The 144,179-nt window shown below is 43.3% G+C and overlaps 1 protein-coding gene across 3 annotated transcripts; it reads right to left on the reverse strand.

Moving 5' to 3' along the window:
• Window positions 1–13,744: 13,744 nt before the first annotated feature.
• On the reverse strand, window positions 13,745–94,869 carry OTUD7A (OTU deubiquitinase 7A). Of its 3 annotated transcripts, XM_033167193.1 has the most exons (15): window positions 94,736–94,869; window positions 80,813–80,944; window positions 75,672–75,744; window positions 74,186–74,354; window positions 62,144–62,298; window positions 53,154–53,339; window positions 50,367–50,585; window positions 45,830–45,931; window positions 43,745–43,872; window positions 42,764–42,876; window positions 34,435–34,562; window positions 32,787–32,936; window positions 18,297–18,411; window positions 17,766–17,850; window positions 13,745–15,368 (listed from the first exon to the last, which is right to left on the reverse strand). In XM_033167193.1, the coding sequence occupies exons 5-15, from the start codon at window positions 62,292–62,294 to the stop codon at window positions 13,944–13,946; spliced, it is 2,802 nt and encodes a 933-aa protein (XP_033023084.1). In that variant the 5' UTR covers window positions 62,295–62,298; window positions 74,186–74,354; window positions 75,672–75,744; window positions 80,813–80,944; window positions 94,736–94,869; the 3' UTR covers window positions 13,745–13,943. The 3 variants fall into 3 exon arrangements, with proteins under 3 accessions (XP_033023084.1, XP_033023085.1, XP_033023086.1); XM_033167194.1 differs by lacking the exon at window positions 80,813–80,944; XM_033167195.1 differs by lacking the exons at window positions 74,186–74,354; window positions 75,672–75,744; window positions 80,813–80,944; window positions 94,736–94,869 and adding an exon at window positions 68,046–68,067.
• Window positions 94,870–144,179: the final 49,310 nt, after the last annotated feature.

Genomic DNA, 144,179 nt, shown 5'->3' on the forward strand with positions numbered 1-144,179 from the left:
GAACCAGCTGAGCCGGGGCCAGGGCTTGAGCCTGAAGGATCCCACCTGTGCTGGATCCCCAGGTGCAGGCATCAGCAGAGTCTGCTCTGGCTCCTGATGGGAGGGAGGACCCATTGCCTGCAGGTGCTCCACTCCCAGCCTCTTCAGAGGAAGCTGAGGCATCCCCTGGGTCCAGTAACCCACCAGCCTCTCCTGAGCTACAGAGGCTCAGGGCAGAGAGGCGAAGGGAGTTAAGTGTCTGCAGGAGGAGTGCTCGCCTCCAGGCCCGGAGGAGAGGCGAGTCTCCGGAGGATCGGGACCGCCCTAAGCATAGGGCCAGATAAAAGCCAGCCAGACCCAGCCCAAGTTGCGTGAGCAACTTAGTTGCAAGCGTGTGCTCAACCTGCAACCTTGTGCCTGAACCTGCCTTGGACCTTGACCTGCTCCCTGCCTTGCTCCCCGCCGGATTGACCTCCTTTGGACCCCTAGACCCAGGACTGGACTTGGACCTCGCTTCATGGACAAACCCTTGGGGCCAGCACAGTTTGCTCACGCCACACCCGCACTCCCCCTTCGCTGGGGTGCGTTCGGGAGGAACTAGTAGCCATGGCTGACCAGGCGGGCTGCGCTAGTGGCATTGGCCCAGGAGAACCAGGCCTTGACCCACACCGTGCAGCAGCTAAGCAATGCGGTTACGGCGCTTCAGCAGCGTTTGGATGCCCTACCGGCTCCTGGGGCCGCCGCCCCAGCTCCTGGCAAGTACCCAGTGGCCCTGCCAGAGAAATTTGATGGGTCCCCAGCCAGCTTTCCCATGTTTCTCCGCCCAGGCCAAGCTGTATATTCAGGGGCGAGCTCGGGATTTCCCTGACGACCGCACCAAGGTGCACTTCCTGATCAGCTTGCTGAAGGACCAGGCGGCCAAGTGGGCGTTGCCGCTGCTCCGGCAAGACTCCCCCTTGCTGACAGACTATACGGGGTTTTGCAATCATCTGGAAACCACGTTCGCCAACCCTCAGAAGGGGAGTCAAGCCAATCGGGCAATTCGGCGGTTGAAACAGGGCAAGTCCACAGTGGCCACCTACGCCACGGAATTTCGGCTGCTGGCGCAGGACTTGACCTGGAACGACTCTGCCCTGCGGGACCAGTATCTCGAGGGACTTTCAGACGAGATACTGGATCAGCTGGCCACGTTGGATCGCCCTGCCACACTGGATGCCCTCATCCAACGGAGTCTGCAGATAGACGATCGGTTGGAGGACCGTCGCCAGGCCCGGGGCCGCCGGCACTCCGGGCTCCCGGCGCCGGTGCTTCCCTGCAGTTCCGTGGCCAGAGCTGAGTCATTGGAGGAGCCGATGCAGCTCGGGGCAGCGCGGCCTCGCCTCTCCCCCTCGGAAAAGACTCGGCGTCGGGAGGGGAACCTGTGTCTCTACTGCGGTGGGAGTGGACACTACGCCCGAACCTGCCCTGAGAAACGCCAGCCGCAGGGAAAACTGCCAACCCCAGTAGCCGATGGCCCAGGCTACCTGGGGACCCAAGCATCGCATGATGGGCCCTCACCAGTGGAATTGCAACACCTCATGATACCGGTGCGTCTATACCCCCCGGTGGGCCCTGGATTCTCACCCACGCTCTGGTGGATTCGGGGGCAACCCGCTCCTATATGGACTCTGCCTTCGCCACTCAGCATCAGGTGCCGCTTCAGAACAAGCCGGAACCAGTACAGGTGGAGGCAATTGACGGACGGCTCCTACGCTCGGGCGCTGTTACTCGGGAGACCCAGCCCTTGGTCCTGTGCTACCAGCAGCACCGGGAGGTGCGAACCCTGGACATTGCCACCATGCCCCGGTTTCCCCTGGTGCTTGGGATGGACTGGCTGGAGTCACACAATGTTCAGATCGACTGGGTCAATCGGACCGTACGCTTCCCAGACCCGGGTTCCCGTGCTCAGTCCGAGTTAGTAGCAGCTGCCCCCATGGGGCAGGCTGTGTCAACGCTCCCTGCCGTGTACCAGGACTATTTAGACGTGTTCGAGGAACAGGGAGCAGACAAGCTGCCGCCTCATCGGTCGTTCGACTGCGGCATAGACCTACAGCCTGGGGCGCCCCTGCCTGTGAGCCGCCTATATTCTCTTTCGGAGCCAGAGCGTGAAGCCTTGCAGGACTTCCTTCGCAAGAACCTGGAACGTGGGTTCATTAGACCCTCTACCTCACCCACTGCCGCTCCTGTACTCTTCGTTAAGAAGAAGTGTGGGGAGCTTCGCCTCTGCCATGACTACCGGGCCCTGAATAAGATCACCATCCCAGACCGGTACCCCTTGCCCCTTACTGCAGAATTGCTGGAGCGGGTGCAGGGGGCGCAGATGTTCACCAAACTGGACCTCCGAGGGGCCTACAACTTGATTCGGATCCGTGCTGGGGACGAGTGGAAGACTGCATTCGGGACCCGGTATGGGCAGTTTGAATACCTGGTTATGCCGTTCGGATTATGCAACGCGCCCGCCGTGTTTCAACGGTACATCAACCACGTGTTCCAGGACTTGCTAGACAAATACGTGGTGGTGTACCTAGATGATATTCTGATTTATTCCCGTGACCCAGCCCGTCACGAGAGTCATGTTCGGTCCGTGTTGCAGCGCTTGCGGGAGCACCGCCTGTACGCCAAGCTCAGCAAGTGCGAGTTCCACCAGCGGTCAGTGGACTTCCTTGGACACCGACTCTCCCCTGACGGGGTGCAGATGGACCCTGGGAAGGTGGCTGCGGTTCGAGAGTGGGCAGCGCCCCGGAACCGCAAGGACTTACAGCGGTTCCTAGGGTTCGCCAACTATTACCGGACCTTCATTGCAGATTATGCTCATCGCACCACCCCATTAACCCGACTGCTGCGCCCCAAGACGCCCTTCTCCTGGGATGAGGAGGCTGAAGTGGCATTTCAGGGGTTGAAAGCCTGTTTCCAGAGGGCGCCGATTTTACAGCACCCTGATCCCTCTCGTCCCTTCGTGGTGGAGACTGATGCCTCCAGTACGGCTCTCGGTGCCATCCTGTCTCAGCAACACGGACCCGATGCGCCACTGTTACCCTGCGCTTACTACTCCCGGCAGCTCCTTCCGGCGGAGCGTAACTATACCGTGTGGGAGCGGGAACTACTGGCCATCAAGGTGGCCTTTGAGGTCTGGCGCCATCATCTGGAGGGGGCACGACACCCGGTGGAAGTGAGAACGGACCACCGGAATCTGGAGTACCTCCAGACCACCCGCAAGTTGAACCAAAGGCAGATCCGGTGGGCGCTGTTTTTCTCCCGGTTCCAGTTCCGGATCCGCTACATCCCAAGCTCCCAAAACCGGAAAGCGGATGCCCTGTCCCGGAAACCTGAGGACGTCGCAGACACTGTACAGCAGGCAGTACCGACGACTATCTTACCACCCGCCGCATTCCTGGCCACTCAGGAGGCCAAGCCGCTGCAGGCTCGGGTGCGAGAACAGCAATGGGTCGATGCTTGGGCACAGGAACGGCTCCGGGAACTGTCTGACGGGTCATGCTCTCGATATCCGGGGCTGGCCCTGCACCAGGGCCTACTGCTGCACCAGGGTCGTCTATACATCCCACCAGGACCATTGCGGGCTGAGGTTCTCCAGATGTCCCACGATGCCCCAGCAGCAGGGCACTTTGGGCGGTACCGGACCACCCATCTGGTAAGCCGGGAGTTCTGGTGGCCCCGCCTGAAGGCTGATGTGGCACGCTATGTTGCTGGTTGCGACGTCTGCCGGCGGGCCAAGGGTCCTACCGGGCGACCCCCCGGTCTGCTCCAGCCATTACCAGTCCCACCGCGTCCCTGGCACACGGTCTCGCTGGACTTTGTGGTGGACTTGCCCCCATCTCGTCACTGTACCTGCCTCCTGGTTTTCACGGACCATTTCACTAAGATGGTGCACTGTGCCCCCTGCCCGTCCATACCCACAGCTAAGGAAACGGCTCAGCTGTACTTGCAGCACATCTTCCGCCTGCATGGCCTGCCCGAGCGTGTGGTTTCTGACCGCGGCGTCCAGTTCACATCCCACTTCTGGCGAGCCCTGCACCAGACCCTTGGGACGGAGGTCTGTCTATCTTCGGCCCACCACCCGCAGACCGATGGCCAGACGGAAAGGGCAAATGCGGTGCTGGAGCAGTACCTCCGGTGTTACTGCAGCTTTCAGCAGGATGACTGGGTCGATCACTTGCCATTGGCGGAGTTCGCCTACAACAATGCAGTGAACGCCTCCACCCAGCAGACCCCGTTCCAGGCCTCCTACGGCTACCATCCACGTTTGTTCCCGGACGTGCTGCCAGCTTCCGCGGTCCCCGCAGTGACAGACTGGCTTCAGGAGCTTCAGTCCCAGCAACAATTATTGATGGAGCAACTGCGCCAGGCCAAGGACGCATACAAGGCCCAGGCTGACCGACATCGTCAGGAGGGGCCAGAACTCCATGTTGGCGATCGGGTGTGGCTCTCTACCCGTCACCTGCATCCTTCTCGGCCCTCACGAAAGCTGGATGCACGGTTTGCCGGCCCATTCACCATCACTGCGCAGGTGTCGCCGGTGGCGTTTCGCCTCCAGTTACCTCCATCGCTCAAGGTTCACCCAGTATTCCACCGGTCCCTACTTAGTCCAGTCGCCCCGCCCGACGAGTTCCACCCGGACAATCCACGACCGCAGCCAGTTTTGGTTGAGGGGGAGCCTGAGTACGAGGTGGAGCGCATTCTCGACTCACGATACCGCAGGGGGAAGCTCCAATACCTCATCGACTGGAAGGGGTATGGGCCTGAGGATCGTTCATGGGAACCAGCGGGAAACGTCCATGCACCTGCCTGCCTCCGTGATTTCCATGCAGCTTACCCCAGCAAGCCTGGTCCGGCCCCTCGGTTGAGGGGGAGGCCTGGGAGGGGGGATGGTGTGATGGCCTGGGAGTCAGACTCTGATGCTGAACCTGAGGGATCCCAGCCTGCACAGGATTCCCCGCCTCCAGAACCAGCTGAGCCGGGGCCAGGGCTTGAGCCTGAAGGATCCCCACCTGTGCTGGATCCCCAGGTGCAGGCATCAGCAGAGTCTGCTCTGGCTCCTGATGGGAGGGAGGACCCATTGCCTGCAGGTGCTCCACTCCCAGCCTCTTCAGAGGAAGCTGAGGCATCCCCTGGGTCCAGTAACCCACCAGCCTCTCCTGAGCTACAGAGGCTCAGGGCAGAGAGGCGAAGGGAGTTAAGTGTCTGCAGGAGGAGTGCTCGCCTCCAGGCCCGGAGGAGAGGCGAGTCTCCGGAGGATCGGGACCGCCCTAAGCATAGGGCCAGATAAAAGCCAGCCAGACCCAGCCCAAGTTGCGTGAGCAACTTAGTTGCAAGCGTGTGCTCAACCTGCAACCTTGTGCCTGAACCTGCCTTGGACCTTGACCTGCTCCCTGCCTTGCTCCCCGCCGGATTGACCTCCTTTGGACCCCTAGACCCAGGACTGGACTTGGACCTCGCTTCATGGACAAACCCTTGGGGCCAGCACAGGGTGTATATCAGGCACCCCCAACCTTTGGCCCTCCAGATGTTTTGGATTACAATTCCCATCATCCCTGACCACTGGTCCTGTTAGCTAGGGATCGTGGGAATTGTAGGCCAAAACATCTGGAGGGCCGCAGGTTGGGGATGCCTGGTGTGTGTGTGTGTGTGTGTGTGTGTGTGTGTGTGTAGTTGTTTTCTTTGTTTAAAAACAAGCATGTCCATAAAAAAGCAAATGTGCCAACAAGTTACTAAAGTCAGTTAAACTCTATACCATGTTTTATTGGGCAGTAATTCTACAAAGTTTGCCATACTCGTCAAATAAAAAGTCCTTACTTTGCAGAGTACACTACAAAAAAGATGAATTGGTGTTCTGAGCTGAAAAGACACTTGCAATCAAGGTCAGCTAATATTTTTTCCATTGTAGTTCTGCCATCACAATAATGTCTGCTTTTCCATACAAGGGAAAGGAAGTAATCCCTGGCTCCCCACTATAATCAATTATGATACAATTTAGCAACATTTCAATACATCACATTCTCAATTTTTGGAACTAGAAATGTATTAATTCTTTAGGATGGGAAGAGAATGTAATCAACACCTATTGACAAAATGCAAGGCTCCCATCTGTCACAAATGAGTGCTCCCATGGGTGGATAACTTTGTTCCTGGGACAATTTGTAACATTAAAGGGCCTTCCATTCTTAACATGAGTGCTTCCCATATTTACTATGTGTGCAACAACATAATGGGGCAATGCCATTAAAACGGTGATAAAGAAGTTAAAAACACTGGGCTGCTTGCCCTAAAATGACAGGGAAAGCAGCCAAGACAATCATTAAAAACAAAAGATACAGCCTTCTAGTGCCATTGTTATGATTCTTACCTGACAATATAAATTTGCTTAACTTTATAAGTATGTTCACTCTAAAGAGGACTTATGTACTCTGTGCTGAAAGGACTGAAATTCTGCATTCATTCAATTTCAGTTCTGCATCCAAAAAATCTGAATTCTTCTTCTATAAATTATGCAAATTTAACAAATTTGTGTAATTTCTTTCGATTTTGGTTTTTTAAACTGTTTTGCATAAATATTTCTGGTTTTGCTAGTCACAGGAGTTTACAGCCACAGAGTTCCTTCTTTGGCTTCTGAGATTTCAGCAGGACTAGCCAACAGAGTTTCAAGCATATTGTTTCAGCAGCCATAAAAAGGGGGTGGGGAGAGATAAAGAAAGTGCTGAGATTCTCAGGAAGCTGAACTCTGTGTCCAGTACAACACTTGCTGCTTTTTCTGCACAAAATTGCAGGAACAGCATTGCCAGCAAAAACACTGTGATGCCTTTCACCTGCTTGGTGATAAAATCCCTATGGATCATTCATGCCTGTTTTTCAGAAGGAGAGAGGCTGATTTAAATGGTCACCCACATTAAGTGCACAAAATACACAGGGTGGTGAGGAAAAGGAAGGGGTAACTAAACACAGCTACTGATCAATATTTCTACCTCTGACCTTTATGAAACATATGGCTGTGCTTACCAAATATATTGCAATGTAGGAATGGCAAAACGTGTCTGCAGAACAGGAACTGTTGTTTCCTGCAACCCTAAACACATTTAATCCAAAGTCTCACAGAGCTCAGTGAAGCTTATTCCCAGATAAGTGTGTAAAGGCTTGCAGCCTAAGACACACATTATCTGTGATATATTACACCAGTCCTTCCCCCAAGAACTCCATTTCAGCTGACAAGGGGTGCTTTATTACACATTTTAACTCATGCTGAATTAGATTTGTCTGTTATATGGATTCCAGGAGCGCAATAATACAACTTTGTTTTCCTTTGAAAGACCAGCAATGAGTAACTGATTGGACTTGGGGCAGTACAGTGGCAGAGAGAGGCTTCTGCTACTAAGTCCAAATGTTTGCTTGCTGTGGCTTATGACCACCTGCAAAACTTTCCACAGACCTGCTTAGAACCACCTACAACACACAACACAACTTATATGTAAACACAAAGTGTATCATGTTTTATTCATTCATTAGCCCTTTTCTATACTACTTTTTCATGTATTATTACAAAGTATGAGAATGCTTAAATACCATTTTGAAATAACCCTTAGACCCTTTGTTCCATAGACCAGTGTTTTTCAACCACTGTTCCGCGGCACACTAGTGTGCCGCGAGATGTTGCCTGGTGTGCCGTGGGAAAAATTGAAAAATTACTTTATATATAGTCAATATAGGCACAGAGTTAATTTTTTTAACATTTTCTAATGGTGGTGTGCCTCATGATTTTTTTCATGAAACAAGTGTGCCTTTGCCCAAAAAAGGTTGAAAAACACTGCCATAGACAAAAGAAAATTGAAACATTTTGCATATTTTCTTTGACAAGTTTTGGATTAGTGGCTTGAACAATTTATACAGCCTTTTACTTTTCCCCCAACACACATTTTTTTCTGATGCCTATTAGCAGAGTAATTATAATTTATTTGAAACCATAAAGCATTTTTTCTTTCATTTATAAAAAAAAACATCACTTTACCCCAGAACAGTTAGCAACACTTATTACATTCAACCACTGTTCCATGTTTTGTACTTCTCAAATACCAAACAAAGGACACAGCCCATTGGCAGTCCCCTTATGCACAAGCCCAAGGAAATGAAAAGTTCCAGTGAAAGAGCACTGTTCAGTTCAACAACGCTTGTGCAGGAGAACTTCCCAGAGAACTGTGTCATATTCCGCAAAAGAAGCTCTGACACAAGCCTCAAATTTCCATTTCAACAATCAAATTTTGTCTTTGCACAGCCCAGCCTTCCTGACTTGGAATTAACTGCCCACAAACCCTTAGCCCTTTATATACTGAATTGTCTACAATATCCACTTGTTACCCACCAAGTGACCAACCCACAACCCAAGAAAATGCTAGCTGGATGAAACAGCAGTCATGTTTATATATAGATATATCGAGAGAGAGAGAGAAAGAGAGAGAACAAGAGAAAGGGAGTTCAGGCAAAACACATTTTGGCCTTAAAAAAATAAATAAATCTCTGGAACAAGAAGTTTCATAAACACTTAATTTCCAGATTCAAGTAGGTAGCTGTGTTGGTCTGACGCAGTCAAAATATATAAGAAAATAAAAAAATTGTCCAGTAGCACCTTAGAGACCAACTAAGTTTGTTCTTGGTCACGAAAGCTTATACCAAGAACAAACTTAGTTGGTCTCTAAGGTGCTACCGGCAATTTTCTTATATATTTCGAATTAATTTCCAGTGAGAATGACCTTTTAAATTGTATAGTTTTTACGGAGACTTCATTCAAACTCTTGCCTATTTTTCAGATAAGACAGACAGGAACAAAATCCTAAAAACACCAAGGGTGAGGTCATTCATAATTGCCTACTACTTTTTGTGGGATGTCATCCACTGGGAGCAGTCAAATACAACATTCAGTCAAATACAGTACATACAGCAAGGGAATGTTTGGTCCAGCCAGTTGAAACGTCCTGTTCCTCCTGGCCTGGAGCATCCTTCCTTGCATGTGAATAGTGGGTGGGCGTGACCTTTCCAGACCTGGTAAAAGGCCAAGGCATGCTGCCACCCTCTCTCTTTTCCATCTTCCTTTCGTCCTGCGAACTTCCCGGACTGCTAACTGCAGTCATTAGGTCAACCCACATATGGGGTAAACCTGTTTGTATATGCTTGTAACTTTAAGCCTAAAGCCTGCCTTCAGGGACCACACTGTACTCTGCCTGATCGTGAGTAAACTCCCTTTTTATTGCTTATGAATAAGACCGTGGTGTCTTTATTCTTTTAGGAGGGATTCAAGGGGCTTTACCAGCAAAATATTAGAACACATTTCAATCTGGACAAGTCAGAAACTCACATTAGTTTGCAACTAGTTTTCTGCTGTGTAAAGGGGAATGCGCTCTGCTAAGTAAGGGAACTTGCTGGCCTCTCCTGCCACCTTGAACATTCCCCCACATTTTGCGTGGAATGATGATTACACAATTTGAGCATGGAATGCAAGGATCACCCCACAGACCAGGTCCTCTTTGTTACCTAGGTTCCCATTTTGTGGTGGTTCAGATAGAATAACAGCAATTTGAATGTGCTAACTCATCCTGGGTTATGTCTGTTTTCATGGACTCAGGAAGAAGGAACCAAGAACTGCACAATTTGAAACTGAGATCCAGCCCAGTGAGCAGACCGCCCCAGTTTCCATAATGGAGGGGGTGACAAATTATCAAGGAACAATTACTGCCCTACTAGGGCGGTTCATAAAAAACTTTTTTTTATATTTTTTTAAAAAATGCCTGCTCCAAAGGTCTTATCTGACTATACTAGGGATTATATAGCTATATATGAAATTTCATGCATATTGCTTAATATCTTGACCCTCCTCCACCAAAATAGCTGTTTACTTGGCTGTTTTCCTATGTCATGAAGGATGAAATTTCAGTTCAGTGGAGCACTTACTGTTCCCAACCCTAACCCTGTGGAAAGCCATCTAATTAGACTTTAATTTGATTTTGAGATGTTTATAGGAAGTAATTTAATTATTGTTTGATTTTATACCAATGTTATGTATCTGATGTTAGCCACCCTGAGCCCGACTTCGGCCGGGGAGGGTGGGATATATAAAAAAGTTTTTTATTATTACTTGTTATTATTCCTTTGTCAGAAAATATGAAATAACGTAAAACCATTTTTTGGGGGTGGGGGAAATCAATGGGGGGGTTGACAATAAATTATCTGCAGCGGGTACTACCTGACCTTCCTACGCCTCGGGGGGGGGGTTGACAATTATTATTATTTTTTTGCCCCTGGGTACCAATTTACCTTGCTACGCCTCTGCCAGTGAGATACCAATGACTGTATGTATACTTGGTCTTGAGTTAAAGCCCTATTCAGGCACACAGAGGAATAGACACCTGAGCTTCAATGTCAGCACGAACCCTCTGGGTACATACCAGGCCTGGTATAAATACTCAGAGCTTGATCCTCTGCCCTTTCCTGGTGAAAGAAGCAGTAATAATGTTAATATTTTTTACTCTCCATCTAGAGTGCAGCTCTGACTCTAGCCAAACTGATCTCCAGAACTCTAGAGGCCCCTCATTGCAGGTCTAATTGGCACTGTCTCACTCTGGACTTCTGCAGATGAAGTTTTAGGGGTGGAAAGCGGCACTCAGAGCTAAGATTTTTCTGAGATGCTCTGCTATATAATTAGATTCTTACACAGAGTAAGAATTATATGCTACCCTAAGTAAATAATGTTTAGTGAATTATTTCTAAGAGTAGGGTGTAAACAAGGATCAGATTAGAGCACAGGTGCCAGAAAACAGTCCTTGGAGGTGGGGTATTGATTTGAGCAACTCATTGGAGCATTTCTATCATCTGGGCAAAACTTATTTTCATTCAGTTCAGTGTATTTTTTAAAAAATGATAATAGTACCATGTGAATATATGAAATTATTGTGTCCATTAAAATTTATTCTCCTGATATATATATATATTTTAAAAATTATAGTACTTTGTGAAGTTTTTTTTAAAAGCTTTTTGTTCAGATAGTATACTTGAACCAAAATGGAAAAGCATAAATTGTTAACAGCAAGTGGCTCATGCCTACCTCCACTTAGAGAAGCATTTATAGGCATGCCAAAGGCTAGTTCTACAGTAATGCATTAGTAATTACTAATATTTTCTTTCTTACACTTTTAAAATATCATCCCTGCTCTCTCTCTCTCTCTCCCTCCCTCTCTCTCTCTCACACACAAATACAATCAAAGATAAATCCATCTGGTACCACAGATTTCTTTGGCCAAAGAAACAGGAGCATTTTTCACAATTAACTAAAAACATAAAAAGGCATATAGTATTGGACAAAATTGGAACATCTGAGATTCTTATGAGTGAACCACACCAAAGGTTACTTGTGTTCTAATCCACACAGCAGCCATCAAACCACATCTGTTTTGCACCTTAATTCTAAGTTGGAAGCACAGAACAGGCAAGGGAAGAGGCCCTTAGGAAGGTGCCCTTTCCCCCTGCTTTGAAATAAATGGCAAAGCTGGAAAAGAACACGGCAGAGTCAGCCGGCACTAATGACACAGCTGATCCTCTTTCTTGAGTAGACTCCCCATAAAAGAATGGGGACCAGCTTGGCAGCACCACCACTGTAACATCTTGCAGTGTGACTGCACCCTTAAGTGTGGTACCACATCTTCCTCTGGGGAAAAAAGGAGATACCAATTCAGAAACACAACACATTCTCAGAGATACATGAACTACAAGGCTGGATTCATTAAGAGCTGTTATTAAGTAATATTGGTGTGTCTCCCCCGCCCCACCAAACTTAAAATTTATTATTAATTAATACTAAGTACCACTTCTTACTTCATTTTGTACTGAATTATAGGATCAATTAGTGATTGCTACCACAAAGTACTTCAAAAACAGGCGTTTTAATGTGTGTGCAAGTGGTGAACAGACGGGAGTCTCAAGTACTTTCTATTTGAGGATGCAGAAACCAAGTTCAATATGTAGCTATGAGTGAATATTTTCTTAGCTTACCTAAAAATATTAGAGCTACTGTAAAGACAGGAACTGAAAATATAGGCCGTTCCTAGCGATGAACTTTCCTAATAAAAGAGGGTCACTGAGGGCTCAGAGCAGTGCCATTAGGTTGATGACACTGATGTATTACTTCTTCCCTTTACATTAGATGTGATATGAGCCTCAGTAATGGGATGGATGAGTACACGGAAATTTAATTCATATCATACAAAGGCAACAATGCTGACTGGGGGAGCCAGCCAACATTGGGATTGCTCTATATTTGGGCTATATTGGTTCTTAATGGCACCATACTCTATTCTCACAGCTTAAATGTGCTCTTGAATCTTGCACCGAGAACAGACTTTCATGCAGAGAATACATCGGAGGGCCGAGGGTTGTAATAAATTATGAAGTATGCTATTTGGTGCCTAAGCTGGCAGCAAGTGGTTTGCTAGAAACAAAATAGATACAGAAGGCAAACAGGTTTATATCAATGCCAACTGAAGCCCCACTATAGACACCAGTGTTACATTCAGCTCTTATCTAAAACATCTGAAGGGTACCAGGCGTAGAGGTTATCTAAATTATTCTGTCTAGTTTCAAACTCTATTACAATCTTTGCTTCATTTTTGTCTTTGCAATGGCGTTGAGATTTCATCTTCTGCACTCAGAGGGCCAAATTTGAGAGCAGACTTTAAACACAAATCCACAAATTGTAAGTGTTTAAGACCATTTTGCGCATGTCCAATTGACGCGCGATTGCTGAGGTTTTGCTTTCAGCTGATGTGCGCAATGACCCGGAATACAACTCCTGCGCAAACAGGGAGTTGCCTGCAACACATGTGCAAATTAACAGTACAATTTGTGTGTTCTCTGCAAAGAGGTAGCAGCTCTACATTGTGCTATATGAATAATAAAAATATGAAGCCTTGCATATGCCAGTATTTCAGTTCTTTAATTCTTGGGAATTAAGAGCTAAATAATGTGGTTCCATAAGCAGTGTTGATAAACTGGCCAAAACGACCAAGGAAAGGATATGATCAGTGAGATACAGAGCACCTGGCTATGTGGTTGCAACTGAATGAGGTGTAAGACAGGACTGCAAAACTACTGAGGCAGTTGTTTGGTCATCCAATTGCCCAACTGTTGAATTGTAAAGTACTTATTTTGAACCATGAGGGCTTGAGCCCCATCTAAAAATAAAATAGATATGCCATCTGGAGGATAAGCATTTCATTCTTGGACATTCTGTGCAGTACAAAACTGAAGTTTGCTTACATCAATAAAACCAAGAATTTGCGTTTTGTAAGAGAAGCTTGCTAATGAATCCAGGCTTTCATTTGTGTATCTGTGGAGAAAACAGGACTTCTAAAATAATACAAGCAAAGATGTTAGCATGTTAGCATGAACTATATGCAACTTACTATTCTTCCCCCAATTTTTAAAGGAAGAGGAAAGAGCTATGAAGAAGTTATATTTCTTCAACTGAGATGGCTCTAAAGAATGAGACAGACACATCTTATTACAATACCACATTTCCAGTTATTATGACTTTTTCCCTATCTTTCTACTACCTGAGTGATGTCAGTGTAAATTCAGGCACCATTAGTAAATTTTTGACCAAACGTATACACAGCACTGACAAAGGAGTAAAGAACCTTTCAGCTTACCAGTATATGTAAAAAAGACACTGACAAAATGGAAAATAATAAACTCTTTATGATAAATTAATTCTTAGTTTTTCATTGCTGCAGGGGAAAAAACAAATAAGCTGGACCTTTCTCCCAACAGATCCCTCTGCAGGATTCTCCTTTCCTTCCTCCTGTAATCCATTGCCACATACCTTACAAGTAAGAAAATGGAGGAAATAAATATTCATGGGAAGAGCTCCATCACCTTCAATGTCGGTGCCCCTTGCTTTCTTGTTCCCTGCGTTTCAGCTCCTCTTTATAGCAGTAGGAACAATAGTTTTCAGTCTCGGGGCGACCATAAAAAGAGCAGTTCTCCTTCTTGCAGCGGTTCTGCTGGATTGAATACATCGGGCTAACTGTGCTCCTGCCTCGATTTTTGTCATTGTTCAACCAGGTCTGCGGTGCATCCTCATCGGCATATTCCAAGCAGTCTCTGATGTCACTGGTATTAAACCCATTGGTATATGTTTGTGACTTGTGGTCCGTAGGCATAACATAGGTCAGTGACTCCACTGTGTTTACAGTACGGATGCCTGCTATTCGGGCTGGGCTATAGCTCTGTGAAGACAATGACCGGTTCTGTTGGGGATATGTGGCACATGTTTTTAAGGTGCCAACCACCGGCTTGTAGGTATCATCCTGGAAGCTTGATGGCTTGGAATTGACATCGTGCAAGTGGATGACACTTTGCCTCTGAACAGGGGGTGTATGGCTATAGTGGGCAGACAATGGAATGGGTCCACTTTTCTTGGCACCATTGCTAGGTGATGAAAATGACCCTGGTGTGGGACTAGTACGGTCTTTAAACTTTAAAACCAGTTGAGTTGTATGGCTTTGAGGCAAGACTGGTGATGCCCTTCCCTGAGGAGATGATTCCAACTTCTCTTTTGAGTACATTTCTTGATCCAGTTTCCTGCATGACGATCCATTGAGAGTAGCCTTCTTCTCCGCCTCTTTCCTCTTCTGTTCCTGTTCAGCACTAAAGCGCTCCTGGGCACTGGTCAAGTAATAGCCAATCATCTCCTCATGGAACTGATGTCTATGGCTGGTCAAGAGGAGGCCAGCAAAGATGAACTTCCGTTCCCCTTGCATGGCGGCTCTCAAGATGTTGAGGCTCAGCTTCACATCAGTACTGTACTTCCATGGGTCTGACTGTTTATCTGAAGGGGATTTAGAATTCATTTTTTCAACAGGCGAAATGCTTGTCTTTTCAGTGGGAGAGGGGGTTGTCTTTTCAGATGGAGAAGTGCTTGCAGACTGGCCAGATTCTTCTTTGCTTCCTTTGCGTGACTTGGACTTCTTCTCTTTGACTTTCTCAATGATCTCCCCATTTTTCCCATTTCCTGAATTTGCTCTGCTCATTTTGCCATGCACTAGTCCCCCAAGCCCACCCATATTCTTCTTTAGCTTGATGCCGAGAGTTTTACTGAGACTCCCAAGTTTGTTAGCAACTGAATCAGCCCTGTTTTTTTCTTTATCCTTCCTTTGCTTTTCTTTCTCTTTCCCATTTTTCCCATTATTGCCATTAGAATTGCTGCAGATGGAATCCCTGTCGGAGTCCATGGAATCAGCGAGAGACTGAACATCCTCTCCTGCTGACGCAGTAGGAGATTCTGGCTGAGCCAGAGGAGCCTATTAAGAGAAGCAAGTTAATAATTAGAAATTATTCTTACACAATGATTTCCTACAGTAAAATCCTCTCTACATTTGAATGCAGTTTTTCAGGATATTTAGCATTTGAAAAATGCAAGTCTTCAAAAGAATGGCTCTGCACATAAGGTCATTACATTAAGGGGTCACAATTAAATTAACAGATGGTTAATCTTTGGAAGAAACTTCCTAGATCCAGGTTTATAATAGCTTGTCAAATCTCTCTGTCCTTTTGGGAAGTCATCCTCTTGAAACTTCAGGTGTTTGCTGTGAATTCCACAGCATATTCAAGATGGTAAAAGCCAAATCTGAAAACAGCGCATCTTTTTGTATGCTTTTCTCTATCTGAAACATCAGGAACCATTGCAATATGATGTTAGATAGAATGGATATGCCCTTCATTACAAGTTTTCTGATTTTTAAGTTGATGGGTGGTGGGGTTAGGAGGGAATTTCTCTCTTCAAATAGATCAGCTAGTATTCCTAGAATTTTTTATGCAGCATGCTTGGTTCTCTTGCTCAACATATCTGAAATAATCTGGTCTGTTGGTCCTTGCTTACTCCTGCTCAGTGCTCATGGGACACTGTTTTGGATTATATGGAGGATAGCGATAGTAAAATTCAGTCCTGATGACCATTCTGTGTGGAAAGGCTATGTTGTAGGATACATTCCGGTACAAATGGCATCAAAGATGCAAAATGAAAGATGACGCAAATACAGAAGCCAACCTCTGGGTATTTAGTAAGGGATTTAAATATATATATATATAAATGATTAGGATGGCAAGAATTGACCTGGGATTAAAAAGCAAACTGTGCAATAATTCAATTATCAATGCCATTCACATTTATACCTGAAAATATAGGATGTAGTGCAAGTAATTTTCAGTGTAACAATAGAAGCACATTTCAAAACATTCATTTCCAAGACTCCTAAACAGATATCCTCCTATCTCAAAGAAATTGAGATTGTTTTTACTTGCATAATTCTGCTCACCCACTCTTCTGGGGCAAGAAAATTAGTTAATGCTAGGCAAAAAAAAAGTATCAACATTTTTTCAGATTACCATCCCTATATATGAAAAAGGGCAGTTGAATAAAAGATTGTGCTTGCCATGATATATTTTAAGAAAATATGAAGTGGAAGCAACATGCAGATCATCTTGACCTAATGAGCAACTAGGCAACCTATGAAATTAATCTTGCAAATTATTCACAATGGGCAATGATTGAAAATCAGTTCACCTGACCATATTTCTCATTAGATGATGTGTGCGATTTCTTGCCAATTTCATTATCTCAAAACGCTAATATAGAAATGGCAAGAGAGCCTTCCTATCATGTAAAATAAAAAGTACTACTAATCACCAGGAGCTAAACTGAGACATGATAACCTTTATGGGAATTGGTCCTGGACAATGAATTAACACATAAATTTTCAAGCACATAGCAGACTACATAACTCAAGATTGGCTGGAGCATGTCTGAGCAATAATAACTTCCTTCTTTATGGGAAAAAACTAGTGTTGAAGCAGCTTCTGAGAGGCATGATTAACAAATATGATAAGGTAAGTGGGATATTTCAGAGAACATATTCAGTTCCCGAAAGCTCACTGTTGTGCACATGAAAATTTGGCTGAACTCTTAATTTGCTTACACCTGACTGGGTATCAACTTTGCAGTCTCACATTTGATAGTCCCTACACTTTTGTCAAACCACTAGAATGTTCTGATATTTGGACCTGAGTATCCACACTCTCAAATGTGGAACTGCACAAATGCAAGGAGCAAAACAAATTCTGCTTTTCAGCCCTTTCCCCAGACGATGGATAGACACGCTGGCCAATTATGCTTTAGTTTCAACCACCTCATATGCCTTGACAGAGGGCAGAATTTCCAACCAAAAGCAGCAGGAACGACAGCTGCTTTATTTGCATCTTTTCCCTTTCTAATCCATGCACAGTATAGTCTATTACTACTACTGCTACTGCTACTGCTACTACTACTACAGTTTGTATACCACCCTTTATCAAAACATCTTAGGGTGGTGTACAGCATTAGAAATACATTACAAAACATCAGTGATAAAAACACAACAGTCTAATCCATTGCTGCTACAGTTACAGTAGTGCATGGCCATTTTTTGTGTCAGAAAGTGCTGCATTAATTCTGGGGAGGCAGGGACCTGGACCTTGCCTCTCTCTGCCCCTCCTTCCCAAAGGAGCTTCCCTGAACCCCTAGCCCAATAGCAACACAGCAAGGATGCAATGGATTCCGTTGCGCTAGTGATGGGAGCCTAACCCAGGATCATCTGCTTTCATGAGATCACACAGTCGGGGCCTATTTCTCTCAAGCTACTTATGGAGAGTAAAAGGGTTACCCGTGTTTCCGATGGTATGCGTATCCAGGTTACATTCATGTAACTGTGCAGAAGATTAAGCTTTGCCTCCAGAGACAGAATCAAACTGAGGAAGGAAAAAGAGGAAAGACCACATAGCATATAATCACTGAAAATTTACAGCCATAGAGTAAATCACACTTAATCAAGAGAAACAGAAAAAACCCCATCAGGTTTAACAAGGGTACTTTCAGATACAGATCCCCATGCTCTCTTAAGGAAATAAGCTGGGGGGGGGGGGGAGAAGTAGCACTGCACTGGGCTTGCTATGGGAAATTTGGAGCCTCACATTGGTCTTGTCAGACTGGGACAACCAACTGGCATTTTGTAGATGGCAAAACTCCACACCCAGCTAGTGAACTATGCAAGAGATGTATGTGGCTCAAAAACTATATAGTTATTTGTTCTAAAAACTGATTTTAAAAGGGCAGGCTAATCAAAGGTTACCAGGCATTTTAGGCACACAGATGTCCACAAGGTGTTGAAGTTTTAATTATTTAAAAGAGATCTTACTTGGCCAGCTTGGAGTTATCATTGTCATCCTTCCCCCACTCCCAATCTTTCCCAGGATCAACCGCAAAGTGCAAAGGTAGTAACTTGTGTTCAGAATCAGTCAGAGGGATCACCGCTGAAGGAAAGAGGAAAAGATCAGAAGTGAAGAAATGTATTTAGGTAGGAATAGGATGAGAAACAAGAATTGGCTGAAGAAAAGGGGTAAAGCATTTTAGAAGCATTTGTTCAAGACACTGTGTTAAATATATACCATGTTGCCATTTTTCATAAGAAATTGCTTATTTTGCAAACAGTGACACCTTTGTATATCATGTGATTTTTTTTCATGATGAAGAAAAACAGTCATCAGCTGTCAGAGATGGCAATTAGGATATTTCTCTGGGTGTGTGTTCTTCAGTTTAATAATATGAGATAACCATAGCCTCTTTCGTAGATCTCAGACCGACCATATCTCTAGCCAAAGCATTTGACAAAATCAACACAAACCCTTTCTTTTGGTTTGGTGGGCAGGGTTAAAGCAAATGTTTTGAAAGCTGAAATTATATGCTTCTGCTTTCACTTTCATTTACAATATACTGTCATTCACCCGCAACCTCCAATGAAAGTGGAATATAACCCCAAATAATTAGTAGGCTATTGACTCCAGATTTTACTGAGTCCTAATACCACTCTCTGAACACTAATTCTTAGTCGCTGTGACCATCCTGGTCATTTCAACCAAAAAGGAAATAAAAGTGTTCTATGCAACCTGTGCAGAATATGAATAGGCACACCGTTAAAATACAGCAATAAGCAAGTTATACATCTATACCTTGAAATTCAGACCCCCACAAATAAATTTCTGATATTACATTGCCGATCAGACTTTGCAGTCCACCACATTGTCTTTGATGAATGTTCTTCTCAGTTTTTAGGCTGCAACCACAAATCTAGCAACATTATCCCATGTTGGTGGCCTTTCAGCTGATCCCTGGTGGCCCACTGGAATGTGGAGTTAACCAGGGCTATTGACTGTCTGGTTCCGAAGCGCCCTCTACGATTGCATGGAGCTCGGACAGCCCTGGGGTTTCCCCCAGAGCTGAGGGTGATGAAACAATCGATGCGATGGCTAGAGTGCAGGTGGCGGAAAACTCATTCTGAATTGGAACGGACATAGGTTAGAGCTCAAGGTCAAGGCCACCAATGGTGATAGCAACGGCGAAGAAGACTTTCTTCACCGCCTCTATTGCATCTGCAGAAAACAGCAGCAGGAGATTCTTTCAGGTGGTTTGCAATTTAACGGAACCACCTGTGCCATTTGGGGACCGGTAAAGGCCCCAAGATCTCCTGCAATGATTTAAGTTTTTTGCAGATATAAAGTCGCTCAGATTCGGAAAGAGGTAGACGCCACCATGGGAGCAGGGCTGGGGCGGGAGAGTGCCAGAGTTCTGTCTAGTCAAGTTGCGTGGGATCAATTCCAGTCTGTTACCTCTGAGGATGTGGACAGGCTGCTTGGAAAAGTGAAACCAACATCCTGTCTCCTTGATACTTGCCCATCCTGGCTCATAAAAGCGAGCCAGGAAGAGCTGGTCGATGGGTTCCAATGGGTGGTGAATGCTTCTCTCTGTGAGGGAGCCTTCCCAGACCCGCTGAAAGAGGCGGTTATTAAACCGCTTCTTAATAAAACATCTTGAGACCCGGCCAATATGGCCAACTATCGCAAAGTCTCAAATTTTCAATTCTTGGGCCAGGTGACTGAGCAGGTGGTTGCTGAACAATTCCAAGCACGCCTGGAGGATGTGGACCATTTGGATCCCTTCCAGTCAGGATTCAGGCCTCATCATGGGACTGAAACTGCCTTGGTCGCCCTGGTCAGTGATCTCCGGCAGGCTAGGGACAAAGGTGAGAGCTGTTTCCTAGTTCTGCTGGATCTCTCAGGGGCCTTTGATACCATCAACCATTACATCCTTCTGGACCATCTAGAGGGGCTGGCAGTTGGGGGCACTGTTATACAGTGGTTCCACTCCTTCCTCCTGGGCCATGTCCAGAAAGTGGTGGTGGGGGATGAGTGTTCAGACCTCTGGGCCCTAACTTGTGGGGTGCCTCAGGGTTCCGTCCTCTTCCCCATGCTTTTCAACATCTACATGAAGCCGCTGGGAGAGATCATCAGGGGGTTTGGGCTGGGTGTTCATCAGTATGCGGATGATTCCCAGCTCTACCTCTCTTTCAAATCAGAACCAGTGAAGGCGGTGAAGGTCCTGTGTGAATGTCTGGAGGCAGTTGGAGGATGGATGGCAGCCAACAGATTGCGGTTGAATCCTGACAAGACAGAAGTACTGTTTTGGGGGGGCAGGGCGCAGGCAGATGTGGAGGACTCCCTGGTCCTGAATGGGGTAACTGTGCCTCTGAAGGAAAGGTGCGCAGCTTGGGAGTCATTTTGGACTCACGGCTGTCCATGGAGGCACTGGTCAATTCTGTGTCCAGGGCAGCTGTCTACCAGCTCCATCTGGTATGCAGGCTGAGACCCTACCTGCCTGTGGACTATCTTGTCAGAGTGGTGCATGCTCTGGTTATCTCTCCCTTGGATTACTGCAATGCAATCTATGTGGGGCTACCTTTGAAGGTGACCCAGAAACTACAACTAATCCAGAATGCGGCAGCCAGAGTGGTGACTGGGAGTGGCTGCCAAGACCACATAACACTGGTCCTGAAAGACCTACATTGGCTCCCAGTACGTTTCCGAGCACAATTCAAAGTGTTGGTGTTGACCTTTAAAGCCCTAAACGGCCTTGGTCCAGTATACCTGAAGGAGCGTCTCCACCCCCATCATTCTGCCCGGACACAGGTCCAGCACCGAGGGCCTTCTGGCATTTCCCTCACTGCGAGAAGCAAAGCTACAGGGAACCAGGCAGAGGGCCTTCTCAGTAGTGGCGCCCGCCCTGTGGAACACCCTCCCATCAGATGTCAAAGAAATAAACAACTATCGGACTTTTAGAAGACATCTGAAGACAGCCCTGTTTAGGGAAGCTTTTAATATTTGATTAATTGTATTTTAATATTCTGCTAGAAGCCAACTAGAGTGGCTGGGGAAACCCAGCCGGATGTGCAGGGTATAAATAATAAATTATTCTTATTCTTATTCTTACTACTACTACTTATCGGAGCCAGACACTAAATATGTGATCTTCACTCGATTGTCCACATCAGGCATGTTACCCAATAGTACACAAATGTACTAAGTTCTCAGTTCAGAATACATAGGACAGCAGAGTACATAGTGGTATAGGTCTTCTGTTGTTTGAGTGCCACATATACAAAGCCACTTTTCTGCTGGAATTTTCCTGTAGCAACTCTCCAAATACTCTGAGGGCATATAGTCTGACAACGCAGAACCACAAATGCTTTCCTAAGTGAACAGAATGGTAAATCATATGTTTTACTTTAATTAAATACAACAATGATTTCTGGGTTGCCTGTAAATCTTGTGCATAAAAAACCTTTAGTTTTTCCTTTATATGCTTATGGATCTGTTCCAAGGAACAGTTCTTAAATAGTATGGCGCCACCCAAATAAATGATATCACCAGCAATGTCACAGTGTACTGGTCCGACTAGAGAGGAAGAAACTCAAAATGTTTCTAAATCTGTATCTCAGAGAAGACAATGTCGACCTTACACCTGAAAGAACGGTCAGACTGCTTGAGAGAAAGGCAATTAGGCCAGATTCTGGATGGCAGAGTGCTCTCAAAACATTGTTTTGCATCATCCATGCAAACGCCGCTACTTAGCAAGAGGGCAGTGCAGCCAGACTGCAAAAACTAGGTTCATCTTTGGTCCTTGCTCACCCCAGAGTGTTTGTTGGTAGCAGGGGTGACAGATCACACAGAAATTGACTGTGGGCTGAAGAAAGAGAATGTTAAACTATAAACAGGCACCACTACATACTTACTGGCAAAGCAGAATGATTGCCAAAACATTATTGCAAAAAAGCAGATGTAATTGTAACAGCAATTTGTTCAATGGAAAAGAAAAACACTGAAAGTGTATTCTTCTTTGTGCTAATTAACATTCAATAAAAACAAGCATTTTGAGACCAGAAATACCACAATTCGTCTAGCCTCAAGTGTTAGAAATACTACAATTCTTCTAGCCTCAAGTGAAATACCACAATTCTTCTCAAAATAATATAATGCCCTCTAGCAATCTGTGCCACAATGAAAATGTTATATAAATGAGCAAAGAATGTGTTTAATTAAAAACAAAAAACCTAATTTTACCTCCCATTTATTTCTGGGAGCTGGTACCCCCCCCCTCCATTTTTTTTAGAATGCATTTTGGGGAAGGAGGCAAACTGACATTTCCATAACACTGGTGACAGCTATCAACGATATTGAGGCACTTTGCAGAAACGACCACATACATTTTAGCTGTTTTTTGTACAACTGCCTTTAAAAAAAGAATGAAAGACTCAACTTCCTTATGTATTCTGTTGGTGCTGTACTACATTAGAAAGCCACTTATATGTGCTCTTGCTGTGCAAACACTCGGCCATGCATATTCCCAGAATCTTTGGATTTGCAAAATCACAGGCACTGTAGGTCAAAGTAATTCATCAAGGCTATATTGGGGGTGGGAGGGAATCCACCCCCAACAAACAAAGAACAAAGCACAGTATTTGTGACAAACTTGGAAGCAAAGACTACAGCATCTGAATAGCTGTCAATTAGGTATCCTGCTTCCTGTAAGACAGCTATGATGAGAGGGCACACTAAATGTCAGGGAAAATAATAACATTTAACATGAGCGTACTGCGTTCAAATGTTCAAAGCATGTCACATCCATTTTCTGGCTGCAATTCTCACAACCCTGTAAGGGAAGTATGTAGTATGAGTATCTCCCATATTACAGATGGGGAACAGGCTGAGAAACAGTGGCTTGCCTAGGGGCCCTCAAGAAGTTCACAGGAGAGTTGAGATTTGTACCTCAGTCTGTTAGTCACTATGCAAAATAAACTATTTCAAAAGGTTACACATTTTTTGGATGTACGTATTTGAATGTCAGGGCAACATTTATATAGAAATTGGTTACAAGAATATTAAAAAATAGAAAACTATAAGAGTTTACCGAAAGGCCTCTTGCAACAGAAAGTGTTTTTCCAGCATTGGTGAAGATGTAGCAGATTGTAACATTAGTAGAGTTTCACCAGGTGGCACCAGATCACAGCAACCCACCACTCTGATTCAGAGAACATGTAGCACACACAAATCCCTTTAACAGCCGTAGTTGCCATCTGTGTTCTGAACCAGACAGACAGACTGACGGAAACTTTTCCACAGGTGGCAGTGATGTTGTGTGCAATTGATGATCTGGGGGCACAGAAGGGTTACGCAGCCTTTCCTCCAATCCTCCCCCACTGCAGTCCTCCAAAGCTGTTTATAATTTTAAACGGAAGAAAACCATCCAGAATATTGGGAGGAAAAAACAATGTTGCTTCTAACTGATTCATGCAGTAGTTCAGCCGTTGCCACTGCTTTTCCATGCATCCTCCAGCCTCCAGATGGATCCAGAGGTTCATTTCTAGTTGTAGATATTTTTGGATACAGTATTTTTTGTCTGGATTGGGGAGACATAGGAAGAGAGGGTGTTTAAAGGGTGCACAGAGGGTGCTCCCTACATACACGATTTTTCTTATGTGCACGGGGGCCCAGAAGATAACCTCCCTCCCTGATAAAAGGGGAGGGGGAGCGCCTGTATTTAATCTGGTAATTTATTGGTAGTGCTTCTTAATTCATGTCCAACAGAACCAATTTACCTGCAGCTGCAATTCATTTTGCCATTCTATGCTACTTTTGTGTGACATATGAACCTAACAGCCTCATAGCTGGTGTTGCTTGGGAATTTTAAGGTTGTGTGCACACACTGTACCAGTAAAGCACACTTGAACTGCATTCTTTCCCTCAAAGAATTCTGGGCATTGTAGGTTTACCTCTCACAGAATTAGAATTCCCAGCAGCTTTTAACAAACTATAGTGCCCAGATTTATTTGGGGGGGGGGAGACTGTGATTTAAAGGTATAATGTGCACACAGCTTGTGAAACAAAAATATCACTTCCATTTTTAAATCAGTAGTTTATTTATGTTTAATTTGGAATTTGCCAAGGCTTTGATATTTCTGCCCGCTCCACCGGATTAAAAATAAACAGGTGAGGAAAGCACTACTGGAGAAAATAAACAAGTGAAAGAAAACTGTGTGCATTTGATGAAAGGCCAAAATTTGAACTTACGTTTGAAAGGTTGGAAATGATAGTATCAATCAAGGAAGAGACACTATGGGCCAGCTGCCATGGAATGCAAGAAATGGCCTTGAGAGGTTAGCAACATAAGCAACAACAGGGAGCCATCAATGAAAGGAGAAAATCTGGCTGCATATAAATGAGGATGGAAAAGAAGAGCTTCAAATGTAATGGATTGCACAAGCAGGCAGAAAATGGAAACCACCATGGATAAGATAATGTAGTTACTTGCAAGTTGGAAAGAAGAATGAAAAATCTAAATTAGTATAACCTCACTTGGTGTTACCTGTTATATTATTGTTAATTTTTTAAATCTATATGCAGGAGTTGGTAAAGGGACAGCTGAGGGATAAGGATATTTGTTTTTAAAAATGGATGTTAATTGGAGATTAATTTGTAATATAACCAGCATGTAATTGGGGGGGGGGGATATCTGACATAGAGAGTGGGAAGCCATTTTTTTTAAAAAAAAATGTATTAAATTAGTTTTAATTTGGCATTGGTGTTCTATAAATCTGGAAAATGAATACAAATTACCTAATTGGCAAAAAAGGAGAGAAAAACTGTGTGTGTGTGTGTGTGTGTGTGTGAATTAAACAGGGTTCCTAGCCATTACGTCATAAAGTACGTCTTCAACAGGCTACAAATTAAATTAGATGTCACAACAAAAAACAACCCAATACAGAAAGAATACAAAGCAAATGTTATAAATACCAAATAAAGCCATATTTCATTAGGAATTGCCATTCCCGTGATTGGCTTGTTATATAAGTAGCAAAAGGCTGCCAAATAGAGACAAAAATCCATAGATTTAGCCGCACCCTTAATTTATAAGTCGATTTATCAGAAATGAGAACAACCATTACATTTTGAACAAAATATTTAAAGAGAAACCCAAGAATTCGTTCCAGCCTTGTTATATGGTAAAACGAGTAGTTTCCAACAGAACATTTGTAAGTGGTTTACAAATTAAGTCTGTATTATTAAGTCTGTATTGATAAAAGACAGTTGGGAGTTTAAAGGCATCGGCACACCTATTATTTCAGGAAGTTCTCTTCCCAAAATTTGTGCACACATTTGCAAGAATTTCACACGTCCCAACAGGGTCCTCTGTGTTATAGCCCCTCCAACACATATATCCAATATCTATCTTTGCCCTTGGGGGGCTCAGGTAACCTTCATGGCAAGGTGAATCTACTACCAATTTTTGTTTGTATGCTGACTACACGTTTGTTTCACATTAATTTGCATGCACTTGAAAATAAGCATGTGGGCTGTGGGTCTTCACATTTATTTTTTAATTACTCCACTGGAAAGATGCCTATAAATGAAATCCTAAATACCTAAAATGTAATGTGGCAGACATGGACTCCAACAGCCTGCTTAAGCTGCTGTTAACAATTCATAAGTGGGTGCATGGGTTGCCAGATATAATGTGTGGTTTTTATGCTGGCTTTCCCAAACAGCAGCTCTCTACTAACCCCACCCCAGCCTGCAATTTTTTTTTAAGCCTAGGAGAGTTTTAGGAGTGTTATACAATGCTGAGAAAGGGGACTGTGGAAGCACCGATGTCCTGGCGAGCAGTGGGGACATCGGGGCTCCCTTGCGACGCTCAGCTAGAGGTCAGGAAGGCCTCTACCCCCCAGCAGAGCGAGCCCCAAATACCCTGCAAACAGGAGCCGGATTGTGGCTGCTCAGCTGGGGAGTTGCAGGCTCTGTCACACTTTTCCATTGAGGGGTGCCCCACCCCAGCCCCCGTTGCTAGGTGAAAGCCTTCTGTTTCTCCCACCACCCCAATCATAACCGTACCCCAGACATTACTGGAACACTGTGGGAGGTGATCTTCACATTCATAACATTTAAAAGACCAGGTCACATGGGTGTTTGCAGACCTTTAAAGGACAACACTAGCAGCATGGAATGAAACCATGGGAAAGTACTTGGCATGGCATTATTGTAAAATTTATGCCTGTCTCCATCTCTGTTACCTTAAAAAGCCTCCAAAATCACATTGCCTTACTTGCTCTTGACACCAGCAAGTAAATGGCACCCCATGAGGCAGTTCTGAAATGGGAAAGGCATTAAGATTCATTTAGTTCAATCTGCTCTGTAACAAGATTTAGTGGAAAAATTGGAATTTTAAAAATTAGTCTTTAGTGCAGAGTTTGAAGCTCATTGCCTCTAGATATTCATAGGATTTGATCCCTCCCACTCTTTCAGAAGCACTTCATGAAATATATAATTTTCTACTCCTTCCCTAATTAATTGAGATGTTTTAATTTGCTTTTTTCTTTCCTCCTCCATTGTTCTTATTTGTCTCTTTGTGCTTTCCCTTTCCCCTGTGTATCTAGTTTTATTGCTGTTCTGAAGACTCTTAAGTAGTTAACTCAGTTTACCTAGTTATAAAGGCAATGTCAACGGAGCTATGGTGCAACTGCAAGGAACAAAAGGGAAGTATTAGAATGTTTGAAGAAATCACAAGATATGCAGAACTAGAGGGGATCCCCTAAAGCGGTAACCCCCACCCAAAAAAGCAGTGTAATGAGGACCAAGCATGTGCAATGAGAAAAGAATACTGAGTTTCTGTTGGGAGATTAAAAACCAGAGAGAATGAAAGGGCAGGAATGAAAATCTGAGCTCTTATTGAGTTGTTCTCAATGAACCACACTGTACATTCAGTGTGCTGTGACGTGAAGTAGTAAAAATAAAAAGCTTCACCAGTAAATTTCTGTGCATGAGGCAGCTGCTAAAATGTGCAGGAGAACAGCCAGTAAAAGAAGCGGCAACTTCACATCTGGGAGTCTGATTAAAAACTGGTAAGAACCGTTGAGAAGCAGTGGAAATTCAACGGCAACAACCCTCGGATCTATTCAGTAGAGCCTTCACAGAGGTAATTACACTAATCAGCAAGATGCAGCTGGCTAGAGGGTTTCTCATCTTTGAGAATTAGTCAAAAGTCAGAACAGCTTCAAAGCCATAGAGAGCAATGCTGCAGAACTAAATGATATTAGGTAGGAGATAAATTTTGGAAGGGCTACACATCTTCTAGCAAGGAAGCAGCAGCAAAAAAAATTGTCAGCTTAATCTACAGCACTTGAAGGAAGATTATAGCTTGGAATTTTTACTTGAAAGCTGCATTCAGACATGGAAAGGACTGACATCCTTTGAACAATGAGAGTGCACCTCTGCAATCACTAGTGGACTCTCACAAAGATAAAGGCCCACATTCCTATATGGAAAGTGGGTTGCAAATGGCCCCAGGTCAAATAAAAATATAGAATGATTTTTTTTTATTCTAAACAAAATAAAAAATATAAAAATTCCTTCCAGTAGCACCATAGAGACCAACTAAGTTTTTATTCTATCTTTGTTCTTTTGCTGCAATCTCCCACAACCTGCCAGGGAATATCATCTAATCTTTTAAAATGTATTTGGAAATTTCTACTGAGTAGGCACCCACAATCACAACATCTCTTTCATTTATAGCGTCTCCTTGTACTGTTGAAATCAAAGCATGCTTTGAGCAACACTGGAATAAAGCCATCACACTTATCCATTTATGGGAAACCGGTCCTTTGACAGAAAGAGTTACTTGTGCCTTTGAACCGACAAATTCATGAAAAAAGGCAGCTAAAAACCCATGATTTAAAAAATATCAGCACAGCAGCAGCTTACTGTATACAGCAAGATCTAGAAATCAAGAGGCCTGCTTCTAGCTGTTCTGCTCTGCACAGAAAAAGCATCTTGAAAGAAAAAAGGTCTGTTAGAAGGTATAAAATGTCTTTATGTGGGAATTCAGCATCTTCAGATACATAAAAGCAGAAGTCTGGAATATACAAAACAAACAAATTGTGGCATTCTGGACATTACTTTGCAATATCCCTGTGTTCCATCATATGACTGCATGAAGCCCTAGGGAGGATATCCTCTCTTAGTTAGCAATGCCAAACTCCTTCCACTTGCCTCTCTTTGCTTGCTTAACAATTTTGTCTGACACTATTGGGAGGCGCTTATCCAAAGTCTGTGCTAGGCTTTTTCAATGATCTCCAGTACTTGTTGTTGAGTCATTTAGCTGTGTCCGACTCTTCGTGACCCCATGGACCAGAGCACGCCAGGCACTCCTGTCTTCCACTGCCTCCCACAGTTTGGTCAGACTCATGTTAGTAGCTTCGAGAACACTGTCCAACCATCTCGTCCTCTGTTGTCCCCTTCTCCTTGTGCCCTCCATCTTTCCCAGCATCAGGGTCTTTTCCAGGGAGTCTTCTCTTCTCATGAGGTGGCCAAAGTATTGGAGCCTCAGCTTCAGGATCTGTCCTTCCAGTGAGCACTCAGGGCTGATTTCCTTAAGAATGGATAAGTTTGATCTTCTTGCAGTCCATGGGACTCTCAAGAGTCTCCTCCAGCACCATAATTCAAAAGCATCAATTCTTCGGCAATCAGCCTTCTTTATGGTCCAGCTCTCACTTCCATACATTACTATTGGGAAAACCATAGCTTTAACTATACGGACCTTTGTCGGCAAGGTGATGTCTCTGCTTTTTAAGATGCTGTCTAGGTTTGTCACTGCTTTCCTCCCAAGAAACAGGCGTCTTCTAATTTCATGACTGCTGTCACCATCTGCAGTGATCATGGAACCCAAGAAAGTAAAATCTCTCACTGCCTCCATTTCTTCCCCTTCTATTTGCCAGGAGGTGATGGGATCAGTGGCCATGATGTTGAGCTTCAGACCATATTTTCTCTTTCACCCTCATTAAAAGGTTCTTTAATTCCTCCTCACTTTCGTCCATCAATGTTGTGTTATCAGCATATCTGAGGTTGTTGATATATCTTCCAGCAATCTTAATTCCAGTTTGGGATCCATCCAATCCAGCCTTTCGCATGATGAATTCTGCATATAAGTTAAATAAGCAGGGAGACAATATACAGCCTTGTCGTACTCCTTTCCCAATTTTGAACCAATCAGTTATTCCATATCCAGTTCTAACTGTAGCTTCTTGTCCCACATAAAGATTTCTCAGGAGACGGATGAGATGATCAGGCACTCCCATTTCTTTAAGAACTTGCCATAGTTTGCTGTGGTCGACACAGTCAAAAGCTTTTGTAAGAAATGCAGGAAAGCAAAGTGGATGTCCAATGAGGCCTTACAAATAGCGGGGGAGAGAAGGCAAGCAAAATGTGAGGGAGATAGTGAAAGGTACAGGAAACTGAATGCAGACTTCCAAAAAATAGCAAGGAGAGACAAGAAGGCCTTCTTAAACAAGCAATGCAAAGAAATAGAGGAATGGGAAAAACCAGAGATCTGTTCAAGAAAATTGGATATGAAAGGAACATTTCGTACAAAGATTACCATAATAAAGGACAAAGGATGAAAGGACCTAACAGATGCAGAAGACATCAAGAAGAGGTGGCAAGAATACACAGAGGAATTATACCAGAAGGATATGGAGGTTTCATACACCCCAGGTAGTGTGGTTGCTGACCTTGAGCCAGACATCCTGGAGAGTGAAGTCAAATGGGCCTTAGAAAGCACTGCTAACAACAAGGCCAGTGGAAGTGATGATATTCCAGCTGAACTATTTAAAATTTTAAATGATGGTGCTGTTAAGGTGCTACACTCAATATGCCAGCAAGTTTGGAAAACGCAGCAGTGGCCAGAGGATTGGAGAAGATGTCTACATCCCAATCCCAAAGAAGGGCAGTGCCAAAGAATGCTCCAACTACCGCACAATTGTGCTCATTTCACACACTAGCAAGGTTATGCTTAAAATTCTACAAGGCCGGCTTAAGCAGTATGTGGACCGAGAACTCCCAGAAGTGCAAGCTGGATTTCAAAGGGGCAGAGGAACCAGAGACCAAATTGCAAACATGCGCTGGATTATGGAGAAAGCTAGAGAGTTCCAGAAAAACATTTACTGGTACTTCTGCTTCATCTCCAGTACATCTGTGGCTAAAAGAACAAAGGCCAAACTAGATCTGCTGCAGGGTATCTTGACTGCATGCATTTTTAAAAAGTTAAATAGCAGCCATGGTGGTGATGATGGGGATTCAAACCAGAGAAAGAACACAGGAAGGAACTATTTATTCATGTGTTGGCTAAAAGTATTGTGCTCCTGTTCTCAATCACCTCCCCTGCTGGCTGCTATTCATACTTCTTAAAACCATGGAAGATACTGTTTGTCCCATATCTTTGCCCACTACATTTCTATCACATTAGTGTTTGGGGGAAATAATTTTGATCTTCAACCAACTTTGCTCATAGTTTTTTGTCTTATGCTTCTGGATTCATTTAAAGTGGAAGGCCCAGAATAGACTGGAAAGTGACAGTCCCCATATGGACTTGAATTGTTAAGTTATGGGAAGGAGTCCCTGCTACAGGTGCTGCTCCCCCACGAGGCTTTGCTGGTGGAGTTATGAGGCATGTCTCTTTGCCTGTAGTGCTGCCATTCTGGATACAGAACCAGGTATTGACTAATCTCTGGAAAATACTTTTGCCAAGGTTTTTGTTTATTTTACACATCCTAAGATGCCGCGATTCTTTGAGGATCTTCCATAGTTTGAATATTTCACCAGTGTGTTGTAAATTTGTTTTTATAGTGTTAGTACACTGTTTTTAATATTTTGAATAGCAAAGAGATATAGACATTTTTATATAGAAATGAATGTTGGGAAGAAGCTACTTCTCTTCTTGCACCAACTGAAGTTGGTCCAATTAAAAACATCATCTTAACTATTTTACATCCCTTCATTTGCACGGTGAGTTGCAGTTATTGGAATGGCAAGCTGCCTTGCCATACAGTTGTGAGAGCAGTTCCGCTGAACATCAAAACACTAAGGAAAAAACAATGTACTTGAGACTAATGAAATTTCAAACATTTTCATCATCTCAGTGATACATATTCCAATGCCACATGATGAATACAGATGATGTGCCATAGATTACACAGAAGCTTCAACCCCACATTAGCAGCAAGCCTACCGGTAAGACCAGTCTGTTGACAAGGCATGTGCAAAATAACCTAGTTGCCTTTACTGAAGGTGCTACAGTCGTACCTCGTGTTGAGTTCGCTGCGGGCTGCGAACGCCACGGGTTACAAACGCGCCGAACCCAGAAGTAACGGAACGGATTACTTATGGGTTTGGCAGGTCGCGCATGCGCAGATATGCGCAGTGATGTCATGAGCATGCGCAGACGTGCCGAATTGCGACCCGCGCGTGCGCAGAAGCAGCACTGCGGGTTGCGGACTGCTCAGGATGCGAATGGGGCTCCGGAACTGATCCCATTCGCATCTAGAGGTACCACTGTAGTATTTTAACACAGTGCTTTGCATAATATGGTCCAGAGACTAAACCAGTCTTCCCTAACCATAGTGGAGGAGAAGTTGTGGCATATCCAATAACTCTCTGGAATTATCTGACATGGATGCTGGATTAATGAGGATTTCTGGTTCCATTAAATAAAGAAATGTAAAAGCTGAGGGAAAGGTAGGTAGTAGCTACATTTAGACAATCATATATTGGCTCAATATTTCATCTGAACAAGGAAACCATGTGTGCCAGCTTCAGAACAAGTCAGGGTCTTAAACCATGGTTTGGAATTGGAGTCTGGGTGCTGTGCCTCGGAACACCAATGACTTACCTGGTATACCTTTCACTTTTTAGAAAGGCAGAACGCAGAAAACAGATCAGAGAAAAAAGCAAGGGAGATGGAAGAACCAAACGCTGGGCAGTCACACCACCAACAATGGATTAGTACAATGTTAGCTTGGAATTGCCACTTCTACAAGCTATGTTGGCAATGATTCTAAATACTACAGTGTGACCCATAAAATACACCTTCCAGAGATTAATATGAACAGATTTACGCTGTTAAATTTATCTTAATGCTGCCAGCATTTGTAAATGAACACAATTTTCATCCATATATTCAGTAAACATTTTCTAGTCTTCTTTAAACGTATACAGTATTCTTTTTGTTCTCTTATTCTATATGTTAAATCTGCAAGTTGCGTGTATTCCATCAGTTTAAGTAGCCATTCTTCTTTGGTTGTGACCTTGCTCGCTTTCCATTTTTGGGCTAACGAAACACGGGCCACTGGCTGCTATCATTTCTACCTCAGCACGGTGTTTATGATAGGCACATACAGATGACATGCCCATAGACAGTAGCTCTGCATTCCTTTCCACTAAAAGAAAACGATTTTCTTTCATACTTGACATACCTTGTTCCCTTTGTTGATCTTTTTGCTCCATAGACACAAGAGCGGAGAAATGCGCTTGATCATAGGCAAGGACTAGAGGTGAGCAGTGGCATCGGTTAGGCATGACTTCCAAAGGCAAGTAAATTCCACCAAATGGAATTGGTGCAAATGCTGTGAAGAGAAACCAAGATTTTGCAAACATGTTGTGAAACTAGGAATAGGCAGCCTCAGCAGCCTCAATGTATTTTAATATTGATGTACTATTTCATTCATTTCCCATCACATCACAATCATGCAAAGTGGCCTATTGGGCATGCTGCTGTTTGATTAGAACCGCAAGAGAGCCTGCTTAGCAGCTGACAGGCCAAAGTGAATTGCTGCTGGACTATGCTCATCTTGGAGCGATGCAAGTTGTGCAGGCCGTCCCTAAACCAGGGGTGATATTTGCTCTCTTTACTGTATTCATAAGACACACAAAGTATAGTGAACTATGTCTGATATCCAAATATTTCCAGCAATTTTAAAAATTATTATTGGCTACAAATGTGCACTGCTGAATCTTACATTCTTTTGGCTTATTCAGTTTATCACACAGTTTCCATGATTACTCCAGAGGGGATGCACTTAGAACTTATTTAGCACAAATACACTTTGTGGTGAAATGTGTAAATTTCTACACATCATAAATTACTGATTCTTAGATAAGAATTTTCTAATATCCAGAAGAGCAAGAGAAATTCATTGTTCAGGCTTTTGCAAAGCAAGTGACACGAGCAGCTTGCACATTTCCTGCTTATGACTGCTAACCAGTCATAATCTCAATGAGAAAAATGTGGAATGAAGTACTATAGTTGCCACCTCTCACTCACCCTCCCCTTCCCCTAACTGTTGGTCAAGGAGAGAGCGAAAAGTGGAATACTGAGGCACAGCTGCCTATAGCTCCTTTGAGGACTTACAGCAGTTGAAATTGTTCTTTTCGTTAGGAGATAAAAGTAATAACCACTAGGGGGGAAACTGGATCGTCAGACACACTCTGGACAGGAAAAACACCAGCAGTGGAATTCTGCCACCATTTTAAAAACTCCTGTTCACTTATATGAAGCCTTTAAATTGTGCTTTTTGCCATTCTAGATAAATATTTCATTTCTAAAAGAGTAGATATCACACCTACCAGGTACCATAGTTTAACACAGTTTTGACTGAAATGAGTTTGTATACTTAATATCCCTTAATACCCAGTAGCTGATAATATGCTACTGAGCCTGATTTAAGACTTTTGTAGATATATAAAACAACTTGGGACCGGGATACTTGAAGGCACTCCTCTCCCTTACCAACTGGCCTGGTCACTGAGGTCAGCTAAGGAGGCTATCATTGGTGGTGGCTTATTCTGACATGCCTGTGTGTGTGTGTGTGTGTGTGTGTAATATGAACTGAGTCAGGCACCTGCCATTTAGATGCTTGCTGAAGACAAGCATCTTTTCTCCAGGACTTCTCTGGCTTTAAGCGCCAAATGGTTTCAATTAACCCCAGGTTGAATATTTTACTGTTTCTACATATGTATGTTTGTTGTTGTATTTTTAATATTAACTCTATATGCCAACCTAAGATTTTATTAAAGGTGGTATGAAAACATTTCAAATAAATAATTGCCAGCAAAATGACTCACCTTCTCCTCCTGAGTCTCGTAACATTGTGTCTGCAACAACAACAATCGGTCGCCTTAATATATGTGCCAGGACAAAAACATGGAACTCCTCTAGGCTCTCATACACAGGATCTTCAGAGTTGTCAACTCTAGAAAACCAAGTGCAATGGCACACAATTCAGAACTAAAGATGTGTTCACCCCTTTCCTTACAGTTACTTGTTCTTATGCAAAACTGCTTACGGTATATGCATTTACAACTCAACTCAAATATAATGAAAAACACAGAAGCCATTTTCATTCCTAACAGCTAATGTAATCTGGTATCTGAAGAAGTGTGCATGCACACGAAAGCTCATACCAAGAACAAACTTAGTTGGTCTCTAAGGTGCTACTGGAAGGATTTTTTTTATTTTTTATTTTGTTTTGTAAATAAAAATAAATGCTTACATAGTTTCCAGAAGACACAAACTCAGGACAGCTAAATTCTGAACTTGGTGTATATATAACAGAGTACAAAATGCACATAGTTCATCAGTTAAGGAAGGCATCAACATACAAAGAATGGAATCCCTACCCCAAAGCAGGTACTAGGAAAGGGTTGAAGCTCCAACTGCATTTTAAAGAGAGATTTGGCTGTTCACTGCAGGAGATAACCTGGACTGCATCATTAACTGCCGGCAGACTGACCCCACTTCTCAGCCAAGATTAGTTCCTAAAGCAGTTTACAACGAGCTTACAAAAATCTCAATAAATGAATAACAAAACAGAAGTTTAACGTATTTAAGAATCTATTATAATTTTCTGTTGATTTTAGTTGTAAACGGCTTTAGGAGACAATCTTGGCTGACAAGTTGGGTATGAATATAATAAAGAACAAGAACATTGTTTGTGTGCAGGGCTTTTTTCAGCTGGATCTTGCCGGACTGCAGCTCTGGCACCTTTCAGGTTGGTGCCATTGCAGGCCAGTGCGCCCCCCCCCCCCCAATCCAACAGGAAAGCCGACAGGAGAGCTTCCCGCCCTGAAAAACTGATCTGCCCGCTCGGCCAATTGTGATTGTAGATTTTTTGTTTATTGATTTCCCTCCTTTCCTCCCCTCAACCCCTCTGGAGTCGCTTTCCTAAAATTGTTCCAGCATGTTTTTTTTAATTTGAAATATACTAGCTGGTTAGTTTACGATGGTTCAAGAAGTGCATTTCAAAGTGTTATCTACCTCAGACTCTCTAAACATTTTTTGTAGTGGTGCCTGTAATATGTGTTGGTTGTTTTGCCAGAATCTAATATGAAGGAAAGGGAGTTTACGGAGAATCCAGAAATCATCTGCAGAGCAGAAGGAAAGGAAGACCTTTTCCTGCCTTCCCACTTTCTGAAGATGGGAGGAGGGACCCACATAAGAATATTAGGGGGGGCAGGCAGGGGAAGCTGGCATTGTTTTTTGCAGTCTCGGATGAGGACTAGACCATATGAAAATAAACATTTTAGCTGGAGTTCAGTCATTGCAGCTTTGTAATCTTGTGTCCATAGCCTAGTTTTCAGGAGCCATGTGGCGCCCAGCTTGTTATGGTGAGTTCTGGCACCTCTTTTTTTAAAAAAAACAAAAACAAAAAAGCAGCACTGCAAGTGCGCCCCCCTTCTCCATTGCTGCACTCTGTGTATATTGCAATCTAGTTATCTACAGCCAAATATATAACCTAGTTTGAAAAGTTGCTCTCAGGTTAAACTGAGAGGTTAGGATTGTGGCACGCCTGCTGCCAAAGCAACACTTCCATGTGGAGCAGACCTCATGCCACAGCCATAACATTTCATGTGGTCCCTGCTTTGCATCAGTCTTTGTTTCTGCAACAAACATTTTTTTTTAAAAGTCAAGTTATATGTCAAGTTCCCTTTAGAACAAGAATAGCATCTTAAGAATTTAGGGCTTTCATATCTCTTAGGATGTGCTTAGTCACGAAGCCTTAGCGCACACTTACTGCTGACACTCTCAAGTCACACCAAGAATGTGTTAAGAGGCAGGGCTGGTTCACACAGGGCTGTACATCTCTTGGTTATTCATCACTTGCTAGCTGACGAATGAATGTGTGAACTCACTCTGCTGAGAAACATTATGTTTGAGGTGATGTGAAAGTTCTAGCTGTAGTGTTTGATCAGTGATGGCTCATTTAGACGACACCACCCGACAAGTGAACATACAGAAGATGCATGAACCATCTGCAGAGGATTTCTGATTGCCAGATACTGCGGGAAACAACAGGGGGTTATCCCCACACCTTCTCCGGCATCTAACAGGTTAGCAATGAAATGGATGGTTTAGATGCCTTGTGCTACCTGTAAATAAACCTTGCTAGTGGCACTTTACCGGTAGGAACTTCCCACCAGGCAACTTTGCTGACAGTTTTGTGTCATTGTATATTTCCTGATTTAATTCTTCAGAACTCTGAAAGTTGACAATGTTTGTATTTTTCTTTTCAAAAGAACATGTTTGCTTGCAAAATAATAAATAAATAAATAAATAAATAACCTAAGATGCAACCCAGCAGCAGCCCAGTCTAGTTCAGAACCCATTATTTCCTCTTTTAAGAACAGTTTGCTTTGAAGCTGACACAACTTTGAATGCTTCAAGTTTGTTCTGGCACCAAAGAAAACTGGCTCATCTATAATTCAAAGGGCATCATGCAAATTCTCTTTGGCAACAGCACAGTGAAATAACTGGGAGGTTCTGGGCTCAGAAGTGTTCTTGGAATGTTCTCTTCCCAAAAAGAGACAAGGACTGAGGGCTCCCATATCTATCCCCCACACCACAGATTTTCAGCCATCATGGTCTGGCTCTTATACATCACCCAGGTCTACTTGTCATCTCTTTCCTTAGGCATGGATGTCTTCTTGTCCATAGACTCAACTAGGACATCTTTTAAAACATCTCCGAAGAACTCAGCCCCTACAAAAGGTTCAGAAACCAAGTTGTTGTGGGAGAGCACATTGGCCTCCCAGTGCACTGGAAATCTTTAACAAGGACTTGTGAGACCTGCTCACAAGGTATGTGAGGTATGTTTAACAGGTCCTCGGCCCATGCAAGGGCCGCTTTAGCAAACGAGTAGGCTGTGGTGGGGCTCCATTGAGATCTTAAGAGGAAGCAGAATGCCTGGGTAGGGACTAAGGTCCCCTGCATGAAGATCACACTCTAGACTGCCTCCTGGAGGTTGAGGGAGGAGCTGGGGCAGCAGATAGAGATTGCTGATGAAGAACATTTGGAGACTGAGAGGTAGTTGAAGGCTTCCTTAGCTAGATCTACTAGTAGAACCTTCTTGAGGTGGTGCATGAAATTCAGGAATTGATCATTCTGAAGCACAGGCTGTTTCTGGACACGGGTAATGAGGCTGAAGCATTTGATTAATGCTACATGAACACCTTAACTCTGAGAGTGGTTTCCAGGGGATGATGATCAAATTAAATCAAATGCCTTTATTGGCATCACAGTATAAAACATTTCAGGTCACTGGGATAATTAAAAGGACAAGGTGAAGCTGTCTAAGATCATAAGGTCACACTGTGATAATGTGCACTTAGATACTCTGCTTGGCCCTGTCTGTTCCCTGAAAGGATGGATCGTTGGGAACCCTTCCAGGTAAAATTGTGGCAAAAAAGGAAGCTACTAAAACAGTGATATATTTGTCCCGATCCGCCAGGAGAAACCTCATTTGACTTCTTCTTTGAGTTATAGGCCGGAGATCCAACATTTTGCTCAGCATCAGTTGGTGAGGTCTACTGTGTAGAGAGCAAATCTAAGAGAATGTGGTCCACTGAATCAGGTACTCCTTGGTTGCAGGCACACAGGTGGGCTTGATATCGAGTATGTGAGAATCTACCTTTGGTCACTGCAGAGGGGAAGGCATTTAATCTCATGAGCATAAAGGCTCTTCGATGGGAAGGGAGTAGTAGATCCTTTAGTTATTTAGCACAGGGTCCGTAAGGTGTTGCAATACCTAAGGCCTTTGGAGAACAGGATCTCAGAGTATGAGGTAACAAGTGCTGCCTTTCGTGGTCGTAGAGCCGCTCCTTGATTGTTTGGAATAAGTAACTTTCGTCACATGCTTCAAGGCTCTCGAGAGCAATGCCCAAACTACGGATTCCATCTTGAATTGCTCTATACCATCTAGATGAAATGTGGTCTTCAAGCACAGAGGTTAAGAAGTAGTTCTAAAGGGGAATTTCAGCCAGGCCTTGATTGTAGTGAGCCATGCATTGGTTTCCACCAGATGTTGACTGGTTTCAACACACAAGGTTAAGTAACTTATGCATTTAGGGGCACCAAAGACCTTACGAATAAAATTCCCCTAAGTTCAGCTGAAGAAGAGCTTCCTTGTGATATATCTAACTGGTGAACTACTTCATCAGGGAGAGATTATCTTGCCCTTCTCTCTTTGTGTTCTGACCGCTCCTCAGCCAAAGCAGGAGAAGAGCTGATAGAATAATGTCAGAAGGAAGGGAGTTCATGGCACACCTGATCTGGCTCTGAGATGTTCTGCATAGAACTCCCTTAGTGAGTGGGCAGGAGAGTAGCAAACTGGGAAGATCTGCCATCACTGTAAGTGGCGGGTGCTGCCATTAAACTGAGCTGGGGAGGGCTGTAGCCAAATCTTGAGTGGAAGCAGAGCTAGCTGTAAAAATGTCTATTGCCTTTACACACTGTAATTTTGCTGCTGCTATCTGCTCCTGGTGGGAGAGTGTGGATTTCTTCTGTGACTTTCCATTTAAATGCAGGCAAAGAAGCTGTTTCGTTTACTGATCGTTAGAAGAAAAAGCCGGGCAACTGACTGACGACTAGTGGTTTGAAAACCTTAGCTGTACTCAGTAGTGGAGGAACCCTTTCCGGCACCCGGGGCGGGGCAGCCCGTACAGAGTGTGCATGTGCCACATCCCATATGGAGTGTGCATGCGCAGCAACTGTACGGGCTGCCGCGCGTGCGCACTCTGTACGGGATGCCGCACATGCACACTCTGGCGTCTGTATGGGCTGCCGTGTGAGCGGCATCCCGCACAGACTGCGCATGTGCGGCAGCCTGTATGGAGTGCGCACACACAGCAGCCCGTACGGTTGTTGTGCGAGAGGCAGCCCATACGAATGCCCATACGGATGCTGCGCGAGCGGCGCCCATACAGACTGCATGCGCTCTCAGCCGCTCTACAGCTGGGGGGAGGCAGGGACCATCTTGTCACCCCCCCCCAGAGTGGCACCCGGGGTGGCCTGCCCCCTCCGCCCCCCACTTTGTATGCCCCTGGCTGTACTGAGCAAAAGGCTGGGGCTGGAACTGGGCGGGGAGGAGGGGATACAGAGTCTACTATGAATAAAGTCAGCAAAGCAAAGGACAAGACAGAGTCTCAAGAGGTTGCAGATAAAGAAACCAACAACTGAACAGGCCTCAAAAAATGACCAGGAAAAAATCTGAGTGGGAGAAGGAGCGCTGAGGAGAACTAACCTAATGATGAGGCTAAGCACACAGAGAAGTTCAGCAAAGGCAGAAGAAACAAGGAAATAACCAGCCTGAAAGGAGAACACCAGGAGTCTCAGGAAGAAATGCCTGCTTTCTGTGATGCAAATTTTAAAAACTGAAGAAGCAGAGAGGAGCTTAGATGACAGCTTCCTGTTTTAATTCTTTATTTTTTTGCAAGCCTGCAATGTTGCCTATTGACCACCAGGTGGTGCCAAACCAAAATCCCAATCTGGCCACAGATTTTACGGGTCTCTAGAAAGAAGGAAGCTGGCTTGACAGACGGAAAGGGACGTTGTTCTAGGAAGCTTCCCCGTCTTGCCTCACCATAAGTAAACAGAGAGACAGCACATGGTTTCCAATGTGGTCTTTGAGTTTTAAAAGTTTATTTGTCCCTGCTTTAAGCGAAACCAGAGTGTTGCCTCTGGGAGAGAAGAGGGTGCGCTGCAGTCCTTTCAACCTAGGGATGCATCCCAGGGTCACAACGTTCCTAAACTCAAATGAACAAGGTACAGAATAGTATCTGAAGAAGTGTGCATGCACACAAAAGCTCATACCAAGAACAAACTTAGTTGGTCTCTAAGGTGCTACTGGAAGGAATTTTTTATTTTATTTTGTTTTGACTATGGCAGACCAACATGGCTACCTACCTGTAAAAGGTACGGAATAGTTCACTATTTACATTCTCCACACCATATGGAAGAAGCATAGGAGGGTGGAGATGTAAGTCCATGAGACTCTCACCAGTTGAGGTTTATTCCCGGGGAATAATGTGTGGCCAGGAGTTCCATATCTCTCTCCCTCCTTCCCCCCCCTCCAAATTTGCTCTAAGGCTGCTTTTAGAATGGTCTTTTAATTCCATGCTATATTTACTAAAGTCATGGTCCTTTCACATTTGTGTAAGAGATACTCCCTGCAGATCATGATCTAGAAAGGTCTGGCAGTGGGTGGGTGGTGCGGGGAGCCAACATCCCATCCTGGTGACTGGCAGCTCCACTTAAGGAGGTTTGATTTGCACATGGAAAACTGTGGTATTGGACATCTAAAATATTTATTAGTTGGGTGGGTGCTTTTGTTTTGATTTCCCGAGAAGCAAAGCTGTCAAAAGTGACTTCTTCAAGGACTGAGCTCTTTTATTTTGGCAAATACATCTCAGCACATCTCTAATTGGAGTACACTGAGCTGTGCAAAAGCATGAGGCATAAACCGGCTGAGAAGGACAGAATGAGGTTGCAAGAACTACTAATAAGGACCTGAATACAAAAGTAGTGCAGATTAAGACACTTTAAAAAAAACAATTTTGAAGAAATTTAAGTAAATGCAAAAACAGCAGAGTATTAAAAAAGTTTTTTAACACACACAACCCCACAGAGAGAGTGAGAACTAAAATTATTTACATCTGTGTTCACCAACACTGCGGTCATGGGCATCATGCCCTTCACTGACACCCCTGCAGGGCCTTCACACTCTGAGTTTTCATTTTGTTTAAAAAATAAGTCTCTAGGCCGCAAAGAAAGTAAGTTATGAAGCATAATTTATAAGTACCCTTCTTAGCGATTTGTGTGAATGAGCCGGCTGAGCTGTTTCTTTCAGTCAGTATTGGTTAAAATGAGTGATGTCACAGCTGCGACTGATGAGGGACTTTTTTGGACACCAGGAAATAGGAATCTCTTGGTGTCTTAAACAGCTGCTCTTTCCACCTTCTCTTTAGTGTGTTTTTCCTGCTTCCCAGTGTATTTCCCCTTCCTTTTCTCCTAACAAATAGAGTGCATCTTTCCTGTGGTCAGTTCATCTGAGATCAGGTTGTCCCTAAAAGTTAATTTCTGCAAATACTGCTACAACGTAAGTACAGGTGGGTGTTAAAGAATCCCTGTTCCCCAAAATGGACAAATGAAAAAATATTTGGGGAAAGGTTTTAGCTTTGCAGGGGCTAAAGACCAGCTGCTCATTAGTAATGCACTGTCTCATACCACAAAGAATATTCCAGAGTGGTTCAGTAGCCAAATACCTCTTCCCAAGCTACAGTTATTTGGGGGTGTAGTGCAGGTGGGGACTTACAATACAGTGGTATGCATGTCTTCTCCTAAGTACCGGTATATTTGTTTTAAATGGGACTAAATCCCTATGCTTTGGTTTAGGGTTGGCATTAGGGGAAAACAGGATTCTTTGACAGCTGCATGGCAGGCAAAAATTCAACAGGTGAAGCATTTTCTCATATGGAAATACAATAATGTGAATATGCACAGAATTCACCTGTTAGCTGCCTGTCAGCTATGTGGAGCATTTCACGGGCAGTTTCTTGAGAGGCTTTCAAGAAACATGTGTGTTGAAATAGTGGTGGAAGCTCAGGAAAATTGGCTGCCACACATTTTTGTGCCTGTCAGCAGGCTTGTGGAACTTTTTAAACATGTGGGGATGGGCACAGAAACATGGAAATCCTCCAGTTAGCGCTATGTTTGTTTTGCTGCCTGTTGGGATGTGGAGCAAGCAGCTGCCTGAAGGGGGCGTCAGTTGTATATTAGGCAAGTTTTATTATGATATTTTTCTACCTATTTTCTTCATGCTGTTCATAATTTTAAGAATCCCTACGTCATCTTGTTTTCTCTTAAGACTATCCTCATCTTAGGCAAGGTGCTTCAACTCTTATGAGAAACGGCTACAATATTTAGGTGTTTTCAGTTTACTGGACATTTATCAACTACAACATACCACTTCCACCAACAGAAACACATCCTGTTACTCCAGATACGTTTCCGGAAGCAGGATTTGATGATACAAAACTTTCCTTTCCTACCTATTATATCACAAATTATGTCATGGTAGGTTAGTAAATCAGAAAAAGGAGTATGGCAAGCCACACTTACCCGCCTCCAGTGCCTCCATTTTTGCTGAAGTGAGTTCGTGGTTCACTCGAAGCCAGTTTGAGCAGTTCATTCCACTCCCGTTCCCACTCTTCTTCTGTGTAAACTAACCCTGACTAGGAGAGAGAGGAGAAGGCAGTTCAAGAAACAAGGAGACAACTGTAACTTACACATTGTGCCTTGATTTGTATCTTTATTTCTTGAGTTAAGAGATCTCTGAACTCAGGTATGCACAAGTTCTCTGGAATCTGAGAGCACAATTGCTAAGGCTCATTTGCAGTACCCCTCCCCCCCAATATATATTAATCCAGATGCTTTTAATTACCAAAGTAAGTCATCCCACTTTGAATTAAGTTATCATAGAAACAATCTTATTTGGTTTCTCTTATAAATATTCTTCTGGAATGAGGGCAGAATAAAAAAGGTTTAATTGTGTGTGCATGTGTAGAAGCTGCTATCCTATGCTCTATTATTGGGAGTAAGCCCTGCTACATATAGTGATACCGATATCCTAGCAAACATGCATAGAATTGTGCTGTCAGTGTCTCAGACTTCCAATGGTTGTCAAACAGGCTTTGCTTTGCAAAAATGCCATTTTGCACCAAGTGTTTAACAAAATGTTCCTCCCAAAATGTTTGTTTAAAGAGCACAATGACATCATACAAAATAATTTAGAACAGAACAGAGAGGGAACATTTCTGATACTGAAAGTTGAGTGGTATAAATTAAGTGTCTCAATGTTAAGTGAAAGATGCAAGGTTATGGGCTGTCCTGCAAATCATCCCCCCCCATGGATTATGAGGACTAACTGAAGATATCCAGTGAGTGGAGAAAGCACCCTGTCCATCATCAAAGTCATTCTTCTTCATCATTCTGTCACAAGCATCAGGCATGTGTCCTGGCACTAATAAGGCACTCTATGAGGAAGCCACAGTGAGTATGGCTTCAAAATTAAGATTGATAAATTCTTGATGTTGTACAAACCTCTTTATTTTGCTGTGTCTGCTGCCACCTCCACCTTCTCTTCAGGGCTTCCCTTTCAGCACCACTTCGCATCATTGTGTAAAGTGCTTTCCGTAATACGAGGTCCCGGTCATGAAACCCCCACATTCCTAAATGCAAAAAAGTAGTGTGACAGGAGCAAGTATGAAAACAGGAATAGCACAAAACACACATGAAGAGGAATTAAGGTTAGGTGTAATCATTTGCATGGTTCTCCTAACTGGAGTTTAATTCCCTTTGATTATGTTTAAGTATTTCAAATAACAGGTGCAAACATTAAATAGGTTAATATAGGGCAATACTGAATTCAAAGCAAGTTTTAGGAAATGTTCTTTAGAAACAATGGAAGAGTTGAGTTGCCTGATGCACAACTTTGCCGGAAGGAAACAAACGTTCTTGATTTTAGCCTCAGAAATTTGGAGCACTATTGGTGGGCCTTGAATGACGAATGATCACTGGGGGCTCTTTTGACTGTTTCAGAAATAATGACCCAAAAACCTAAGGGCTGGCTGACTCACACAAGAGAGGGATGAATATCCCCTGGAATCCAAGTTCATTATAAAAGAACTTGAATTTGCTATATTTGAATCCTAAAAATACTACCAGCCATAGGCTTGCAAGCTTAAAAATAATCAAATTATTTATGTTTAATACACTGAAATTACATTAATTCAAATATAAGTAATATTCTGATTGCTGCTTCACCAAAGAATGTCTTTTTATATTGATGCTTTTCCTTTTTTCTCTTGTTAATGATCATAGGGCTACATTTTACACTAATAGCAAAACAAACAATGAGACAAAACAGACATAAATTCCATTTGAATTATAAGTTGAATATAAGGTGGATACTGACAAGCAGAAACAGGTGCAGAAGAGGGTGGCCATGCCTTAGGAGCAGCCTGGAGAAGAGAAGACTGAGAGGTGATGTGACAGCCATCTTCAAATATCTGAAGGGCTGTCACATGGAAGATAGAGCAAGCCTGTTTTCTTCTGCTCCACAGGATAGTACCCAAACTAATGGATTCAAATTACAGTGGTACCTCGGTTTAATGACAGCCCTGTTTATGAACGATTTGGTTTACGAACTCCACAAAACCGGAAATAGTGTCCTGGTTTGCGAACTTTACCTTGTCTAAGAACAGAATCTGAATGGTGGGAGGTCACTGGTGGTCTCATTAGAGAAAGCGCACCTTGGTTTAAGAATGGTTTCGGTTTAAGAACGGACAAGAAATGAGATTCCTACTAAACATTAGGAAGAACTTTCTGACTTTAGCACCTGTTTAAGAGTGGAACAGACTCCACTCTCCTTTGTTGGAGGTGTTTCAATGGGGGTTGGATGGCCATCTGTCAGGGATTCTTTAGCTTTGATTCTTCTATTGCAAGAGGATGGAGTAGATGACCACTTGTGCCCCTTCCAACTCTGAAATTCTATGATAAATATTTCAGAAGATTCAGGCCTCTGCCTGCAATTCTTTTCTTGACACAATCTTATTAAAATGGAATATTTGTCCACATCAGGTAAGTACTTTATTAATATCAAATGCCGGCCCCACAGGTTAAAAAATTAGTTTGCTACTGTACCTTCATCAGTGCCAGCATCTGTCATCCATAAAATTTTACTGACCAGTGACATATCCAATGTAACTCGTGTGTGTGTGTGTGTGTGTTGAAGAACACCTTTTTATTTCAACATAGCCCAGTTCTATCTTGAAATTTGAAGAAAACTAACGTGTCCTTATCTCACTGATCCTTACAACTGCTCTGTGAGACAGAAAACTGAAGCTGAGAGGTCCCGTGTTCCTTTCAGCAAGTCTATGGATGACCAGAGATAAGTACTCCGATCTCACAGAACCCAGTCCAATTTGTCACTTACTATATCACGGTATCATTTTATAACAGGGATAAGAGGAGATGCCCCAACATTGTGCTTGCATACTACGGGGTCCACATCATGTTCAAGTGAGGTTCTTTCAATCCTTCTGAAGGAGAAAGATTGAATCTAAACATTGCAAGCAAGATAGTTGTCCTATTCTTTCAGAATACACTATTTATCAGAAGACCTACCTAGGGAAGCCGCATGCAACAGGCAGTTGCCATCCCCTGTGGTGGCCAGTGGCAGAAGGCGTTTGCAGCTTGTACACACTGTGGACCACCAGTTAAGACGACCTGAAAAATGAAAATTAATTTAAAATATAAGGACACTGCCAACATTAAGCACTTTGGAGTCCTATTGATATTAAAAACAAATACAGTGGTACCCCGCTAGACGAATGCCTCGCTAGACGAAAAACTCGCTAGACGAAAGCATTCGTCTAGCGGGAGGCAGCCCCGCTAGACGAAAAAGTCTATGGGGCTGCCTCGCAAGACGAAAAAATTTCGTCTTTTTTTTTTTTCGTTTTGCGGAGCGCGGCTCCCATTGCCGCTCCGCAAGACGAAAACCCCGCTAGACGAAAATTTTCGCGGGACGAATTATTTTCGTCTAGCGGGGTACCACTGTAGCTTAATCTTATCAACTGAAATCAATGGTTGTGGTTGTAATAAACTGAAATTAGGCTAAAGCAACCTATAACATGAAAATGTGTGGCTATACTTAAACTCAGGAGAATTTCAGATCCTACTGGAAGTCTATTTTCCCTAGATCCAAAAAAGTATATAAATTGTAGCTATATTAACAGGTTGGGTTATTAAAAACACTTGGTAATCACCACATGTATTCAACAAGCAGCAGCTGGCGCACACTTCACATGCCTAACCATTCTTATGAAATCTAAATCAAGAGTGCACTCAGGAAGCATAATTTAAACTGGGCTGGGCTGCCTTTGGGAGTGATAAAAGTGGAAGTAACATATTCTCATTTTTAGCAACTCCTTTCTTGCAGGGATGGTGAAATAACAGACTATCACCTGCACCAAGCAGAAGATTTTGACAATAATGTAGGTGTGGTAAGATAAATCAAGGGTGCTGCATAAAGGAGACGTATACAATCCATATAAAATCTATAAATTTCTTGATATGAGTTTTATAGTGAAGAAGTTAATAGCTAAGAAAACAAACCTAAGGTGGGCTGCCTGTTATATTTCAGAGTAGATATAAAGGACAATTCTCTTGTGTTAAGAGTGTTCCAAAGAGGTCATACCAGCAATGTCCATTCCTTCTTTGACTTAGCAAAAATGGCTTCAAAGTTGTAAATGGTGGCGCTTACATTATAACAAATCTTCCCAATTTTAAAAGCATAAACATGACAACCAGGGCCAGATTTAGATTTGATGAGGTCCTAAGCTACTGAAGGTAATGGGGCCCTTTATATGTCCAGCTGTCCTTTGTCAACAACAAACTGTCACTGTTTTTTGTGTTGAATATATGCTATATGGTAATTTATGGACCTAGGTAAAGGTAAAGGTACCCCTGACCATTAGGTCCAGTCGCGGATGACTCTGGGGTTGTGGTGCTCATTTCACTCTATAGGCTGAGGGCCACAGACAGATTCCGGGTCATGTGGCCAGCATGGCTAAGCCACTTCTGGCGAACCAGAGCAGTGCACAGAAATGCCGTTTACCTTCCCGCCAGAGCGGTACCTATTTATCTACTTGCACTTTGACGTACTTTCGAACTGCTAGGTGGGCAGGAGCTGGGACCGAGCAACGGGAGCTCACCCCGTCGCGGGGATTTGAACCACTGACCTTCTGATTGGCAAGACCTAGGCTCTGTGGTTTAACCCACAGAACCACCCGCGTCCCCCTAATTTATGGACCTAATAGGTATCTAAAACCATTTGTACATAACAAAATATGTATTTTATCAAAGTAATTGTTGAACTGAAATACAATTGGAAATAATGTACATCCAGGTTTCTTTCCTTTAATTTTTTTTTGGGGGGGGGGGAGTCCCAAGAGAGTGGGGCCCTAAGCTATAGCTTGTTTAGATTATACGTAAATCAGGCACTGATGACAACAAATACTCGACAAAGCTCTTGCTCCTTGGAATCTTGAGGATGTCCTGTGTACAACCTGATTATCTCTTGACTCAGGTTGACTGGACAGAAACAGGAGTGGAGGCAGCTTACTACCTATGAGGGTGAGTTTGGCCTTAGGGTTCAGAATAACACCTGAATTCAACAGGGAAAACGCTGACCTGGGTTTGGAGTCAGGTTGAATCCTTTACAACCCCCACTTGCCCCAGATGACTCTTCAGAGCAGTAGAGAGTGGCCTTGGTGGTCCTACATATGCACAATAACATTCAGAGTTGTGTCGTTCATGCACACTACATATCCCATTATGCCATGCAAAATGCATAGGCAGAAACATCAAGAATCTTTGTGCAGGTGTGGTTTACATGACACATTGTTTCATATTAATAATGGGAGTTAAAATGCCATCAATTCTGTGAACTGGCAGAAGCAGATCTTCAGTAAGTTAGCTCTTTACATATAAACCCTAAATTATGAAGGAGACCTCACAATTGTAGGTCAACTTCTAAGCAAAGACCAACATATACCACTGACATTATTCAAAGCTCACTGGAATCTATCCAGATAACAATGATGGGAATTGAGGAACTCATCAGCTGTGCAGGAATCCATCTGTCTCCATCATCTTCATCTGTTGAAAGTTGCCCTAGGCTGGACTTTCAATAAACAGCCCCTATGTATTCAAGAATCGTTCCAGGGATGGAGAGTGCAGAGGTGTTGCCAATGCCTGCTGCTATGGCATGTTCAGACTTTGCTGAGACAGCAGAACAACACAGATATATATATATAGATTATATAAAAGCCTTTTAATCTATTATTCTGTCTAATTAAATTATTTAGATATTCTTCTGCAGTGAAGTTCAACAGAAGCTGCAGGAGCATAAGAATTTTCTTACTCCAATAGTGGCCACAGAACCTCTAAAGCAGGCATTCCCAAAAGGTGGTATGTGGACCAGCAGTGGTTCACCATTTTCATTCAGGTGGTCTACTGCATGTCCATATTATATATTCACATCAATTTCTACATTGTATTTCTACTCTTTTTAATTCCTTAAATTGTATTGTATTGGAGCTTGAATTCTATAGATTGCAAATTGCATTGCACTAAAATGCAATGTAAGAAACAAAAGAAGCAATAGAAATACAATTAAAAACCATACAGCATCAAGCACAGCCCATTGCAATGGCTACAATAGGCAGAAAAATCATTAAGTGCCAGGGTGGTGCATGCTCTGGTTATCTCCCGCTTGGACTACTGCAATGCATTCTACGTGGAGCTACCTTTGAAGGTGACCCAGAAACTACAACTAATCCAGAATGCGGCAGCTAGACTGGTGACTAGGAGTGGCCGCCAAGAACATATAACACTGGTCCTAAAGGATTTATATTGTCTCCCAGTACGTTTCCAAACACAATTCAAAGTGTTGGTGCTGACCTTTAAAGCCCTAAATGGCCTCAGCCCAGTATACCTGAAGGAATGTCTCCACCCCCATCATTCAGCCCGGACACTGAGGTCCAGCTCCCAGGGCCTTCTGACGGTTCCCTTACTGCGAGAAGTGAGGTTAGAGGGAACCAGGCAGAGGGCGTTCTTGGTAGTGATGGCCGCCCTGTAGAACACCATCACATCAGATGTGAAGGAAATAAACAACTATACGACGCGGGTGGCGCTGTGGGTTAAACTACCCATCAGAAGGTCGGCAGTTCGAATCCCCGGGATGGGGTGAGTTCCCGTCACTCTGTACCAGCTCCTGCCAACCTAGCAGTTCGAAAGCACATCAGAGTGCAAGTAGGTACCTATTTATCTACTTTATTCTGAACTGAGGCAATTTATGATGACCCTGACTGAACTAGCCAACCTGCACGCTATTGGAGTTATTTCAGAGATTTCTTATTTCTGCTGTCATATAAAACACGTTTGTTTAATCTCTTTTAAGCCACCTGAATTGATGGGTTACACCACATACAATATTATTAAGAAATTCTATATGCAGCCAATCAGCCACACAGCACTCAAATCAGCTTACAAAGACTTCCCAAGATGCCACGCAACCCAAATGCAGCATATACAGTTGGCACCCATCAACTACCATTACGCAGACTGTGGTTTCCAAGGCAGACTTTGTGTTGTGTTCCTGAGTAATGTCTTAATATTCTGACAGGGGAGGGGAGGGGCAAATCAAGCAACACTGATCCTTTTCTGCCAATCCACAGAACCCAACCTTAGGAATGTGCTAATCATTGTGTGAAGAAACACCTCCTCTTGTCTGTCCTAACTGTCAATCTGATTTACTGGGAAACTTTTAAATTACAAGAGAGAGGGGCAAGGAAGAGAAAGAAATTCTATCTCCCCACTGTCTTCATACATTCACATTCCTTTCTCACATTCCTTGTCTGCAATACTCTCTAGTCAAAATAAAACATTTCAATCTCTATACCGTTTACATGTAGCAAAGGCACTCTAGCCCCTTCACCATTTTAGTTGTCTTTGTTTTCTACTTTCACCAACTCTATGGCATCGCGTATGTATCTAAGATGTAAGCAATCAGCTCCAACAATAATATGGGCTTAAAAGAGTGGTAGACAAACAAGAAGGTCAAACAAGCCAGACTCTCTTGTCTTCAGTATTTACTCACCAGCTTGTTCCAGAGCAGCCATGGTTGCTTGCTCAATCAAGTCCCGCTCAATGAAGCTTCTAAAGTCTTCACTGTAAACACTAAGGTCAGGGAGCTGGAATGTGTAGATGGGCATCTCCAAAGGGAAATGTTCATTGTTGCATTCGCTGGCCACATGGGACCGAGCAAGGGAGACTATGGCTGAGCTGGCATGAGAAATTCCTCTAGACAGCCTCTTTTCTGTGCAGGAACAAAAGAAAGGGGGGGGGGAGTGAGACAACCAAAGCAATTCTAAATGATTTTACTCAGAAGTAAATCCCCACTGGGCTTGATGGGGTTTACTCCCTAGCAAGTGCCTTTAAGATTGCAGTCCAAAGGTGTACTCCCAAAGTACTTTTACCCTGGTGGAGATAATGATCTCTTCTCTCATCTGTGCTCTCATTCTTGCTCTCAAGGCAAGATGAAATAGAACCCCGTGACCTTTGACTGTAGGTTTATTTAAAGGACTGTTAGAGAATAAAATGTATACAATGGCTACAACCAAAATAAAACAGCATAAAATACAGCTAAAACTTCACAGTGACCAGTAAGATATCATCAAATACATCATCAACAGCTATAGGTTTCTGTGAAATGGAAAGAAACTGGAATATCAGTGAATGGGGTATTGCAAGGGGTAGAGCGTTCTACATTGCAGGTTTCAATACCATACTCTGGGTGGCCACAATACAAATTTCGAGGGCTTGCAGCAGCACTAAGAGGGCCTCTTCAGATTACATTGGCAACCAAGCAGGTCTGAACAGGAGAATGCAGTCTCTCCTGTTACCTAGTCCCAAGTTTATGATGAATCATCACTTTCTTTGTGTTCCCTGAGAGTATATTGCATATGTCACAGCTCCAGTCTGGAATAAATTGCAGTGGAAAAGCAGCGAAATCCCCCACCTCACAGTAAGCCAAACTGGAAATCCTGAGCTGCTCCCTTAATCCCTACCTTGAAATGTTGCTAGTTAGTTAGGATCCTGTTTTTATATATGATAGTGAAAAAGAAGTCTGCTTCTGCAAAATCTGGCTTCAGAGTTACCATGATTTTCTGGAAGAAATAGCTACTAGCTGATCATGAAATATATTAAATAATTATTCAGTAATTCACTTTCAACTTTCCTAACAGATCAAATAAAATTCATCATAGAGTCACTCTCTGGCAGCCCAATACAACATCAAATAGACCAAAGCTGGCTTTAATCTGCAAATAGTTGAGTAGAAGTAACAATTGTGCTCAGATTTGAAGGCAGGTTCTGGTTTTTTTTGTGTGTGTGTGTGTTTTTTGCCTGATGCTGTGGACTCGGATGACATCTGCACGTACATGACTATCAGAAAATACCGTACATCTCATCTTATACGCAGCAAGTGTTGTCTGACCTTTTCTAGTGAAATGCTCTGAGCCTGCTGAACTGATTTTCATTCACAAGGATCTGAAAGCCCATGGCATAAACACTGTCTAGTGCCATTTTATTTAGTGCAAAGTTGCCTGTGGGTCTAGGAATTTTCAATTGCCTGACTCGATAGCTGCATGGTCTAAGGCAAGGATGGGAAACCTGCACCCCCTCCAGCTGCTGTTGGGCTCCATCTCCCAATATGAGCAGAGCCAGTAATATAGGATGATGGGAACTAGAGTCCAACATCTGAAGGGTCAAAGGTCCCCCATCCCTCCTCTAAAGCTTCTCTCTAACGTCCCAGCACCTGAACTAATAGCATCCAAAGCATTGGTTATGTTCACTCAGACCTTGCCTGCCATTTGGGAATCCTAGCAGTGTATATTAAGGTAGCGAGATTAACCTTTTGCTATGGTGGGCTTCTCACGGTGGCACTTCTCAATTTCTTATCTTTCTTATCTTTACAAAAGCATGTGAATTCTTCACTTCAGCTTTTAAAGAATCCCTCTTTCTTGTCTTCCCCAATTAAAAGAAAAGTGGCCTTGAGTAGATTTTATACATACCAGCTGAGTTGAATTTCACTTTTTTAAAAATACCCTGAACACCAACAGGCATTTAATAATATAACTATATAAATAGTAATTATTACTAGTAGTGTTGGTAATGAACACTACTGCTGCTTTTTTGTTGTTAGAAAAAAACGTCAGGATTCTACTTATATAAACCAATTAGGCTCATGTAAATAAAAGCTCCAGTTACAGGTAGGTAGCTGTGTTGGTCTGCCATAGTCAAAACAAAATAAAATAAAAAAAATCCTTCCAGTAGCAGCTTAGAGACCAACTAAGTTTGTTCTTGGTATGAGCTTTCGTGTGCATGCACACTTCTGAAGTGCGCTGGGGCGACAGAGCGAGCGGTGGTGCATGGGAGTGACAAGCAACGCTGCACAGATAGGGTGCCGGGCGGCGGGGCTCCCCTTGGGGAGTGGTGGGAGGGGCCGCCGCTTGTCACCCCCCTCCCCTGGCACCCGGGGCGTACCGCCCCCACCGCCCCCCCTAGCGACACCCCTGGTTTGTTCTGAGTTTTTATGCCCACCCTCTCTTTAGCAGAAATCTGCAACTCTTTGGTATTGGAGAAAAAGAGTCCTATCTTACAACATGAGTCCAACAATATGAAGACCTAACATCCATAGTTTTGACAAACTTGTATGTTGCCAACGCTGAATCTATGAAGGTATCTCAAGGGCAGGACAGTTTTGGGGTGGGCCTTCCTATTTTATTTTTTGGCATCTCAGTAGTAAACCTTTTACCTGTGTTAGGTTAACAGAAAACCTACAGCAGCAGCTTGCCAATCAAAGTCTGAGCTAGAAGCACTTTACCTTGAGCAATGTCATCCTGTCTTTGAAGTGATGGTCGTTCACTCTTGTTCACCTGTTGGGAAGGATCCGTTTCCTGCTGCGGCTTAGGATACTTCCCTTCATTGAATGCTTGTGGCAGATTAGCTGTATGAACCTGCCGAAGCTGCTCATAGTCACTCAGGGCGGCAGTCAAATCCCAATTTTTGCCTAAGAATGAGACATCATAAGAGAATTGTTAACAACTTCAACATGCATGGAAGAGTGTTTGCAAGTATCGAAGCAGTGGCAACTGTTCTGTATTAATTAATCTGGAGTAAAAAGTTGCCATGTTTTGCCTGCACACCAAAGACAGTGTCTGCTTTTGGAGCTTCAGCTTTTATCATCCTATTGAAAACCTCTCTTTTGAATTGGAGTATCAAGTGAATATGAAAGCCCTGTCTTTATAGATGTCATCTACAGAATTTCTAAATTTAGTGAGACCAGAAGTAACATAGCTGTTACCAGTGCTGTTTTTCTAGAAAAAAGCGGGTTGGAACTCACAATGAATGCCTCCCTTACTCTCTTATAATGGCAATGGAGATCACCTAAGAGGTGCAGGAACTGAGATTTGGTGACACCAGTAACAAGTTATTTAAAGAAAGAAGAGCATGGAAGAAATCAAAGCACTTTATCTCTCCTAAATGTTTTAAAATGGTACATTTGGGAAGGAGGGGTAGGGGAGAGAGAAGGAAAGCTGACAAACTATAGCATCTCTACTATTACCAACTTTGTGGTTCTGGATCTGGCTGTATCTTCCCAGCCTTTGGAGAATTATTGTCAGAAGTCTGAGCTTTTTATAAGACTTCTCTAAAAATACTCAGAAGACTCAGCACATTACAAATTATGATGAGCAGGTTTTGCACACCATTAAGCATATTTCAGCTTTTCAGGTAGTTATGATTTTTCAAGTTATTTCTGGTTACTTCTGTAGTCATGAAAATAATGTTATGTTTTAATAATAACAGTGTTTTAATATGGCAAAGAACAAAGTGCCACGCTTATGTTGTGTTCACCCAGAGAACCCCTTCTCCATCATCTTGTCAAGGTCCCTTCCTGGTGTCTAATAAGAGGATTCTAGGGCAATTTCTAACGTGAACACATAATTTGCAACAGCCCCAGATGAGTATGATGGGTCTTGCTATTGCTCTGGTTAAGCTGATAATGTGACCCAGAAAAGACTCAACACTTTTCTACAGTTGTACACCACAGGGGGGAATGGTAGCAATGGGTAATATGTTCTTTTTCTGATAAGCATGCCCATCATTCACTTAGAAGTCCTAGAACACATTTTGATAAGAATCACTGCTACATAGTGAATGCCCTAAGAAGAAAACATTTACAAGAGGCACAGTAAGTAATATTTACAATAAATACTTAGTGCAGTACTAGCGAATTAGCTGTCAGTTAAATTAATCGTTGGACATAATGTAAAGGTAAAGGGACCCCTGACCATTAGGTCCAGTTGTGTCCGACTCTGGGGTTGCGGCGCTCTGGGGTTGCGGCGCTCTTCTCACGTTACTGGCCAAGAGAGCCGGCGTACAGCTTCCGGGTTATGTGGCCAGCATGACTAAGCTGCTTCTGATGAACCAGAGCAGTGCACGGAAACGGCGTTTACCTTCCCGCCGGAGTGGTACCTATTTATCTACTTGCACTTGATGTGCTTTCGAACTGCTAGGTGGGCAGGAGCTGTGACCGAGCAACAGGAGCTCACCCCATCGCAGGGATTCTGATCAGCAAGCCCTAGGCTCTGTGGTTTAACCCACAGCGCCACCCGCATCCCAATTGTTGGACATACTTAGTTGCAAATAAACACAAAGAAGAGAACTGAAACTGCAGCAGGGGATATGTTTAAAAACAATGGTGGTTATTAATATGTGCAATAAGAGCAACCAAAACTTCATTAAATTCTCTTTATTGTTGCAGATCATTTCTTTAAAAAAAAAAATGCTATCTTAATATCTACCTTGACAACCTGGTTCGAAGAACAATAGTGGGCTTTCATGGAAGCTGTTTGGAGGGCACTGAAAACAACATTCCAGCACCCAACAGGATGCTCCTTTTATTAAAGTGCCATTTGCTATTTTGCAGAGGCTGTGCAGTTCTCAGCATTGTACAAGACTGCTTCACTTCAATGGGAACTGTACTAAATATGGTTTCACTGGATGTATATTTTGTACATATAATTTTTAACGCCATGTGGCAGGGTTGCTAGCTTGAACAATCACCCATGAAAAAACATGAGTTGAGTATTGTGTCAGCTGCTGATGAGCCATGATCATTAACGCCTTGCACGTTCATGTTCTTCTGTGCTGCAAAATAATCTAATTTTGGATTTCTGTGACATAGCTAAAAACAAGCGTAGCAGCCTGTGACACAAATTCCCTGAAGGAAACTGTTTATATCTGATGGCAAAGGCGGGGGGAACCCTCTTTGTCTCCATGACAGCATTTTAGAAGGTGGAAAACTCACCTTAACGCTGAATAAAAGTTATCACACTTTTCCTCCTGGAATAAGGAAGAAGAATTCTCAGACTAACCATAATGAAGGAGGGGGACCCTTCTAAACCTTTTCATTCCTAGCAATCTCTGTGTGGCAGTGGGGGGTTATGACTTATCCACTCCCATATTTGTGATTCTGTTATCATGGAGGTAGGAGACAGAAAACATTTAAGGCTTTTCATGCTCATTTTTATACATCTTCTAGTGTGTTACCCCACTTCCTACCACATTTCCTGTTGAAACATTCAAGAGTTTGCTTTTGCTGTGTATCAGCAGTCCTGTAGAAATATCAGACGCCAACCACAGGTAGGAGTGCCTTTAAGGTTGCACACAGCTAAAGCAAATTTATATCTCTGCAAAGCATTTCTAGAGTACATATTGCCAGGGAATGGCACTACAAAACCGCTTAACAGAAAATGTGTGACTTTTCGAAAGGTTATTTAAAAATCAATTCCTTTAATAATGAGAATGGAACTTTGCAAGAAGTGATAGATAGATTTAAACATACTCTGGAGCCTAAACCAACTACCTTAAGAGACTTTTTCGTTTCAGGGGGGAAAATGGCATTTATATAATTATTTAACATGTAATAATAACAACACTTGGTTTTTTTTATCACAGCAAAAGTTTTGTTATTCCTAAGGAAAGAGCTCAAGTAGCATTGTTATTTAGTTGAACAGGACGCTGATGCAAAGAAGTCAGAGTAAAGGACACATGAGTAATCCTTGGCTCTCAAACCATACAATGATGATTCGTTTTCATCAAAGCATAATGCTTCTCATTTTCCTCTATTGAATTAGGGCATCATTTACACCAGAAGGATGAAAGCCCTTAACCATCTTCCAAAGCACAGTCAGAAAACACCAGACTCCCTCAAGGCAGGCTCTTGAGAACACCATCTTCAAAAACAGGCTGACAATGAGACAATCCTTCACACCAGCTTAGATGCTGACATTTATTTTAAATGGCAATGTTTAAAAAGCTGGCTGTTGTCAGGCAATCAGGTCCCCCGCCCCCAAGTCACTATTATTTAAATGTTACTTTCATTTCATTCTAGAATTATCTTAATTAGATATTAATAGCCACTCCAGATTTTTATTTTTAAAGAAACACCTCAGGGAAAGCACGTACGCTACGGATTGCATACCGGTAGTACTGTACTTTTCTTGGCACCAGCAAGAGAATATTCTATGTGTAAGAATTGTAAGAATGAAATGGTGACACTGACGGGCAGTGTAATGATAAGTCATCTCTGCATTTTATGATGAAAAGAGGAACCATCTTTCTTTTATTGTTTCAATCTGGCTCTGTTTGGTTAGAATTTAACATTATTTGATATTGTAAAACCTGTTCAGCTATGGCAGAAGTGGATCCTACTATCAGTATGTATGAGCTCAGGATTTATTTTTTTAATGGCACATTTATTCCCAAATTACTTTGCAGGGTGTTTAAAAGGAATGAACATGCAGTTTCAAATACAACATATGTGGTTGTTGACAGTCAAAAGGAATGAGAGGAAAAAAATAGAAGTATAATGTTCTGTACCACCTATTCTAGCTCAATTTTTTTAATGACTCAGAAACTTTTGCCCAAAATGTTAACTAGCTTAATTTAAAAAAAATTAAAAAATAAAGAAATGAGAACAGTTATTGCAGAACATATTTGTGTATAACATGGCCTGAGCCCTGGGTTTTATAATGAACATTTTCACCTTAAAAAGCAAAAAATAAAAAAGAAATGGTTTGCACATATCTGATCATTTTGAAGCACACTTTTACATACATGTTTTGATTAATCATTTAATATTTTTAGATAATAATTTAAATTTATTTTGATTCCAAATTAGACAAATACAATGGAAATTCTATCCCCAAATTCTTCAGATGGCAGGTTATGAAAATAACAAGGAGGGCTGCATTTTCAATTTATCTTGACCAGAAAAAGAACATGAAATATTACTCTGTGGTAAAGGTGACACACTTTTTAGTTCTCATTAATATCAACTGGCAGAAAGCAACTGGTTATTGTGTTGACAATGCGGGATAAGAAAAGAGCATTAGTTGCTGGCTTGTAAATGAAGATACAATTTACAAACAATGGTTGCAAACAATCAAACAGATGAACCACTTCTGCAGGTTGAGGGAGGTAGAAATGTTGACAGATATGTCCAACTACAGGTTTCCTGACGATTCAAAAAGGAACTTTTCACATTAAGATGTTAGAAATATATACATTCTGATTATCAGCAAATATCTCATTCTTCAAATTTCTTTAAAATGTTCAAATTCTAGCCAAGTTTTAACATTCATTTCTTAAGAAGGAGAAGATTTCTGTATCACCCGAAAAGCTAGCAGAATAACTCCAATATTGGGCACGATTTACCATATTTTTCAGTGTATAACACGCCCCGTGTGTAAGACACCTCCTATTTTGGGAGACTCAACATTGAGAAAATGGGGGGAGGTTGCCCTTGTGTTCAAGATTACCCCCTCCCCCTTTTAAACATTATTTTTTAGTTGTTTTTTTTTAAAAAAACAACCTAGTCTTGTACACGGAAAGGACGGTAACATGTACCATTTCCTGTAGGTGGGAAACAGGGTGTGTTCCTATCAAGTGTGCGCTCACTGGGGGCATACAAAGATGGATTACTGAGGTAATCACTAATGCTGAGTCAGTTCACCAGACTGTGGTCATTCAGGCTCCCTTGTGGCAAATTCTACCTAACTCAGTTAAGCAATATATCAAGCTGGAGGTGGGTGATAATTATTCCAAGTAGCAGGTGGCGATATAGTTCTGATGCAGATGGCTTAGCGCAAAAAAGAACAAATGTATCATTCGTTGATTTAGACAAATGTGCTCTTTTTGCCATTTAAAATTAATGTTTTAATTGTTTTTTTTAAAAAAATGCTGCAGTATCACAGTGATTTCTTTACTAAATTTGTTAGAATGCGACATTCCTCACAAAACCCAAGAAATTAAAACCAGACTCAAAGTGCCAATACCACAATAACTCTGCCGAGGATATACGAGTTACAGGTCAATATACAAATGCTGAGGAGAGGATTTGTAAACTCTTAAATCGGGGGCAAATAAAATGCAGATAAATACCAAGAGTGCTGATTGCAGGCAATTCTCCATTTGTGCATAATCTACTTGCTTGCAACCACACACTCTTGCAGTGCCAGGAACTTGGAAGTGGAACCCAGAAGTGGGGAGCACCAGGGAGAGCCCTCCTGGCTTATGAGACCTTCCCCAGAGCCTGAAGAGGATGTCCTTTTTGGGATCTGGGAAGGGTCTCCATGCGAGCTGGAGGGGCAATGAGGCATTGTTTGGCTGCTCAGCTGACACACGGGGAAGCGGTGGCTGCTGCTGCGCTATGTGGGGAGGCTGAGCAGCCTCCACAAAGCCCTCTGTGTCACCACAAAGCCCTCTGTGTCAGGGACTGGCTGGTTGATGAGGATTAGTGGGAGGAACCAGCTGGAGAACCGCCAAGGGAAACCACAGAGGAGGAAGGCTCAGAGCTCAAGGATTGGTGGTGGGACACCGAGGAGAGGTCAGAGGGAGAAGAGTGGGAGGAGATGTTAGATACTGAGGGAGCAACAGAATTTAGTGAGCAGGGAGAGCCTGTGACAAGGAGCAGTTCTGACTCAGAGGCTGAAGCAAAGGAGATGGGGCAAGAGGATACAGAAGAATACAGGGAGTCTGCCTCTCTGACTGTGACAAGCTCCTCTCCTCCCTTGTCTCCAAGGTCACACAGAGTGATGAGCAGAGCAGAGATTAGAGATGCCCAGGCACAGTAACTGGCTGACTGACCGAACCCAAAGGGTGCTCATTAACGGCTCCTCTTCATCCTGGAGAGAAGTGACTAGCGGGGTGCCACAGAGTTCTGTCTTGGGCCCAGTCTTATCCAACATCTTCATCAAAGACTTGGATGATGGGCTTGAGGGCATCCTGATCAAGTTTGCAGATGACACCAAATTGGGAGGGATGGCTAATACCCCAGAGGACAGGATCACACTTCAAAATGATCTTAACAGATTAGAGAACTGGGCCAAAGCAAACAAGATGAATTTTAACAGGGAGAAATGTAAAGTACTACACTTGGGCAAAAAATAATAATGAAGGCACAACTACAGGATGGGTGACACCTGGCTTGAGAGCAGTACATGTGAAAAGGATCTAGGAGTCTTGGTAGACCATAAACTTGATATGAGACAACAGTGTGATGCAGCAGCTAAAAAAGCCAATGCAATTCTGGGCTGCATCAATAGGAGTATAGCTTCTAGATCAAGGGAAGTAATAGTACCACTGTATTCCGCTCTGGTCAGACCTCACCTGGAATACTGTGTCCAGTTCTGGGCACCACAGTTCAAGAAGGATACTGACAAGCTGGAACGTGTCCAGAGGAGGGCAACCAAAATGGTCAAAGGCCTGGAAACGATGCCTTATGAGGAACGGCTTAGGGAGCTGGGTATGTTTAGCCTGGGGAAGAGAAGGTTAAGGGGTGATATGATAGCCATGTTCAAATATATAAAAGGATGTCATATAGAGGAGGGAGAAAGGTTTTTTTCTGCTGCTCCAGAGAAGCGGACACGGAGCAATGGATTCAAACTACAAGAAAGAAGATTCCACCTAAACATTAGGAAGAACTTCCTGACAGTAAGAGCTGTTCGACAGTGGAATTTGCTGCCAAGGAGTGTGGTGGAGTCTCCTTCTTTGGAGGTCTTTAAGCGGAGGCTTGACAGCCATCTGTCAGGAATGCTTGGATGGTGTTTCCTGCTTGGCAAGGGGTTGGACTGGATGGCCCTTGTGGTCTCTTCCAACTCTAGGATTCTATTATTCTAAGACTGCTTCGGAAACATCCAGCAGAGGAAGAGCCTTAGAGGGGGTTGAAAGTAGGGACCATCAGTCCTAGAAACTGCTCTACAGGGGCAAGAGTTACTGGGAACTGTTGCTGAGTTGTATGCCATTTATTTGAATAAAGAGTTAACTTCTCTGACAAAGTCTGCTCGTTGCTTGCTGACCTATGTCTGACTCCAGCCCTGACACGCTGCATCCTCTATTGCCTCTAGGGAGGGTCTCCTCACAAGCCTCTAGGAATATCCAGGGTACTCCCCACTTACCAGTACGTGCATTTCACTGATGTACATGGAGGGGCCCAGAACGTAACCCCTGCATAAGTGGGGAGTCACCTGTACATAACTAACAGTAGTAATATACAAAACAAATAACTCAGACACACTGGTATGCCAATGATAGTTACTCCTAGGTCATTAAGTCTGTCCCGGGAGATTGAAATGTTCCCCCCACTGGGAATTTGAATTTAGGACACAAATCTGACATCAGAAATGGCAATATTCAGTTTGCATTTCATTTCATTTTTATTTCAACCTCCCATCACATTCTGTAGGTGACCATAAAGTGGCCTCCCACTGAGTTCAATGGGGCTTACTCTTAGGCTAGGAGGTACCGGACTGAAGACTGAATGATTAAACTTGAGGTCATTAAAGGGTCACATTCAATTCCTAAAACACAGCAAAGTTCAGATGAAGTTTTCAAAATTACCAGTTTTAATCACATTTGCTAAAATAATCAGGTTTTATACTGAAATAATTATCTACCAGAGTCTGTGATAAAAGCAATAGTTACATTAAACATGTGCACCGCAAATATTCCAGAAGGGTAGCCAAAATAGCCCACTGTACTAACACAACAGAGAGTCTTGGGCCTCTATAAAGACTATCAGATTTATTGTAACATATATTTTAATGGGTGACAGCCCACTTTGCCACAAACATGTACTGGTTGCCTAAATTGCTATGGATAGTTTCTGAAGCAGTCTATACTTTTTCAGAAGTGGACTGCCAATATTGAGTCAAAACTAAGATGTTCTCTGTGGGGATCCAGTGTTGACTACACACTACCACCACTTCTCACTAGACGAGGACAGAGCTTACTTTAAAAGTTCCTCTGTACAAGTCCCAACACAATGAATGGGAACAGCCATTCCACCACTGCAGAGCAGCAAAACCCATCAATGCCAAAACTTGTACAGATCTTTTTTAGATCAAGGAACCTATTCACATTCCATAGCATTCCACATTGTTCTCAAAGAAGGTGAAAAAAGCAAGCCAAGAAACTTCCTGAGATCTCTGAGATAACAGAATCAAAACCAAAAAAGCTATCCTTCATAAAAGTCCAACTTCCATCTTGGCCTGATGAAGGAAAGTCCTACATCATGGGATCAGGAGTGTATAAAATAAGAATCTTTCCACAGAATGGAGAGAAGAAAACCTATTCATTTGGTTGTGTCTGCTGCAATCGATTCTAAGTGTCTATACTGTGCTTGTAAGTTGCAATGGGTCACTTTTGTAAGGAAAGCTAATATTTATGAATTATTATTTATTAAAGTCACCAATAAATGATGGCAATGACGAAGAATCATTTCCTGAGGTCCACTAGTCTTGAGCTTACCTTCTAGCAAGTCTCTTGCCAAACCCGGTTCTGCCCCTGTGGACCGAACAAAGTCTGACAGGACCGCATCCATATCAAGAGTCATGGGATCATGTAGAAGTACTGCTGGATGTTCAGCAGTGGGAGGATTTGGCAACAGGCTACAAGACATCCATCTAGAAAGAGAAAAAATAAAGTAATTATATAGAAAAGGTTGTCAAAAGGTGCCACGTCAACTTTCTAAGTTTGGAACGCTGACAATCATCATACATTTTCAAGCATTCTTGCTGCAGTTGCTGTCACTGTTCCATTTCTAGCCAATGTTATCATACCCAAGCTCATCATGCACACATTCTCACATCTTCCACCCCACAAGATTGTTATTGATTGGTGAAAATAAACTGCAAAAATAAATTCTCATAAAATTGTTAAGCATGCACAGGAGTAGCCCTACTGATTTAAACCAGGGACTTTGAGGCAAAAAGCACTCAAGGGTTTATTTTTAGCTCTGTGTGCTCTGCACCGAAAAAAGCCAAGTTCTGTAAATACAGTGGACGCTTGGGTTGCAAACGTGATCCGTGTGGGAGGCACATTTGCAACCCGCAGTGATGCGTTTGCGCACACGCAAGTCGCAATTCGGCACTTCTGCACATGCGCAAAGCACGATCTAGCGCTTCTACGCATGTGCTGAAACCCAAAAGTAACCCGTTCCGGTACTTCTGGGTTTGGCGCGGTGCGCAACCCGAAAACACGCAACCTGTAGCGTCTGTATTATTATCCTCTTTCCAATCATGCTTTCCCCACAAAACTGGGACTTTTTTGTTGTTGCATAGTGACTGAGGTATCGCCAACCATCTTCTAAGTGTTCCCAAACTTTTCTATTGCTACAAGGCCCAGAGATCTACTTTAAATAAATTAAATGAAGACTGATACTATCAGGTTGCTAAAATGTTTGCCAGATTCCACATTGCCATAGCAATTCTATAACTGTGTAGAATGCACACACTTTAGTATACAACATCTTTTAAAGGCATTTACTACCGGTATTACACAATAACAAGCATTCTCATATCTGGATTTATTTTACATTTCTAAAATGCTGACATTGCACAATTTGTACAATTACTGGTAAAATAGATTTGTTTCTTTGTATATCCACATCTCATATATACATTTCAGAGTCGCTCACAATAAATAATTCCAATAAAATATGATTACATAAACTACTACAAGAAATAGAATTAAAAATGTAAAGTTCACCACAATTTCATAATCAATTCAAGCATCAGAATGCATTACTCAATTATAGCTTTTAAAAGAAAGTTTCTTTCCCCAACAGATCTAAAAAAAATCATTTCATTTACAATGTCTGAGAAGATAAAAATATCCTAACCTGGCACCCAAAGGACATCTTTACAGGAACTAAATGAATTTCCTTGCAGAGGGAATTATGTCATTGTTGCTGATAAAAAAAGACCTCTAGTTGCCAGTTTCTGGTGGTGGTGGTGGTATTCTGAGAAGTATCTCAGTAAAATATCTTAACTCCCATTGATACAGAAAAAGCCAGTCCTTAAGGTAGCAGTATTTGCATCCCAAAGTGGGAAGAGCAAAACAAGCATCCTGAGTTGAGCTTGAAAACAGATCAGCAACCAGTACAGTTCTTTTAAAACTAGTGAAATACATTCACTACTAGCCACCCCAGTTAAAATATGGGGTGCTGTATATTGAACTAACAGCAGCTTCTGAGCAATCTTCAAGGGCAACCCCACATTACCGTAGTCTAACTGGGTTGTTACCAGACAAATGATTACTATTGCCAGACTATCATTGTTGAGGAAAGGTTGCAAGATTCTTGGGAAAATCAAAGGAACCAGGGAAGAGGAAGAAAGGACGTCGTTGAATGTTTTTTTTATAAAGAAAGACATTAATGGTGGAAATGTATATTTCAATGTGAATGTGATTTTGGAAATGGTAATAATGGGCTTTTTTTTTTTTTTAAAGAATCATGGCCTGAACCCACAGGCCACACCTGCAAATCTGGACCAGATGGACAACTTCAGCATCAGTTAGAGAAGGTATTAGTGATTTCATTCTCAAAATGTTTTGCAAACAAATCACAGCAGGCATTTGAGAGGTTTCTTCTATTGAATCATGCAGTTCAGTGATGTAAACCAGTGGTTTTCCACCTGTGTGCTGTGGCACCCAGGGGTACCTTGAATGATAGTCGGGTGCCACATGCAACGCTGGCCTCTGTCCCTCTTTCCTTCCCTCCCTTCCTCTGATGCCATCTTGTGTCTCTGCCTCCCAACAGCTTACACAGCTGTATGTTGCAACAGCCCTGACTACAAGCTCCCCAGGTGAATGGTGCCTCTGGGGCTAGCCAGGGATGCTTCCCAGGCCCCTGTGGGGCAGTGTGAGGAGGGACCTCTCTTTGGGGCGGGGGGGGGGGAGTTCAGAGACCAAGGAGAAGGGACAGGAGTGGAGCCTGAGGGAACACTCCATAAGGGCAGAGGGCCTTCTCAGTAGTGGTGCCCTCCCTGTGGAATGCTGTCCCTTTAGATGTCAAGGAGATAAAAAATTACACAACTTTTAGGAGACATCTTAAGGCAGCCCTGTATCAGGAGGTTTTTAACGCTTGATGAAAACTTGTTTTTAGATATGCTGCAAGCTGCTCAGAGTGGCTGGGGAAACCCAGCCAGATGGGTGGGGTATAAATAATAAAGTAGTAGTAGTAGTAGTAGTAGTAGTAGTAGTTGTTGTTGTTGTTATAAGGGAGGGTGTTTGAGAAAGGGTGATGGGCTGCCAGTTCTGCAGGCAAGTGGTGACATAACTGGGCTCCTGAGCCCCAGTCAGGAAACACACTAAGTCAGGCACAGGCCAGCTCGGCCCTCCAGCTGTTTCGGGACTACAACTCCTATCATCCCTAGCTAACAGGACCAGTAGTCAGGGATGATGGGAATTGTAGTCTCAAAACATCTGGAGGGCTGAGTTTGCCTATGCCTGCACTAAGTGGCCTTTGGAAATCTACTCTGTCTCAGACCCACCACTGCAATTCTGGGATAATACTACTTATCAATTTACTTATCTAAAGTACTTCTAAACTGCTTTTTAGAGCTGCATCCTTTCAAAGTGACATACACAAAAAACTACAACTCATGATACAATGGATATAGTCAACACATCAGAAAAATGCACATATTATCTTGAGTGAGCTGCTTTGAAAAATACACACACTATTTACGGGTCTCAGTTAAAGACAGCAGTGCAAAGAAAGATTACTCTAGACCTGTACTTCAGCAGCATAGACATACAGTGGTACCTCTGGTTTCGTACTTAATTCGTTCCGGGGGTCCGTTCCTAACCTGAAACTGTTCTTAACCTGAAGCACCACTTTAGCTAACGGGGCCTCCCGCGGCCACTGCGCAGCCAGAGCGATTTCTGTTCTTATCCTGAAGCAAAGTTCTTAACCTGAAGCATTATTTCTGGGTTAGCGGAGTCTGTAACCTGAAGTGTATATAACCTGAAGCATATGTATCCTGAGGTACCACTGTAAATCAATTCAGAAAGAGTTCCACAGTTATAGTTCCACATACAACCTTAGAAAATTCTTGTAGGGATTACTGAAATATCAAAACAGGCATAACTACTACTACTACTACTACTACTACTACAGGCCTTGTCCATAGGCTCACAATATTATTATTTTGCTTATCAATCCATGCCTGGATATTTTGCTTGCATCAGATTCCAAGTTTCCTTCCACCTCTGCTGAAGTGTGATGACCGCTATCATTTTTCACTTCCAATGCAGAGCTACTAATTCTTTCATCGCAAGGCCTTTCTGCCTCTCTAGAGTTTTCCTCAGAAGCAACTGGCGATGTCTGTTTTGTCAGAGAGGGCAGATTCACCAGACTTCTATACAGCCATGTTAGGGAATCTCTTCTGAGTATAACAATGATAGCAATCATCAGGAGAATGGTAAATACTATTCCCAGGGCAATTCCCAGATTGCTGCTTCTCATATTAAAAGTGTGAGGTGGCTTTGTAATTGAGATGATAAGCTTGAGGGCCCAATGCTGTATACAATGATATTTATCTCATGGTAGCACTCCTTGTTTCATTGTTGCACTCCCCTTGTTGCATCACAATCAAGTTTAGGAGCAATATAACATGTCATGTCAGTACATGAAAGATACTACGCTTTGCTTCTCTACCAAGGAATGGCCCAACCACCCAGTGATGTCCATGGGAAGTGAAACCAACTACTTTCAAGATAAAACTAGCCATTGTCGCACTCTAGTATTTAGAGTGAAACTGTAGACTCATTTAGGGGAAAGGTTTTCTTTAATAAAAAAAAAGCAACAACCAAGCATTGTAGGGCTCCTCATTGACAAATTATGTAGTCAGGTTCATATTAGATAAAGGTAAAGGGACCCCTGACCATTAGGTCCAGTCGCAGACGACTCTGGGGTTGTGGCGCTCATCTTGCTTTATTGGCCGAAGGAGCCGGCGTACAGCTTCTGGGTCACGTGGCCAGCCTGACTAAGCCGCTTCTGGCGAACCAGAGCAGCGCACGGAAATGCCGTTTACCTTCCCACCAGAGCGGTACCTATTTATCTACTTGCACTTTGACGTGCTTTCAAACTGCTAGGTTGGCAGGAGCTGGGACCAAGCAACCGGAGCTCACCCCGTTGCGGGGATTCAAACCGCCGACCTTCTGATCGACAAGCCCTAGGCTCTGTGGTTTGACCCACAGAGCCACCCGCATCCCTCCAGGTTCATATTAACAGCAATGTATTCTATTGCTTTGTTATTAAGCCCAAGGAATGAAGTTCTGGCCCTTTAAAAGTGTAGCTATATAAAATATCATCAACCAACTTTAAAAATATGCAGAGCCTTGAGTTACACAGACACCACAGATGGTGTAGCTCAGTGGCTTTGAGAATGAACTGTGAACCAAGAATCTTCTGGTCTGAATTCTTGCATCTGACTCTCATGCTCAAAGATAAACTCAGTAGATGGCTTTAGGCATATTTACAACTGAAGAGCACACCCTTCATTTGAGGATCACAGGGAGGTTTACAAAATAAAAACAGAAAAATACATATCATAGTAACAAACAAAAATGTAATTTCACACATACAGTTTAGAAGGCCATCAATTGTTTAATAAGCCAAAGGCCTGGAAGAGGAATGTATTTGCCTGGTGCCCAGACATGAAATGAAGGTGCCTGGTGAGCCTCCCTAGGGAGAACATTCCATAAAAGCAGGGAGCCACCACAGAAAGAGCCCACAAAGAGCAGCCTCAGGTGATGATTGCAGGGTCCGGATTGGTTCACGTGGGGAGAGGTGGCCCTTGACGTATTGCAGTCCTGAGCCATGTAAGGCTTCATAGGACAATACTAACACTTTGAATTGGGCCCAGAAACTAATCAGCTGCCAGTGCAGTCAGGCCAGGATTGGCCTTATATACTGTATATTCTGGCATATAAAACTACTTTTTAATCCAGGAAAATCTTCTCAAAAGTCGGGGGTCGTCTTATACGCCGGGTGGAGAATCTGCGGTCGAGTATATCTCAAACTCTATATTTTAACTGGAAAAGTTGGGGGTCGTCTTATACGCCCAGTAATCTTATACACCGGAAAATATGGTACTCAAACTGTCTTGCCCAGCGAGCAACCTGGGTGAATTCTGTACCAGCTGAAGTTTCTGAACTGTATTCAGAGGCAGTCTTACATATAACGTGTTGCAGTAATCTAACCTAGAGGTTACCAGAGCATAGACAACAGAAGTTAGGTTATCTCTGTCCAGATAAGGTCACAGCTGGGCCACCAGCCAAAGCGATGGAAGGCATTCCATGCCACTGAGGCCACCTGAGCCTCAAGCAACAACAATGGATCCAGAAATGCCCCCAAGCTACATACCCACTCCTTCAGAGGGAGTATAACCCCATCAAGAGCAGGCAAGCTTCCATCCATCTGGTCTAGGGACTACTAACAGTGCTTCAGTCTTATTTGGAATGAGCTTCACTTTGTTGGCTCTCATCCTGTCCATTACCAAGGCAAGACACTGGTACAGCACTTCAACTGCCTCACCTGCAGATGTAAAGGAGAAATAGAGCTGAGTGTCATCAGCATACTGCTGACAACGTACCCTGAACCTCCAGATAACCCCACCAAGCAGTGTCATGTAGATGTTAAACAACATGGGGGATAGGATTGAGCCCCGAGGAACTCCACATTGAAGGCTCCATGGGGCTGGAAAGCATTCCCCAAGTAACACCCTCTGGGAACGTCCATCCGATGGAACTGGAACCATCACAAAGCAGTGCCAGCCACCCCTAAATTGGACAGTCACTCCAGAAGGATACTGTGGTCAATGGTACTGAAAGCTGCTCAGGAGTCGAGGAGTATTAGCAAAGACACATTTCCCCTGTTTCTCTCCTGACGGAGGTCACTATACAGGGCAACCAAAACAGCTTCTGTGCTGAAATTGGGCCTAAACTCTGATTGAAACAGATCTAGAAAATCAGTTTCCTCCAAGAGCACCTGGATCTGGGATATTAGGCAATAATTATTCAAATCAGAGGGATCAAAAATGGTTTTTTTGCAATAATGGCCATATCATTGCCTTCTCAGTGAAATCCCCATGGCAACACATTTTCTAGCCACTGGTCACTGGTATTCCCTTAATATAAAATATGTATGCTATAAATATCTTCATAATTTAGAAATGTTATAAAAATACAAATAAAAAACAATGAAGGCTAAACCAAATAATTAATTCTTTCTCTTTCTCAAACACACATACACAACTGCTCAAAATCTGATAACAAATAGCATGTGTTTTTCAATTAAGAGAATTTATAGGCAAATAAAACTGGTGGTCATATTGCCACTATGCACAGAAATAACATCTATAGCAATTTCCACTCTTAGAGCAAATTAGTAGGAACATAAGAGCGGCTCTTCTGGATCAGACCAATGGTTCTTGTAGTCCAGCATTCTGGGGTGGTGCTACACTCTTAGACTCTCCTCCTCCCCAAAGTATTCCAGAGCAGTATACGAAACTCCAATAAAATATATCATGTAACAGCAAAAAAATTAATACTATAAAACTGAAATTATCACAAAATTACCACTGCAGTAGACCAGACAGCTTTTTAGCTCACCTTCCCCGAAAAGCTCCAAAGAGAAACGAAGATGTCTCCACTTGATCTTAAACTGTCAACAAGGGAAACGACTGCACTTCCAGCAGTAGGGAGTTCCACAACTGGACACCACAACAGAAAAGGCTGTATCCTGTGTCATCACACAACGGGTCAGAATTGCCAACAGGACCACAGTGGCCAACTATACATCTTCCAGAATCCCACATGTATAACTCTGAACTTACATGAATCATATTAAATAGAACAGAAAACTTTAAGTAAGCATAACACATCAGTAATTACCTAAAATAAATGGAACACCTTATAAGAAGAGTGCAGACTGTGCACATATCAAGTTAATCACATAATAAATTCTGTGCACAGAGTTCTTTCTGAAGAGGTAGGAAGTCCTGTTTCCTGTGCACAATGATCTAGTTGTTCTCAACTTAAGTGATTTGATGTGTGTTCAACAACTACCGTCAGCTGTCTGCACCATCCAGTTGCTGAGAAAAGCAGCAATCGCACCAGTATGTGACAGTGACTCATTGGAATAGGGGCTAGTGTGTAGGTAGCTAATGGAACTAATAGTCACAGCTGAGGAAATGCAAACACAATCTTTTTCCATTAAGATATTGGAATTTATTTTACTCAAGCTGTAAAGTAAGAGCTACCTGCTTCTCTACCCACCCACTCCGGTCTATACAACAGACACACACACACACACACACACACACAAAACTTATCATTATCATTACAATTATTAGTTTTTATTAAATATTTTCTTGGGTTACAAAAGCTAGTACATTGTCTCTATTTTCAGATCATAAAGTCTTTTCTACAAATCAACGTGAGACTTCAATGCTGTATACAGTATAAGGTGGGGAGAGAAGAGCAGAGGGAGAGAGAAGAGGGGTCGTAAACTTTCATTCTTACTGTATTGTCAGTGTCAGTATTGTGTGGTTCTCTTTCTATTCATTTATTAGTTTTCCTTGGCAGTGAGGGGGGGGGGGGCTGGTTGCTTGCCTTCAGTTGACTGTAGGGAGTTTTGTTTGCATGGGGGGGGGGGTTGTTAGGTCAAGTTAGCCATATCAATTTATATGCTGTGTGTGAGTTCCTGTTGTTGTTTTGTTCGGCTGTGTAATAAAAAGGAGTCACACCGGGATGGAGGCATCCACTTTTGTTTGTCCCATGCTAGATTCAATTTGATGGTTAGTTTTTCTAGTAAGGCTGTTTCCCATACAGTTTCGTACCACTGGTTCGTGTTCACTCTTGACAGGTCCCTCCATTGTCTAGATATGATGCTCCTGGCTGCTGAGAGTAGGTGGCTTATGAGTTCTTTGCAGTATGAGTGTGTGTTATTGTATTGGAAAATATTCAATAGGGCTAGTTCTGGGGTGGCTTCTAATACCTGTCTAGTTATTTTGCATATTTCTTGTAGGACTGCTATCCAAAAGGTTTGGATTTTGGGGCAATCCCACCACATGTGAAGGTATGTGCCTGCAGAGGTGCAACCTCTCCAACATTTTGGTGATGTTCTTGGGTGTATCAGTGGCAAATTCTGTGGTGTTAGGCATCGTCTATAGAGAAGTTTCAAGGCGAGTTCCCTTCTTTTGGCTGAGATGGATTTAAAGGGAGGTTTGGACCACAGTTTAGTCCACTAGGTAGGGTTTATTTCATTTGTTTTAGAGGAATGGGTGCGCTGTGATGGGGATGTTTTCAGTTGTGTCTATCTCCAAGTGTACCAATTGTTCCGTCTTGTCTTCTAGCATGTAAAGGATTATGTGGTGCACTTGGCTGGCGATGCAGTACAGTTCTATGCTGGGAATTCCCCATTCGCCTTCTGAGGAGAGGAGATGCAGGTATTTGGGGTTTCCATTCCAAACAATCAAAGGCTTTGAGGATGTGCAGGGACATGATGGTCAGTGGGGGTTTGGTTGTTTTACTGTGTTCAATCAGATTCAGTAGTTTCCTAATGGGGTCCATTATTTTGTGACCAGGGACAAACCCAGCCTGGTCTGGGGCTATTAATTTGTGTAGGATTCTTTTTAGGCAGTTAGCCAAGATTGATGTGAACATCTTGTAGTCTTGATTTATCAATGAGATTGGATGGTATGATTCTTCTTTTGAAGAAGAAGAAGAAGAAGAAGAAGAAGAGGAGTTTGGATTTGATATCCCGCTTTTCACTACCCAAAGGAGTCTCAAAGCGGCTAACATTCTACTTTCCCTTCCTCCCCCACAACAAACACTCTGTGAGGTGAGTGGGGCTGAGAGACTTCAAAGAAGTGTGACTAGCCTAAGGTCACTCAGCAGCTACATGTGGAGGAGCGGAGACACAAACCCGGTTCCCCAGATTACGAGCCTACCACTCTTAACCGCTACACCACACTGGCTCTCATGTTTCAGTGGTTTTGGGATAGAGACTATTTTGGAGGAGGTCCAGGTTTTACGGATGGGGGCCCCTTTTATGATGTCATTAAACAGGCAGATCATGTAAGGCAGTGTTCCTCAACCTTGGCCTACAACTCACATCATCCATAGCTAGCAGGACCAGTGGTCATGGATGATGGGAGTTGTAGGCCAAAAACATCTGGGGGCCCAAGGTTGAGGAACACTGATGTAAGGCATCAGGATTTATTTGAATTTCTTGTAAAATTTTGCTGTAAAGCCATCCGGGCCTGGAGCTTTGTGTGGTGTTAGGTTTTTGAGGACCGTCTCTATTTCCTCCGGGGTGATAGCACTGTCCATGAATTCTTGTTCCTCTGCAATTAAAGTTAGTATAGTCAGTCTTGCTAGGAAATTTCTAATTTCCTGCTCACACAGGTTGTGGGAGGTATATAGATTGGAGTAAAATTCTGAGGTCATTTCTTGGGAGAATGTTATGCTGCCATCTTTTTTGGGTGATGTAGTGTATTCTTGTTATTAGTGATTTTTTTCTTGCACATTTGCTAATAGTCTGGAGTTCTTCCCTCCATTTTGCAAAAATGTTTTTAGTATAGGATGTTGATCATTGCTCTACTGAATTCTAGTGAGTCAGTAATGAGTTTTTGGCTCCTGTTTGTTTGCAGCATATTGAGAGGGCCAAGATATCTTGTTCTATTTTGCTAATTTTTGAAGAGGTTTTTTTTTTAAGGGGTGCTTTCTCTTCTGTGCATGCTCCTCTGGTGACAGCTTTCATTGTGTCCCAGAGGGTTTTTTTTTTATGTTGTCCACATCATTGTCCTTAACGTAGTTTTAGACAGTTTTTGAGAGACTCTCTCTAGTTACCGGTAATTGGTTTGTGGTTAGGATGGGGCTAAAGAAGCATGATGGGGTGGTTTGTGCTTCCTCTCCAATTTTAAGGGTAGCTTCTACTGGGGCTTGGCATATTGATTATTAAAGACATGTCCCCGTTTGCTCTGTCTCTAGAAGGAATTGGTGAGAAGGAAACTTAAAGTAAAGAAACTGTGACAGAAATTGTGAGATCATCCTGACAGTTCTCAGAGCAAATAAGTGAAAAACTGGATCACTTGTTCTCTTAGTGAGCACCTAAGGAGGCCATTTATTCATCTAGCTCTCTGGCAGCCTTACTCTATTCAAGTCAACTCAAGAGAGAACTGACAAGGAGGTAGAAGAGACACTAGCAATGTGGACACTGAAGGCCATCTGCCTTCGTCTCCATGTGGGAATGTGGGAGAAGACATTTCACTGAGCAACTTGAAAGGCAAAGCAGGTTAATCTGTCTAGATTTTTTGTCTTGATAGGTTTTTAGTTTCCTACATATTACAATGAAACGTATATCAAAATGCTTAGGAAAAATGTGCTCTAGTGCATATTAAAATTATCTTTGAAATCTTATTCAAGGAAGTCCTACCATCTTCTTTTATTGTACCCATTTTTTCCCGTTTACTTCTGCATAAACCTGATTATCCCTTGAACTCAGTAAGACAAAAAGAGTAATAATAAAATTATCTTAAAGAGCATGTTAAACTTTAAATTAATTCTGAATAATGCATTTAAAATTAAATTTCTTTTTGTAGTCAAAATAAATTATGGGTTGTTGCTTTTTGAAAAATGTGAAACTAAAAGTCCAAGGACTAGCATTTTTCATAGATCAATTTTACATGCAGAATGTCTTAAACTCAAAGGCATGTGACAGTGTGGACCTGCTGGAACTAAGCAGGTCTGCTAGTGCCTGGACTGGACACCGCCTAGAAATCCACATATGTTGCCTTGAAGTGTATTGAAGAAATGCAATAGATCAGGATCTCCCGATATGTAATTGGCCAAGTTAACAGTGATGGGAGTCTGCAATTTAGCAAGAGAAGAGCCTTAGCTGATGAAGCATCTCAGGTTCAGTAACAGAGGGTCAAGGTACTAGCCAAGTTAAACAAGTACCACACATTTAGTTACTTATTCATCAAAGTAAAGAAGCTATAAGTTTAGCTATAATCCTAGCGGTGACAAGCATGCAGAAACCTAGCTTTCAGCTCTAGCAAAACAGAGGGATCCTGAGCTAGGATCCTAAACCAGGAACACAGATTAAATCCCAATTTTGGAAAAGGGGTAAATACAAAAGAATAGTCAATCTCTGCTAATGTAGTTCCACAATGTACAGGCCTGGCTAGTGGGAGAGTCAGTTTGGAATAATAAAAAAAGCTGTTTTTAGATTTAAGTCACTGTAGAATCAGACTGGTGTAAGTTTCAGCTTTCAGTTCAGCTTAAAACCAGTTAAAAACCAGTTTGGTCCACCCCCCACCCCCACCCCTCCCCCAAAAACCTAGAGTATAAATTGCAACTAAAATAAAATAAAATACGGAGTAGCTTGCACTTTTAAAAGCACCAGTTCAAGCTCAATGAACGTTATCAAATGCAGCATATAAGCTAAAGTGAAAGAAAGTATGTGCTCCACCACTGGACTAAGGCCAGTTAGATCACCTTTCTACTGTCCTTCCATCTGCAGGTGAAGACTTTTTACAGGAAAAAAATGCTCAATGACTTTTTCTGGTTTTCAATACGGTGGTGGCATCATCAGACAGCAGTGGCAGCTTAGTCTCAGAGCTCCTCATTCTGCTACATAAAACGCAGCCATAGTACCATCTCAAACCTGAAAGAGAGAAATAAAAATATAAATGTCTTAGTTAGGATACAGAGCAGGAATCATCCCATTCATTTGAATGGGATCTATAATCTTATTTTGAAGTTTGGAGAGCTGTGGCAAGTCTTGAGCCCTGAGACCTCCAGGTGGCATATAAATTCAATAATAATAATAATAATAATAATAATAATAATAATAATAATACAGGTTAACAACTTGACTTCATTTTGTGCGGCCAATGCTTCCAGAGGTTGCCTTGTCTATCCATCCCAACATAGTTCCTTCCTTCACATTTATCTGCTCCACCTTGTTCCAGATTTTCTTATATAGTTTCAGATCAAATGGAGGTGGCATAATTTTTTTAAAGAAAATAAAAAAAATCTCAATTATTTTACTTTCCCCCAATTATATGGCTTGACTGAGAACTGTTTATAGAAGTCTGAGAGCAAATTAGGAGGCTCCTGCCATATGTGTGCAGCAGTCGTGGTGAATGTGGTTCTGCCCTCTTGACAGCTGCACTGCTGCTGCTGACCTGGATGTGGAGGCAATGACGCTGAGACACTAGAGATGCCATTTCAGTTGGAGGATTTGGGAAACCGCATGTGCCACTTAAACAAGCAGTAACAGTTTTGGAGAAAGGGCAAAATAGGATTAAATTCTTGACCCAATAGTTCTCCAATCTCTTACCCAATCTCAAATTTATGAGACATGATTTTGAAAGAACTCAGGGCAATCTATCTCCTAAACTAAATCCTAGGACACCATTATGTATTTAGAATGATTTCCTGTCAGTGAAACCCTCAATTCAATCATTTAGGATGGCAAGCCTAGTGCAGAAAGGCTTTGTGAGGTGAATGGCCCATACAAATGGGGATTCCCCTTTTGACCTTAGTCATGCTCATAATTTAAATAGGTCTACTAAGAGTAAAACTTGGTTGAATGCCATTCAATATTTAATTACACCAGGGGTGGCATAACTTTTCCATATTCCCTCTTATTCATTTTCTCTCCCTCCCCCATGCAACAATTAGGATCAGAGCAAAAAGGGGGGAAGGAAGAAATCTGTTTGTGGGGAAATGAGAAGGAAAGGCACTGTAGGCTTCATACATGGTGGCTCCAACTCCCTGATTAGAATGTTAAATTCTTACAACCAAGTTTGCATCTCTTTGTCATACTGTATGTTTGGCAAGTTTTCACTTTCTACCATTCCCACATTGGTTCTTTCTTATAGGGTCCATTATAGCAGACAAGCAAGCATGCTGGTTTGTTAGGTTAACACCACTGAGTGATTCCAGGCATGTGGGTATAGGATTGCAGCTTTAATACCTGCTTACTGGACAATTGTCTTCTGTTTTTCTTTCAAGTGTCCCTCCTTTCTGCTTTCCTCCAGCCACAAAATCTAAGAATCACACAAAATAAAATGCCCATGACTGACAGGTTAAAGCAAGGCAAGACAATTGCTAGATGAAGTACAGCATTTTATTTTCAAAGTAAATATGAAATACCTGCATTTGGAAAGTACAAGTTAAATATTCATATTTAAGAAATGATCAAATTGGTTTTAACATGCTTATCTCAAGATTACTTAATTATCTAGCTATTATTTAAGAATGGGGGGGAAATCATTTTTAAAACAATAAAAATCAATTTTATCCAGCCTGCAAGAAAGTGCATGATGAAAGAGAGAAGGCATTGCATATTAGTTAAAATAAAAACCCCTGCTACACACCCATGTCATTTCATTCACATTACATCTTTTCTTCTAACTCCAGTTCACTCTCACTGCACTCTATTCAGTGGCCATTCTCACATGCCACAAGCAACAATGTGGAAGCTGCTTCCCTAAGTATGAACCGCCCTGAGACCTGCAGGCATAAAGGTAAAGGTAAAGGGACCCCTGACCATTACGTCCAGTTGTGTCTGACTCTGGGGTTGCGGTGCTCATCTCGCGTTACTGGCCGAGGGAGCCGGCGTACAGTTTCCGGGTCATGTGGCCAGCATGACAAAGCCGCTTCTGGTGAAGCAGAGCAGTGCACAGAAATGCTGTTTACCTTCCCACCGGAGCGGTACCTATTTATCTACTTGCACTTTGATGTGCTTTCGAACTGCTAGGTTGGCAGGAGCAGGGACCGAGCAATGGGAGTTCACCCCGTTGCAGGGATTCGAACCACCGACCTTCTGATCAGCAAGCCCTAGACTCTGTGGTTTAACCCACAGTGCCACACACAAATTTAATCAAATTAATCAATAATAAATTTAATCAAATCACCAAATTTAATCAATAATAAACAATAATAATGTCTGTGAACTAAGCATCTTTGTGGGCAGAGCCAGTCACAAGGAACCTTCCCACTCATCCTTTCCTCCCATGGGCAGCTGCGAATGATACATGCAATTATCCTTGCCCATATGGTTACTTAATTCATACATACAGTGAGGGGACTGCAGCACTTTGTAGAAGCTGATTCTACTTCAGAGAGAGAGGGAATATGCATGTGTGAGAAAGGGGCACCTTCAGTAGATTGTCACTTGTCAAATCCTTGACTGGTGCAAATCGAGTTTGCTCAAGCTAAAGATAATGTTTCTGAAGTGTGGGACCATATATAGCAGAAAAGGCTATTTGTAGGAACTGACCAAAGGGTCACTTCACCAGTGGTGCATTTCAACAATGGGGTGAAGTGGCATAAGGCATCTGTTTTGGAATTGAGTGGGTATACCAAATGAGGTTTCTAGAGTGCTACGCAGGAGTGGGAATGCGGAGGAACAGAACTTAAAATTAGTTTTCAAGAAGGCACTATGCATTACAAATGCTATTGTGGTAGCACACTAAGGAGTTGTGTCAGTTTGGTAGCAAATGTGATAAGAGGAAGAATTTAAGCTAAGAAAGAAACACTGAAAAATAAGTTAAATGAGAAACTCTGCATTCAGTCTGTTTTTGATGGATGAACAGATCACCTCCTACCCTATCCAGTGACTCTACCACTTTATCATTAATTCCTAATTATTATTATTATTTTGATGTACAATGTCATCAAAGGCTCTTACTTTACTCAAAACAAAATGAAAAATGAAAAAATTCCTTCCACTAGCACCTTAGAGACCAACTAAGTTTGCTCTTGGTATGAGCTTTCGTGTGCATGCACACTTCTTCAGGGACTTCTGTTTCAGTGTATCTGAAGAAGTGTGCATGCACACGAAAGCTCATACCAAGAACAAACTCAGTTGGTCTCTAAGGTGCTACTGGAAAGAATTGTCAAATTTCTGGTCTGTCATATTCACTTTACATTTTCAGGTGCACACTTAATTTCAAGTGTATATCTATAGTACGTATTATTATTATTATTATTATTATTATTATTATTATTATTATTATTATTATTATTTATACCCCGCCCTTCCCCGCCAAACCGGGCTCAGGGCGGCTACCACCAATAAAATCACAACAAAAACATAAAACAATTCATTAAAATACAGATTAAAATACAATTTAAAATCTAAACTGCAGCCTCATTTTTAAGTAGCCCACCAATCACACCAAAAGAACGAAACATCAGGGTTAAACTGAAACCAACCCAAAGGCCAGGTGGAACAGCTCCGTCTTGCAGGCCCTGCGGAAAGATGCCAAATCCCGCAGGGCCCTGGTCTCTTGTGACAGGCCGTTCCACCAAGTGGGGGCAGTACTGAGAAGGCCCTGGGCCTAGCTGAAGCCAACCTAGCATCCTTGTGGCTCGGGACCTCCAACAAATATGTAATATGTGAAGAGAGCCTTAGACGGGGGCGGGGGGAGTTAGCACTCATTTTATATCAGTAACATTCACCTGTACACAAAACATTAAGTTTCACAAACCACAGCAAGTATTAGCAGACATAGGAGGAGCAGGAGCAGCCAGGTGGTCCCGTTTTTGAGGAGGAGGGGGGAAAGACACAATTTTCCGTTTCTTACTCTCCCCAAGCCTCTACTTCCCCACTCAATGTTTATTCGTTTTATTATTTATTCATTATTTCTAGGCCACCTTTGCATTCCAAAATGCCTAAGCAGCAAAGAGCTTAGGCTCAAGGCTGGTAGCCAGGCCCAACTCTCCTATAAGGTTTAATGCCTCAAACCAACACTGCTAAAGGAAAGTCCAAGGCAACCAGGCCCAAACCTGAGCACTTCAGAATTCATTCAATATTTGGCAGGAGGGGAGGAGTAGATTTTGTTATGGGGTATTAAACCTTGTACTCTAAGGCACAAAAATCATCTGGGTTTCGGATTAGAAATCAGCCCTGAACCCTTCAAAAATTACATGGATTGCAGGATATGCTAAACTAGCAAGTCCCAAACTGGAGAGCTACATTGCTATCTGTAGCACTGCCATTAACACTACAGTGTAGTGTTTTCCAAAGTGAGTGATTCTGTCCTCTAGGGGGTGCTGGAATAATCCAGGGGACAGTACTGTAGAAGCCTTGGTTGCAATTTGGGGGCATTGAATAAAAATAAGGGGGCGGTGGAAGCATAAAGAAGAGAAGAGAATAAAAAAAAAACCCTGTTTGTACATGCTTCACCTGTTCTGTAATGATGCCTACTGCCAGGTCGGGCACCGTTGTGGGACAGCAACAATGCCTCCTCTGGATCCAGCGGTCATGCTGGAGGCGAGGGGTTTTCCCGTGAACCCTTTTTGGCTTCACCCAGCCCCAGGAAGTGGGTCGCAGCTTGCCTGCCTATTTATCCAATGGTAGGCGGGCTGCAGCACCGGCACCAACCCTGGGGCAAATTGGACTGAGCCAGCAGGCTTCACTCCAGTCCACCCCATGGGTTTTAGATACATAAAGGAACACAAATTTGTCATTGCTTCTTTTTCTTTGTTCGCTTAAAGAAGGTCGATTTCCGGGGCAGGGCTGAGTAATTTTTTTCTGAGAACAGGGCAGTAGGGCAAATAAGTTTGAGAACTCTGCAAGAGTGCTTAGCTAAGAGCTGGTGGAGTAATGAGCCCTGAATAGGAGCAATGTAGAGTTACAACCTTCATGCTGTTTCATCCTAATATACATTAAAATCAGTATCAATGAACAGCGTTTTGCCCTTTTAAATGTCTAGGAGCTAAAAAAAAATCTTCCTAGCTCTCAAGTCAATCATTTTCTCTTCAAATTATTCATCTGAAGAGGTATTTAATCCATTTTCAAAAACAGGCACACTATAAATGGCTGGAGAGTTGCTTTAAAAAGCCATATTCCAAAATTAGTTACCTTCCCTGATGAGAGCAAATTGCTCTTCAGATTACATGCTGATCACTTCTTTGTTTTTAAATAGAAGATTTTTTAATTTATTTTAACCTTTTGCTTATTTTATTGTGCTTCATTATCAGTAGAGTTCATTTGTTTCAGAGGGATAATTCATCTGAGATTCAAAGCATCAACTAAAGGCAATAACCTGCTATTTTGCTTTACAATGCATCAAACTACTATTCTGAAACTTAAAATATATGCATTTGACTATTGATTTATATGACACACCCCGTGAGCTTAATTTTCTTCACTTTCTTGATCTCTCTGTCCAAATGAAGAAGTACCAACATCCCACCCATTCCAAACACAATCCTACCTCCTTCCCTGAGAAACTCCAGTGCAACAAGCCCCAATGTTTGTGTAACCCACTGATAGTCTGAGCTTGCACATATAAACCGTTCAAATTCATACTCATAGGAGATGACTACATCCATTTAAAGCACAAGGCTCCCCCAAAGAATCCTGGGAACTAATTTATTAATGGTGCTGGGAATTATAGCTCTGTGGTGGATAAACTACAGTTCTCAGGATTCTTTGGGGAAGTTATGACTGTTAAAGTGCTATAGGTGTGCTTTAAATCTATGCTGTGGGTGTAACTCTTGTGTCTGGAAAGAATATAATATAATATGAATTGGTTGTAATGAACATCAAATAAAGTTTGCCACCAAAATTCTCCCTCCAAAGAAGCATTTCTTAATGCACCTCTTTTTCTCTGCTATATTTTACTCTGTGGGATATAGTGCATATGTGTGAACATTTTCATTCTGTGAGAAATGACATAACTTAGAGAGACAAAACTAAAAAAGAGTATACATCATTTTTGTTTAGTTTTTGAGGATTCCCAAACTGTTGCAAGTTGTGTTAGATCATTAAGATGACACTGGGTGATACAGAAATAAATAATCAGTCTAATGCATATTAGAATCCCAGAAAGAAAAGCAGGGGATAAAAACTAAAATAATACAGTTAACACAGAGACACCACCACTGGTTGACAGTCACATGGTTTGGGACAATGCTTGTCACAAGGGGCAAATGTTCATTTCCTTCTCTAGGATCTATTTTTTTCAATATGTTTTATTTAAGAATAAACAGCAGCTGTCTTAGCCTGCTAAAATTAGTGCACTTGTTAAGGCTGTCTGCTCTTCACCCCAAAATAGCTAGAGAGATTATTAAAGCTATCATTAAGTGGTCCATTTGACTTACTTTCAGTAGACTTTAAGTAACAGTTTTGAGTGGCATGTGTTAGATGGACCTTATACCACTTCTTTTCAACGAAGACAACAGTTCATTTTTATCACAGTAGAGTGTGTGAAGAGGTTGTGTCCCCTGAGAAATCTGTAAGGAAACAGAATGCCTGTTAGTATGAAATTCATCACACTACCATATTCAGCTTAATGAATGTACAGTATTAATGACAAGCAGCATCTGGGATTCAGCTGCATATAGGAATAACCAATCCTCTGCCATGCCTTTGCTCCTTTAGCTGTCCAGTGCAGTAAGTAATAGATGCTTGATTCTTGCTTTGCAGCTGCAGCATACAAACAATAAATAAATGAGACAACTGTCTAGAAGAGTAAATAGATAGACAAGAAAGCATAAAAAACCAAGAGGCGAATGACTCAAATGCTTGCTGTGGGATCTTGCATCAAGGACAGGTGATTTCATGTGCATTCATGTGGTATTTGCCCGGAACCAAATGGCTAGGAAACATTTTCCTAGCTGTTCCAGTTTTTCTGGCTCAAGACTGTAGTCCAGCTGGCTACTAAAATCTATTAGGATGTGACAGGTGTAATTTTAGTGGTGTACATTTATGGCCTGCATTGACTTGTATGGATTGGGCTCAGGAAAAGATCTATAATTATTTTCCTGTATCATCTCCATAACCAGAAATAAGGGAGCTAACAAATCAGCTTGTGTTGTGTGATGACAGTGCAGCAGGTGTTAAAAGTAATGATAAGATAATGTCAGGGCAAAAATGCAGAGAGCTTTGAATGCTCTCTGTATTCAGACCACACTCAACAGCTAAAAAGCATTTATTCCCTATTAAATAGAGCAGAAAAATATCCACACAATAACATGTACATCAAAATAATGTCTGAAAATCCTTCACTGGTATTGCTCCCACATGACAGCTATCTCTGTCCAATGCTAATTTGATTATTACGTTCAGTTTGCAAAGCTAATTAAAAACAGCAATAGGATTAGACCTTCAGTTTTAAAACACTCAAAACTTGATTTCTCCAACAAAGAGAGGAGGAGAGAAAATGAAAAAGAAAGCCCCAAGAGGCAGGCTCCTATACCTGTGAGCATGGGCAGTGATAGTAAAGGATTCTGATCACACACACACATTTGATTATTGTAACTCGCTCCACACGGGGCTGCCCCCTGAAGCTGACCCAGAAACTCCAGCGAGTGCAGAATGCCGCAGCGAGGCTCCTCACGGGGTCTTTGCTGTGGGACCACATTCATCCAGTGCTCTACCAGCTGCACTGGCTCCCGGTGGAGTACAGGGTCAGGTTTAAGGTGCTGGTTTTGACCTTTAAAGCCCTATGCAGCTTAGGACCCTCATACCTAAGGGACCGCCTCTCCTGGTATGTCCCGGGGAGAACCTTAAGGTCCTCAAATAATAATTTTTTGGAGGTCCCGAGCCACAAGGTTGCTAGATTGGCTTCAACTAGGGCCAGGGCCTTCTCAGTACTGGCCCCGACTTGGTGGAACAGTCTGGCACAAGAGACCAGGGCCCTGCGGAATTTGGCATCTTTCCGCAGGGCCTGCAAGACGGAGCTGTTCCACCTGGCCTTTGGGTTTAACCCTGATGTTTCATTCTTTTGGTGTGATTGGTTTAACCCTGATGTTTCATTCTTTTGGTGTGATTGGTGGGCTACTTAAAAATGAGGCTGCAGTCTAAATTAAATTTTAAATTGTATTTTAATCTGTATATTAATGAATTGTTTTATGTTTTTGTTGTGATTTTATTGGCGTTAGCTGCCCTGAGCCTGGTTTGGCGGGGAAGGGCGGGGTATAAATAAAATTTTATTATTTATTTATTTATTTATATTATTATTATTGTTGTTGTTGTTGTTGTTATTATTGTTATTATTATTATTTTCTATTACCTGTACTTCACAAATTCTAGACTTGATCCTGGTATGAAATATATATATTGTGGATAAATGTTGCACAAATTTGAATCCAGTGTAATTTCGAAGTATTTTTTTTAGAGCAAGTATGGATACAACAGCTAAGAATGTATGAATCCTAGATTCCAGAAAAGTTTTTATCATACCTGTGGCTAAATCTCAAGTTGATTAATTGCATTGATTTAATCCATTAGAGGTGGTACAGGGTAATGGCTAAAAGTGAGTTGGGAAGCTCCTGGTTCAAATGTCACATCAGTCACAAACTGAAGTAACGCTCACTGCAATCTAACACTTCCCTTCTTATTTATTTATTGATAGCCTTAACCTATCCTAGTCATCAGTTAAAGATATGCCAATGAAGTCACATATCTTACTCAATGACCACATTGAAAACAACTTTGCCAAGGCAGACCGGGTTAATTATCGATATTAAATATTGCATCCTTGCTTTAAACACCACAATTGTCAGAAAGTAGCTCTACAATTTTAAATTGCTTTCCAGTATACAGATGTATCCCAACTAAAATGATCTTATTATGAAACTTAGTTCACAAACTAGCCGAAGAAAAAGAGCTTTGTCTTTCACAGATGATCTGTCATGATCAAAAATGAGACAATACCATGGATGGGGGCACTGCAGTCACATTTTACCCTAGTGGAAAACACTAATGCAATTTCTGCTAATGCTTGTTTACACATAGGCCTAAAGTTCAACAGAACAGCACAAAAGACATGCAAGTGCAGATAGCACTGCCTGGACGCAGGTTAATAGACATCCAGATCTGAAGGAAAGCTCAAGGACTGCCTCTCCCCATACGAACTGACCTAGATCCTGTAATCATCATCTGAGCCTCTTGTTCATGTGCTTCCACAAGAGGTCCAGAGGGTGGCAAGATGAGACAGGGCTTTTCTGTGGTGGCTCCCCATTTGTGGAATGCTCCCCCCAAGGAGGCTTGCCTGGCCCCTCATTACATAACTGTAGGCGCCAGGTGAAAATGCTTCTCAATAACCAGGTGTTTGGCTGATTAAACATTCTATGGTCTTTCAAATGTGTTTATGGGAGAGAGGGCTACTGGATTGGTTGGCTGGTTTGGTATTTTGATGTTGTGAACCACACTGTAATCTTCCAATTAAGGTTGGTATAAAAATTTAATAAATAAATAATAGTAATAAATGTCATATCCTAACGCACGACTCTGTATATGCTGCAGTTCTACAGGAGAAAGCAGGGAGAAGGCAAAATGTGATATTAGGTCAAGGAGAATTAAAGATCTGCATGTGACACAGTCTGAAGAGGCAAGATGTTAAGGAGAAGGTCTTGCAGCAAGGATGGACGAGGCAGCCTTCTGAGTCCCTTTCAGCTCCCTGATGACATGGCCTTCATTCTGTGACCTCATTCATTCATTCATTACCAAGCAGCTGACCAATAGATAGTGTAAAACAGGAATGCCTGATAGCCAGAAATAGAACAAAATTGCTATTGATTTAAAAAATAAGCCGCCAAAGACTAAAAATCTTTCCAGAATGTACAATTTATTGCTTGAGTGGCATACTAAAGATGAAATGATTAAATCAACAATGATAGATTGGGCAAATGATATGGGGCACAACATAATGTTAGAAGATTGGGAAAGATTGTGGAAAACAGGTATAAAATTTTCAGCATGTAATTTGCTTAGAGAGAATATTATGAAGATGATGTATAGGTGGCATTTGACCCCAGCGAAATTGGCAAAAATTTACCACAGTCAAAATAATAAGTGCTGGAAATGTAAAGAAGCAGAAGGAACTTTCTTTCATATGTGGTGGACGTGCCCAAAGGTAAAAGACTTATGGGAAAAGATTTATAATGAAATGAGGAAGGTGTTGAAAAACACATTTAAAAAGAAACCCGAAGCCTTTTTACTGGGCATCCTTGGCCAGGAAATTCCTAAATGTGATAGAACTTTATTTATGTATGCCACAACAGCAGGTAGAATTTTGATAGCTAAAAACTGGAAGACAGAAGAATTACCAACGATTGATGAATGGCAGATGAAAATGATGGACTATATGGAGCTCGCGGAAATGACCGGGAAACTCCGTGACCTGAGGGAAGATGCGGTGGAAGAAGATTGGAAGAAATTTAAATTGTACTTAAAAAAATATTGTTTGATTGTAAGTAGATATAACTAGGAAGGATAGCAAAGCTGTAGATTTCGAGTAGGATTAAATGTTTAAGATAGATGAATTTGAGTTAAGAAAATTAGCTCAGTTTTATTAGGTAGATAATTTTTATAGTAAATATTATATTGCAAGATGTTTAGAAATTACTAAAGATGTTCAGACAAGGAACGCAGGAAGAGGGGACAGGAGGAAGTCTAATTGCAATGTGAGAAATAATTATGTTAAGAAATGAGTTTTTTTGTTTAGGTGTTTTGTTTAGTGTTGTTTGGTCTGTGTTTGTTTTGTTTTATAAAATTCAATAAATATATTTTTAAAAAATAAGCCTTGGGGGAGAGAATACATGTTGACATGCATGTACAGACAGAGAGAGAGAGAGAGAGAGAGAGAGAGAGAGAGAGAGAAGCAATCGCGACAGGAGAGCTTTGGCTGAAGAAAAACAAATTCTTTACACATTACAGGTTATGTCAAATGTTGGAGTGCAATGAGAAGTGTCTCAGTCTAAATTGGAAGGAAAATAAATGTTATTCTAAATCACAAATAAAATCCTCAGGACACCTAAGGGAACGTGCCAGGAGATATGGAGAGTATTTTAGTCCTTATTCAGTAGTGCCAACGGAAGCCTAATCTGCTTTTTAAAAAAGCCAGACACCCCCAGAAAAAAAGTCCATACACAATGTATAGGAGTACAAATTAGTATTCCTACTACTCTCATCCCATGGCTTTCTTCGTGCGATTGAGTATTTTTTTTTTTTTTTAAAAAAAGGCCAGGTAAGAATTGCTGACAGGGTAGATGAAATATTATAAATAGATTTGGGAACACATGTGCAAGTAGATAAATAGGTATTGCTCCGGCAGGAAGGTAAACGGCGTTTCCGTGCGCTGCTCTGGTTCGCCAGAAGCGGCTTAGTCATGCTGGCCACATGACCCGGAAAAACTGTCTGCAGACAAACGCCAGCTCCCTTGGCCAATAAAGCAAGATGAGCACTGCAACCCCAGAGTCGTCTGCGACTGGACCTAACGGTCAGGGGTATCCTTACCTTTTTAAAAATGGCAAGGATCTGATGATATCAGGTATCATCAGTAACATTATATGTTGAAATTAGATAGAAAGAATGGTTTTTCAGACCAAAGTTCATAATTAAAAAAAGAACAAAGATAAACTTTTGTCTAAAATATATAACCTGTTATTAGAATGGGAAACAAAACACGAGCTACTTAAAGCCTCAATGATGCACTGGGCTATAGAATAGGACACAACATAGATTTTAACCTCTGGGAGAAACTTTGGAAAAATGACTTGAAATTTACAGCATGTTATTCTTTGAAAGAGAACTATCAGTAGCTGAAAATGATTCATAAATGGTATCTAACTCTGAGTAGGCTTGCTAAGATTTACAAGACAGAATCAGGTAAGTGCTGGAAGTGTAAAGAGGTGGAGGGAACATTCTTTCACATGTGGTGGACATGTAAGAGAGTGTTGGGAAATGATTTATAATGAACTGATTCTTTTTAAATTACTTTCCCCCAAAAAATTCTACTGGGGTTAACTCAGACTGAAATCCCAAGTGTCAGAAAAGGTTATTTTTGTATGCAACAACAACTGTGGCCCATGTTTTGTTAGCCCCAAAATGGAAAGTGAGCGAGGTCCCAACTAAAAAAGATTGGCAACTTAAGTTGACAGAATATGCACAACTTGTAGATTTAACATTTAAAATAAGAGAGCAAGAAGAACATACATTTAAAGAAGATTGGAAAATGTTTATTGAGTATATGGAAAATAACTGTGTACAGCTGAAAACACTGGTAACATTAAGATAAATTCAACAAAGTAATTTTTTACAGATGTAATAGTGGAAAACCAACTAGTAGACTGACACAGACAGTATCAAATGAAATTGGTAAGAGGTGTTATTTTTCCTATATATCCTTAGCATACTGTACAATATAATTGGCAAAGCAGGACTATTGAAGGTAGACACCAAGACAGACTGCAGTTCAGCATCAGAACTATTGCAGCAACTAGATGTAGTAGTGATATGGAGCTGGTTAAGCTTATTTCGCATCTAGATTTCAAGAACCAGTTCAATTGACAAGTAATTATTCATCATTCATAAGCTTCATGTTACCATGGGCAATGGATGTGCCATTATCTTGGTAATATTTTTTGCTGGCTTTGGTACACTTAATTTCCAACCAAAAGATAAACAGATTTTTTCTCTCTGTCTGCACAAGTCTAACACTTATAACCCAGGGGGCAGGGGACGGTGAGGACAACTAAAATAAAAGATAGTATTGGGGAAGAAAATGCACTGCTGCGGTTACTAATACACATGAGGTCAATATTTCGGTTTCCTAATGTAGTTATTTTATTTATCTTGGCATATATAAAAAACAGGATATTGAGTTCAGGGCCTGAAATTGCTTGTGGTTTTCAATCTGTTGAATACTGGGAGCTGGGGATGATGGATGGTGGAGAGCACTCATCTGAAAAAAATGTTTCGCTGTCACTGAACGTGGCACTCTGGCTACAAGCTTGTATCCCTAGTTCCTTTGTTCTCCACTGTGCCCACTATTATTGTAGGTGACATCTTGGCACTATTCCAGAATAAGAAACCAAACCCATTTCATCAGTACTGAACGCTCGACTCACTGAGATACTGCTGAGGTCATAAAACCTTTTCCTAAGGAAATTTATCACATATCAGAGTCATAGTTCAATTCAGCTTCACTCCCTTTTTAAAAGAAAAAAATCTTACCAGAAATGAACAGATCTTTTCTAAAAGTAAGTTTTTGTTAAATGAACATCAAACTAGATAGTGAAGGAAGACGTTAGCAGAGTTACAAGTGTTAATGTGACATTTTCTACAATCACTACCAAGATTTGTATGGCATATGACAGCTTTTCAAAGATACAGCCCTGCCTCTGGTAATCTCTTCTTGAGAAACTTTTTCCGGGTCATGTGGTCAGCGTGACTAAGCCGCTTCTGGCGAACCAGAGCAGCACATGGAAACACTGTTTACCTTCCCGCCGGAGCGGTACCTATTTATCTACTTGCACTTTGACATGCTTTCAAACTGCTAGGTTGGCAGGAGCAGGGAACGAGCAATGCGAGGGATTCGAACCGCCGACCTTCTGATCAGCAAGCCCTAGGCTCTGTGGTTTAGACCACAGCGCCACCCATGTCCATCCATCCATACACACACACACACACACAATCCCCTCTGTTCACCATGTAACTTAACAAATAATTTTAAATGGAAAAAGCAGTTTTTGACTGTATACAAAAAAACAATTAGTTCCATGAGATTTGTATGAATTGACATGACAGCATATATAGTCTTAAAGAAACAAACTATTATTGCCAATTTTTTCAATACAAAACATTTTTGCTAATAACATTCCGTATCTTTCTGCTCCTTCCTTTTGCTCTGCAAGCCACTATCTCTCTCATTTCCTCTTCTAAAAAATTATAACACAATGAAGATTTCTTAAAATTTAAATCAGATATACATTTGGACACAAATGGCCAGTATAATGGTTATTTGATGTTGAAAACAAAGTGCTGTAAATGCATTTTTACAAGGGATAAAAAAGCAAGCTGATCACCCAAATACCATAGTAATGACATTTAATTTTTCAGTCTTATGCATATCTAAAATGTGTCACTGATTTCTACAATTTGATGTTGCTGCCCTCTAAATACTTTTCCAGACTTGCAACCTTGTGCAATCAAGTAAACAGTCATGAGATTTAAGTATAAGACCAAACTGGAAGGCAATGGGTAGCCTCAGATGTGGTTTCATTAGTGAATGGAGAAAAAAATCCCAGTTAATATGCCAAGAAAACGAAGAAAAGTGGCATTATATAAACAGACAAAGGAAAGGATGCCAGCTGCAATGTGTGTTATCAAGAAAAAGCCTCCTGGGTGCTGAAGATAAAAACTGGGTTAGAGAGCTTGATTTGCTGGGACTATCCACTTTATAAGCAATTGTCTCAGTTGTCTAGAGCAGGAGTCTGCAACCTTTTCAGAACTGGGAACCACTTTTCATTCCACCATGCAACATGGTACCTATTTACACCCTTCTCTGGCCTTGAATTACTCTCTCCTTCAGAAACAAGAAGACCCTTGATGGATTAAGAGCAGAGATTTATCTAGACCAGCATCCTGCTTCCCACAGTGTCCAGTAGCCTAAAAACACAGAGATTGGAGGCAAAGATCCTTTCCTTCTCCCCAGCAAGTAGTATTCTGTGGCTTACAGTTTCTGAAAGTGGAGGTTCTATATAGTCATCATGCCTATGCTGATTATTTTGCTGGTCCCTTCTACTGCAAGTGTGGGGAGGGTAATTCCAGTTCCTTCACAGTTATCCACTGTGGAAGCCAGTATTGGAACCAACTGATAGATCTGGAAAGCTTCAAAATAAAAATTGCGTAGGGGCAACACTGATTTGTACAGGGGTTGCTTTCTGGGTCATCAAGCATGTTGGTGGAGCACACATAAGCCCGCCCCATGAGGCCCCCATTAGGCCCTCTTCCAGATCCAAAAACAGCCTGCACATACACAGGTCACATGTTCTTTGAACACACACAAAAAGGGGATTGCCTGTATGTGGAAGGCCCCAACCTCCAACCAGGACTTTGTGTACAGAATAAATGATGAAACCCTGGCCTTTTGAGCTTGTAAAACAAACTTGTTGAGGATTGAATGCTACCCACTGATCTTTTTGTGGGGGGACAATATAGGAAGGGCCTGGAATATTAAATTGAAAAAGGTAAGACAGATTCCTCCAGATTTCTCAGAGTCTGAGTCCTGAGCTTTATCCCCAAGGTCATGCTGAAAAACAATTGGGCCTGAGGTCTGATGTTCCAAAAATGATTTAGATTTATCATAATTCATATGAAGGCCAGATATTTCTGCATTACCTTGAGGAGACTCACTACAACAGCAATAAGGAACAGGTATGTAGCTGTGTTGGTCTGCCATAGTCAAAACAAAATAAAAAATAATAAAAAATTCCTTCCAGTAGCACCTTAGAGACCAACTAAGTTTGTTCTTGGTATGAGCTTTTGTGTGCATGCACACTTCTTCAGCTTCTTCTTTGTTCAGCAACCACCCACTCAATCACCTTTGCCCAAGAATGGAAGATTTGAGACTGGGCAACAGAAGTTTAATAGAAGTGGGTCTGGGAAGGCTCCCTCACAGAAGGAAGCATTAACCACCCCACAGAGTCCATCGCCCAGCCCTCTCCAGCTCACTTTTATGAGCCAGGATGGGCAAGGAGACAGGTGGTCGGTTTCACTCGTCCAAGCAGCCTGTCCACATCCTCGGGGGTAACAGATTGAAATTGACTGGTTGCCACAGCAGAATGTCTATTCACCAGGGGGTTGGACTAGATGACCCTCAGGGTCCCTTCCAACGCTAAAACTCTACACTCTCAACTACATTACTTGAATGTAGCTTGCTCTTACAACAATTCACTTGCCCCAGTATGCAAGAAACAGAAACACACACAGTGGAAATGGAAATGGTATTAACTATGGAGTAAGGCAGAGGTTTGTAAACTGTGGTTGCCAACGCCCAGAAATCTCCATGTAGTCATGTAGCCATGGGTCCAAGCCCGTGCCAGTAGCAAAACACACTTGGCACCTGGTAGGCCTGGGAGATGTTACATACATTGCCTGAAACTGGTTTAAATTTAAAATGGCGAGAGCAAATTTAGAATTTCCAATCAGGCAACGTTTCGAGAATTCCTGCCATGTCGCAATGCCGGCCCAGCAGTCTGCAATGGTAGCTTGCACCCCCAAACCCTAAATGTTCAGGTGAGTAGAGGGGGGAAGCCCCAAGCACCGCATTTCCATGTGGCTGCCCAAGACAACTGCAAACAGCACTGTCCTGAGGAATCTCCAGAGCGGGGGACAGCTAGCGGCACGCCCACAGGCTGAACAGCGACTCCTGGTAGCTGCAAGGCAAGCTGCAGATGGCAGTTCTGAGGAGGCCAGCAGCTCTCCGGTGCCCTGCCATGTGGCGCCTTGGCTGATGCACTTTGCCCAGAGCAGCACCGCCCACCCGGCATCAACAGGAAGAGGCAGAAGCTGCACATGGTGACACTAATCATCTCCATAGCCAGTAACTGCCTTCTTCCTCCCCGCCTCCTTTCCAACATTGTAATATACCACCCTATTATGAAGTTTAGCTGGCTGTATATTACAATGTTGGAAAGCAGATACAGTGGTACCTTGGTTCTTGAACTTAATCCGTTCCGGGAGTCTGTTCGACTCCCAAAATGGTTCAGAAACCAAGGTGCGGCTTCCGATTGGCTGCAGGAGCTTACTTCACTCAATCAGAAGCCGCGGAAGCCGTGCCAAACATTCAGCTTCCAAAAAACATTTGCAAACTCGAACACTCACTTCCGGGTTTGCGGTGTTTGGGAGCCAAAACATCTGAGTACCAAGGCATTCAAGAACCAAGGTACGACTGTATCACCCAGTCCTAGTGCCGGGTGTAATTTGAACACGCTTATTAACCCATACCTTACTCTTGATGCAAAAATATTAAAGCTCTCCCAAGAGACACAGCACGGCTTGCAGGCCATTAATCTTGCTCCAGAGCAAAGTTACTACCACTATCCAAAATGTTTATTGTCCTTCAGCTGGGAACTATGAGCAACCTCCAGTGGCATTCTGCTATGTTCTCTTACAGATCTGTCCTGTAGTAGATGATTTTTGGGTGTGGCCCCATTTGCCTGTTTTTTTCTCTTCACTGGGTAGGTAAATGCTTACGTTATGAGTCTCTAGCTGATGAGTCTGAATATACATGATTGTATTGTTGAGTAGAGAATGAATTTTGTAGTGTGTTTCAGGTGGTGAGTAGAAGCATGGAAGTACTGTATGTGCAGTGGTCAGTCAGTTTCCTATATAAGATGATGCTCATATGGAGGTCCATTCTGTAGTTGCACACAAGTGTCTGGAAAGCAGTATATTGTGTGGAGTGGTCCAAGCTCACTTTGCATTGTGGCTAAAATTCTTGCAGTCCTGGTGTTCAAGTGTCTCCTCTTCATGAGTTCAGAGGTTAAATATGTTCTCATATTTCAGATACAGGAGAGGTTTTGAGGACAGGAGACAAGAAATCATTGTTCTAAGTCAACCATGAAGGCATTGGCATACTGTGGAGTCATGCCAGTGCCTGTAGGAGTGCCACTGACTTGAAGATAAAAGTTCTCCTGAAGTAATTGTGGATAAGTATGAAGTGGCAGTGTTTGGTGGCTAGATGAATTTCTGATGGCTTGTAGCCAATTTTAAAGAGATATACATTGACAGGGCAGATCAGCATCACACCAGCCAATCTCTTCAGTTCATTTAATTTCATTCTGGCCAATAATAGTAAGACTATTTCAGATTGGGATGCGGGTGGCGCTGTGGGTTAAACCACAGAGACTAGGGCTTGCCGATCAGAAGGTCGGCGGTTCGAATCCCCGCAATGGGGTGAGCTCCCGTTGCTCGGTCCCAACTCCTGCCAACCTAGCAGTTCAAAAGCACGTCAAAGTGCAAGTAGATAAATAGGGACCGCTCCGGCGGGAAGGTAAACGGCGTTTCTGTGCGCTGCTCTGGTTTGCCAGAAGCAGCTTTGTCATGCTGGCCACATGACCCGGAAGCTGTATGCCGGCTCCCTCGGCCAGTAACGTGAGATGAGCGCCGCAACCCCAGAGTCGGACATGACTGGACCTAATGGTCAGGGGTCCCTTTACCTTTATTTCAGATTAATCTTATGGAGTTTTAACATTAAAATGATATGCAAGGGAAATTATATTCATCGTAAGGACATAAGCTGCTGCCTTATACCAAGTTGGACAATTGAACTAACTCGGGATTGTCTATTCTGACTAGCAGCAGCCATCTCTGGAGATGTTGAGGCCTGAACCTGAGACATTGGGCATGCATGGATGAGTCAAGGTCTTCTCTTCCCTTTAGCCAAGCATATGCAGAAAGGATCAGAATTACAGGTACAGATTTAGGAGCAGGAAGCTGGAGGTAGTTTTAAAAAGTAAAATACAACAGTCCCTGAGCAAATTGAACCTAAAGACAAACTGTGGAGCCATTTGTAGAATTACATTGTCTCCTGGAGCACAGCAGTTTCTGGAATACTGCATCAATAGTAATTTGCTTCAGTACATGAGGGGAAAAGCAGTCTTGGACAATCAATCAAACAGCACACACTTACAGGAATGGCAAAAAAACAACAACCAGAAGTGAACACCACATGCTTAGTCATCAAAAGAAAATCAATGTATACAAAGGAACATTTAAGGGCCATTCTCTAGAATCTGTCCTACCCCAGAAAATTATGGCGTTAACTGCACAGTGTAAATTCTAGGAGCTCAATACAACTACAAGCCAGAGAGAAAGGAAGGGGGGCGGGAGAGAAAAATATTAACAAAATGTCATCTTCTAAATTGCCACATTTTCAAGTTCAGTGAAGAGTCTACAATTCACAGGAACCCAACAGAGAACATAAGCCTGCAATGCTCTTAACAGTACAATTCATTCCTGATTTTATTATACGCTGCTCATAGCTTTGCCTTAAAGGGGAATCTCTGGTGAACAACTGCTGAACCAGCATCAAGCCTTTCCTGGATATTAGTGTTCAGTTTCTCCATATTGGCCTTGATAGAGCTGGCCTTTGTAGAATGAGGTGGTTGTGAAAGTGCAAGGTGGGTAACTGTTGGCTGTAGTAGATTCCTGCTAAACTATCACTTTCAAAACCTGTCTATAAATACAATTACAGAAGGCAGGCAGTAAACAGAGGAACGCTTATTTGATACATATGTCAATGGAAGCTTTGCAAACCACAGGTGAAAGTGATCTTCATTACATATATCCCCGACTGATACAGGTTGTTAGGAATGAAGTATCAGAAGCCTATCTCTAAAGGCATGAATTGCTGTTATCACTACTGCTAGTTCCTTTCAGTGGTTGGCTAATGGCCAACCAGTTAGTGCTCCCAGATAGCTCTGTGCATACTACTGGCAATCTGTAAATTTTGGACTCAGCTACACAGCAATGGGGTGAGCTCCTGTTGCTCGGTCTCAGCTCCTGCCAACCTAGCAGTTGGAAAGCACGTCAAAGTGCAAGTAGATAAATAGGTACCACTCTGGCGGGAAGGTAAACAGTGTTTCCGTGCACTGCTCTGGTTCACCAGAAGCACTTTAGTCATGCTGGCCACATCAACCGGAAGCTGTACACCAGCTCCCTCGGCCAGTAAAGCGAGATGAGCACCGCAACCCCAGAGTCGTCTGAGAGTGGACCTAACGGTCAGGGGTCCCTTTACATTTACCTTTACAGTGGTACCTCGCAAGACGAATGCCTTGCTAGACGAAAAGCTCGCTAGACGAAAGGCATTCGCTAACAAAAGGGAGACTCGCAAGACGAATTTTCCTATAGCCATGACTTGCAAAATGAAAACGTTTTGCGATTTTTTTTCATAAAACCGCACTTCCTCCAACCGTGCTTCGCAAGACAAAATTTCCACTATACAACAACACTCACAGAACGAATTAATTTCGCCTTGTGAGGCACCACTGTACATTAATAAAGAAAAAGCGTTTTATTTGCATTATAACACTGTGACACCAGGTGGCGCCGTGGAGTTCCGTCTTTCACCAACACTTTGAGCTTTACAACGCGTTTTCCTGAAACGCTTTTTTGATGTGTCTAGATCAAGCCTTTGTTTGATTTTATTATTTGCATTTAAAATGTCAGTTACACTAATATACTAGCAATGGTACACAATGAGTAAAGTTATAATAATTGAGTTCATCACTTACAGAAAAGGATTGTGGAGGAAAAGTCACTGAATAACTACAGCTGTCCATCTGAGATCTGCACAAGAACAGGCCTGCTTTCACATGCTGCTCACAGAAGCTGAAGATGTCAAAGTCCTTTCCTGTAAGAGAAGCATTTAAGAGAAGTACTTACTTTTTATGCAGTCTCCAGTAATATAGAAGCAGAGTTATATTTTCCAGCACAGTAAGAAGGCTCAGACAATTTTGTTTTTATTTCCTACTAGGGGCTATGTTATTGGTATGAAAAACAATGTTCAGTGCAAATCCTAATACCCTTTCTATTTCAACCAGTGTGTTCTCTCTACACACTGAGCTGAACTCAACCCCACAACATTCTATTTTCTGCCACTTATAGCTTAATAAGACAAAAAGCAGTCTTAACAACAGAATTTAAAAATCACTTTTCTGCTTGTTATACACAAAGAAAAGGGAACACCATGCATAAGGAGCACAATCAACCCCTCTTCCTTTCCATCTGACAATTTGCATCATATTCCCACTTAGTCTGTATTAATGTATTTATTTCTTTAAAAAAGTATATCCTATCTCTCCAGCACACTGGTCATCTAAGCAACTGTTACCGGTAATCAATGCAAAAGAAAACAATAGTGTAGTTCAATAGCTTATAGTATAAAAATTCCAGTATTAAGAACAGGGCTGGCTGATATCTGTTTTCCAACATCGTAATAGACCACTTTGCGATATGGCAGTATATAACAATGTCGGAAAGGAAGCAAGGAGGAAGAAGGCAGTTGCCGGCCAAAGAGACCACTAGCATCACCATGCGCAGCTTCTGCCTATTCCTGTCAAGGCCAGGCGGGCAAATCCGCAGCCTCCTCCAGCGCCCGGCACACGGAAGGAGCCCAGCCCCGCAAGGCACAGGGCAAAGCCGCCTCCTCCTCCTCCAGCGCCTGCCTGTCCAGGCTAAGGGACTGAAGCAGGCAGGCAAGCACTCCATTGGAGCAGCTGCCTCAGCTGCCACTGCCTTGGCACGGGTGGGCAAGTGGGGGCAGGCAGGCTGCCTCTGCCTCCTGGGGAAAAGAGGTAACCCGCCCACCCCCGCCCGCCAATGCAAAAGCAGATGAGACACAGGTGGCCGGCTTTTTAAAACTGCTCTGCTGAGGGGCATGGGCAGCCGCACGTGAGCCAGGGGGGGGGGGGCCTTGATCGGGAAGAAGCAGGTGGTTCAAGGAAGCCTGCTTCTCAGCTGATCAAGCCCCCTGCCTCCAGCTCGTACACGCTGGAGTGGGGGCTTCGCTAATGTCACACACCCCTCAGTGGAAAAGTTTAAAGAAGCCGCCTGCCCACGCAGGCAGCTGAAGGAGGAACAAACTGCATCGGCTCCAGTGCCTCACCACAGCAGCTTGCTCCCCTCTGTGCAGGGGCGTAGCAAGGGGGGCGTACGGGGCGAACCACCCCAGTTTCCATAATGGAGGGGGTGACAAATTATCAAGGAACAATTACTGCCCTACTAGGGAGGTTCATAAAAAAAAACATTTTTTTAATGCCTGCTCCAAAGGTCTTATCTTACTATACTAGGGATTATATAGCTATATATGAAATTTCATGCATATCGGTTAATATCCTGACCCCCCTCCACCCAAATAGCTGTTTACTTGGCTGTTTTCCTATGTCGTGAAGGCTGAATTTTCAGTTCAGTGGATCACTTACTGTTCCCAACCCTAACCCTGTGGAAAGCCATCTAATTAGACTTTAATTTGATTTTGAGATGTTTTTAGGAGGTAATTTAATTGTTTGGTTTTATACCAATGTTAGATATCTGATGTTAGCCACCCTGAGCCCGACTTCAGCTGGGGAAGGCGGGAAAAAAATAAAAGATTATTATTATTATTATTATTATTATTATTATTATTATTATTATTATTTGTTATTATTCCTTTGTAAGAAAATATGAAATAACGTAAAACCATTTTTGCGGGGGAGGATCAATGGGGGGTGACAATAAATTTTCCACACCGGGTACCACCTGACCTTCCTACGCCTCTGCCTCTGCGGTATGAGGGTCAGAGCGCTGTGGCTGCTTCACCTGCAATTTACAGCTGGGTGAAGCAGCCACCAGGCTCTGGCCTCATACCAGTCTAGGGTGATGTATCAATACAACACTCAGGTCTACTTAAGAATAAAACAAGTACAGTACTGTAACAGAAATTCAAAATTCACTGCTGCAATTCCTTCAAAAACCCTTTTAAATAAGGTTGCTTTACCACTTTTCTAAAATCAAGAATGAGCAGAATTCCTCAAATGGGGACCTCCAAGTAACACACTACAGAAAAGACCCTCAGACATAAATAATATTCAACGTCTGAAAACAGGCATACAGAGCAAAATTTCATCTGAAGAGCTAATGGCATGAGAGGGGCATGTGAGAGGTTTTGGGTACTGCCCCCATTTCCAAGCGGCACACTAACAAGGTGCAGTAGCCCAGCACAGAAGGTTTTATCACAAAGTGATGGAAAAATTGAAAAGCAGCTTAGAAAGATCAATGGACATGTCTCCCATATATCCTAAACTCCAGTTCTCTCCAAGTGATTCTGTCGCTCTTGCTACTGTTTGTTGTAGCTTTTTTAGTAATAAATCTCCAAAATCTTTTTTTATTGCCGAATTGTCAACTGCCTTTCCCCCCCAGAATTCATTCTCTTTCATATTTTCCTCATATGACTTCCTAATTTTAAAGGAACCCCTTTTACCTTTTACAGCTTCCTTCATTCTGTTCATTAACCAAACTGGAATCCTCTTATAATTGTTCAAACTTTTTCCAGCCTATGGTATACAATTCATTTACCGGTAAGTTTTTATTACAGTGGTTTTAAAATGCTTTCAAGGCTCCTAAAAGAATTGATGCTCCTCAATCTCAATTTTCATATTCCCTCATTTTTAAAATCATTTCCTCTTCATAAAGGGCAACAATCCCACAGAAAGGACCCCATACTCTTTTCACATTTTATATCAAATAATTTTAAACATCCCACCCCCAGTTAATTTATGGAATTATCCTACCACAAAATGTGATGGCAATAAGTAGCTTATATTAAAAGGGAACTACATTAACCCATGGAGGATAAGGCTAGGCTACTAAGCAGGTTAAAAAGTTAAAGGGACCCCTGACCATTAGATCCAGTCATGTCCGACTCTGGGATTGCGGTGCTCATCTCGCTTTACTGGCCGAGGGAGCAGGCGTACAGCTTCCGGGTCATGTGGCCAGCATGACTAAGCCGATTCTGGCAAACCAGAGCAGTGCACGGAAAAGCCATTTACCTTCCCGCCAGAGCGGTACCTATTAATCTACTTGCACTTTGACGTGCTTTCGAACTGCTAGGTGGGCAGGAGCTGGGGCCGAGCAATGGGAGCTCACCCCGTCGTGGGGATTCGAACCACCGACCTTCTGATCAGCAAGCCTTAGGCTCTGTGGTTTAACCCACAGCGCCACAGCAGGTTAGCTATATGTTATTTTCAGGTTCAGAAGAAGCATGCCTCTAAATACTAGTTGTTGGGGAGCAGGGACAGTGGGAATAGAATGATGGGCTAGACTGGTCTTATCTAGCTGAACTCCATTTCTGTTCTTAGGGTGGGATTATGTCAACAAACATGCAGTTTTAATATATCATTTGTTTTAAAAATAGTATTATTTTTGAAGTTTTCCATAAAAAGTGGCACAGATTGGGATATAAGACAACTGCTAGCTGAGCTAATCAACTCCACCAATCCACTGACATTAATGAGACTGAATGGCTGTGGCAAGAACAGGAATTGCTGCAAATCTGCATCTGTGATTCTCCGGTTCATATATAACATTTCATTTTCCATGTATCTGTGTGCATGCCCAAGGTCAGCTGGCACTGTACACAAGCACAAAATTATGTGAACCAGCCATTCATCACTGTGAGAAATGCTCAGAAGACACCTGCCCTCTTTGATCAAGGGAAAGGGAAGGAAGGGAAGGGAAAGGGAAAGGACAATGTACTGAATACAGATCAGGGTGAAGTCTAATGTTTTTATAGGATATTTGAAGGAACTCTGGTGCTTCTATTTGTATTTAGAAAGCAATATATGCAATGACCTAATTTAACTAAGCAAAGATTGAGAGGAGAGCAAAGCTGTTAAATCTGGACGCACCATATCATTGCATCCCTAATTCACAGCACCAATAGAAAGAGATCACAGTTGTATTTTATCACCACACTCTCAAAATCAAAAATTATGATGAACGTGAAAGTGTGAATCTCAAGAACTTCAAGACTCACGAACAATGTGAAAACCTACCCACTACTATTAAAGGGCCTTTGTACTGAAAACAATTCCCCCCCCCCCAGACATACTACATTCACCCAGAAGAAGCAACTGTTTGACTAACTCCCATAGCCCTCGTTTACAAAAGATGTCCAATGTTCAATGTGCACATGGTTCACAACTTCCTTTGCACTCACAGATTTGAAAATACGATAGGTTAAATGGGTCACAGTAACAATTTTTTCAGTACAGTGGTACCTTGGTTGTCGAACTTAATCCATTCCGGGAGTCTGTTCGATTCCTGGAACGGTTTGGAAACCAATCGGTTTGGAAACCACGTTGGACAGTCGGCTTCCAAAAAACATTCGCAAACCGTAACACTCACTTCCGGGTTTGCAGCATTTGGGAGCCAAAACATCTGAGTACCAAGGCATTTGACAACCAAGGTACGACTCTATTAATTTTTTTCAGTATTCAATTTAACCAAGTTTCAAAAGATTTTACATTTCCACTTCACGCCAATTAAGAGATTGGTGCCACTGGACAGAATCACTACATGATCTGCAAGCAATCAAATCCTCCAAATGCTCTCCTTGGTTTCCCCTTCTAAAAACGGTCCACTTTAGAGCCAATTACTTGTCAAATCTCTGGCTAGCCTCACTTAGATTCGCTTTTACTAAGCTGTGTTTTCAAAGTTTTGCCCTCTGCCGTCCTGGATGGACAATACAACAGGGTACCATATGAAGACATAGTACAGTGGCACATTGGTTTATGACCATAATCCATTCTGGAGGTTCGTAAGTAGAGGTACCACTGTATACTGGTATATTGTAATGTTTAACTGGTGATATATCACAATGTTGAAAGCCATACATTGCTCAGCCCTGCTGTAGGTGCTATAGGGGGAATGAGGGGCAAATGTGGCTCACCACCCTGGGAAAGTAGCCCATCTAGGAAAAGAAAAACTATTATCCGAAACGTCAACTGCCTTGTGGGATATCTTTGGGAGAAGAAAAAGCTCAGGAGTGAACTCAACACAAATCTGGAATGGAGTCCCTGAGGGGGTTGGATGGCGCCCTGCATGCCTCTGTTATAAGAATTTTAAGGTCTTAAGATATATAATAAATGTTCATAAGTGTACCAAGTAAACACGTACATGAATGTAATAGATCACATGTCTGAGAGGACAGTCCTAAAACCATTTTGACTCCTAAAACTGACCAAATGTTTCTCTGCAAGGAGGGAGGGGGTGAGGGTATCTTCCCATTGTCTCAGGAATTAAGTAATTACCACCTCAAAGGAATGGCCAGACTACCAGGAAAGGCAATCAGATAAGGCATTATCATATAAACTGGCAGGCAGGAGAAAAACAACGCTCTCAGATTTCTGCTGTAAACGGCCTTTTTCTGTGATGTAGCTATGATGCATTTGGGAGGTGGTCCTGGGATATAACCCTTCTGTGATGTATGTATGATGTTTCTGGGGGTGGTCTCGAACTCCAGCATGGGCAATTTCAAATGTCTATATAAGAGCGGACACGCCCTTGTTCTGGGTTCCTTCTTTGTTCTCCTGCGTGAGAGGAAGGACCCTGTTGCAACAGTTCAATAAAGACTTTGTTTCACAATCTTCTCTGGTTGGCCTCTGTTATATTCTCCTACCGACGGAGGACTCTACAAGGGCTCTTCTGTACCCCATAAGAGGAAAAGGGCCAGATTTTGCTTAGAACAGAACACATTGAAGAAATCCAACCTTGAGGTTACCAATGAATGCACAGCTGTGGTCAATATATCTTGGCAGACAAGAGATAAACAACACACTCAGATTTCTGCTGTAGACCACCTCTTCTATGATGTAGGTATGATGTATCTGGGGTGGTAGTCTTGGGCTACACCCCTTCTGTGATGTATGTATGATGTATGTATGGAGGGGTGGTCTTGAGCTCCAGAGGAGGGAATTTCAAAATGTCTATGTAAGGGCAGGCACACCTTTGTTCTGGGTCCTTCCCCGCTCTCCTGTGTGTGAGGGGAGTACCCTGTTGCAACAGCTGTAATAAAGATCAGGCTTATTAGCTGCTTTGCTTCTCAATATTCTCTGGTTGGCCTCTGTTATTTTTTCCTACCGATGGAGAACCTACAAAGGGCAGATTTTGTTTATAACACCTCCTTCCGGGCACTCCTGCAAAGCTAATGCCAAACATCTTGCTCTGCTTTCCTATGGACCACAGCAGTGAGGACCCTTGTCATCTGGGCAGCCCAGCACCACCATACACATTGCCCAGGCTTGGACACTGGGGAGGTCACTTGGGTGTTGCTAACGCAGCACTTTGACTTTACCCCCAGAGGCAGACTCTACTGTCACTCAACCTAAGCCTTTGCGTATAATGAAAAGATTGCTTTAAAAAAATAAACAAGTAAAGCCTCACCACAAAAATTATTATTAATAATAATAAAATTTATATACCACCCTTCATCAAAAGAATAAAGCAGTACAGTGTATCCCCAACACTGCAGTGCATCCTTATCAGGATAGGCTTCTATACCCTAGATTCCTCTCGTTTTCTATGTGCAGCTCTCACTTCTACCACAAGGAAGGAAAAAATCGGGTCTAAATAAACTAGAAGTTGGGTAAGTTGTGCCTAGAAATTAAGTCTATGACTAAGGGCAGTTGAGCCATGGGATTTTGAAAGCATCTGTGATGAAAAGGAGGAACAAAGGATGAACCAACCTGCTTGACCCCTTAGCACCTTTTAAGTAGCCTGATGATTAGCATTAAGGTCTGGGGTTTATAACATGAGATTTTAAAACTCTACCCTGGACATTCCTACTACAAGCTATAGAGAGCTCTGGCTCAGGGCTGAGAGACAGTCAAAATCGTGAGCTTCTCTCTGCACTATACAGCACACTGAGGGATGCTTTCAGGAGGTCTTGAAAGAGACTGCAAGGCTAGTTGGAGCTGTGAATTGGGACATTCCTGTCATAGGCTGGGGATACGCAGGTGGCGCTGTGGGTTAAACCACAGAGCCTAGGGCTTGCTAATCAGAAGGTTGGCGGTTCAAATCCCCGCGATGGATTGAGCTCCCGTTGCTCAGTCCCTGCTCCTGCCCCCCTAGCAGTTCAAAATCACATCAAAGTGCAAGTAGATAAATAGGGACCGCTCCGGCAGGAAGGTAAACTGTGTTTCCGTGCGCTGCTCTGGTTCTCCAGAAACGGCTTCGTCATGCTGGCCACATGACCCGGAAGCTGTACGCCGGCTCCCTCGGCCACTAAAGCGAAATGAGCGCTGCAACCCCAGAGTTGGACACGACTGGACCTAATGGTCAGGGGTCCCTTTGACCTTTACACTTGCAACATTTTATTGTAGGTCTGCATCTTTGTGTCTTGCAGTCAGCATTCAAAATGAACCAGTTGCCAGTCGTGACTCAAAACCACCCTCTTGAGACCAAATTGAGATTTCCAGTCACAAGGTTAGATTAGAGTGTTTGTGTAGTAGGTCTATGACCTGGGAGACCTGGGTTCAAATCCTCACTCAGCCATGAAGTTCACTGGGTGTTACTGTCCTATACATGCCTAAATTTAAGTCCCACTGTATAACCTGTTTTGGTATGCCTGGTTTCAACCATCCAAATACCACAAATTGAAAAGAAGAAGGGGAAAAAAACCAAATAAATTTTCTATGCAAAGTTGTTCACAAATTTATAAAGATACAGTACAGGTTTTTAGGTTTTTAAAAACACCCTGCTCTAATTAAGTAAAAAGGTTTGGTTTTTACTTTTGCTAGAATGAAACTGCAGTCACATCTCTTCTGGGCTGTTTTTCCACTTGATTGCTTCTTTGTTCCAAAATAACTTGTCTTTTGTGCACAACATTTATTCCATCTTCAGCTAAATCCCCCACCTTTTCTTCATTTGCTTTTCTAATTGTGTAAAAAAAAAATGCCTAGCCATATCATTGTGGCACCTGAAACCTAGGTTTAAGATGCCATTTGGCACCTAGCTTTTATATCTCAGTTGCTAACATTGCTTGCAGTGCAATCCTATTCCAGGTAAAAGTGTATAGGATTGCAGCCTTCTCCTGCTTAGTTTGGCCCTTAACATTTAAGTGGTAGGTTCAGAGAAGTCTCCCTTAGGAATTAAAACTGAAATAGAAGCTGTGGTTTTTAAATCAACTTCATAATTTCCAAATTCTCAGAAGCTAGCAAATTGCTTAAATTCTCAGGGCTTTTCAATATTATTCACCTTCTGAAATAAATCAAAGTTCCTGAGGAACACTTATAACCTATAACCTATCCCAGGTAAATTAACATTAACAGGGCCTTTTCATTTTTCATTATAAGCTATAATTATAAGCTATAATTTTGAAAAACATGGCCATCTGACGGTCTCCCCATGTGTTCTTGATCAGGATGGGGATTTCCGGTATCTAGAGCTGAAGATAAACAATAACAAAAAATAGGCTTTTAAAAAACTCTCTTATTTTTCAATCATATTTTTATTCTGCATTTCCATTCAGAGAAGAATGTCAAAATGGATTGCATTCTAAAAGCACGTATTCTAAATCCAACCACAGTACCATTGTGTCTTGTGCAGGGGTTACAATCCAGGGATGGTTGTTGTTTAGTCATGTCCGACTCTTCGTAACCCCATGGACCAGAGCATGCCAGGCACTCCTGGGGATGGTGCTGAGCGCACCTTGCTCCCCAAGGAAGGCAGAGTTTTGAAAAGCTCGTGGAAAGAATCCTACCAGGTGGGAGGGGGCGCTCGTTGTCAGATGCCTTCAGGGCACAGGCCTCGGCTAATCGCCAAGCTGCTCCCTTCCACTCCTCCCCTTTCCCCTCTTCCTTTCCTTTCCTTCCTTCCTTCCATCGGCCTGTCACTTGGGGTTAGGGGTGCGGACCCAAGCCTCGCCCCCCTCATGCTTCCCTCACGGTCTCGGAGGAGGACGGGTCCCGGCAGGGCCATGTTAAGCATATCCGGCACCATGGTGCAAAGCTGCCTCCAGCTCCCCCTCCCCCGTTTCCCATAGTTTTTTAGGGAGGACGGCGCTGCTGGTGGGGCTGGAGGAGGCGGGCAGTGGGTGGAGGATGGCTCCTCCGGCAGGGAAGAGGCAGAGGCTGGATGCAACACCTCCCGGCTCAGCTGGCCGCTTTGTGCCGTGGTTGCCACGGCAGAAGGAGGCTCCGGGTGTGCTGCTGCTTTGGTGCGGCATGGCAGAGGCGGGCAAGGGTGGCGGGCGCCGCGTCCAGCCTCCGCCTCTTCCCTGGCGCCCTCCAGAACGTGGCGCCCTGGCACCCTGCGCCACTAGCCTCTATGGGTAAGCCGCCCCTGGGTCCCGGCCTCATTCCCCGGGAGTGGCCTCTACCTCCGCGCTTGCACAGGCAGTGAGCATCAAGTGGAAGCAGGAGGAGAAGCACCTGAAGCTGCTGAGGGAGATGAGCAGCCTCCCGCCCAACCGCAAGTGCTTTGACTGCGACCAGCGCGGCCCCACTTACTCCGACATCACGGTGGGCAGCTTCGTGTGTACCTCCTCCTGCTCTGGCATTCTGTGAGTTGAGTTGAGTTGAGTTGAGGAGAGGAGAGCTGAGGAAATGTAGAAAAAGAGACAGAGAGAGAAAGAGAGAAAGAGAGGAGGAGGAGAAAGGGTTGACCTCCTCCCAGGCAGGAGAGCTTTAGGCAGGCAATGGGAGGGAGGGAGGGAGGGGCTGGTGGAGCTGAGGAGAAATAGGGGGGCTTCCCTCCCCGCTCTGCCCCCTCTCCAATCCCAGGCCCTGTCTTGGGAGGGGCGCGGGTGGGGGGTGCAGGAGAAGCAGCTCGAAAGAGGGACACAATTCCAAGCCAAGCTCTCCTGGGCAGCCCTGTTGCCACTGTGGAGCGCTCCTTCTGCTGTGCTTTGAACAAGAGTTTTGTTCACTGCAAAACTCGGGGGTCCCCTTGCACCTCTCTCCCCCTCCTCCTCCTCCTTGGGCAGGGTTCCCTGTTTCTGTTTCCAAGGGAGGGAGCAGCTCGGCTCGCCAGCCAAGACGGTCCTCCCAAGGAAGCATCTCTGGCTGCATGCGACAGACTCCTCCTGGGTTCCTGCAGCTGTGCTGGGTGCGCTTGGCTTGCCAAGGGTTAAAGGAACTGAGCTGCATTCCTAGAGAGGAAAGGAGAGTTTTGCTCACTGCAGCATGTATTGCTAAAGCTGATGAACTAGCAACAGTGCACCTTAAAGCTAAAAGCACAGATACTTAATAATAAGTGTAATGTTAATAAACAGGCAACTAAATAAAGTTTGTTTATGTTTCCTGTTTTCTTTTCCCAAACAGAGATAATGTGTAAGCGTGGTGTCAGCTCCCTAAAAAAAAACTCTGTGGGAGGGGTGTCGGAGTGATGTGTGCCCCATGGCACCGGATATGCTTAAGACAGCCCTGATCCCAGCTCTGCTAAAATGTATTTACTTAAATCTATTTTTAAGCTAAGGGACGCGGGTGGCGCTGTGGTCTAAACCACTGAGACTAGGGCTTGCCGATCAGAAGGTCAGCAGTTCAAATCCCCATGACAGGGTTGAGCTCCTGTTGCTCGGTCCCTGCTCCTGCCAACCTAGCAGTTCGAAAGCACCCCAAAAAGTTGTTGTTGTTCAGTCGTCGGCTCCCTCAGCCAGTAAAGCGAGATGAGTGCCGCAACCCCAGAGTCGTTTGCGACTGGACTTAACTGTCAGAGGTCCTTTACCTTTACCTTTTTATTTTTAAGCTACTGATTAAAAAATTTCAAAGCAGTGTTCAAGTAGGGACATGGGTGGCGCTGTGGGTTAAACCACTGAGCCTAGGGCTTGCCAATCAGAAGGTCGGCGGTTCGAATCCCCGCAACAGGGTGAGCTCCTTTTGCTTGGTCCCAGCTCCTGCCAACCTAGCAGTTCGAAAGCACATCAAAGTGCAAGTAGATAAATAGGTACCGCTCTGGTGGGAAGGTAAACAGTGTTTCTGTGCGCTACTCTGGTTTGCCAGAAGCAGCTTAGTCATGCTGGGCACATGACCCGGAAGCTGTACACCGGCTCCCTCGGCCAGTAAAGTGAGATGAGCGCCGGAACCCCAGAGTCGTCCGTGACTGGACCTAATGGTCAGGGGTCCCTTTACCTTTACCAATCAGTGTTCAAACAATACGATTCAACATAAACACAGAAAAATATCATAAAACAGTTAAAAACAGAATTCTAGTAATAATCCTAGGAATCCGGGAAACTGCACAAAAAGATATGCCTTACAAGACCTCTGAAGCAAATAACTGATAATATTTCACATATGGCAGAGGGGAAAGCATTCTAAAATGCAAGGATAACAGCAGAAAATGCTGTGAATTGGTAAGATGTTCTGTTTGAGTGGAGCAGCACTTGGCCTGGATGGAGCAGGTTCACCGTTTGTGGGTTCTGATCAACAATTGTCATTGGAGGTCTAGGTGGCAAGTACAGCCTTTCACCAGATATGCCCATTCCTGGACTGGGAGATCCTGCTATCTGAAATCCATACTCCAGTGACCTCATGTTTGGATTATTGCAATGCGCTCCACATGGAGCCACACTTGAAAATGGCCCAGAATCAGCAACTATGACAGAATGTGGCTGCCAAGCTATTAACTGGACCAATGAGGTAGGATCACCTTACAAAGTTCTGCATTGGCTGCCTGCATGCTACTAGGCTTGATATAAGTGTCAACAGTGGTTTGCAAAACGATATACAGCTTGGGGCCCATATATCTGCAGGAGTACCTCCTCCACTACCAACCAATTCAAAACCTAAGGGGGTGGGGGCTCTGCTTGCATCCCCCACCAAGTCTGGGGTTGAAGGGATGCAGCCGCCACACAATTTCTGTTCTCATCCTGAGATAAAGTTCTTAACCAGAGGTACTACTTCCGGGTTAGCAGAGTCTGTAACCCAAAGTGTTTGTAACCCAAGGTGTTTGTAACCCGAGGTACCACAGCTTTATCTGTTTTAGGGTCCCAACTCTGGAACGATCCTCATTTTGAAGTGTATCTGTCCCACACATAGTTAGCTTTCATACACCAACTGAAAACATTGTTATTTGCCCAGGCTGCCACAATCTGATAAATAAGTGGATAGCTCCTCATCAGCAATTTACATATATTTGTTTTAAATAATCAATTACAATTCTTAAAGGTGCTATTTTGTTTTGTTTTATATAATTTAGCTTACTGTACTGTATATGACGGACCAACACGGCTACCTACCTGTAACTGTACTGTATAAAACATTTTGCGTATTTTCTATGTTTGATGTTCATTGTCCTTGACTCATTTTAAGGACAGCAAACAAATAAAATACAGTAATGTAAAAGTGCACTTTGCTCCTCGCCCACTCCTTTCATCAGCATGCCAGGAGCTACAGCAGCATGCAAAACCAGCATTCATTATTTGTTTGTCTTCCAACAATCCTTGGATTAACATTGTGGTTTGTTAGCAGACAAACCATGAGTGCTGCTTCAGACTTAGCAATCCAGTCTCTGATTTCCTTCTCAGTGGGCTGAAAAAATGGAACAGGGGAGCAAAGCATGGTCTTTGTCACATGGTCCTGTTCAAATTAAAACGGGGTTTAATTAAGCTGTGGTTCAATGTGACACGACCAGTATCTCAATCTAAAAAGTCTTTTAAAAATTGAAAAGAAGAAGGGAAGCCGCAACCTTCAATTATGAAAGATTCACTGACCAAGTTCCAATCTTCCTCCTTAGAAAAATACAGATTGCTGCTTTGCTTTCCACCAGCTCTTTTGAAGAATGAATTTTAAAACCACTGATTTTTCATTTTAAAGCATTAATTCATTTTACTTAAGGCAACACAGTACTGTAAAGCAAATTCTTATTAAAGTGGGGCATTCAGTAAGATGGAAAAATTAGAAAATTCCCCCATCCGGCACCATTCAGATGCAGATTGAACTGCAGGCCTAAGGTTATTACACACAATGTAACGTGCTTTTAAAAATTATTATACTTACACTTGAAACGCCATCAATAATCAATTGCACTGGATAAACCATCTACAACTTCAGCACACCATAGTTTGTGATGTGCTACCATAACTACGGATAAGAACCTAGGAAGAGCCCTGACCAACCAGATACCTATTGGAAACTTACAAGCAGGATACAGTGGCATTCTGGCCACTTGTGATTCCTACCTGAGTATACAACTGGTATACAGAGGCATACTACCTCCAATAGTGGAGAGAGAACATATTCAGCATAGCTAGTAGACTCATAGAATGGTAGAGTTTGGAGGGACCCCAAGCGTCATCTAGTCCAACCCCCTGCAATGCAGGAATCTCAGCTAAAGCATCCATGACACAGGGCCATCCAAACTTTGCTTTAAAATCTCCAGTGAAGGAGAGCGCACAAATTCCCAAGGGAGTCCATTCCACTGGCAAACAGCTCTGACTGTCAGAAAGTTCTTTCTGATGTTTGGTCGGAATCTCCTGTCTTATAATTTGAAGCCATTGGTTTGAGTCCTACCCTCCAGAGCAGGAGAAGACAAGCTTGTTCCCTCTTCCATGTGGCAGCCCTTGAGATATGTGAAGATGGCTATTGTGTCTCCTCTTTTCCAGGCTAAACATACCCAGCTCCTTTGAAAGCTCCTCAGAAGGCTTGGTTTCCAGACCCTTGATCCTCTTGGTCTCCCTCCTCTGCACACGTTCTAGCTTGTCTATGTTCTTCTTGTCCATATTCTTCTTAAACTGTGGTCTGACCAAGAAGGAATGGAGCGGTACTATTACCTCCCTTGATTGTAGTTATTGATAGCCATATTTATTATTTGATTATTTATTCTATGTATTAAATTTATATCCCACCCTTCCTCCCAAAAGGATTCCAGAGTAGCAAACACACAAGCAGAAACTAAAAACAATTCCAATACAGATGCATACTGGAAAAGATCTCCAATTATAAGGCTTGTGGAAAGAGTAAGGCCCCCAGCAGGTGCTGAAAAGACAACGAAGGCAGCAAATTACCTATCTAATATTTAACAGAAGGGAACTCCAAAGGGGAGGTTCTAGAACACCAAAGACTTGATTCCTATATTGTGCACAAGGGACCTCCTGATCCTGAGGCGGCATATGCAAGAGACCCTTATCCTCCATTAATTTGTCTAATCCTCTTTTAAAGCCATCCAAGTTGGTGACCATCACTAAATCATGCGGCAGCAAATTACACAGAAGAAGTACTTTATTTTCTTCTCCTTTGGATGGCCCTGTGTTCTAGCGTGATGAGAAAAAGAGAAAAACTTCTCTATATCCATTTCTCCACACCAGGAATAAGCTCATGCACCTCCTTTATGTCTCCTTTTACTTCCCTGTTCTCTAAACCAAATGTTATCACATATCCTCATAGGAGAGTTGCTCCCAGCCCATGATAATTCTTGTTACCCTCTTCAGAAACTCTTCCAGCTCTACAATATCCTTTATGGGGTGAGGTAACCAGAACTATACTCTGTATTTGAAATGTGGTTGTATAACAGGACTGTGATAAGAAAAGGAAAATATTGCTTTCCTAATTATGCCTAACAGGGAATTCACAGCTGCGTCAACATCATGATTGAGCTATCCATTATGACCTCAAGCTCTTGCTCCTCTTCATTCACCATGGGCATATATGTCAAGTTAGCTACTTTGTCCCAATGTGCATCACTTTACATTTGCTTACACTGAATTTCATTTGCCATTTTACTGCTGGGTCTCTACACAATCCCTTTTTGCATTAACCACTCTGAACAATTTTGTATCAGCAGCATGCAAGCATCTGGCTGCTTACCCCAACTCTAGATCATTTATGCACAAGTTAAAAACTATAGGTCCCAAAATCAATCTTTGAAGGATTCCATTTTCAACATTTCTGCATTGGGAGAACTGTCCATTGAGTTCTACTCTCTGCTTCTCCATTTATCCCATGACTGCTAAGCTTACAGTCTTAGGATCAGCCTCCCAATAGAAAATAAGCCTGTGAGGTCATTTCTGGTCCCATTTCACCATTCAGAAAAGCACTAGGGATGGAATACTCATGGCTGGAGTGGAAAGTAAGCCCAAATTTCTTATACTATAATTTATCCACTCAAGTCTGGCTAAACAGGGACTAGAAGAGAGATCTTTCCACCACTACGTAATGAAAGGGCATATGTAAAGGAATGCTTTCTCCTATTCAAACCTCCCAAGGATCTGTTGGAGAGTCCCAGACAGTGTTCAACATTAGCTGGGCACGTTTTGCAACTGCCGTGGGTCCAACTGCAACCTGGAGATACCTGGATGCCAGGTTGGCAATGGACATCTCCACCTGGCTGGCGCCTCTTCTTTCTTAAGCAGGTAAGCAGAAGAGCTTATTTACTGCATTTATATCACCTTTTTCTCCAAGGAATACATGGTTCTCCTCCCTCCTCAGTTAATCTCTACAATGACCCTGTGAGGTAGGTTAAAAGGTTGTAACTGGCCCAGTGAGCTTAATGACTGAGTGGAGATTTGAACCCTGATCTCCCAGGTCCTGGTCCAACACTCTAACCACACTGGCTTCCTAGAATACTTCTGCAATGGGGCAGCTCTATAAATTAAGTAGATAAATAAATATGGGAAAAGCAAAATGCCACTTAGAGAAGCATCTGAAATATTTTCCTTGAAGCTTGAATTTGTTTTACAGTATTTGGGATTGTTTTATTTGATTTTTAATGTGTTGGTATAGAAATGAAATGAAAATAATTATAATAAGGCTCATTGTGGGGGGAAATGGCACCTGGACATTCTTCTGTGGCAACCGTAACCTAGGTTTAAGGTGCCATTTGGCAATTACCTTATATTTTTGAGTTTCTAACACTGGCAACAGCTCCAGGCTCCTTCTACCTGAGAGATTAAATGTTATAAACACAGACACAAAGAGCTGAGAGGGGGTGTTATGCGACTACACCTTCTATGAAATACAACTGTAATTTCTAATGGACTCTGCTGGCTTCATAACAATCAATACTGCAGACCATTAAATCCGTATGAATAACTGAGAATGTGTCATTTAAAACAAAAACAAAATTATTAATGTAATACCTGAGAAAATGTTTATCTCTACTACAGTTTGAAAGTTTATTTCATACCACCAGATTGAAAAATGAAGATACAACAGTTTCCTTTGTCTGACACCCCAACACGCTGGTGAGAATTAGGCCTATTGGTCTAATGAAAATAAATAGAAATGATAAAATACAGATTTCCCCTCAACTTATTTTCTTAGGCCGCAATCCCACAACCTACCTCAGAGTAAGCATCACTGAATTCAATGGGACGTACAAGCTCCTTAAAACAACTACGGTACCTGTAACATATAAAAGCCTTCTGACAGACTGAAATAAACGCCTCCATTGCAACTCAGTGCATCTCCTTCTTGGCCCAAATATCCTACCTATAGGACAGATCCATGAATATTGCCTGACATAAACAGACAGCTGAAGTACAATTATAAAGCACTCCTACACATTTGCTCAGAAGCAAGTCTCAATGAGTTTAATGTGGCTTACTCTGAAGTAAGCAGCTACAGGATTATAGGCCTGATGTGCATGACATGAACAGACAGCACTGCAAATAAAGGACAAGACAACACAGAAACACACATATCACAATTAGAGACACATACTTCCATTACAGTGCAAAATACTTATGCACGTGGAGGTCAAATTCTGATCTCATTACTAAAAAAATATTAAGGAACAATATGATCAATTTGCACTGAAAATAATTTTAAAAAATCAAAAGAGCTAGTAACATTTTTTTCTCGTCTGCTATATTTTTAGACTCAAGAATAATAAATTTCTTGTTCCTCTTCATAATGCCCCTGTTTTAACAGAGTGGGAAATAAGCCTGAGAGGCACACTGACACCCAGTAATGAGCCAGGACCCAATTCATATCCTCCAGAAAATAAGCCAAACAACTACCGGTATATTCACCGGCCTACCAGAAGCATCTCACAAGGGTCAAGAGAGAGAAAAAGAATTGAGGGTCCTCTACACAGCACAATTGCCCACCATACCTTATCTGGAATCTGGGCTTTTGCTAGAGAGACGTTATCTATGTATGTTAACAAATATTAGACATGAATAATTCTAGATTGAGTGCAAAGCAAGCAAACATTTAAGTACCAGTTGATTTAAGAGTTAAATAAAATTTCAAGGTATAAAAACAAACGAGTTCTCATATAGAATGGACCTACTTTTTTCATATTGCTAGGGTGAAAGAATGCTAGCCTCAGTCAACACCTAACTGGTTAAAACCAATCATTTCTTCAGTTGTTTCATGCAGAACTACCCAGACCATTCCAAATATATATTCCAAAATTTAAGCATTCTGAAATACCTTTTTAAAGACGTAAGACACATATTAATTTTGTTCGAATTTATTGGCTATTTGCATTTAATTGTATGCCATAGGCCCCGGTTAAGTGTTGCTAATTACTGCACTGTTGTGGGGGAGGGGGGAGAAAGAAGAGGCTGATGAAGACACAAGAGTTTGTTACAAGATGACATCATCGGCCCTGGCCAAATCTGAAGGGTCAAGTGACAACATCTTTTCCCACACTCTGTTGCCAGAGTGCCACTGAAGACCAAAGAGTCCAATACCATTTCTGTAGCAAACAGGACCATATTCCTTTTCTGTGAAGCCACATATCCTCTTGTGGCGTTACTATGGCATGTGGTGGGAAGCTACAGCACAGGCTACCACCCCAGCCTTCGGCTTCAGGAGGGTCTCCATAGAAACATCTACAGGTGTGACATTTCTGCAGTGATCCAGTGACACTTTCAAAGAAACCATAATCATGCCAACGCACACATGCACACAAAACCAAAAACCCGGTTTCCCTCTTAGCTGCTGTTGCAGATGCATCACGTTCGACAGGCACATGATAGCTCATTGCACTATGCTCCCCTGTTCATAACTGTCAGGTGCTTATTCACCCTGATCCTTGCCAGGTTCTTTTGCAGGCGGCAGAGGAGTGTGGCAGAAGAGAACAATATACAACCCATGTGCATATGTGGATGGGGACCCACATACATATCTGCACAAACGCACTGGTTGTGCAGGCAACTAGCAGCAGGATGGCCCAGCATCCTTTCTTTCCATGGTCTCCTCTTTGGCAGTGCCGGTGCCCCCCCCAACCTCCACTATACGGAGCCATGATCAGTCCAGCAACCTACCAGATGCACCCCAAAAACACACACCTCTGTACATCACCCATTTATTTGTTTGTTTGTTGAAAAACCAACCACGGTCTAGCAGACTCTGAATCTTTTTCCTTACCTGCTCCCTCAAGCCAAGCCAAGCTCCAGCATCCCGGCTCAGGAGCGCATTTCCGAGCAGCTGCGAGAGGCGGGGGGGGGGGGGCAGAGAGAGAGATTGAGAGAGAGAGATGGAAAGGGAGAGAGAGAGAGAGAGAGAGAGACGGAGGTTCTGCAATGCAGACACTTCCTTCTTCCCCTTGCAAACCAGGCTGGCTTCGCTCTCGGCTGCCTTGTCTCTCTTTTTAAAATAAAGGCGAGGCGAGGGAGAAGGAGAGGAAAGAATTGGCGCGCGGCTGGATAAAGCGGCGGCCTCGAAGGAGACGACCCCCCCCAGCCCTCCCCGCCGCCCCCCCTCGCCTCTCTCTGCCCCTCCCGCTCGGGGTCTCTTCCCTCGCTTCCCCCGCCGGGGCGGCTGCAGCTGCCTTCTGTTCCTCCTCCTCCTCCTCCTGGGCTCGGCCGCGAAGGAAGGCCGCCGGGGGCGACCCTGGAGGCTGCGCCCAGGGGAGGAGACGCGCCGCCGCCGCCGCCGCCCAGTCACCTGCCTCCAGCCGGAGGGCAGAAGCCGAGGAGGCGCCCCTCCTCACCTGCTGCCGCCTCCCTCCGCGCCGCTGGCCGGGGCTCGACCGGTCACGACGAGGCTGCTGCGGGCGCCTCCGCCCAGCTCTCTCCGCCGCCAGCCGCCTCCGCCGCCGTCCCCATGAAGTCGCCGCCCGCCCGCCCGCCGCCGCGGCGCACCAGCCAGGCCCGGCCCACCCGCCGCCGCCGCCGCCGCCTCGCGCTCTCCACGACGCCCCGCCGAGGTGATGGGGCCGCGGCGGGCTCCTCCTCGCCTCGCCTCCTTCGCAGGAGACAGACGTGGCCCGCTGCCTGCCGGCCGGCCGGGACGGCACAAGGACGGGGAAGGCGCGGGGTCTGAGGCGGCGCCAGGGGGAGGCGGGGAGGGGGCGCAGGTGGAGGCGCCTCGTGCGGCGGGCGGGGAGGGGGCGCCCAAGGCGGCCGACAGAAAATACAATATTTATTTCTACCCCTCTTTCTCTCCATTCCGGGACTCAAGGCGGCTCACACACACAAAAATAGGAATAAAGTACACGGAAAGGGCAACCATTAAAATGTAATTATAGCTCCTTGGTGGAAAAAAAGAGGGATGTAAATGTAACAAGATTAATTCAGCAGCATTGCACCCACCCAGCAGTGGCAAAAACAACAAGGGAGCTTGGTGGTTTCACCTGGTTGTTGCTGACAGTCCCCCTCCCCCAGGAGGCAGGGATGGCCACCAGCTTGGATGGCTTTAAAGGAGGATTAGATGAATTCATGGAGGAGGAGAGGGCTACCAAGGGATACCTGCCATGATGGCTCTGCTCTGCCTCCACATTCAGAGGCAGCAATGCTTCTGAATATCAGTTGCTGGAAACCACAGAAAGGGGGAAGGTTCTTGTGCATGAATCCTGCTTGATGGTTTCCCACAGATTATCTGGCTGGCCATTGCGTGAACTGGATGCATGCTTGCTGGTGGTGTCAGAAACCCAGGGTTTATGGCACAAAACAAGGGGAGAAACCCACCATTTGGTAGAGGTTTGAAGGAGATACAACAATGCTGACTACAAACTCTGATTTGATATGTCAATACACACTTGTGGGTGGCAGCTTACTCCATACTGCATCGGTGGCACTGGCAGTTGTGCACTGTCTGCGCAGGAATTTGAACTTTGATCTTTCAGATTCCATTGTGGCATGTCACCCCTGCAAGGTAGGGATGTTGGAGAGTGAACACCTGAAAGAAGAGAAAGGGGTTTGACGTTCACTGTACTCTTAAGCTGCCTCCCATTCATTCCCTTTAGCAAGGTTTGGACAGGAGAACATCCCAGGGGATTGTGCCCCATGAGTGTAAATTGTTTGTTTCCAAGATTTTCTGCACACTGCCCCAGTTCTAGCAGTTTTCTATGCCATGGTAAAAATTGTCCACGTGCATTTACTCATTTGGCAGACAGAGCGTCTCCCAATGCTCTTCAAATTGTGTGTGCATTTGTGTAATCTGAATAGATGCAGAGGAAGTCCTAAAAGTGGCTGTGTGAATAAGCAAAATGGGAAAGAAAGAAACAGAACAAGGGGTGCCATTTAGGAAGAGTAGGGGGAACCCCCCCTTCAAAAGTGTTTTAGACCAGCTGTGATTCTTTCTCAGGAGCATCTATATCTGCTCAGGTCAATCATACTCCCTAACTGTTATAAACTTTGGAGGGGCTTGTGAATGCCAAAGGCAGGAATCCTTTTATTTAAAAACAAACCAGCAGAAGGGAGGGGGAGGCTGCTGTGTGACCTGTGTTGATAATGAGATATTAAAATGCAAATGCAAGAAATGCTCTTAAAAATACACGTGCTTATGTTGCAGTTTCATCTTGAATGGAACCCTCAGTAGGTTTCTGTTAATCCTTTCTTTCATACCCTTTTACTTAAACCTGAAATGGTGCTTCTGGGGCTCATTCTCATGAGCTGAGATGCAAGTCCTGACAGTAAAACCAATCTGAAAATGGCTTAAATCTGTAGTGCTGTTGTGCCAGTAGTTATGAAAGCCAGCAGTTTCTGGCTACATTTTAGGGAAAATTTCACAGGGAAGTCAGATGGTTTTCAATATTATCATCATTATTTAAAGTCTGAGGAAGGCTATGGTCTGCTTTTCCTATACTGTATGTTCACCTGGCCTACTTCAGATGCTGTGCTGGGTTTTAGCCTGTTCTTAAAGTGTTGTGTCAGGTTTGTTTATTTTAAACTTGTTTTTTAATATTTGCATTAAGGTTATGTTTAGGTAAAGGCTGATTTTACTGAATATTATTATTTATGGATGAGATTTAAGCTATACTAAGCTACTTTGTGAAGTCTTTTGCCTTGAAAAGTGGGATATAAATCCAATCAAAATGACTTTCTTGTACTAGCCCAGGGGTAGGCAACCTAAGGCCCGTGGGCTGGATGTGGCCCAATCGCCTTCTCAATCCGGGAATCAGTGTGTTTTTACTTGAGTAGAATGTGTGCTTTTATTTAAAATGCATCTCTGGGTTATTTGTGGGGCCTGTTTGGTGTTTTTACATGAGTAGAATGTGTGCTTTTATTTAAAATGCATCTCTGGGTTATTTGTGGGGCCTGTTAGGTGTTTTTACATGAGTAGAATGTGTGCTTTTATTTAAAATGCATCTCTGGGTTATTTGTGGGGCATAGGAATTCGTTCATTCCCCCCCCCAAAAAAAAAATATAGTCCAGCCCACCACATGGTCTGAGGGACGGTGGACTGGCCCATGGTTGAAAAAGGTTGTTGACCCCTGTACTAGCCATTGGCCATGACAAATCCGAATCAAAAATAAATACAGTACAAGCAAAAGGGGTGTCACACCACAAATAATTATCTCTATTTAGATCTCAGCATCTCCCTTATAGTTCACTGCTATATTAAGTGGGATATAAGCACTTGAAAGAATAATTAACTGATAGCCAGAGAAAAGAAACCATGGTGTCATGGAGCAAGATGGACCTAGTAAACTGGCAATGAAAGCTGAAAAACATCTCATTCCAGCACCATGAACAGCTCCCCAGCATTACAGGAGTCTTTCCTGTCACCAATTGATCTTATCTGGCTTGAGGCTGGGAAGGCACTTCTTAAGATATACATAGTTACTTCAACTATGAAATCACATATGGGTTGCCAGGATTTATAGTGAGTGGGCTGATGAGGTAGTAAACAAAAGAAGAAATAAAAAATGTAGGTGGCAGAGTTGTGGAAGTGTGGTTGACCTGGTCCTCACCAACAGGGAGGAACTGATGGACGAAGTGGAAGTACTCAGAAACTTGGATTTCATGATACACAGGCAAGGAAAAGCTGAATGTAGTCGGACAGGCACTCTTGGACTTTAATAAGGTTTCAAAATTAAAAAAAAAAAACCCAAAGGAGCTACTGGGTGAGATCCCATGGTCAGAAATACTCAAAGGGAAGGGAGTCCAAGGAGAAATATTGAAGGCCAAATGCAAACAATACCAACAAGAAAGAAAAGTGGGAGGCATCTAAGGAAACCAGTGTGGATGCATAAGGAGCTTACAGATGAGCTAAGAAGGGTATGTATAAGAATTGGAAGAAAGGGGAACTCACAAAGGAGGAATATTCACGAGTTGCAGGGGGAAGGTCAAGCTGGCTAAAGCTCAGAATGAGCTCGGGCTTACAAGAGAGGGTTAGGGTTAAAACAATAAAAAAAGTTTCTTTGGCTATGTCTGAAGTGAGAGGAAGAACAAGCAAGTGGTAGGTCCTCTGCGTGGGGAACACAGAGAAATGCTATTGGGTGACAGAGAGAAGGCTGAACTCCTCAACACCTACTTTGCCTCTGTCTTCACCTGAAAGGAAAGTGATGCCCAATGTGGTGGTAACAGAATAAATGATGGAAGGAGGGAGCTGCAGCCCAAGATAGGAAAAGGGATAGCAAGGAAACACCTAGACGCTTTAAATGAATTCAACTCAAGGGTACTAAAGGAGCTTGCGGTTGTAATCTCAGAGCCTTTCTCTATAATCTTTGAGAATTATTGGAGAACAGGTGAGGTTCTGGAGATTGGAGGTGGGAAAACGTCCCCATCTTCAAAAAGGGGGGGGAGAAGACCCAGGTAACTACCAACCAATGAGCTTGATATTGATTCTGAGAAAGGTACTAGAACAGATAATTCAACAATTGGCCTGTGATCACTTAGAAAAAAAGGATGCTGTGATTACCAAGAAACAGCATGAGTTTCTCAAAAACAAGTCATGCCAGACTAATCTTCTTTCTTTCTTTCTTTCTTTCTTTCTTTCTTTCTTTCTTTCTTTTCTTTCTTTCTTTCTTTCTTTCATGGAGTTAAAGCTTGATGGATCAGCAGAATGTTGTGGATGTAGTGTATCTTGATTTCAGTAAGGCTTTGACAAAGTCCCCCATGATATTCTTGTGAGGGAGCTGGTAAAATGTGGGTTGAATGAGGTAACTGTTAGGTGGATTGGTAGCAGGTTGACTGACTATACACAAAGAGTACTCATTCATGGTTCTTCGTCATCCTGGAAAAAAGGGTTCTGTCCTGGGCCTGTTGTTGTTTAATGTCTTTACAAATGACTTGGATGAAGGAATTGAGGGGATGCTCATCCAATATGCAGATGACACCAAATTGGGAGGGGTAGCTAATGGCACAGAGGACAGAATCAAAATTCAAAATTACCTTAACATATTGGAGAGCTGGGCCCCAGCTAACAAAATGAATTTCAATAGGGACAAATGTAAGGTTCTGCACTTAGGCAGGAAGAACCAGCTGTGCAAATATAGGATGGGGGACACCTGTACATGTGAAAAGGATCTAGGGGTCTTGGTGGACCACAAGCTGAACAAGAGTCCACAGTGTGTTGCAGCCCCGAAAGATAGGAGTTGGGGGTGGGAATCTCCTTGCCTGCACAGATGTCAAATTGCTGCCACTCTAAGGGATCCAAAAAAAAAATGGATCAAATGTCAAGGAAAGAATAGTGCTGCTGTAAAAGGGTATTTTTGTACTCTGGCACCAAGTGAGGCAAGATTCAAGTCCACAGGCAGCATTTTGAGATTAATATTCATTCCATGAGGTAAGCAGCAGAAAGGGGTGTCCACAGAAAGATATTGGAAGGCATCTTCAAAAGGACCCCAAGCAAAAAGCTGCAGAGCTGATGAATAAATACACCCTTGCATAGCAAATTGAGCTCTGTCATCCCAGAAGCTTTGATGTAGAGAGAGGGAAATAGTAAGTAGTTGTGCAAAATAAAAAAATTAAAATGTATGCTTTTTAGTGCAAAGAGGGCAGGTAGAGTGTGGAGTCTCCATGCTGTTCTGAGGAGATAAGGATGAACAAAGCCAACAGAATCCAGTTCTGTGCATCCTCTCAGTAGGCTGACTAATGCTTTCCCTTAAAAAGGAGTTGGGGTCTCTAAACACTAGTTTTGCAGTTTCATCATTACAACTACAATCTTTCCACCAGCCTAGAAAGTTAGCAGGGCACAATCCACCAGAAAGTTCTTCTGCGGAAACCCTATTCATGGTCAACAGCTAGGGATGATGAGAGCTGTAGCCCAGCAACAGTGCTAACCAATGGAGCCTAGACTATTAGGGCAAGTGGGGCACTGCCCCACCGAGCTCAGTGTACTTTCAACCAGCCCCCACCTGCCTGCCTGCCTGCCTTCTTACTTACTTACAGCCAGGCCAGTGGGCAGGACTGATGATCCATTCCCTCCTCCTTAGTGTCAGGTGTTGTCACTTGCAGAACTCAGCAAGGATTGGAGGAGGATGGGTGCAAAACTAGAATTGGTTGGCTCTGCTTATCATTGTCTCTGGCTCCACCTAGTGTTGGCCTCCATCCTTGCCTTCTGCCCTCCCCCCCCCCATCCTCGCACCAAAGGGCACCAGCCGCCCATGGTGTCAGCCCTGCCCCAGCAAGGAAAAGAATGCCCTCTAAACTAAGTAGAAAGAAGAGGTTTTCAGCCAATTAGTAGTGCCTGTACAGTTAAATGGCAAATGATACACAGTGTTAAATTTCTAGCATAAATTTCCGGAAAACCATTACTCTTAATTCCAAGCAACTTACTGGTTGCAGCAGTCCCCTTCTATTTATTGCTTTAGCCTTGTTTTTTGCTGGGCTTCTTTGGGAGAAGAGCTGGCTATATATTTAATAAATGAAGAAAGAAAAGTGGTCTGTAAATGTTGAGGCCAGGGGGAAGTCGAATAAAATAAAATTCCAGAGAGTTTTCATTCTGCCCTTTGTGCCCACCTGCCAGACCTCATTAGACAGGGGAGCCCAATGCTCAGGTGCCGAATAGAGTGCAGAGAGGCTACACAGAGGTAGAATGCAATTATATGAATGAACAGGCCATTTCCCCATCATTGCACTGGAACCATGTAAACATATTCTGTGACAATTCTCTGCATTTAAAGTAGCAGAACTAGTCCATGCAGGGGAGGAAGGAAGTGTTTTTTGTCTTTTCCTTGCTGTTTTAGAATTCATACCTGGCAAAGATGAAGGCCAAACTAATCCCTAAATACTGAAACATCTTTCATTCAAAGCAGAGCCTCAAGGACTCTCTCTCTCTCTCTCTCTCTCTCTCTCTCTCTCTCTCACACACACACACACACACACACACACACACTCACACACCCCTCACATCCCAGGGTTTGCATCTCCAGTGCAATTATTTTAAACAAGCAGGCTGCTATCACATATTTTAAGGAAACAGAGAAAGTGCATCCAGATCCATTTGAATTAGTTACATAATGCAAAAGCAGCACTTGCCAGCATTATTCCCAATTCTCAATAGGGCTGTGCACATAGACTCCCCCCACCCTCAAGCAACCCTGTGGCATACCCTCCAACATTCCTCAGATGAAAATAGGGACATTTCCTTCTCCCCCACAACTCACTCACCCTCCTCCACCACATTTTTGTCCCCACCTCAACCCCAGAGCATTTCTACCACCCCTACACCCACGGGACGGAACACAGCACACAGACCCTCCCTTGCCCTGAGAAAACCCCTTAATCCAGATCAGAGTTTGTTTTACTCTTCGTAGATTTACAAAAAGAAAACCACACATCAATAAATACATTTTAGAAAGGGACCAGATTAGATGCGGATGCACAAAGCAAATCCCTTTGCCTGTCCTTCAGAGCTGGTGCATAACGTGGGGCTGGGCCTTTGTGGTGGCAGCCTCTCCATTTCCTTGCCTGCTTTCCAGCAGCCACTATGAGCTGGCCAAGGGAGGAGGCCTGGCAACCTAAAAGCAACACAACAGGCCCCAAGTGTCCCTATTATATATATATATATATATATATATATATATATATATATATATATATATATATACACACACACACACACACACACACACACACACACACACACACAATGTGACTTAGGAGAATTTCCCAAAGTAGGGGGTCTTTTCAATGGTGTATCAAACAGAGAATGACTGAGGCAACATGCCTTCCAAAACAAGTATAAAGTCCCAACCGCACCACAGATGTGCCTGGTTATATTCACGACTTATTCATATATTTATCAGTGAACATGCTGAAAGAAGTTGGTGCTCCAGCGGCGGCAGCAGGACAGTCGTTCCTGGATAACCGACTGTTTCAAACTTTCTTCCTCAGCAAATAAGAGGTCCTACTTTGGGAAATTCTCTGAAGTCACATTAGTTGGTGTTACCTTGTATATATTGCATGCCACTTGGCTCTGAATGAAGACACAATTTAGTAGCTATATAAAGTGTTGTAATCAAATTATTAGCCTGTCGTGTTGCTTTTAGGTTGCTAGATTTTTCTGTTCGCAGCACAGGGGATCTTTGCTGCCAAGGGAGGAGGCCGGCAGCGGCAGCCATGGAGAAGCCATGGAGAGGCAACAGGATGCTCTCCCTTGCAGTCACTCAGGACAAATGCTGGCTCATCCTGCTCCCCAAGCTAAGCAGCGCTGGCAAGGGAAACAGGGACATTCCAGGACTGTGCCTGGAAAATAGGGACACTTGGAGGGTATGCATTGACCTGTGGCCCCCAGATCAAGCCCCATTTCCTTAATCTTTTGGGGGGAGGAATAATTCAGCTCATCTCTCCCCCTTCCTCAGTCACTATATCCCCTCCTCTGGTTCCTTCTCAGAGCACTGCCTGCTGGAATCTAGAGTAGGATTCTGAGCACTGTGTTTGATTCAATAAAGCAGTGGTCTCCAAACTTTTTTCAAAGAGGGCCAGATTTGATGAAGTGAAGGGCTGTGAGTGCCGACCAAAGGGCTGACCAAAGTTGTTAATCTTTTTTGGGGGGATTGAAGTTGTTGAGCTTTTTTAGGATTGAAGTTGCCACAGGGGCCAGATTAAACCAACCGGCGGGCCAGATTAGGCCCCCGAAATGGGCTTTGGACATGCCTGCAATAAAGGATATCCAATCACGTGGTATTGTCAGGGTTTGGGCTACTGGCATAGGCTCTTAAGCTCTGGGTTATGATCCGTGTCTTGGGGTCTTTGACAGCCAGTCACATTGAGGGTGGGAGTGGCCCAGGCCTTCAGAAATACATAAAAGCAGCTGCAATACCCTGTTTGGCAGTTCAGTTCAGTTTTGTTAGCCATCAGCGCAATACAGTCTCTTGCTGTAATCGCTACATCTGATCTCGTAGAAACCCATATACATTTCAGCTACCATATTAAGAAAGCAGGTGCTTTGCTTTCACAATTCAGCAGACTTGTGCAGAAATGTCTATTAATAAAAACTTCCCAACTCCATATTTTTATTCCCCTTCTTGAAGGAGTTGTTTTCCACAAAGTGATTGTGAATTTTATTGTAGGCCCATGATGTATGCATAGGACCTGCATCTCGAGTCAAGAGCGCTCCTTGCCTGCCTAATTGCTCCCTAAAACACACTATGATGATACTGAGATCCAGGCAGGACCCCCGCGAGAGCCATGCGAGCTGCAGGTAGTTCTCAGTGGGGAGGAGACACCATTCTTTCACTTCTTCTTTTGAGCAAACTTTCTTGTTTTGAGCAAAGTTCTTGTTGAGCTTTTTTGGCCGGGGCAAGTCTCCCCAGATGTGTAGGGTGTTGATACATGTTTAAATCTGCTTTCAGTTTATCGTTGAATAACTTGTTTTTACTGATCTAATTTTATTGTTTTCTTCTTTTTGTAAACTGCTCCGAGGTTGTTGTTTTGCAATCAAGCAGTATATAAATCTTATTAAATAAAATAAATAAATAATCTGTTAGCATAGAGTTTGGGGGAAGCAAGATGACAGCAGCTACTTATTCATTCTGATTGGTTTGGGAGGTTACATGATATTGCCTCAAGAATTTGTTATCCCATGCTTTCTTGTGCATTTTCTTCTCATTTTCCTTATGACAGAAAGTCTAAGACAGGGTAGCAGGTTTGCCATACAAGAGCACCAAATCAACTTTAATTATGCAGCTTAAAATTGGCAGTATGTGTTTGAATCTGCACACACACACCCCATGACAACCGTCTAGAAGCATCCTTGGACTTAGTACCGGAACTGAACTCATAGTCCTTTCATCGAGTTCCACTTACTCCAAGGAAAGCGTTACATGAATACTGAGAAGTAAGTCCCATCAACTTTGGTAGAAGTTGTTTAGTACAAGACTGCATCTTTTTTTTCCAAGTTAAAAATAAATTTTATTGAGATATTCTTAAAAATATAGTCCAAAGTATAGTTAAATAATCATACAAACATTGATACATTGTTACAGATGAAATTAAGAAATTACAAAAAAAACACCACAAAACAGAAATCACAAAAATACAAAAGCAAAAGTAGGTTACCCTACTTCATCACATAGCTCACATCCACTTACCCAGACTAGAAATAAGATAGAAATAAAAGTAAAAGTTACAAATTAAAAGACTTCCTAAAGTTCTACTTCGTGTTCCTTACATATACTTATGTCAATGCTGTTTTATACATATATTTCCTTTAAAAAAATCTTATTTATAACTATATTTACCTTGTTCCTGTGCATGAGTCACTCCAGATAGACCACCAGTTTTGTTTCAACTCCTTCTTTTTCAAATATTCCTCTACATATTTCCATTCTCCTGTCACCTTTTGTTTTGAGATATTTCTAATTGCTGCTGTCATTCTTGCCAAGTTCATAAACTCTACCAGCTTTACATGCCAATCCTGTAGTTTTGGGACATCCTCTCCTTTCCAGTGTTGTCCTATTAACATTCTAGCGGCTGCACATGAGTAAAGGAAAACATTTCTTCTATCCTCTGGTACTTCTCCCGGAAGCATGCTCAACAAGAGCACTTCCGGTGTTTTCTTAAAAGTAATTTTTAACATCTTTTTCATTTTCTCATATGTTATATTCCAGTATTCTCTAAATTTTTCGCAAGTCCACCAGCAGTGGAAATATTTACCTACTTTTCCCTGGCACTTCCAGCATTTATCAGAATTTAATTTGTATATTTTGGCCAATTTTTTCAGGTGTTAGGTGCCATCTGTATACTAATTTTAGCATCTTTAGCCACTTAATTATCAATGAAATTTTTGTATGGTTAAAAACAATAGTTCCGAAGCAAGAAACATACTTTATTTTTAGATGTTAAACATGCATGTCTTAGAATGAGGTTGTGCCTCTTTTAAGTATCTGCAGTTTTTATAAGCACTTGCATTCCATCATTTATTTTTTTAAAAATCTGCCTTGAAACATGTCACCATTTTAGCCAATTAAGCTTTTTAAAGACCATTAATCTAACTCATGACCCAATCAATTAAATGTATGTTCCCAGCCTATTTATCATTCATTTGAACTGTCTGATGGTAAGAAGAGCTGTTTGGGAGTGGAACAGGCTCCCTCAGAAGGCGGTGGACTCCCCTGCATTGGATGACTTTAAACAGAGGTTGCATGGCCATCTGCCATGGATTATTTAGCAGTGATTCCTACATTGCAAGGAGTTGGACTAGATGACTCTTGGGGTCTCCCAACTCTACATGTCTATGATTCTGTGATATTATTTTTTAAAAAAAAAAAAACGAGGCCATTGCCGAGCCTGGCAACCAACTAAGTCATGGGACAGGCCTCCTCAGGACTCTAGGTGCCTGGGGCTGTGCACGCTGCTAGTGCATGTGCACCTGATGTCAGCACACCTGCCAGAGTGTGTGTCTGACGGGCATGCAGGTGTCAGGTGCACAAGCTCCCGCAGCGTGCACAGCCCCAGCACAAAAAACTGTGGGTGCCTAGCCCCTTCATGGGGAAGCTGGTGGGGGCTGAAGCACCCAGTGCCCCCGCCCCCTGGCGCCTATGTCATGGGGAAAATCTTGAAAATTGAACCATCTCTGGAGATGAGAGTAAGGTGAAATCAGTCCCCTGATAGCACACATACCTGACTTTAGAGATGCTGGTGGATTTTGTCTACAATGAAACTGGAGATACCCTATACCAGGGGGTCAGCAACCTTTTTCAGCCATGAGCCGGTCCACCGTCCCTCAGACCATGTGGTGGGACGGAATTTTTTTTTTGGGGGGGGATGAACGAATTCCTATGCCCCACAAATAACCCAGAGATGCATTTTAAATAAAAGCACACATTCTACTCATGTAAAAACACCAGGCAGGCCCCACAAATAACCCAGAGATGCATTTTAAATAAAAGGACACTTACCACACCTATCAGCCAATCACCCATTCCCACCCCCCTTCTGAGTAATACCCCTCCCCACCCTCTCACTATATATAAGGGTCTGGTGACTTCTGTTTCAGTGTATCTGAAGAAGTGTGCATGCACACAAAAGCTCATACCAATATCAAACTTAGTTGGTCTCTAAGGTGCTACTGGAAGGATTTTTTTTATTTTTTATTTTGTTTTGACTACGGCAGACCAACACGGCTACCTACCTGTAACTAGGACACTTTCTACTCATGTAAAAACACGCTGATTCCCAGACCGTCTGCGGGCCGGATTAAGAAGGCTATTGGGCCGCATCTGGCCCACTGGCATTAGGTTGCCTACCCCTGCCATTTACAACTCTTATACCACTTAATGACCTTTTTAATGGTGGTGAGCATTCTTTACCTCCCTACCTAAAACCCACAGAAAACCTTTGATAGTTCAGGTGCAGTGTGGGATGTCATAGATGATGTAGCTGAGATTCCTTTAGTGCAGGGGGTTGGACTTGGTGGCCTTTCAGGTCCCTTCCAATTCTACAATTCTATTATTCTAAGTTCGCTTATCTGGCCTTGATGTGCTTCCGGCTGCAAAATTATTGCCAGACTTCAGCACAGGTTTGGAGAGAATTGGACAATGTGGAATTTTGGGGTGTTAACTACGAAGCCCAGGTTCGATGTATCAATTACTGCAAAACACGGGAGTTTTCACTGCAAAATTCTGCAAAACAACTGCAAAACTTTGGCACAGGTTTGGAAGGGAACCAAAATTTTGGGGTTCATAGTTAATTATCCTTGCTTATGCCTTTGAGGCAACAGTGTTCATAATGTCTTCATCTAAATTTGGGAGTGTGTAGGTGGGGTGGGAAGCTTTAATATGCAAACATCACTGATACGTTTTAAGCAGGAAAACAAAACCCACAAACCATAAATATCCTTCTCCCACATCCCATGTGAATAGTCTTAGGTTCTATATTTCCAAATTTATCTTGCATGGCACAGTTATCAGAAAATCAATTACCACAACACAATATTTAATTACCAAAATGTTTGTCTTCCTAACAGCTTGCACAGACTGAGAGTTTCTGCACATTATCGGTCCCACTTAGCTAAAATAAAGTATTCTAATCAATTCATTTAATGGGCTCGGTGCTTACTTTCCCCACCAGAATCTTGCTGTGACTCTATCATGCTACATTTCATTTGTGCCATAAAAACAGGGCAACATTCACATCACAGCCCTTGAACAGCATCAGCCCCATCTACAACAGAGACCATATCCTCCAAGCTATTGTTATGAGTTGGGGGGAGGGAATGTCAATCTGGATGATACCCGCAGGAGCCTCCCAAACCTGTGATCTTGTGTATGTGAGGTTCCTCTATTAGAGGAAACCAACCAAACCAGTTCCTTCATGAAGGTAATGGCTTGATTGGCCAGCTAAGTACTGCCATTTACCATTCACTATAGAGACAAATGGGGACATGGGTGGCACTGTGGTGTAAACCACTGAGCCTTGGGCTTGCCGATCAGGAGGTTGGCGGTTCGAATCCCCCTAACGGGGTGAGCTCCCGTTGCTCGGTCCCAGATCCTGCCAATCTAGCAGTTCTAAAGCACGCCCCAAAAGTGCAAGTAGATAAATAGGTACCACTCCGGTGGGAAGGTAAACGGCATTTCTGTGCGCTGCTCTGGTTTCCGTGTTCCATTGTGCCAGAAGTGGCTTAGTCATGCTGGCCACATGACCTGGAAAAACTGTCTGCAGACAAACGCCGGCTCCCTCGGCCTGTAAAGCAAGATGAGCACTGCAACCCCAGAGTCGTTCACGATTGGACTTAATTGTCAGGGGTCCTTTACCTTTAACTTTATAGAGATAAATGGGGGGGGGCTTTTTCACCTCACCTGGCTGGGTGTTGTGTTATCCTAGGTTGGAGAACAATAGCCCAAGAATGGGGCTGGGGGGTGGGGGAGTTTTGCTGATGCTGGAAGTTTGGGAGACAGAGACATATCTTGCTGTCTGCTGGACTCCAACACTGTGGCTTGGGGGCTTCCCTGGAAACTGAATAGGAAAGCAATATCTATTGGGGTGTTAATGCTGTGAGCCCCTCCATCCTATGCTCAGGTTGTATACATGTGCAAATAAAACCATGTATCCTATGCACCTCAGTCTCCACTGACTATTCCCAACATGGAACTGTACTACATCACCAGCCAAATGCACCACATAATCCCATACATGCTAGAAGACGAGATGGAACAATGGGTACACTTGGAGATAGACACAATTGAAAACACCCCCATCACAGCACACCCATTCCTCTAACAAACTATGGAAAATCCCCACAATGCTAAACAGGTTCACACAGCCCATGCTTAAAGTATGGAAGGAAAAGGTAGGTAAACTGCCCCCAGCCCCACTAACCCCCCTGACCCACCACCCACTATTCCAAAATTTCCAAATAAAACCTTGGCAAGCCAAAGGCTTATACCGCCTAATAGACTTCTACAAAAATAATAAACCCATACTAACACAAGAAATAGAAGACAAACTAAGGGACACCCAAATACCCCGGCTAACACACTACCAACTGCTCCGTGGGGAGACAGGTTAGTTTTACCCTACTGATGATGTTCTGGCTGCAAGCGCCCGGCATGTGCCAGGCGCGACCCACTCCGGGGACAGCATCAGGTGGGGAGTTTGACTGGGGCGGTACACCTGTCAAACCATAATGCTGGTGTCCTCTGCTTCCTGGAGCTGATGGGAGCTGGAGCCCAACATCTGGAGGGCCACTGGTTTTCCCTCCTCTTTTTTGTTTCTGTTCTTACTGTTTTGTTGTTTATATTGTAGGCCACTGGCATAAATGCTGGCAGAAAAGTTGGGTAGGTTGTTTCCAAAATAAATATTAAATATTGTTATTATACCCAGCTAAGTTTTTAATAACTTAGTTGATCTTGGGTGCCATTTGCCACCCTGCCTCAGGCAGCAAAATATATTGAGCCAGCCTGATATTTTTTGGCTAGTGTTGTGGAAATGAATGAATATAGAACTCAACACAAATGAGTTTCTAAGCAGGTTTGTTGTCTTTTGAACAAAGTTTCCTTTTCATCTAGTCTTCTGCAAGCCAACTTTTCTGACATCCCCATCGGTGATAGCTAAAAATAACAGTTTCCCAATAACTCAAAAAACAAAAAATGTTAAACCTGACTGTTGAATTCCACAGTGCTTCATGCTTCACTGATGACTCACCTCTCAACGTTATTTCATTTCCATCTCTTTCTTAGAACTGAAAACCAGAAGTTTTGTAGTTTTGTCAGCAGGAGTTCCTTTCTTTCCTTTTTCTTAGACGCTCAGGGCTAAAAAGAGAGAGAGAGAGACCACACAGTTTCACCTGCAGTCTTTGTGAGATCCCGATGATCATAGGCTTCTCTGGAGATTAAGTAGAGAAAAAGAAAAAACAACACTCACACACAGCCATTGCCAAATGATTTCTTGTCCCTGCTGTGGAAAATAAAGTTTTTTGAAGCGGTGTTGAGGTTTCACTTTTTCCTGAGTTTCTTTGTGGCTGACAACTCTTGAAATTCTCTCTTATCACCTAGACATCACTTTCATCCCAGTAAAAATCACATCATAGGCATCCATGTTCTTGGTCTTGCCTATGTGCTTCATGTGTCCAAATATTCCTGGATCGGTGTGGAAGAGACCTACAGAAGCAGCTGCCATGCTACTTCTTGTATCATAAAGGTTCACCTTTAGAAGGCTGTTAAGGCAGTGACTGTGCAGTCACTTAAACTGCAAGTGGAGGGAGAGAGCCCCTTCAGGCAGGGTGATCCTGTGCTAATGAGGGGCTGCCAGATCATCACATTCTGTATGGTGCAGAACCTGCATATCCAATGGCACAATGGATGCAGTCTTATGGTGCTTTCACACTGGGGAGCCATTTATCTGGAGTCCCAACAGTGTATCAACTGCTTTCAATGGCAGTATGGATTCCACAATAAACACCTGCCTAGGAGCACCCCAACTCTTCTGAAAGTTTAGAAAGGAAAAAAGGGCTGGAGCTGTAGGATTTCCTGAGAGCCCTAAAGGCCAGCCTTTGCCAGCCTTGTGTCCTCCAGAGTTTGGGGCTAAAACTCCCACCAGCTCCAGCATTGTATGCCCATTGTAGTCCAAAAGTTGAGGAGGACACAAGTTGGGGAAGGCTGTAATGGACCACAACATAAGCTCCTTTCCTAACAAAACATAGGAGATATGGGGCTATGCAGAAGACCAGGCATAGGCAAACTCAGCCCTGGTCCTGTTAGCGAGGGATGGTGGGAGTTGTAGTCCCAAAGCATTTGGAGGGCCAAGTTTGCCTGTGCCTGCAGAAGACCATACAAGAGGCAACCAGGAGCCAGGCCAGTCGTGGAGGTGCAGTGAAATCAGGAATGAGAAGTCAGGTCCTTTCCAACACAGAAGGCAATCAAAGGAGGCACCAACAAAGGGGAGTCATTAAATGTATTCCAGACCTTTTAAAATTCATATATATTTATCTCCCTGGCAATGAACAACTTCAGAACATTAAAATGTCAGGTGACTATCAAGCTATATTTAACCACTACTTTCTGCTTAAAGGAAAACATCATAGGAGAACACGAACAAGGTTGCCATGGGATTCCCATCGCCAATACAAGCTGCAGTGCAAAGGTTTTATCTCTGAAAATGAGGTTGTATGTATGCACACAAACACTCTCTCTCTCTCTCTCTCTCTCTCTCTCTCTCTCTCTCTCACACACACACACACACACACACACACTCATCCAAGCCTCATGAATGGCAACCATTTACTTATATGGGTGGAATAGACTTTTTATAGTTACCTGGGGGTGCTTGATTGATTGATTATATTTTAAAGCTGCTTTTCACTCAAATGTATCCTAAAGCAGCTTGGAAACAGTAAGTAACAATAAATTGATATAACAGAAAATCATAAATACAGCCATACCACAGATTTGTATAATGGCATTATGATATTGGCTGTTTTATTTTCAACCCCCTACTTAATGGGTGGGTGTCATCAGGGCCATCTGAAGCATATGCGGCGCCGGGGTGCAAAGATCCGTGAGTTGTCGACCTTTTTTTTAGGGAGCTGACATCACGCTTATCTCTGCTCAGGAAAAGAAAACAGGAGACATATGGAGCCCAACACAACAAACCAGCCCAGGGCGTCGGCATCAGTGACTGATCAAAGCCGGGCACCTCGTGGTGTAAGCAGTATGCACTGGGCAGGCCTCTCCATGGCCCTACGCCAATCCCAGGCGCAGAGGAGGGTGGAGCCGGCCGGCCGCCTCAGCGCCTCTCTGGCGCACTTGTCCCTGAACTCGCAGCGCAGAGCGGCCCACAGTAGAAGAGCCTGCCACAGCACTCCGACCGATGGGCGGACTCTTCCCTGGACTCCAACTCTCGGGCCCCGGAGTCTTGGCCTCGTGCCCCTGAGAGCCCGGCACCCGGGTGCCCCACACCGCTGGTGCCTATGGTTAAGACGGCCCTGGGTGTCATCCAATTTTTTTATTTGCAGCTTTTGTATGCCACTCCACAAATGCTCAGTAACAGAGCAATCCAACCCTTTAGGAAACAGACACCACTATGTATATGAAAAGCTCTGCCAGTTCATAGTGGCCGTTACAAGGTTGAGGGAGCAATGTTTTCCTCTGCCCCTTCCCGTGCCCAAGAGTGATTTCAGCTGGCATAGTTGAGGGCCTTTTGTACATGCGTAATTGTGTCCAGGGAACAAGGGGGCTTGGGATCCTGTGACTGCATTGCAGGGGGTTGGACTAGATGACCCTTGGGGGTCCCTTCCAACTCTATGATTCTGTGACTTTGCTCAAGGTAGCATACATGTTTTCCCCTCTCCCCATTTTATCCTCACAGCAACCCTGCAAGGTAGGTTAGACTGAGAGGCAGTGACTGGCTCAGGGTCATGGCTGAGTAGGGAATAGACCCCTGAACCTTATTTTGTACAAGTATAACTTTTATAACTATTAGAAATCTGTTTTTTTTGGGGGGGGGGCTCACAAGTTCTGACATAAAGGGTTTTTAATGTATGTCAAAGGTCAAATCTCTGACAGATGCCCTTTGCACAGGCCTCAGCAGAGGCAGTGATCAGATGCAAACCCCCTTTGGGTCAGCCATTGGGGCTTTGCCAATGGGATGCCAGGACAAGCTGAACCCATCATTTTGCTAATGTCAAAGAAAGTGCTCACATCTTCCTGCCTTTTGCTAGCTCTGATGATTATTGCATGGGGGAAAGTGGAGAAGAAAGACTACTGGCTCCCTTTGAACATTCCCTCTCAACCTTGAGCATCGCCAAATGTGGAAAGAGCAAAACCTAGCAAGAAGCTCTCAGCGCAGCAGCTGGAACAGCAAAAACCCATTAGCAAGGCTCCATCGTGCTTTAATGATGAACTAATGACTAGGCAGACCTTAGGCAAGCTGGAGCAGATCTTGGGAAGTGCACCAATAAAGATATGCTGGATGGATGAGAAGAGTGCATTTGCATTAGCAAATTTCTGCAAATTAAGATGCTCAGGGGGCATGCCCCAACCATGAGGGCATGTGCACACCCCCTTGGCAGTTTGTGTTTTAAGCCAGTATCAGGGACAGGTTAAGTTAGTGCAGGATATGCTGCTGTGTTTTGTTCCATTCATCCTGGAATGCATGTCAGCAACTTTGGATTTCAAAAATGCTAGGAGTTGGGATGGGGTCAGGAAAAAGACCAGGCAAGGCCGAATTAACATGGCTGGGGTTCCTGGTGGAGCTCCCAAAGTAGCATCCCCCCATCCAAAAGGAACACTTGAAATAAGATACCACCAAATTAGCCGTGTGGTATCTTAGAAACTAGTGAATTACAGCATAAGCTTTTATGGTTGACAAAAACATGCAGTTTCGCAATTCCCCATAAAGCGTAAATATATTTTGCCCACATTGTTAAACAAAAATGAATGTGTGCTTCCAAGTTTTAAAATGCCTCAAATCATAATTGTTTTTGCTGACTTTCTGCAACTCTCAGCACAATCTGTCTCACATATCTGTTGTGGAGATATAGAAGGAGGCATAAAATGGTTGCAAGGGGGGACTTGGGGCATGTGTCAAAGACACAACACAAAAGGGGGGAAGGGTTAAAGAGGGAAGAGGAGAAAAGGCAGTTTCAGGGGCAAATTTTAAAAGTTACATAGAAATTCTTGTAGTGACCTACTCACTGGAACAGGAAGAGTTCATTGAGAGGAGGAGCCCGTGAAAGCAGGGGCACGGATGCAAAGTGCATAGCACTGCACATATTGGAAACTCCCCAATGAGCAGGGGTACTTCTGTTTCTTTTAAGAAGGATCTGAATTTGGACTTAAGAAACAGACGTGTTCTGGATGAAGGAGAAAGATAACCTGCTAAATGAATCAGCCACTGAGTGCCAAGGTTTTGATCTGGAGAGGACTCTCATTGTAACTGGAATGCTACGTAAATGAAGAGGAGCCTTTGTTCTCTTTTTTAGATTATGTTTGCGTTGTATTTGCTGTGCTATGATTCGGCAAGTCTTCACTGAATGGATTACAATTATATATGGAATGAAAGAGGGATTCGACAAGAACTTATAATTTTCTATATGGAGTGCTTGAAAGAATAGACTGTGTGAAATACTGTGATGACTTTTGACATTGCCTACTAAAGAGAGCTCTAATTCTGATTTATCACAGTTTTGGCGAGACACCAGCTCGATAGAAGGTTTTATCAAAGGAGAAAAATGCTGGAAGTAAGCTAGGAGTTGCGGCTGGACGCTGGAGTGCTTTTGGTTTTGGAGAGGCAAAATGGAGAAGTTATGGCGTGCTAAGAAATGAGTTCTCGGGGGAGGGGCAATGTTGAAGAGGATTGATTGATTACAAAATGAAGGAAAAGAAGGTGGTAAACAAATATTTCACACAAATAACTACAGGATATAAATTTCCTCTGCAAGTTAATGGATATGGATTTATTAAATATGAATGAAAGTCACCACACCAGTGGCTGCTAAAGCAAAGGATTAAGATCAGAATTGTTGTATTTTGACTAATTAAGAGAAACTGGAGCAGTGCCAAGGGATAACATCAATTCCTGATAACTAGAACACGGGAAGTCATCCAAAAACATTGAACTCAGAACTGATTAATTGGCTTTTTAATGTATTATGATGTGGTATGATTTGGTATTGTATTAATGCGGCCTCTATTGTTATTAATGAAAAAATAATAAAAAATATATTAAAAAGAGAGAAAGGAGGAGCCCATAGAAGCTGACCTGTTCGCCAAGGTGGTAAGACTGCTCTGCTTCCCATTAGCGTGGCCATGAGGCCTACTTTTTGAGGACTATCTTCCATCTGAAGGGCTATCTAGCCCAGTTTAAAGATAAGGAACAACAAGAATGCAGTGTGGAGGCCGTGAACATGCCCATCAATGGGTAGCAGCACCTGAACAGCTGACTGAGCAGGTGGACAGCAGGTTACCTGGGCCCAGTCTCTCTCTCTCCACCCCAAGGTGAGATAACACTCTTTAAAGTGTTAATGCTTTCTACCGATTGGATAGTTTAGTGAGGTCCTCGGATCAGCCCCTCAGGGGTCGGCCTTGGCCCTGGCGGAGTGCTGAGAAGACGGTCAAACTTAACTATCTAGCGGAAGTAAAAGCCGTAACAAGGTTTCTGTAGGTGGAAGGATCATGTTCTCATCTCTTTTTACAGCTTTTTAGCCCAGAGGCTCTCAAAGTGGTGGACAGCAAAATTTAATTAATTAAATTTAATTATTTATTAAATTTATATCTTGCTCTTTCTTCCCAAAACAAGCTCCTGAAAACAGTTGTAAACCTCTTTTTTTAAAAACAACAAACCAACCCTTCCTATGTGATCTCATGGTAAATTGCCAGTGCATAACATCCAACATAGAAGGGACGCGAGTGGCGCTGTGGTCTAAACCACAGAGCCTAGGGCTTGCCGATCCGAAGTTCGCCGGTTCGAATCTCCACGACGGGGTGAGCTCCCGTTGTTTGGACCCAGCTCCGGCCAACCTAGCAGTTCAAAAGCACGTCAAAGTGCAAGTAGATAAATAGGTACCACTCCGGCAGGAAGGTAAATGGCATTTCCATGCGCTGCTCTGGTTCGCCAGAAGCGGCTTAGTCATGCTGGCCACATGACCCGGAAGCTGTTCACCGGCTTCCTCGGCCAATAAAGCAAGATGAGCGCTGCAACTCCAGAGTCGTCCGCAACTGGACCTAATGATCAGGGGTCCCTTTACCTTTATCTTTAACATCCAATATTTCACCAGTGAAAATAAGTTTTCGTAACATATTACGAGGTGGGCAAGGATTTGGTGGGTCAGGGCATCCCCTCCCCACTCCTTTCTGCCAGGCTGCTGTACCCATTCAGGTTTCTGCCTCCTTCACTGGCTCACCTTTTCAACTGCTAAAACATTTCTTTGCAGCTGGGCAAGCCCCATCTCCAAGCAGGTGCACTGTGATCTTTCCTTGATGATGTCTTCTGCATGGGGTTGCCATTTGAAAAATGCTTGGAAATTGCAGCTCACTCAGAGCCAAACTACATGTGGCATTCATTATGTGGTTCGCCTTCTCTGAGCACATGGTTTTCCTCGTGGAAATGCCCAGCGCTGAGGACACCCTGATCCACTGGCATAAGTTGGGACTACTGAGTTCCATAAATGTGAAGTCTGGTTACATTTCAGCCACACCTTTAATTTAAAATGGGGATGGATAATTTGGTGGATCGCAAGGGTGCTGTTGGACTACAAATCCCACCCTCCCTGACCATTTGCCATGCTGACTGGGGCTGATGGGAGTTGGAGTCCAACAACTTCTGGAGGGTTCCTGTTTCTCCAGCCCTGATTTAAAGTGTGGGGTATAAAAGTGACATAGCTTAGAGTAGAGCACCTGCTTTGAGAGCAGGAGGCCTTAGGTTAAATCTCTGGCACTTTTTTTGGGGGGGGGGGGAACTAATCTTAATTTTATTTCAGAAAATTTATTATACCACTTGATTGTGAAACCTCAAAGTGGTTTACAATGGTAATAAAAAACAAAACAAAATCATCAGTAGAAGTAGTTAAACACAACTATTTCAAAAATTAAAATAAAACCATATATATATATATATATAGCTTAAAGCACACATCAGCATTCTGTATAGGCTTGTCTAGTGCCAAAAAGAGTCCAGTGAAGGCATCTGCTTACTGTCAATAGGCAGGAAGTTCCAAAGTGCTGGTGCTGCCACACTAAAAGATTGATTTTGTAGAAGCACCAATCCTGCTGCTATGTTGTTGCCTTTCTAAGATTTTATTGAATTATATAAGGACTGTTGTAGTTTTACTGAGATATGTTTATGGTTTATTATTTGTTTTATATGGGACGTGGGTGCACTTGTGGAGGAAGAGGAGTGCAGGGGGAGCACACCGCCCCCAGCAGCGCGATCCCAGTGGGGTGCCATCGCAGGTGCCCACCTGCGCTGGGCACCACACCCCCACAGGTGGCATGCCATGCCCCCAGGACATGCGCCCTGCCCCTGCGGGCAGCACATCCCACCCTGGGATGCACACCAGCCCTGCCCCTTCCTGCTCTCCGCCCCCCCCCCCCGGTGCCGGAGCATGAAGCTCCACCACTGCGTGGGGGGTGCTGTGCCACTGAGCCTATTGGACTTGCCGATCAGAAGGTCGGCGGTTCAAATCCCCGCGATGGGGTGAGCTCCCGTTGCTTGGTCCCAGCTCCTGCCAAACTAGCAGTTTGAAAGCACGCCCCAAAAGTGCAAGCAGACAAATAGGTACTGTTCCGGCAGGAAGGGTAACAGCGTTTCCGTGCACTGCTCTGGTTTCGGTGGTCTGTTGCACCAGAAGCGGCTTAGTCATGCTGGCCACATGACCTGGGAAAACTGTCTGCGGACAAACACAAAAGATCCTTGCGCTGCAGGCGGTTTGGACCCTCGTGGTCCCTTGCAACTCTACAGTTCTAAAATTGTATGATTTAAACAATTTTTGCATCTCTGACTGCAACATGAAAATGTTTCTTCCACCACCAGATGGTGCAATTCCACAGAAAATGTTCTACACAGAAAACTAAAAAGGGGAGTAGGGAAGGACATCATAATACTACGTACTACAACTACCTATCATTGATGTGAGGAATGACTGTAGGCCAGCGGTAGAATATCTGCTTTGCATGCAGCATCTCTAGGGCTTCATATGCTAATAGTAACACCTTCAACTTGGCCCAGCAGCAGTACTAATTAGCATGAAATTTGGCCCCAACTTCCTACAAATCCTCAAACAAATATATTCCCATGCCTCAGCAAAATGCAGGACTAACAATATGGACTCTACCACCATAGCAATTCAAAGAGGCACAAAACAAGGATGTCCACTGTCTCCCTTCCTATTTATCCTGGCTCTGGAACCCTTAGCAAGCCGAATCCGAGCAGCCACAGACATCAAGGGAGTGGAAATAAAAGGCACAACCTATAAATTAGGGCTTTTTGCAGATGACCTAATGGTCACAACACCACACCCCTTAAACACAGCAAACTCCCTATTCAGAGAACTCAACACATTTGCAATGGTGTTAGGCCTACAAATAAATTTTGCAAAGTCAGAAGTTATGTGCTTCAACGCCCTTCCTCACACCCAAAAAGAACTCACTAATATCACCAAGATGAAACTTTGTCACACCAAGTTCAGATACCTAGGGGTACAAATAACCAGAAACCTTAATAAATTATACCTCCACAACTACAAGCCCCTGTGGCGACAAATAAAGACCTAAAGAGATGGAACAATACGAATTTCACTGCCTCAGACAGAATAGCCATGATCAAAATGATCACCCTCCCAAAACTAACCTACCTATTCCAAACCCTCCCAATCTGGATTCCCCAAACCCAACTCTGCAGATGGCAGAGACAACTACACTCCTTCATCTTCTCACACACAAAAAACCCAAGGATAAGCCCCATATACCTGCACCTCCCCACCTCAGAAGGAGGATGGGGAATCCCCAACATAGAAACATATTACATTGCCAACCAAATACGCCATATAATCCCATATATACTAGAAGATGAGACAAAACAATGGACACACCTAGAGAGGGACACAATTGAAAATACCCACACCACAGCATACCCTCTCCTCCCAAACAAACTAAGGAAAATTCCCACAACACTTAACAGGTACACATAAACCATGCTCAAAGCATGGAAAACAGTAATAGGCAAACTATCCCCAACCCCAACCCCACTAATTCCCCTGGCGTATCACCCATTATTCAACCACACAGCACAAAACCTCCAGATTAAAACCTGGCAAACCAAAGGTTTATATCACTCTATAAAAAAATAACAAACCTCTGTCAACACAAGAAATACAAGACAAACTAGAAGACACCCAAATGCCCTGGCTAACACACCACCAATTACTTGCCCTCTTAAACAACCCAGTAGTAAAATGAGCAGCAACTAGGCCCCTGACAACCTTCGAAAACCTCCTCCTAACAACAAAGGGAAACGGCAAAGGGATGGTATTCACAATATACAAAATACTAGGCTACTCCAAAATCCCACGAACCCCCAAGATGCAATCAAAAAGCAATGGGAGGATGACATAGGATATGAGATCAACCCTACCCAAAGGACCAGAATGTGGTCTAAACCCCCCTTTAAATCCATATCAACGAAAAGAAAAGAACTCACTCTGAAACTCACCTACAGGTGGTACCTAACGCCAAGAAAACTAGCACTAATACACCCAGGAACCTCACCAAAATGCTGGAGAGGGTGCACCTCCACAGGCACATACCTCCACATGTGGTGGGAGTGCCCCAAAATCCAACTGTTCTGGACAACAACCATACGAGAAACAGCCTTACTAGAAAAACTAACCAATAAGGTGAAACTGACACGGGGACAAATAGAAGAAGGTGCCTTCACCCCGGTATGGTTCCCTTTTATCACACACACAGCCCAACAAGACAATGACAAAAATCCACCAACAGCATACAATTCAATATGGCTAACCTGATCCAAAACACCCACCCACCCCACTCACACATGAAAACAAAGACCACCACAGCCAACCCCAAATGAACACTCACACCCTAGGCCAGTTGTGGCGAACCTTTTAGAGACCGAGTGCCCAAACTGTAAACCAAAAACCACTTATTTATCACAAAGTGCCCAAACTTGTTGAGCTTTTTTTTGGGGAGCTTTTTTTTGGGGGGGGGCGCACAAAAGTTGCTTTGCTTTTTGGGGGGGTGCCCCAGAGCTGCTAAGCTTTTTTGGGGGGGGAGAGAACAGAAATAAATGACAAATAACACCTTTGCTGGAACTAACATGCAGCGCCGACATCATCGTCTGCCAAAGCGCCAAAAAAACCCACACACAGCACAATAAGGGTTAAAAAAACGAACGCTGTTATGCCCAATCAGAAACAACTACTGATGCAGCAAATTGAAAAACAGATCAATCGCCGAACACAATCTCCAGCGACTAGCAAAAAAAAAAAAAAAAAAAGTTCAAGGTTTCAACAGCGGACGCAAGCCTGGGGAAAAAACGACAACAACAGCACGGATGGGCCGATGGTGTGCGTGCCAGCAGTGAGGGCTCTGCGTGCCAAATCTGGCACACGTGCCATAGGTTCGCCACCACTGCCCTAGGCCAACCCCAACCTCTCTCACCACCAAAGGAACACAAGCGAACAACAGAGAACCTGCACAAGCAACCCTGACACAAAACCCTACATATATTAAGTAAAATAGACACATAGTCACGCGAGCCCACCCCCACCCATCTCCCCCCCTCCACCTCTTTCCCCCTTTTCTTCCTAATGTCTCAACAAATGAAACTGACTTGCAAAAATGTTACATGGGGGAGGGGGGAAATACGAGAGAGAGACACTGCACATACTTTTGTAAATAAAAAAAAATCTTTAATAAAAATACTTTAAAAAAAAAAAACTTGGCCCAGCAGCAAATCAGCATCTATTGCAGATCTCTAAGCACAGGTGTCATATGCTGACAAGGTCTCCCTCCTGCCAGCCAATGGATGCCCAACTCACCACCTCCCTTCCCACCCCCTTGTTATTAATCCCATAGTTGCACCAGGCTAGCTTCTGAGAGAGAATGGGTGGGGCAGGTGGTAGTGGTAGCGAGCCATTACCTGCTGAGATTCCAGGAACTGCCTGGACACAGATCTCCCTGGGAAGCAGACACACCTTTTTGCACCAGCAAACATGCACACACAGCCAGGATTAATAGGAGTATTTCTTGTTTAGGACCATGATGACAATGAACAATGAGGAGCCATGTTTAGAAAGCCACCCAAGGGTGCCATGGAGCCAGAGACGTGTGGCTGGCTGGTAGGGGTGAAAGCTGTGGATTGTGAGAAGTTGCAATCTACAGCTCAAGCCAAGGTGGGGCTGCTTTTCAGTCCATTTTGAAGCTGCTTCTTCCAAATGGACTTTATTGGACCACTTGATCAGCTGATTGGTGGTAACAGCAGCCTCCTTTGAACTTTGACAGGTGTCGATCACTTTTCAAGGGATTGATAAGTGAGTAGCCACACTCACCAGTCAAAGCTGATCTGGCTCACTGGCCCAAGGAGCCATGGATAAAAATGGACTGTTAATGCACTGGTCTTCAGCTGGTGGGTCGGGACTCAGCCTGGTGTAAAGTGGGTCACACCAGGAGCACAGCCACCATGCAAATATCTGACAAGATATGAATAAATTGTTCCCCAAATGCATGTTTGGGTTGAAAAGTGGGTCCTGGGCCTAAAAAGGTTGAAGACACCTGTGTTAATGGAACTCTTCAATGATGTAGAGAACAAGTTAAAAAGCTGGATAAATGGATCTTTTTACCATGAGTGTGGCTGCTTTTTAGAATTATTTTAGTCTTGTTTTAAATGCATCTGGTTGTTGTTTTTTTATAACAGTTTTTAACATTATGTGTCAGTCTCATTGAGGAGCCTGTTTGGAAGGTGATTAATAAATCAACGATGATTTTTTTTTAAAAAAGAAACAAAAGCTGTGATCCCTTGAAGTGTGAATATTCACCATGTATTTGGGATCACAACACTCTCATACCAAAGGGCTTTCGTGTTTGGTTAAATGGGGATTCTTATTTCTAAAGCAAGAGCATGCAGGAAGTAGAAAATAGCTGTGAGGAGGTTACCGGGAGGCTTATCAGGTTGGATCATAATGTACTCGTTAAGATAGGGTATCTAAGAAGAAATACTCTCCTCCGCACCCCATGTGCCAATAATGAATCACTTATTCCTTGCTTCAAAAGCATGAGTCACACAGCTGCATGTCCAGATTCTTCTAGCAAACGACACATTGGTGGAAACAGGATGCCTTTCCTTCCTTCATATGAAGACCTGCAGTACGCAAAGGGAATCCTGATGTGGTAACAGAGTGTAAGTTAGAAGAGCCTTACCAAGCCTAGCCTAGCATACAAGCTGCACCTGTTGTACAGTACGGTGGCATCTTATGCGGGCGTTCAGTTCCACTAAGACACATATATTCAAACCCCAGGAACCACCCACACATGAACATCCTTCGGATTCTGGAGCCAGTGCACTGAGCAGGCCTTGCCCAGTAAGCAAGGTGGAGAGCTTTTAAGGCCCACTCAGCACACAGACTCTGGGGTGTTCTCATAAGATCTTGTGAGAGCTTGCAGGTCCATCTGTGTTCCACAAGATCTTGCATAACCATCTCCCAGGGTTCCAGCTGGAATGTATGCAGTGGAAGACGACCAAGATGATAAAGGGTTTGGAAAGCAAGCCTCATGAGGAGCAGTTGAGGGAATTGGGTAGAAGAGAAGACTGAGAGGTGATAGGATGTTGTTGTTGTTGTTTAGTTGTGTCTAATTCTTCGTGGCCCCATGGATGGATCACTGCTTTGTTGTGGCGAAGGGGCTTGAATAACTCTGAGAAGCTATGAGCTATGCCGTGCAGGGCCACCCAAGACAGACAGGCCATAGTTGAGAGTTTTGACTAAACGTGATCCACCTGGAGCAGGAACTGGCAAGCCACTCCAGTATCCCTGCCAAGAAAACTCCATGGACAAAAACAACAGGTGATAGGATAGCCATCTTCAAATATCTGAAGGGCTGCCACATGCTCCAGCTGGTAGAACCCCAACCAACGGATTCAAATGTCAAGAAAGGAGATTCAGACTAAACATGAGGAAGAACATTAGGAGCTGTTCAACAATGGCATGGACTACATGGAAAGGTGGTGGACCCTTTCATTTGATGTTTTTAAACAGAGGCTGGATTGCCATCTGTCAACGATTCTTTGGCTGTGATTCCTGCATTGCAAGGGGTTGAACTAGAATCACTAGATGATCCTTGGAGTCCTTTCCTATTCTACAGTTGTATCATTCCTTGAGTAGCAGCGTCTTCCGGCAAACTTTGGTTGTTCTTTGGTCCTGACTCCTGGCTTGCCCCATGGTTCTGATTTACTCTTAAGTTCTGTGGCTCCCAGCTCACCCCAGAGTGCTGCTCGCTGCCCTGCCTCCAGTCATTTACTGGTATGGGTGGATATTTCTTTGTCAGTTTCTGCTATATAATCCTCAAAATTATTGTACCACAACCATAGAAGCACAGTAACATCATGAAGCATGCATAGTACTGGATATAAAAAATTCAGAGCAAATAACCCACAGCTATAGTTTGCAATAAATACCAGTCTAAGTCCAGTTGGACAGAGACAAAAACCTGCCACGTCTTCACTTGCTGTTGGAAATGAATAGAGGGAGGTGGGAACATGGTTTTAATATATTTATTTGGTGGTTTATAAGCCATACTTCAGTACAATACACCTAGAGTGTGATGCAATTTGAAACAAATGCAAGAAAACTCCACAAGGAAAATAAAAGAAGATAACAACAGATGGGACCGGCAACAAACTGTTGCAGTGTGGAGTGTTTCTGTTCAGGCTGCTTGCCAGCCAGTCATGCTGTCATCCAGGACACTCTATTCCATCTTTCATAAGGTGCCCCTCCCCAACAGCCAATCAGGATTCCTTGCCCATTTATCCACACTCAGTCCTCATTAGGCTGCTTTTGGGTCCACACAACCCCAATTTCTAAAGACACCCCCCCCCCCGAAGCATAGTAGTGACCAGGACACCAAGCTAGAAACTACAGTGTCAACCAGCCCCCCCCCCCAAAAGGCAGACTTGGTTCCTGGCTCAATGGTGGTGATTGGGGACCATTAGCTAGCTGGAGCTGGCTGAACTAGATCCCAGAGTAACAGGGCCCATGGAACCAGAGTCAGGATAATCATGGGTGCCTACCCCTGGGTTGAGGTACAGAGTGTTTCACCAAAGCAATGGTGCAGGGAGCGCTCCAGGTGGAAGGCCATGGAGAAAAGAAATTTACATTCCCCTCAGTCTAGAGCATCAAGTCTTTTAAGACACCCTAGTTTGCAAAGGAGGGCAGAGCCTAGGAGGGAGGCAAACTGGAGGCAGAGGTTCAGAAGGCCTGGTTCATTTCTGACCTGCATCAGAGCAAGCGGCTCATTAGGAGCTCTCCTTGGTGCTGAGACAACTGGCCTGGCTTGCCCTGTGGGTTCCTTCATGGGACCAGAGCAAGGCATTGTAGTACTTTTGCTAACTGAGCTTCATGCACATGGAAACTACCATTTTGGTTACATAATCAATGGCACTCCCAACCTGAGCACCAAAAAGAAAAAATGGACCATAATGCTGACACAAAAATCACAGAAGCAGCATCCATAAAACAGGTTGGCAAAATCCAGCAGAAGGCCATCCTAAGAATAGAACTAAGGCCAGATATAAAGCATGCTGGATAGACACCTGAGAATAAAAAAGCCTTTGCCTGATGCTGAAAAGACATCAAGACCTGCTGGATGAGGGGCTCCAAGAACATAAGAAGAACCTGCAGGATCAGGCCAATGGTCTATCTAGTCCAGCAACCTGTTCTGGCAGTGGCCAACTAGAAAAAGCACATAGAGCTGAAAGAGGGAAAGAGCTCCTTCCCACTTCCTCTTTCAGCTCAATGTCCTTTTCAAGGAAGAAACTGCTAACCTCCTTTACTACCTTGCGACCAGGGGAAGGGAGGGACTCGGACGATTTGTGGGTGCCAGAGGAAGGCACAGAGGATTCCATTGTGCTTGTGGTTTCCATGCTAGCAACCCCAGATTTAACTCCTCCTGAAAGGAGTGGATATCAACAAAAGCCTCCCTAAGCTGAATGGGCAGGAATGTGTTGAAGAAGACACTCCTTGAAGTATGCAGAAGCAGTTAATGCCTTTAGATTTGCTAAACCAACGTCTTTGCTATGTTCTGGGAGTGCCCTGTGCTATTTTGTTGTCATGTATCATAAACCATTTATTTATTTATTTATTTATTTATTTATTTATTTATTTATTTATTTATTTATTTCCTTTGTTTGTCATTTCATCTTGTCCAAGGCAACCCAAAGTGACAGACAGACAGACAGACAGACAGACATAAAACCCACATACTGTAGATACATTAAAACTAAGAGGAAAGAAAAATACATTAAAAAACCCCACCCACTTCTAAAAGGCCACAGATGGTTAAAGTCCAAAGGCTTGGATATAAAAGAAAGTTTTTGCCTGGTGCCTAAAGATATGTAGTGAAGGTGCCAGGCGAACCTCCCTGGGGAGAGCATTCCACAAATGAGGAGCCACTGCAGAAAGGCGACCTCCA

The sequence above is a fragment of the Lacerta agilis genome, chromosome 13 (genome assembly GCF_009819535.1).
Source record: "Lacerta agilis isolate rLacAgi1 chromosome 13, rLacAgi1.pri, whole genome shotgun sequence".
NCBI lineage: Eukaryota > Metazoa > Chordata > Lepidosauria > Squamata > Lacertidae > Lacerta > Lacerta agilis.

Bases quoted from the DNA above. Each gene is read 5' to 3' on its own strand.
- OTUD7A (XM_033167194.1), bottom strand. From the start codon at position 62,294: ATGTCTTGTAGCCTGTTGCCAAATCCTCCCACTGCTGAACATCCAGCA. The intron at 43,873-45,829 runs GTAGGTCTTCTG...TTTTGCATTTAG, and splicing joins GTTGCATGCGGCTTCCCTAG to GAATGTGGGGGTTTCATGAC. The intron at 18,412-32,786 runs GTATGTCAAGTA...TCTTTCCTTCAG, and splicing joins AGATCAACAAAGGGAACAAG to CGGTGATCCCTCTGACTGAT.